General features: G+C 41.3%; 1 protein-coding gene across 1 annotated transcript; it reads left to right on the top strand.

The window, feature by feature from the left end:
* Positions 1-39,492: 39,492 nt before the first annotated feature.
* On the top strand, positions 39,493-122,323 carry LOC124616285 (cytochrome P450 6k1-like). Its single transcript, XM_047144588.1, has 8 exons — positions 39,493-39,712; positions 41,201-41,439; positions 65,815-66,077; positions 87,046-87,224; positions 88,278-88,294; positions 98,831-99,050; positions 103,490-103,741; positions 122,157-122,323. The coding sequence occupies exons 1-8, from the start codon at positions 39,493-39,495 to the stop codon at positions 122,321-122,323; spliced, it is 1,557 nt and encodes a 518-aa protein (XP_047000544.1).
* The last annotated feature ends 21,856 nt before the right edge of the window (positions 122,324-144,179 follow it).

Raw genomic sequence — 144,179 nt, 5'->3', positions numbered from 1 at the left:
CATGCTTGCTTGTAATTCACTTCAGCAGGCGACACTGGAAGAAGTAAATAATTCTTTCATTCAACGAGTGCACTAGTGTATCGGTGTCCTGGGTCACCACTTTGAGCACCTTTGAATGTTCTACTCCTGGACGATGGTACAGGTAAGTCAAAGTCAATTTTGTGTTAGGTTTTTACTTGGTTTTCAATTGTTTTCTGACAACTCCAGCAAGTGGATGAGTTTGTGATCCCGGACTCAAAGTCAATGTTGTGTTATGTAATTAATAAGGTTGTGTTTCAGTGAATGGTACACCGTGATGCATCTTTAATAGGTCTTTAGGAGAGGAAATGAATTACCGAATAAAAAATACAGGGTGCCTTTTTAAAAAGTCATACTGCTGTTCATATCTTTGTAAAAAACAAAGCCTCAACGAAGGCAATCATGCTGATTGATGTCCCCCTGACCGCTAAAGAACATTTTCCTGAAACATTTTGTTATCTGCATCTGGACAAATTGTTATTTAGGGTGGTCAAGATAAATGGGACACCCTGTATACACCGAGGCGACCAATGAGACAGATTCTTTTGAAATTTCAGCCAATGAGAAGCTTTTTTGGAACGTGACTATTTCTGGAAGGGCTTGATGCGACCATCGTCTCTCTCTCCATGTAAGAAGAATGCTTTTATGATTAACGGTGTTTTCGCAAGCGTGCGCATACATGATGAAGGCTTTTAGCGGTGAGAAGTTTACCTTTTCTGAGACGTATGTTGAATGCAGGATATAACGATTTACAATCGGTGTCATTCTGGGCTATTTTCGGTAACAGGTCCTGTTAGGACCACAAGTATCCTGTATCAGATTGTTCGTCTCGTCTTCCCCTATACCACTGTGGTACTTTTTAAACAAATTATGTTTATACCCTGCGTACAAAACTCTCAACTTCCACTCGCTACACGAAGGAACCAAGACAATATCCTACATTTTATAGATTACGTGTGATGTATACCGGATGTTTCCTAGTCTTTGCGTTAAACTTTTTGGGGTGACAGATCAAGCAATGAAGAACAGCTTTCCTAAACCACAAAACTTCGCTGACACTTACCTATGGCGCCAGGTTTCTTATACCAATATCGCTGGTTACACCCATGCGAGGCAGCTGCCCGTAGGCACTCTGCGACGTGTCTATGCAGTGTCTATTGCCTATGAGCCAGACGTCTACTCCGCCTGAAAAGGCGTTCGCCGAAGAATCACTCTATCAGTTCACTGGGGTAAGTACTTTGCAGATGCAGTACACCTGGTTAGTAGACCCCGCTATTTCAGTAACGTCTCGTCGTCACAAGGCAGACGAATTCAATAAGAATATGTATAGTGACTCCAGGAAGCGTCGGCAAGCGTTTTGTTATCCCCATGACGTGATCTATCAGGCCTAGACGTATGACACAAGGACTTTGAAATAATCTGCATATTTACATCTGCGCTTATAAAATTCTGCCGTAGCATTGTAAATGTTCGCCTAAGACAACCGTTAGTACGTTAATTTTTCTCTACTCATAAATAATAACTGTAGGAGACTGTAAGAAAAACACTGGTGAGCAACTGGAGAAAGTGACAAGTAGAGGATTTGTCTTGTGATGATCTGTTTCGAAAATGCTTTAGAAATCCACACTAAACTACGTCAAAGGGATCTAATAAACAAGGATTCGCAAATACTTTCTGCTTTTTTTTAAAAAAATTATTTATTTTCTGAATAAAATTAATTCCTTCTGTTAGTGGACTACAATATTAATTGCATTTGTGAAAACACCTTAAATTCAATATGAATTGAAATCCGGCTACAGAAGGAAATAATTTTCTGTTAAAAACACAAAGTATGCGAAATTCCTTGTTCCAACATATCACTTCCACGTGGTGTAGTTTAACTCTGTGAAATGATCTGGAATTGTTTTGAGCACATTGCACGCTCATGATCCGAAATAGATGAATGGTAGGACATTCACTGACTTTAATAAGATACTGCAGTTATTATAATAGACGAAAGAGACATAATTCCCTCATTTTAAAGTTCTTAGTTGTGGAAGTGCGACGCTGAGCTGCTGCAGTTATTACATAACAGTCAGTTTGGTTTTTTCTTTCTTTTATATAACAAAATTGATTCTTTTCTGTTGTTCAACAAACACACGTATATTATCCCACATTTACTAAAATTCAAGATCGGTGGGTTGGCGAGAAAACTCCGATAAATGTGACTTATTCTTATAGTAGTATCAGTTATAGACTCCACTACATAGCAGAGAATTTCAGTACACAAATATTTGAAAAATATAAAGGAACTTTCTGCTGCAGATTGTTGAGACAATATGTAATAACAAGGATGCACACTTAATTTGCTATGTAAGGTTCTTACATGGTAATTGTACCGTGGACAATCGTTTGCAAGTGCGGAAGCTGAAGACTTATTCGAGATACTGAACACGTTAATGAGTGAAAATAAATGGAGGGGGAAAAGTGAGTTGGCGATAGTAGCTGGATGCGTGGCTACTTTTGTAGGCTCCCATTTCACACGATGTTCTATATTCAGTGCTGTCGCATTGTATCATTTACAGAGAAGCACTCACAGCAAAGTATTTCAGCCCTCCGCTGATTCTAGTCTTGTGGTCGAATATTGTGAGCTACATGAAAGGGAAATCAGACAGCGAAGAGCGGGATTTATCAAACGTTGTGCGAGGGTGTGAGAACCGAACACAAATGTGTATTTTATCGTACTACTGCTAATCGAAAAACCCACAACAACGGACACTATAATAAATCATAGCTCGAACCCACCAACCCAGAGAATCACAAACAAGCTGCAATCAGATACACGCTAAACAGAAGCAATAAAATTCACCTACACACTTCTAATTATCTCTATAAAAATATAAAGTTAAGACAAAAATAAAGATACAAGTGATAAAACAAATAAACCAATCACACCCACACGTACAAACAGCACAGTCACAAGAAAGTCGCTTACAGTGACCTACCACAGTAAATTCACATAAATAACAAATAACTCAATACAGGAACACATCCCTGAACTAAAGACAAAACCAGACAGGTACCAACCATCTTATCTACCAGCTCAATTTCAGGTTCAGTGAAAGAATCTACATTGTGATGGCCGGCAGACATGTAGCACGAGGTATAAAGAACACATCATGTCATGGAAATACAAGACAAACCGCTCAACATTTACAGACTCCAATGAGCAGGAATATCATAGTCCAAGCATAATAATGAACGGTACGAAAACCACAAAAATCAGTAAAGATAGACACCTCTTCCCTTTTCAAGATAATTTGCTTATACAAAGAACATAACACAAATGAAAAAGTTACTCAATGATTTGATGAATGTTGGAAACAAACCACTGTTTCAAATAACTGGAAAATCGTGTAATGAAAGAAAAAACACTTTTTGTTTCCCATCCATCACCCTCTCTCTCCCTACCCTTCACCACCACTTCATTTGAACTCTTGCTCCTCACCCATTTTCCTGCAACTCATTCACTGTTCACTCATCTTGTTGAAACCCCCCCCCCCCCTCCTCCTGCCCCTTTCCATCCTTCTCACCATTTATAACTCCAACTCCATCACCACTCCTTCATTTCTCTTACACTTCAGTTACATGCGCAGTAACATAATTAAACGACCTAACTTAAATACGACGAATCGCAGATGATGATGATGAGAGCATTATTAGATCACAGAAAAAACTACCCGAAGTATCAATAGTGTTTGGTTTAGAGATGAATGAAAACAACTTGAAGGTCAAAAATCGACTTATGAAATAGGTAGTGCACTGACAAAGCAAGTTTAACATTTAATGATTCCTGGGTCCGCGTACGTGACAGCGAGTGCTGTGATTGGTCGACAAAGCTCGCTCCGCGCCTGCGTAAAAGGTTTCAGCGCATCTACCGCCGTGAGCCGGCGCACAAACGACCCCCATATTGTTGCGAAACAGTCGATCAGAGAAGCCGCATTCTCCGGCACTAAACTGTGTATGCGTTCTCACTTAGGAACCGCAAAGGCTGCTTGGGAATACGACCTAAAGCAAAAGTACACATTTTTTTCACACGAAACAAAATAGTGATTTTCACATTTTTATTCAATAATTTTATTCATTATTTTACACGATTTGGTGAAGGGTGGCCGCAGACCCCCTAGAAAGAGCCGGCGGACCCCTAAGGGGTCCGCGGACCTTACGTTGGGAAGCCCTGGTTTAAACTAAAGGTTTCGAATGCTAGGAGTATTTTTTGATTTAACTAAGGCGTTTGATTGTGTGGATCACAAAATATTTTTCCAGAAGTTGGACCATTACAGAACACGGGGAGCAGCTCGCAATTGGTTCCCCTCATACTTTAACAGCAGACAGCAAAATCCCATTATTCACAGTGGTAAAAATGGCTGCGATGTGGGGTCTGAGTGGTTTATGGTCAAGTGGGGGGTGTCCCAGGGATCAGTGTTGGGGTCACTCCTGTTCCTTATTTATATGAATCATATGCCCTCTAGTATTATGGGTAACTCTAAAATATTTCTGTTTGCTGATGACACTAACTTGGTAGTAAAGGTTGTTGTGTGCGACATTGGCTCGATTTCAAACAGTGCTGTTAATGACATAGGATCACGGCTTGTAGAAAATAAACTAACGCTAAATCAGAGTAAGACTCAGTTTTTACAGTTTATAACACTTAATTCAATAAAATCCGACGTTTTAATTTCACGGAATGGGCATATGATTAATGAAACTGAACAGTTCAGATTTCTAGGTGTTCAGGAAGATAGTAAACTGTCTTGGAAAGCCCACGTTCAGGGTCTTGTTCAAAGACTTGATGCTGCCATTTTTACTATTCGAACGGTGTCTGATGTGAGTGATCATTCGACACGAAAATTAGTCTACTTTGCTTATTTTCATTCGCTTATGTCGTATGGTATTATATCTTGGGGTAACTCTTCCTATTCTAAGAGGATATTTTTGGCTGTTTCAGGCAATAGGTGGTTTAAGTTCACGAACCTCTTGTCGACCCCTGTTCACGAGTCTGGGTATTTTGAAATTGGCCACTCAATACATATATCTCATTTCTTGTTAACAATATTAGCTTATTCCCTAGAATAAGCAGCTTTCACTCATTTAATACTCTGCAGAAATCAAAACTGCATCTAGATCGGACTTTCTTAACTCTTGTGCAGAAAGGTGTGCGGTATACTGCTGCATCCATTTTCAATAACCTACCACTAGCATTCAAAAATCTTAGCAGTAATCCGCGCACTTTCAAATCGGAACTTAAAAGTTTCCTCATGGGTCACTCCTTCTATTCTGTCGAGGAGTTTATTGAAAAATTAAGCTGATTCTTGATGTATTGTTGGTTGTGTGTACTTAAACTTATGGCTTGACTTTTTTCGCGTTCATAAACATTTTATTTTTATATGTTATTACTTTTAGTTGTAATTTCATGTATTGACACGTTCCGTGATCTTGAAGTTTTCCTCCTCAATTTGGTTCTACGGAACTTGACGTGTAACTAAATAAAATAAACATGGGAAACCAGCACTATACATAGCAGGAAAAGCTGAAAGGTGGAGAGCATACGGAGGAACTATACAAGGGAAATGAGGTTGAAGGCATTATTACGAAAGGGAAGAGGAAGTAGATGAAGATGAGACGGGAAATATATGACTCTACGACAAATAATTTGACAGCGTATAAAGGCACATTTGCATGCCGTGCGTGAGTTTCCTCGGAAACGCGAAATCTTAATTAAATAATTAATCTCTGACAAATAAATAAAGCCAATGGCAAAGAACTGCAGCGCTATGTCGCTGATAAAACGAAAAACACAATTACGATACTCTTATGTTTCATTAAGAAGGAGAGGTCTTGGATAAGTGGTGCGGGAAGCACGTATATTTCATTGACTGGCACACCGTCATATTTGATGTTATATAAGAACACTGCGAGTTGCAATCTTACTAGGCACTCGATTCTGTAAAGAATTTATATTTATGAAAGTAAGTAGAATTATTTAACTGTAGGCTTATTGGTTGAATATATCTGATTTAACTAACTGTGTAAACTTTTTATGTTTAGTAGACAGTCACCTCTGTACGACGTATTGACATGGCTGGCAAAATTACTCTAATATTGAGAATTTAGATTTGAGTACGCACCTACCGCAGCAGTCTTTGGAAACGATTTAAATACGTAGTCCGATTATTTGAGTCTTATTTCACGGTCAACTACGAATAACATTGCATTTACGAAAAAGCCATTGTCAAGCGTCTGATACCAAATAATTAAACGTCCACGTTCCAGATAAGCAAATATTAATTACAACCAATCACTATCATACAGATAAAATAATTAATATTTTATTTTATTTATTTTATATTGGCGACTGCGTGTCGGACTTGTTATTTTGTCATTTGTTACATTGTTCTCTTTGTTTCATGTGAAAAATCAACTTTCTGGACCTGGACTTGACTATATGAGAAATAACAAAAATCTGAAGATATTTGCCAATTATAAAATTTTGCGGGAAGACGCAATGAAAATTCCAGCAAAATAAGGTAAGACGCAGCATCTTTGCATTGGCAGGCTTGACCAGACGCATAATTCAGTGTATTAGCTCTTCAGTAGATTCTGTAGTATTTCTTTCGCGCGTAGCAGTTTTCAGTGATAAATTTCATTCTCAGTACTTTTCCTTAAGCAATAACTTCTGCAACAATACCAATACACGAGTGTACAATATGGCCGACTTCTGTACGATACGTTGTAACACGGACAGCAGCCATTAACAATAATCCCATATTCAGTTTACATTTCTAAATTAACAAACAGCCATTGTTGCTACGAGTGATTCATGCTCAACTGCATTTTATTTTAAAACCAGTGTCCATTACTTTCTTGAAACATATATCACATGTGGCATGGTCATAACTAGAAAACAATACGCAAAGATGGAACAGCAAAGACATACTATTCAGAAGCAATCCGACTCGGACGAGAGACAAGTGTTAGAAAATGACTTTACGACAGCAACCGGTAGTGACGATTCATCAAATATTGACGCAAGTGTTAAAGGAAATTTTGACAATAGGCCGTCCACCACAAAAATTTCAAAGTCTCAGTCAGAGCCCATGTTAATACATGACGTCACGTCTAATGGCGCGGCGGGGGCAGAGACCTTGCAAACAGTAAACATTGCCAACATGTTACAAATGCTAATGAAACAGAACGCGGAAAACATGGCAACCTTAAAGACACAGTTAAAGACACAAAATGACGAAATTAAATCTGATCTCATAGCAATCAAGACAGGTAATGACACTTTATGTAAACGTGTAGAACTTATAGACGCCACACTGACCAAACAGATGACTGAGCTCAGTACGAAATTTTCCAAGCTTAATACGATACAAGAAAAGACTACAAATGACGTAGCACTTTTACAGACACAATTAAAAACCCTTAATGTCACGTGTGAAGCTCTTACTGAACAAATTCAAACATATCCTTCAGTACACGACAATCTTGAAAAACGAATTACTGACGTGCAGAATAAATTTGGCGATGTTGAACAACACCTGACTGACATCTTACAATCTGATGCCACAGCTCATTTTCAAAATATTAATAAAGAATTTCATGATTGGGTAGAGAACAAAGACAAACATTTTGATAGATGCATACGTGAAAATTTACCAACAATTGTGGACGACTCCGTAGCGGAATACATCACTAATAACAAACAGCTGATTAGTGACGCAGTACAATCCGTCACTGCACCCATGAGACAATTCACCGATCAACCACAGTCTGAATGTAACGAAGATATCAGTCAAAATGTACAGTTCAGAAACCAATATACATTCGAGTATGACGCACACATACCGCACACGACAAATACACAAGAACAAAACACACCACGACTACAACACATACCACGACGTGCAACCACAAACACAAGCTATTATCATGGTAAACCACAGCAACATTATCGTAATTACTCGCCAGCTGAACATTGCAGTAATTACAGTGGAAGAAATCCATATCATAATGCAAAGGAAGAAGAAAGCTTAATAAAACACAGGCAATTTCAGGCTTTTATCCCAGAAAAACGAACCATTCATCCAGTGATTTTTCTTAAATCTTTTAATAACGCATTTCCACGCACTTGGAGTGACCGGAAAAAGATTTCATATATTATCGGTTACATCCAAGGCGATGCAGCTGTCTGGGCATACAGTCAAGCTGACGTATGTACCACGTACAGTGAGTTTGAGCGTGCCTTTCTGAACAAATTCTGGTCGCAATCCGTCCAGGAGCGACTCAGGAGACAAATTTTAGAACCTGAAACTTTTAACAGTAAAAGTGGTAACTTACGCAGATATTTTGAAAAATACTTGAACATGGGACATTTTTTAGACGAACCAGTCGCAACACGTGATATACTCCGTGCGTTGAAGGCCAAATTGCCTTTCAACATTAAAGAAAAACTCTTACATATTCCGGATGACGATCCAGATTATTTTTTAACAGCTTTAGATTCGGTCGACGTGTTACTAGAAGATCAGCGCTTCGCGCGGCAAAACAGCAGCCACAATGTTTATACTAGTGGTATGCAAAACATGCAGGCTTGCCAACTCAATTCTGGAGCGCCCACAGTTGGATACGCGGTACAGCAAAAACAGCAAACTCACATGCCGTCTCAATACGGAAATCAAAATCAACACGCGTATTCCAATACGAACAACAGTTACAACAGTAATAACACTCCATGCGGCAATCCATACAAAAGGCACCGCGGTAATAACAACAACGGTAACAACGGATACAAATGTAACAACAAAAACACAAACAGAAATAGAAATAATAATAACTACGAGCCAAGACAGCATCAAGGCTGGACTCGTAGCGATCAATACTTTCATTCAAACACTGCTTTACCACAGCAGCCACCAGGACAAAATTGGAGCATACCTTACGACCGACAGGTAAGTTATAATGCGCAACAGCAAGAACAACCGCAAAAGTTTGGAGATCACAACAGGCAATATCCGAATGTGAATATAATAGAAATGACACCTGATACACAATCTCAATCTGTGTCAGTACCTAATACAAATGCTAATCCAACAAACTAGAAACAGTCACTTCTATGCCCCGGATCGTGGCTGAAGAATTCTTGGGGGGCGACTTCAATGTTAATCAGTTATTTGACACCACAATTGAACAACAAAATATTGATATGCCTAATAATTCTAAACAAAAACTACCTGTTTTATTTATAAGATACAACCACAATGACAATATGTCAGATGAACTTTTGCAAGACAGTACACATTGTCGTTCAAACACAAATGAAATTGTTTCAGCATCTACTACTGGTGTAGTAGGTGGGATTCCAACTACTATTATCTTAGATACAGGTGCAGCTGTGAGCGTTTTGTCTTTTAATTTCTATAAAAAGATGTGTGAATTGGAGCCTGTGCCTGAGTTTCCTGCCCAAAACTGTAAAATAACTACTGCTCTAGGTAATAAGTCATGTAGGGTTACGAAGCAAGTTTTTGTAAACATTAAAATAGGGAATGGAACCGTACAATGGCCATTCCTGGTTGTACAAAACCTTGTGACAAATTGCATATTAGGAATAGATATTATGAGCGAGAAGGACTGCATTATAGACTTCTCCAAAGGTAAATGCATTTTAAATGATAAAGGCAGTGTAATTATTGTTGATTTGGACAGGAGAACTCTAAAGCATGACAAACACTGTACAGGGTACAAGGTTCAGTTAGTACTTGACAATGACATTCAAGACACGCATACACACTCATCTGACACAGAGCTAATGGACTTGAAAACATTGCTTGATCATAAGATAAATGAAGCTACAGCTCTCAGTGTACATGAACGTATAAAACTACAGGAAATGTTATCCAAATATTTACAAGTTTTTACCAAACGATTAGGTGTTATCAACACGTATGTGTACAAGATTGAAGTTAAGCCTCACAAGATCTTCTACCACAAGACATATAACGTACCGTTAGCTCAACGACCTGTTGTGTGGCAAGAATTAAAACAAATGTTAGACTGGAAGGTCATTGAACCATCCACCTCACCTTACTGTAGTCCTCTACTTGTTGTCAAAAAATCAAATGGTAGCATTAGGCTAGTGTTAGACGCACGAGAAATTAATGAAATAATTTTACCGGTTCACACAAAACCCGAAAATTTAGAAGAGCAATTACAGATATTTCTAGATGCAAAATATTTTTCCACAATAGATCTCGCTAATTCATTTTGGCAAGTAGGTATCACTCCTGATTCTCGGAAATATACTGCATTTATGTTCGGGGGGCGAACCTATCAGTTTTGTGTTCTACCCTTCGGATTGAATGTAAGTTCTGGGGTATTCATTACAGCCCTGGATACCGTGCTTGGCGATGATTTAGTTGAGACAGTCACACACTATGTAGATGATATACTGATAGCTACACAGTCTTGGAATGAACACGTTGACACACTTCAAAAAATTTTAGAAAAATTTGCACAAGCTGGAGTCACAGCCAATCTTAGAAAATCAAAATTTGGTTGCAGTGAGATAAAATATTTAGGACATATCATTAATTCACAGGGCATACGTCCTGATCCCAGTAAATTAGATGCTATCAGAAACTTTCCTAGCCCTCGAACTAAAAAGCAGTTAAAATCATTCCTTGGGCTATGTTCATTTTTCAGACGTTTTTTACCACAACCACTTTTGAACAGTAAACATCTGCTAAATCTACTCAGAAAGAATCAAGTTTGGATCTGGTCGGAACAGTGCCAGAATGACTTTAATACAATTAAACATGCTTTAGTGAATGCAAACATATTGAGCCATCCAGATTTCAATTTAGATTTTTGTATGACTTGTGACGCTTCACGTACTGGCTTGGGCTGTTGCTTATTTCAAGTTGTAAAGAATAAAGAAAAGGAACAGATAAGAATTATTGGGTTTGCAAGTCATACTCTAACTGAATGTGAGCGTACATACTCCACTACTGAGTTAGAAACACTTTCCATAGTCTGGGCATTCAAGAAATTCAATTATTATCTATTTGGAAAACATACAGTAATTTATACCGATCACCAGGCCCTGACATTTTTGTTAACTTGTAAACTTGTACATCCTAGACTATCACGATGGGCAGTTACATTTCAGAACTACTCTTTTGAAATTAAATACATAAAGGGTAAGGACAACACCATTGCCGACGCTTTGTCTAGACTTCCACAAGGTATGAATGAAACCAACAGTGATTTAGAAAATATAAATGACTACAGGATTCTCTTAATGCAAGACAAGCAGTATCACCAATATTATATTGATATGTGCAGAAAAATGGCTAAATTACAAAAATCTGATCCTCACTGGTATAAGATAATAACATTACTGGTAGAAAAACACAATCATCCTTTGACTAGGTATTACAAGTTACACAATGATGTGTTATATTATCGCCGACATCCAAATGCTACTAACTGGTGTGTATGCATTCCCAAAGAGTCTGAACGAAATCTGATTTGGCACACACACTTAGTTTGGGGTCATTATGGGACGAAAAAGTGTTTGGCAAAGCTCAGCACATACTGTTATTTTAGCAATATGAGAAGAAAAATTTACAGGGAACTGAAAACATGTGTCATATGTCAAAAATCAAAACCTCAGAATTTATCCACAAAAACAGATTTACATTCTATTTTACCGAGTAAACCCCTGGAAATTCTATGTACTGACATCAGTGGACCGCATGCAGCAAGCTCTGGAGGTGTCAAATATATCTTAGCTTTTTACGATATATTTTCTAAACATGTAAAACTTTATGCTTTAAAATCCGCCACTGCAAATGCTATAATACGAAGATTCTCAAGTGATTACCTGACGCACGTGGGAAAACCTAAAGCAATTCTGTCAGATAATGCAGCATACTACTCTGGGTACAAATGGAGAAATTTCTTGAAGGACAATAACATTAAAAGTATATTTATTTCAAAGTTTAGTCCACAATGTAACGCGACTGAAAGACTTTTCCGAGAACTAAACCGATTCATGAGGACCTATATTTCATCAAAACATACTAATTGGGTGTCCTACCTAAGTCTTTTCGAAGACGTACACAATAACTTAAATATTTACAATACAAATTACACACCTAACGAGATCATGTTCAGTTGCAAACAGAACGATCAATGGATAGAACCATTACCTAAGTTGTCAGACAAGGAAATCACACCTGAACAGAAAATAAAAGAAGTATTGACTACACTGGCACATCACGCACAGATACGAAACAAACATCACACAAACATAATAAAAAGAAAACAAAAATTCAAGGTAGGAATGCTTGTACTACTTCGTATCATCATAAATCTGTAGCACTCAAACGACGCAATGCTAAGTGGCGTCTGCTATATGAAGGACCTTATATCATTGTTAACATACCGCATCCTGGTGCGTATCTGTTACAACATCCTAGAACTAACAAAATTATTGGGCTATACGCACACCGAGATCTTAGAGCATTTCATGCAAAATAATGTCAAAGTCATACCCATGAAAACATTGCTAAGCAACTCGCAAAACTCTGTTTGCTACAACACAGATAATAAGTAGTATAGAAATTTTCATTTCAGCGGTTCCAGTGACGCAGTTGAAGACAGAAGAACTTTTCTTTCAACGCCGCGGCACCACCGAGAAGACTGAATATTAAAGTAAAATTTATGATTACGTAGCAGTGAAGGATATATTAATTTTTCACGGAACATTTGTGACTGTAGGTACCACTGACTTGGTATGACTCCTGACGAACCGACAGACGTCATCTGTGAAGCGATATTTTACTTCGAGAAATAGATTAGACGCACAACTCTCAGCAAGAAAAGCATCTACCAGTAGCCAAGGCCACACAGACACTATACACACACGCACAAAACGCGAGGAATCTAACAGCTTTCCGTCTCTTATTATTTTGAATATTTATTGAGTAGTGAAAACGCCTGGTCTTGCCTACTGATGTAATGAATGTTGTGTCTAACCTATCTTAATTTCAGATGAAATCACAAAAAACATCGATAAAATCCCAGCAAAACCGTTAAAGAGTACGTAAATATCTGCAATTCATGTAATCAAATGTGACACAATGTAATAATTTATATTTATGTAATGATGATGTAAACATGTTTATGTGTAACTGTATTATGTTTATGCTAAGAAAATATGTGACGTGTATATGTATGATTACTTATGTTTTTTTTTTAACTGATGTATAATGTAACTGTTACTATGTGAAAATTTGAACAATAACGAGTGCCAAAATGTAAAAAAAAAAAAAAAACTTAAAAAAAATGCGTAGTGAACCACTGTTCACGGACATTAACGTACATTACTAAGTCTGCAACTACGCAGAAACCTATGTGAAAGAAACTGTTAATGACATTCATGATGCATCGTACCTTTGTAAACGCGATGAACGATTTCTTCGATAAGTAACTACGAACATTTAGGTGAGCTATATTTATTAAAAAAAAACTGAAAATGTGAAGTGCGTAATTGGTGCATCGTCTAGTGACATTACTACAGTATCTAACTTCAAGATGTTAACTGGATTAAATGGTCACAACGTGCCTGTCCAGAAAACAACACGACGAGTGGAAGAATTTTGGTTGGAACTTCAGGGAATGGAATGTTCTCGAAATGTGACGGACACACTTACCTGGACTATCCAAGGATCGACGCCAGCTATGTGCCGTCCGAGGTTCTGCAACCAAGCTTCCACGGAATATCGAAAACGAACTGCATATGGACCAATTACTCGACGGGTCACGTCTGACCTGTAATAAACAATGCCTTTTGTCACAACGAACTGCATCACAACGACTATAATGGAAATAGGAAATGGACATGCTTATGTATCAATCACGTTGTTATACAGCGATGTTACTGTGATCAAAAAACTTTACCACGACGACACTAACCTGTGAAAAATTATTGTGCAGCAGATGAATATAAACTGTAATAACGACACGATGTGTATAGGTCAACGCACCTAAAACATAAAGACATTTTTCTTTGAAGCATTTCAATGCAATACTATGTAACTAAGAACATTCAACAATCTAAAGTTGTACTGTATTATAACAAACATTGTAATTTTAAAACTAAGTTACCTGTCATAGAATGTAGTCTTCATATGTAATCTTGGTGGAATATTTTCTTTGTGCAACGACTAAGAAATACGCGCGCACACGAACAATATGAACTGCAATACTGTGCCGCATGATCTAAATTTACGATATAACGGCAGTGCCGGAGGCATACTGACGCTTCTGCGCATGCGCGCCCTCTATTTTGCCAACATAAGAACTTTTACGGCGCACGCGCGTCATTCAAAATTTGTATATAATATACTGTATAATGTATGTCATGTAAATAGTTGTAGATAACTTAGATTTTCTTGTGCCTTTAGGTGAATTGCTCTCCTGCAGGTGTGTCCTTTCGCCTCGCAATTCAGGGGGCAATATAAAGGCACATTTGCATGCCGTGCGTGAGTTTCCTCGGAAACGCGAAATCTTAATTAAATAATTAATCTCTGACAAATAAATAAAGCCTATGGCAAAGAACTGCAGCGCTATGTCGCTGATAAAACCAAAAACACAATTACGATACTCTTATGTTTCATTAAGAAGGAGAGGTCTTGGATAAGTGGTGCGGGAAGCACGTATATTTCATTGACTGGCACACCGCCATATTTGATGTTATATAAGAACACTGCGAGTTGCAATCTTACTAGGCACTCGATTCTGTAAAGAATTTATATTTATGAAAGTAAGTAGAATTATTTAACTGTAGGCTTATTGGTTGAATATATCTGATTTAACTAACTGTGTAAACTTTTTATGTTTAGTAGACAGTCACCTCTGTACGACGTATTGACATGGCTGGCAAAATTACTCTAATATTGAGAATTTAGATTTGAGTACGCACCTACCCCAGCAGTCTTTGGAAACGATTTAAATACGAAGTCCGATTATTTGAGTCTTATTTCACGGTCAACTACGAATAACATTTCATTTACGAAAAAGCCATTGTCAAGCGTCTGATACCAAATAATTAAACGTCCACGTTCCAGATAAGCAAATATTAATTACAACCAATCACTATCATACAGATAAAATAATTAATATTTTATTTTATTTTATTTATTTTATAAGAGCGCTGTCAAATTATTTGTCGCAGTGTCATATATTTCCCGTCTCATCTTCATCTACTTCCTCTTCCCTTTCGTAATAATGCCTTCAAGCTCATTTCCCTTGTATAGCTCCTCCGTATGCTCTCCACCTTTCAGCTTTTCCTGCTATGTATAGTGCTGGTTTCCCATGTTTATTTTATTTAGTTACACGTCAAGTTCCGTAGAACCAAATTGAGGAGGAAAACTTCAAGATCACGGAACGTGTCAATACATGTGATGTATTGTTGGTTGTGTGTACTTAAACTTATGGCTTGACTTTTTTCGCGTTCATAAACATTTTATTTTTATATGTTATTACTTTTAGTTGTAATTTCATGTATTGACACGTTCCGTGATCTTGAAGTTTTCCTCCTCAATTTGGTTCTACGGAACTTGACGTGTAACTAAATAAAATAAACATGGGAAACCAGCACTATACATAGCAGGAAAAGCTGAAAGGTGGAGAGCATACGGAGGAGCTATACAAGGGAAATGAGCTTGAAGGCATTATTACGAAAGGGAAGAGGAAGTAGATGAAGATGAGACGGGAAATGTATGACACTGCGACAAATAATTTGACAGCGCTCTGGAAAACCTAAACCGAAACAAGGTCGCTGGAGTGGACGTCATTTCCTCAGCAAGAAGAACCTAAAAATTCCAAAGACAGCAGGTGCTGACAGGTGTGAATTTTACCGAACTATCTGTTTAATGTGTCGTGGTTACAATGTACTGTCAATAACTATTTACAGAAGAATGGATAAACTGGTAGAAGCCGAGTTCGGAGAAGCTCAGTTTGGGTTCTGGAGAAATATGTGAACACGCGAGGCAGTATTGATCTATGACTTCTCTTAGAAGATAGGTTAGGGAAAGGTAAACTTACGGTTACAGCATTTATGAACTTAGAGAAAGGTTTTGACAATGCTGACTGGAATTCATTCTTTGAAATTCTGGAGACAGCAGCGGTAAAATACATATAGGGAAACGTTCCAATTTGTACAGAAACCACATGGCAGTTACAACTGTCGAAGGGCAGGAAAGGGAGCAGACCGGGTCGTAGCTTATATCCAGTGTCATTCAATGTATACACTGAGCACTGAGGACAAAAAAATGGAGAACTAAATAAAGCTCAGTGAGAAGAAATAAAAACTTTGAGGTTTGCCGATGACATTGCAATTCTATCAGAGACGGCAAAGGACTTGGAAGAGCAGCTGAACGTTATGGTCAATGTTGAAAGAAAGCGAGGCCATGGTAGTGGAATGTAACGAAATTACAAGGGGCGTTCAAAAAGAAACAAGCCGGAGGCATAATTTCAGAGACCTGTACCTGGATGTTAAAAGTATTGACCCTGGCTGTTGAGGTACTTGTCCCACAGTGACACAAGGTGGTGAATGGCTGTCTCATAAAATTCCCGGGGCTGCGATGTTAACCAGTTTCCGCTCGTACTGCTGGACGTCGCCGTACGAGGTGAATCGTTTTCCCCTCAGAGCCTTTCCAAGGGGACCAAAAATGGCGTAGTCACAGGGAAAGAGGTCCGGACTGTGTGGAGGGTGGCCGAGAGCCTCCCATTTGAATTTCTGATGGAGTGACGCAGCTATGTTGGCCGTATAAGGCTTTACATTGTCTTGGGGCAGAATGAACCCACGGGTGAGATTGCCTGGTCGTTTTGATGTGATAGCTTTGCGAAGGGTGGTCGAGGCTTGCAAGTAACGCTGGGCATTCGCTGTTGTCCCGTGCTACGGGAAGTGAATCAGATGGGGGGCATCTTGGTCAAAGAAGAACGGCAGTATAACCTTTCCTGGCAGCGTTGGACGATTGATGCATACTGCTGCTAGCTCTGTATAGTCACGTGACGTGCACGCGTGCCTTCTAGCGATGAGCTGTGAACTTCCATGCTCTGTTCAGAGCCACACCTCGCTACACACGCCACGATATTACCCTCCTGTCACCGGTTTGCACATTCCAGACCCCAGCTCGCTTTTTTTTGAACGGCCCTTACAAATCAGGCGATGCCGAGGGTTTTATATTAAGAAATGAGACACTAAAAGTGATAAATGTATTTTGCTGCTTGGGCAGTAAAATAGCTGATGATGTTCGAAGTAAAGAGGATATAAATTATAGACTGACAGTAAAAGTGTTTCCGAAGAAGAGAAATTTGTGAACATCAGATGTAAATGTATGAGTCAGGAGGCAGTGAGACGTGGACGATAAGCCATCCAGGCAAGAGGAAAATACAAGCTTTTGAAACGTGGTGCTGTAGAAGTATGCTGAAGATTCGGTTGGCAAATCTTGTGACGAATGAGATAAGCGCTACGGAATAGAAGTGAGGAGGAAAGAAATTTGGGACGAAACTTGACTAGAAAAATAGATAGTTTGATAGGACACATTCTAAGACATCAAGCAATCGTTAATTTATTATTATACGGAAGAGTGGGTGCAAAAATTGTAGAGACAAAGGGATGAATTCAGCATTCAGGTTCGAATGGATGTACCTTGCAGTAATCGTTCGTAGATGAAAGGGCTTGCACAGTACCATAGGAGCTGCGTCAAACCAGTCTTCGGAGTGAAGACCACAACAACAACATGGAAGGAAATCCGCTGTGCCCTTTCTGAGGAACCAACGCGGCATTCGCCGAAAGCAATTTATAGGAATTACAGAAAAACTATCGACATTTGAACCATCGTTGTCCTCAATAGAAGCACAGTGTTTCAGCAATACGTGTTTTTTCAACAAATAATAAATTATTCCAACAAAAAGTAAAAACTATTTGGAACATAGTAACTATTGCATGAAATCTGCCTAATATGGCCAGGAAATTCTTCTAAAAATATCGTGCTTTTGCGACATGTGCATATAACGAGTGTTTAAAGACTTCAGGGTGATAGACACAAAAAGTCGAACGTTTTCTATACATGCGAATACAGAAAGCACTTCGCATGGCTACTTTGTACGAGCATGTATAATTTGCCGTATTCCTATTTTCTTGCAATTATAAAATTTATAAAATTCTTGTTCCTTTATCACAAACCGCTTCAGGCGAAAAGCGAGAAACGGTGACTGGTCTACGAAATAAAATTACCCCAAATATAACTTCTGAGTAGAAGTTCTCTTTGTCCATTAAACTTGCATGCTTGTGAGAATTTATGTCATGCGTCCGCAGAAAGACGTACTCGAAATGGCGCCAGTGTTTTGGGCGCCAATGATTAGCAGATGTTCGTTGAAGGGATAGCTCGCGCCCTGTTTTCGTTGCTCCGTGCTCTTGCTGCATTTCACGGTCTTCTTAAGATTTTGCTGAACAAGGCAGAAACATTCGTGTTACTAACCGTTCGACTTTTCTCACACTGATGCAGAACAATGACATGGGCCGCTGAGAAGGCTCCTGCACTGTTGAAAACTGCTTCATGTCGCAGAGGATATGAGGAAGATAAACATTCTACAATCAAAGAAAAAATCCAGTGGTGACACCAAGGGCGTAGCTGGGCTGTGGCGTCCAGGCTAATGATTCAGAGGATGAGGTGTCTCTGCTGACCGAAAGATATAAATAAGAAAAATTTAAATGGGAAGGAAATATGAAAAAATTTATAAAATTGTTCAGTAAAGAAAAGCCGTTTGCTGTGTTAAAATAATGAAACACTGTTTAGGAAATCATTCTGAGGTTAGGGTATGAACATTAGTTATCTCCTTCACCCTGTTGAAAGATGATATTTTACAATTAATTAATTGAATGTATAGGACTAAAAGGAGAAGAAGTCAGCAAGTAGTTTTGGGCAAGGACATGACACAGCATTCGTGATTTGTGGCATCTACAACTGTGCCCAAGAAAGGATAGAGTCACAATTTCAACGTGGTCCTTAAAGGCACAGTACAGGCTACGAGGATGACCAAAAAGCAATCAGGAAGTCGGTCTCGGTATGCTACATGAAGAGGCGTTTTGTTGAGCTGAGAATACGGTGAGCATGCTCGAGCGGTGAAAGAAAAAGGGGGGGGGGGAGAGAGGGAGGGAACTCACTTTAGGAACTTGGCTCGCGGCTCCCAAGACTATAGTTACGCTCCAGTTGTCAACTTAATATTATCGATGAATTCACATGAATTCACGCCCCACTCAGAGCCTAAGCTACATCTGAATTTAATTATTTAGAGAACGAAAGCCTGGTTGAGTAATCTTGCGACAGAAATTTGAAGTTTGGGATATCCGCTCGAAAATAGTAAACTTCAATGAATATTAATTGCCAGAATGAGATTTTTCACTCTGCAGCGGAGTGTGCGCTGATATGAAACTACCTGTCAGATTAAAACTGTGTGCCGGACCGAGACTCGAACTCAGGACCTTTGCCTTTCGCGGGCAAGTGCTCTACCAACTGAGCTACCCAAGCACGACTCACACCCCGTCCTTACAGCTTTACTTCCGCCGGTACCACGTCTCCTACCTTCTAAACTTTACAGAAGCTCTCGTGCGAACCATGCAGTTCTAGCACTCCTGAAAGAAAGGATATTGCGGAGACATGGCTTAGCCACAGCCTAGGGGATGTTTCCAGAATGAGATTTTCACTCTGCAGCGGAGTGTGAAAGCCGGCCGCTGTGGTCTCGCGGTTCTAGGCGCGCAGTCCGGAACCGTGCGACCGCTACGGTCGCAGGTTCGAATCCAGCCTCGGGCATGGATGTGTGTGATGTCCTTAGGTTAGTTAGGTTTAAGTAGTTCTAAGTTCTAGGGGACTTCTGACCACAGCACTTGAGTCCCATAGTGCTCAGAGCCATTTGAACCATTTGGAGTGTGGAAGTTTGGAAGGTAGGAGACGAGGTACTGGCGGAAGTAAAGCTGTGAGGACGCGGCATGAGTCGTGCTTGGGTAGCTCAGTTGGTAGAGCACTTGCCCGCGAAAGGCAAAGGTCCTGAGTTCGAGTCTCGGTCCGGCACACAGTTTTAATCTGCCAGGAAGTTTCATGATTAATTGCATTCGTAACATCCTAACTGTGTAAAGCTAGGTTTAGGGCGGTCAATGAAATACACTATTTGATCAGAAGCATCCGGCAATATACTAGTAGCCATTATATGTGGTTGTCCACCAGTCGTCTTTACGACGAGTTGGACTCTGCTGGGGCACCTTCAGTAAGGTGTCTGAATGTCTCTGGAAAAATGGCAGCTCTTTCTTCCTTAAGAGCTGGAAGTAAGTGATACTGGACGCTGGTATATGGAGCGAAATCGACGTTCCAGCTCATCGCAAAAGGGTTCCATTGAGTTGAGGTCTGGATTCTGGGCAGGACAGTTCATTTCAAGTATGTTACTGTCCACTAAACAATGCTGCATAGATGCTGATTTGTGACAGGTTTCCATTGTCATGCTAATATAAGGATGGTCTCTCGCTATTCTACTTCGTACAGAATGCAGTAAAGTGTGTTCATATTCTTCCATATTCAGCGTTTCCTTGATCGCAATAACGGGACTACACCCTAAAGATGAAAAACAACCCCTTACTGTAGTACCACCTGCTCCATACTTTATTTTTTTGGCGTTACACATGATAGGAAGCAACGTTACCCAGGCATTAGACAAACCCAAATGATTTGATCAGATTTTTTTTGGCGTTACACATGATAGGAAGCAACGTTACCCAGGCATTAGACAAACCCAAATGATTTGATCAGATTGCCGTAGGGTACAGCGCGATTTATCAATCCAAATCACTGTTTTCCAGTCATCCACTGTCCAGTGACGTCACTCTCACACCACCTCAAACGTCGCTTAGCTTTCACTACTGAAATGTGTATCTAATGAAGAGTTGCTCTACCGTCGTACCCCACTCTATTTAACTCCCTATGCACAGTCACTGTTCTAGCTAGTGGTAGCCCTTAGGAACTCACAAGCGGATCTTTGCACCGATTTTACGCGATTTTTTACCAGCACGCTCCGCAATGCTCGACGGTTCCTCGACCAATAATATTATTTTGGAACTCTTCCATTTCATCCGTGCTTGCATAGAAAAACAGTATTACCACAAACTGAGTCCGCCTTGGTGCAAAACACCTTGCTATTCGTTTCTTGCTTTATTATCCCAAACTAATTTCGGCGACAAATATCACCATCATCAGAGTTGTGTTTTTTTTTTTTTTTTTTTTTTTTTTTTTTTTTTTTTTTTTTTTTTGTAACCTAAAACATGCAGAAAATGGTATGGTTGTACAAACACAGTAAAACATTATTGCATTTTTACAAATCGTCTTTTGAAATATAGTTTTATATTGAACACTTTCATACTACCTTATTTATTGTATGCTACAGCATGTTTTCAGCTATTATTGGCGCTGTTTGCGACATATTTTCTGTGCTCTTTTTTCTGTTGCCGTCTTTTTACTAAGCAAACATCATGTCATCTGCAACCATGTGAGCGGCTTGTTTACTAACAGCCGCTCACATGGTTCCTTGACCGTCAATATATGAGGTCTGCTCGTCGCGGTTCAGCTCTGGTTATTTCTCTGCGTTTCGACTTCACAGTCACAGCACCAACAGTCGACCAGGGCAGCTGTGAAGGTTATGAAATGTTTCTGATGGATTTGTTATCAGCTGATATCGAATGACTGGTCCACTTTCGAAGTCACCGAGCTCTCCCGTTCCACCAGTTCTGCTGACTGCTTCTGTAGTAACACAACCATATTCTCCGTCTCTCTCTATACTGGCAGGTCCGTCTCTTGTGACATCTAGTGATCAGTTCTGTATTTCATATGGCCGTCCATATGCTTTTTACCAGATGGTGTGTAGAGTAAAGGTTGAGTCCAGCAGTGTATGATTTGAGAAGCTCAATGGTTAGCATCTAGCACATTTTTCCCCATGTTATGTTAATCATACATCTGTGACATCACTTGCTTCTGAATGTAAAATACATGTTTCATTTACCATTACATTTTAAACAAACCCAGTCGCATCAACTGCACAATTCGATTGCTTTGGACAGATATATTTTGGTTTAGGGCATCATGGTAAACTTCTGATATATCAAGGGCGTCGGGACAAAAAAAATTTGTGATACACAGCTTCACAATATTCACCTGTACTTACTCGTAAGCGTACAATAAAGATTTACAGATGTTTTAAAGTCATAGGTATCAGCCAGTTATACATAATGAAAAAACGTTTAAAATACGAGTATAAATCGCTTCCTGAAACCGTAGCATTCATAGCACTCAGTGTTCTGTTATTAGTGACTCTTTAATAAATACTTCAACAGTCGTATGGTAGAGTAACGAAAAGGAAATTTACAAACATGATATTTCCTTCAGACTAATTTTGAGACTCTGAGTAACCGCTCGATAACGGCTGCAAAGTCGCAGTATACCAATAAGATACTCATTCTTCTTCTACCTATACATTAATAAGACCCACAGTTACACGCCACAGCAAAATTATTTAAACGTCTATGTAGACTTTCCCGGCGTATTAGTACATCAAATTCATGTCGGGTTTCCAGCCGAATCAAACTGTCATCTGAGGACAATATTTCAGCGGTCCACCTGGCCGCCATAATGAGGTGAGAAAAGCTACGCTGCTCTCGCCGATAACTGATTCCACTCACAAAGCAGACATCGGCGAGAGCAGCGTAGCTTTTCTCACCTCATTATGGCGGCCAGGTGGACCGCTGAAATATTGTCCTCAGATGATAGTTTGATCCGGCTGGAAACCCGACATGAATTTGATATTGAAACGCCGTCTCAAAGAGAATTATTATTAATACTGCCACTTCCAGTGCGTGTATTTGACACAATTTCTCCGTTATAGATTAATTAAAGATGCCTTATGGGTTGTGGATGCAGGAGTATATTTTCGTGAATAATAAGAGCGCTCTTCGAATCAGTGGAAGAACTTTACGTATTCCACTGTGTCTTGAAAACTGTTCTGCATGTCGCTAGATCCTTTTACATGTTTGATAGATATGCAGTTGTTTATCGTCATTCCAAGCAAAGAGACAGCTCATCTCTATGATATTTTTTTCTAAGTGGAAAGAAAGACACTGGTTGTCTACGTATAACGGAATTCAGTTGATAAGGAACGGCTTCAGACCGAAGTTCAGTATCACAAAAATTCCCAAGAAAATTGCTGAGTCGGCATGAAACGACTCTCCACCAGGATATTCCGGCACCACATCCGGGTAGAGAGATTACCCGATAGACAGATATCGGAGACAAGATGATCCTACGTGTACAACGGCTATTTTATGTCACCCCCCTCAAAGACCACGTGGTAAAACCCGGTATCACAGCCTCCAGAAATCCGAGTCATATAAATTGCAGCGCCATTCACAGCCTCGTTAATAGCTTAGTTTGTCGCCGAAGCAGCAGAAGACGTCGTCCAGTACACTGGTGGTACCCGTCTACTAGTAAGTAAGTGGCTTAAAGTATTTCACTTTCTGTCTCCTGCGACTCATCGAACGCTTTCAAGCGTCACACTTGCATTGCACTGATGGAATGATTCTGGTTTATCCCCGATGCGATACCTAACTACGAACTAAACTTAACTAGTGTACAAAATACACCCCTGGAAATTGAAATAAGAACACCGTGAATTCATTGTCCCAGGAAGGGGGAACTTTATTGACACATTCCTGGGGTCAGATACATCACATGATCACACTGACAGAACCACAGGCACATAGACACAGGCAACAGAGCATGCACAATGTCGGCACTAGTACAGTGTATATCCACCTTTCGCAGCAATGCAGGCTGCTATTCTCCCATGGAGACGATCGTAGAGATGCTGGATGTAGTCCTGTGGAACGGCTTGCCATGCCATTTCCACCTGGCGCCTCAGTTGGACCAGCGTTCGTGCTGGACGTGCAGACCGCGTGAGACGACGCTTCATCCAGTCCCAAACATGCTCAATGGGGGACAGATCCGGAGATCTTGCTGGCCAGGGTAGTTGACTTACACCTTCTAGAGCACGATGAGTGGCACGGGATACATGCGGACGTGCATTGTCCTGTTGGAACAGCAAGTTCCCTTGCCGGTTTAGGAATGGTAGAACGATGGGTTCGATGACGGTTTGGATGTACCGTGCACTATTCAGTGTCCTCTCGACGATCACCAGTGGTGTACGGCCAGTGTAGGAGATCGCTCCCCACACCATGATGTTGGGTGTTGGCCCTGTGTGCCTCGGTCGTATGCAGTCCTGATTGTGGCGCTCACCTGCACGGCGCCAAACACGCGTACGACCATCATTGGCACCAAGGCAGAAGCGACTCTCATCGCTGAAGACGACACGTCTCCATTCGTCCCTCCATTCACGCCTGTCGCGACACCACTGGAGGCGGGCTGCACGATGTTGGGGCGTGAGCGGAAGACGGCCTAACGGTGTGCGGGACCGTAGCCCAGCTTCATGGAGACGGTTGCGAATGGTCCTCGCCGATATCCCAGGAGCAACAGTGTCCCTAATTTGCTGGGAAGTGGCGGTGCGGTCCCCTACGGCACTGCGTAGGATCCTACGGTCTTGGCGTGCATCCGTGCGTCGCTGCGGTCCGGTCCCAGGTCGACGGGCACGTGCACCTTCCGCCGACCACTGGCGACAACATCGATGTACTGTGGAGATCTCACGCCCCACGTGTTGAGCAATTCGGCGGTACGTCCACCCGGCCTCCCGCATGCCCACTATACGCCCTCGCTCAAAGTCCGTCAACTGCACATACGGTTCACGTCCACGCTGTCGCGGCATGCTACCAGTGTTAAAGACTGCGATGGAGCTCCGTATGCCACGGCAAACTGGCCGACACTGACGGCGGCGGTGCACAAATGCTGCGCAGCTAGCGCCATTCGACGGCCAACACCGCGGTTCCTGGTGTGTCCGCTGTGCCGTGCGTGTGATCATTGCTTGTACAGCCCTCTCGCAGTGTCCGGAGCAAGTATGGTGGGTCTGACACACCGGTGTCAATGTGTTCTTTTTTCCAATTCCAGGAGTGTATTTCATCCGGTGAACATCTGCAATTGGAGAACATATTTATAGAAAAGAAATCCGCTTCCACTGCTAGTAATTTTCTTAATTTATTTCTCGACCGGTTTCGAAGCTTAAAGCTTCATCTTCAGGTGCCAACAATGTAATTATGAGGAGATGAACGTGTGTAGGAGGGTGGGAGCGTAGGACCAGCAACGTCAGCGCCGCCTGACTGCACGACACGGAACAGAACAGCAATCGGCCGCTGTGAATAATTCTACTTATTTACAAAAATAGTTCCCGTTAATGGATTCGAACCAACATCTTCAGATGGCTGTCCACGTTTATATAACACCTGCTCCGGCTTACATTATTTGTTGGGAAAAACGACCAATAAATAATGTAAACCACAACGAATGTAATACACACGAGAACAGTTATCTGAAAATAAGCCTGTCGGTTAGGAACTGGTAATGGCGCTATTTATGTCAATAAATAGCATTATTCATTGTGGATGGTTACTGTTTGCTTCTTTGCAAGACACAACATGTAAAAAAAATTCTTATTGGCATTTAGAACCAGCCAGTTTCCTTGTATGACACTGAGAAAGTTCTTAATAAATTATTTTTCCTAATTTGTATCATTATTTTTATGTACTGATGGGACAAAAAAAGGCTCTGAGCACTATGGGATTTAACATCTGAGGTCATCAGTCCCCTAGAACCTAGAACTACTTAAACCTAACTAACCTAAGAACATCACACACATCCATGCCCGAGGCAGGATTGGAACCTGCGACCGTAGCGGTCGCGCGTTTCTACACTGAAGCGCCTAGAACCGCTCGGCCACACTGGCCGGCTACTGATGGGACAGGCAGTATGATTCTGTAGGATCAGAATACCTTCTCAATATTTTTGACACAAATAGAGCTACCCTGTTTTTTCATTGTTCCGGCTAATGTTAGACTTCGCACTTAGAGCGGCTTCAATTTCTACCCTTCATTTAATTTCAAGTGTACATAAACCTTTATCCAGTTGTGAATGTTAGATGGCTGTTGACTATGGGGTGAAGACTAGCCTCCAAGGATCATCAAATAAAGACCAGTCTTCCCAAATTTATTAATCACTGAGATACAGACATAAGCACTTGTTAATGGAACTGTGTTTTCTTCTGTTTCTGTGGCAGAATACATCATCTACAGGAGAAAAATTCAGCGATAAAGCTGCTTTGTAGATCTGGCAATAAAGTACCATACGCAGTAAAACCGCGCTTGAATTGGGGATTGTTGTATTACTGTTGGCGGCCACAGCTGTCAGGCATACGGCAAAACAAAATTTGAATACAAACTGAAAAAGTTTCTTTATGACTACTCTTTATATTCTGTAGAAGGATTTAAACGGTTAAAATGACTCTGAGCACTATGGGACTTAACTTCTAAAGTCATCAGTCCCCTAGATTAGTTCCAGGCTACAGCGCCTAGAACCGCTCGGCCACCGCCAGCCGGGCTATAGAAGGATTTCTATTATCGTAATGTGTAAAAGGTGGCGGTAGGAATTATTAACGCACATCTGTATATGTCGTTTTTTAAAAAAGAAAAAGAACCTTAGGAATATTCAATATGTAACCGTAGGCGTAAATTAATTTGCGATGAATGTAAAATGACAAGTTCCACATCATTACGATTTATCATGCAAAATAATCCACGTGACATGAAACTAACTAACCGACTGATTAGTACACCGTCCGGAAGTTTATTCCTCACGTTTACGCCTCTGTAGAAGTAAAGGATAGTAAACTTCCATCTCAGTATGTGGTTTGGACTTCCATATGGGGATACATTAGTATGACCGCAACAGCAGCACAAAAGTACCCTTACTCAGTCTCTTAATTTTGTGCAAATACGAAAGTGCTTTTCTGTCTTGCTGTCATTCTTGAAATTCTAACAAAGTAATTGCTTCTGTTCATAGCAAATATAGCTAGAGTATTTAATGTATTCCACTTTCTTGGTGTTGGGTCTTATCTCATTCCACGAGGGAGAGATTCGCTTCTGTTCAGTACTTCCCCTGTACTCCGTGCCTTCAGTCAGCCCGTACGTCTAGTCAGTGCTTACGTTTTCTCAGACTTTTATAAGCTGTCTAAAGTGTTTTGCTGAGATTGGAACCTCCCGCTTACAGTTTTTCCCTTGTTTGTGAATTAACTGTGGCTTTTTTAAACTCCATCTTCTGCAAAATACGATTTGTTTCGATTTTCTATTCTTCACCTTGCAAGGCACCCCTCGGTTAAAATTCTAGTCAATCTTTTTTTGCCACTGGCATGTTCTGAGCATCCGCAATCGAGATGCAGGTCCCCAACAACGGTCCAGGTGCATCTAAAGAAACTGTGCACAAGGAAACTAAAGGAAAGGGCTGGCTCTAACACATAGACTGTAGCTGTGTGGCCTGATGAAACATTTAAAAAAATTAGTAAGTAGTGATGCGGACTATCAGCTACTCTAATGAAGCAACGGTTACAATTAAGTACATTTATTGGGTATCAAGTCAATGACTGTTCAGATCAAACAATTATCAGATATCGTCACGGAAGAATGAGTGCATATACACACATGAGCGTATGGTAACTGTGGATATTCAGAGAGAAAGGACTGGAAAAGGTATCATAAAACAGGCCTAACGAACAAGAAACGGTGTTAAGTAACTGCTAATCGCGAAATTGAAGTGTCGGTGACGACTTCATTGCAAGGTTAATGAGTAAAGAGAAATAGAACCCCAAAGGGTAAAATCAAGGCCGAAAGGACACCACGCAGTAACTGATTGATTAATCTGAACTAAAACGCCGATCATCCCGTACGAACTTCATACTCCATTACTGCGACACTTGCATAATTTATGGGAGACGAGACGCGGTGAGGTCGCAGGCGGCGACGGATAATGGCATTATACAGCCCGTCTGCTCGCGAATAAACTGCCCCTCTCACGATGAAGAACTATGTTCTGTATTCCTATCATTGACGAAGTGTATTTACTATGGCTCCAGGCAGAGAAGTGCGTTTACTATGGCTCCCGGTTCTTTCATGGTGCGAGCCCGCCAAAGGTGCTATTTTGGCCAATCTGAAACCGCGTATTCTATTCCACCAATCAGAAACGTCTTTACAGTTTTGTTCTGGAAGATTTGGCGTCGCTTTTTGGAAGATTCAGAGTGCCAAACTATCCTACTCCTCCTTTCATAAATTTGCGAGTGCCATCCTACGACGCATGACTATTCCCAAAGGTTCCAAACTGCAACCTATCAGAGGGTGTCCCACGAAAATCTTCATGTAACCTTGTCTTGTCAATTTTACGCTCAAGGAGTCAGCGGCCGTTGGTTCTAGACAAAAGACTCACCTGTGGAGGCGCCCCGTGATTACTGCACAATACTGCGATGTTAAAGCACGGGACACGCCATTTGCGTGGGTACTCTGTCCTTTGGAGAAACCGTTGTATTTATATTTGCCAACTCGAGCACAGGGAGAGTTCACTGAACTCAGCACGCAAGTGCATTCTTTCCCGAGTGTTGTTAATTCTGGCAAAGACGCACGCCGCCATCTGCCGCCGTGAATGCGATAGGGGGCGGTCGCTCACAAGAGTCGGGTAGCCGCCGCTGCTACCCCGCACGCATCGTATCAGCTGCCTCGTCCACTGAAGGCTGGCCAAGGCGAGCAGAAACTGTAAGGGCCGTATTTTTACTCCTCACTAATTACCAGAATGAATTCAGAGTGCAACTTTACAATTAAGACAAAGAATTTCTCGTCAATCGTCACCCCCTCTTACGGACGATACCACTCTTCCGCGCATACAGTAAAATTTATTGATTAATTAGACCTATCGTACGGATGGATGAAGTGTGCTGAGAAAAAAAGAAATGCAACACGAGGCTCGCTACAGCCAACATATTTCGGCATCTCTGTGTCACCTTCAATGTGTCGTGTTTTATTTTTGTGAAAATATTAGACAATGTTTGTGGGTGGTTTCACATTTTAGGCTTGATAAGTATATTTTGTTTTTATTGCTCTCCTAAAACTGTATATATGTGGTTTATCTGGTGGGGAAAACATTTAGGGCTGCACCGGCAGCTCTGTACGCCGCTATCTGTGTGGGCAATGCAACACCAAATTTAACTATCTATTGCCTTGACTCGATGTGCTGTCGGAAGAGTCGGTAGTGCACCACCGCTTTAAATCTCAAATATTAGAAACAGGAATATTTCTAAAACTTATATTTAGCAGAGAGTAGTTTCAGTGATAGTTATAGATATCTTTAGGCTTTATTAGTGTGTCTGTCTAGAAAGGGTTAATAAAACAGACTGTAGAACATGTTAATTAACTGGATAAAATCATTTAAGATGATTTTGTGGGCTAAACCAGGTAACTACAGTTTAAACCAAAGAGTGAGCACATTGAGAATGTTGGCCTCACATGGATTTGCGGACACAAATAAAATCAGTTAAATAATGATTAATTTGTGCAGTGCGAAGTATGTTGTCTTGTAGTGCGCGCAGAACATTGAACACAGCAAGACCTGCGAGTAAAGTTCATGGAATTGCACGTTAAGTCATGAAAACACATTAAGTCATGAAAGCAGCAACAAATGTCCAAAATTCGAAAGTATAGTTTCCCACTGCCAATCGCTATGTAAATTGAAGTTCGATACTCTCAAGAATCACTGCGCAAAAAAACATCCATCAACTTCATCAGATAGGATAGAAATGACAAATGCAGGGAATATTCCCAATTCACAGCTTTCTCTAATCCCGTACACCAAATTACAGCTCGCAAAATCAATTACAAAAAATAACTCGCAGTCAAATATTATAAGACGCGTGGAAAGCTAGAGTCTGTAACTTGCGGTCATGGCATTACTTTTGAGTCCAAACAAATTCTCAAGTATTTCCACTGAGCACGGCTCCTCGGTCGCACAGCCTCTCGACAATATCACACACAGCACCAGCTACAAAAGTTTGCTGACAGAGCTCTGGCGCGCCTATCCACCAGCGCTTGAAGGCTCTGCGACATCAACACTGCTGAATGCCAGTTAATTACTTAAACACTGACCACTATTCCGTTTTGAAGGTAACTACACATGTAACAAGCTGAAACACAGAGAAATTTATTACGGTCACTTTGCGACCTCTCACTGAAATATCGACACACCATTAAACAAATTATTTATAAGGTTCACGAATGCATGACTGAATCTGGCATTGCAATGTGTTAACCCTTACGAAACATTACTAATACGTACCAAATAAACTATGGTCGCTCATCCACTAGGAATGTCGTAAGAATCTGAGGAGACCATGCGCCATTCATACTATGTGTAACTGTGGAGAATTTGCATATTGACATTTAATAAATCGTCTATAGTTGTTGATACACACATTTGATTTTAAATGCAGCTATTTTGGTGGGCACAGACGTCGTCAACTCTAATGTATGAACGTTTTGCTTCAGTGGTTCATTCGTTATTAATTTTGTAAACTATTGTAGTGAAAAGCATGTAATAATATTTAAAATATTGGGTCTAGAACTATGCTTGAAACTTCAATGAGCTCGAGTCATGGACGCGAAATTTCTGGTGTATTTGGTTTTTCAGAAAAGTGTTTGTGGGGGGGTGTTACGCATTTTCGTATAAATATGTTGTTTCGTGTTCCATTTCAACCAAGTTATCCGCCCATAATACCGTGGCCAGCCACATACTGCATTACTTACACACCTCGCTCTAGTCGGTCATTTCTCCTTACCCACTAAACCTCAGCAACCAGAACCACTCACCAACTCTTTCCACCCCCCGTTCCAGAGTCTCGTAATCCCATAATCTGATATTCGTGTGTGTGTGTGTGTGTGTGTGTGTGTGTGTGTGTGTGTGTGTGTGTGCATGTGTGTGAGAGCGTGTGTGTGCGTGTGTAGCTGGGGGGCCAGGGGCTGGATCACCGTAAAAACTCCCACTAACCAGCAAAAATTAGCGATATACTTGACAAAAAACAAAACGATGAACAAGTGAATGGCGTCAATGATATAGCATCTCTCAATACGTGTGGCAACATAAATTATTAATAAATCGCGTTTTTATGCATGAATACATATGATGGCAGGTGAGAGAGACGCAAGAAATGTCTAAAAATAACAATCCTCACGCAAACGTTTCCCACTACATTTTATATGACTTGCTGTAGTCCACAAAAACCAGTAAAAGCAAGCGAGCCTGTGCAATTCCACATTCACAGTTATTGTAGTTTCATGTGAGCAATCAAAACGAACAAATAAAAAAACATTTTGTAGTTTTTAGGCGTAAGACCCAACCACGTGCCGGCCGTGGTGGCCGAGCGGTTCTAGGCGCTTCAGTCTGGAACCGCGCGACCGCTACGGTCGCAGGTTCGAATCCTGCCTCGGGCGTGGATGTGTGTGATGTCCTTAGGTTAGTTAGATTTAAGCAGTTCTAAGTCTAGGGGACTGATGACCTCAGATGTTAAGTCGAATACTGCTCGGAGCCATTGGAGCCAATTCGAACCAAACGACGTACTTCTTGTGATATTTTAAGATATGTAAAGCTAGACGCATTGAAGATGACACGTGGATGTCGATTCACGTTTGGAAAAAGGATTTAAAAAAGGAATAAACAATGTTTTGCAGAATCCAGAGTATTAAATAATTTGAATTTGAGTAAGATGTAGTTGTTCAATCAAAAATGTCTCTTAGTTTCATAGGCTTTCAATATTTACGATGATTACTCTCCTCTGGACTTGCATTACTACGATTCTAAACATGACATAAAACACAAAAACTGTTGACATTTCCCAACCAGACCTTTCGACTAAACTAAATAACAGATTGAGTTACAACACTGAAATGAGATTCATTTTCTATTATTTTCATCATTATGTGTATCGCCCCCCACTGTAATCACACAAACGCCGCTAATCGGCTGTGTTGTGAGCCTTAGATCGCAACAATGATCATCGTATAAGTACAAGGCTTCCAGTACCTTTACGGTCAAAATATTACGAATAGTATCATATTACGAATAGTATCCTAACCTGAATACCTGTAAATTACGAACTACTGGTCGAAACGAATATTTTACCGACGTAAATACACTACACTGTATGGTAACAATGTAAACTCACAGCAACTACACTGTCTGAGAAAAAAGGTAAGCAACCAGAAGCGGACTGGACGACGAAATGAAACTTCACACGTTGAGAGGGTATGTGATGTAATTTCAATGATTAGAGCACCGAATCAAATTTATGGAGAAAATGGCAATATGCACCCATTTATTAGCATGACGTGGCTGCCCATCTGGCTTGGATGCATGCACTGACTCAATTTCGAAGAATATCATAAACCTCTCGTATCCACTCCTGAACCACGCTCGCTGACAACCGTGTGTACGGTACTTTAGACAGGGTGTTTGCATAAGAGCGCGCAAAAATTTAACCGGATGTAGAGGGTGCTCCATTGAACCATTTGAGGTAAGGAAGCTGGGTCCGAAGAAGTCAGCTGATGGAGATAACAGGAATAAAATCACATTACTGGGTCCTTTTTTATTTACATTAGTTACAGCTAACTGCAAATACCATCACTGACACAATGAACGTAACATTTGTACCTTATCTTACAAAATGTGCTGAAATTGAAGGCCATAAGTGCAAGAATGACATCTGCGAACATGATTCTGACGCACCCTGACAAAATATCCCTGGTGTGTTTTGATTCACATTACAGGCAGCGACGATTCTGGCAACTAATTCCATCTCCGTATCCACTGGGGTCTCATACACAAGAGACATTAAGTACGCCCATAGGAAATAATAAGGGGCTCTAGGTCAGGTGACCTCGCCGACCATGGAATAGGACTTGTCCCTTCCAATCCAGCGACCAAGAAATACAGCACTGAGGTGGTTGCGAACATCCATACTGAAGTGAGGCGGTGCGCCGTCATGTTTCATCCACATCCTCTCATGAACAGCCAAGGGTACGTTCTCCAAACACTCGAGCACGAACCTCAAGCACAGGTAGCCATTCAGATGGCCACGTAGACTCCCTAGTAACAAGGTTCGCCCTCCTTGTTTCCTTGCAGGAAATAAAGGAAGTACATGTAAATAAACAGCACAGTATGTGTAAACTTGTACGCATGTTAGTTGTAAATAAACTGGAAAACAGTAATGCTAGACAAAGCGGTGGACAAGTTTACTTCCAAATCACCTTAAGATGGCTTCTACGACACCAGGTTCCCTGCCTCGAATTTTTTACTACAGCATTCTCTATGTCCTGTTCCATTTTTGTACACTCTTACGGAAACACCCTGTATACTCGGTAATGTACTGGTATGGTGTTCGTTTATCAAATGGTGCCACATATGTTCTATTGGGGGGACATATCTGGAGATCTTTCTGCCAATGGGGTACCTCAGAATATGCTGGCTATTTATAGTGACACATGTCATGTATGGACGAGCAATGTCCTGTAGAAAAATGGCACAACGATACTGTTGCGTGAGAGATAAGACCAAAGGGCACAGGATGTCCAAGACGTACTGTTATGCGATAGGGAAATACAACGTCCGCCAATGCATATCCGCCGATGGTGAGCACGTGTAGGAAGTTACACTGGAATCTGGCGATATCTTATGGGTGTCTCCCTTTTCTTGTCAGGCAGTGTATTCAAACTGAACTCTTGAATCAAATTACTTGGAGCCATTATTTGCCCGCTTTGTTGATGACAGGGGTACAATTGCTGCTCCAGTAGCGCCTTTCGCGCCTCGTTCTACGACAAATGCATTTCATGGACAAGCTGATGGGTGTTTTTTCGTGAAGCTTCTCCCACACGATATAACGTGTTCTAAAATTTTACTGTATGTGCAACTCTTTCTCAAGAATTCCCCCAGTGACTTGAAGCACTCATTTTCTCATCAGCGTCTCTACACAATGACAATTTTATTCCAGTGAGAGTACATTCGTCTTTCTGGGCGCTGCTTTCGGCTGCACCATAAATTAAATGCGTTTGCGCAAGTTCTTAAATTTAATAACCTTCCATCGTGTACAGCCATTTATGTACATTAAAAAGTATTAAACTTATCCATGGTCACACCACACAAAAATGTGGAGCCTTTGTAACACAATGCCACCAGCGTCGCTACTGTATGCAGTTATTTGTTATGAAACATGAGCATTTTACATGCAGGCATTGCTCAATCAAGGAAACGTACTACCTAAGGTAAACACAGTCCGAACAGTCCGTGATGGCCCAACATACCTGTGACAAAATCTTCTCGGACTAACAGCCGAGTCAATGTGTTGTTCTCCAGCAAATTTTGAGCAAGTTTTTTGCTTCACAGCTTCAGGTTGAAGTGTCGGGTTCATGTCTCGTCCGCATCTTTGCTGGAGAACAACGCGTTGACTCGGCTGTCAACCCCAGAAGATTTTGTCATCGAGATTTGCCAAGAAAGTCTGCATGCCCACCGACCGCCGTGTCATCCTCTGCCCACAATCGTCACTGGATGCAGATGTGGAGTGGCATGTGGTCAGCACACCGCTCTCCCGACTGTATGTCAGTTTACGAGATCCGAGCGGCTACTTATCAATCAAGTAACTCCTCAGTTTGCCTCACAAAGGTTTAGTGCAACCCGTTTGCCAACTCCACTCGGCAGACTGGATGGTCAGCCATCCAAGTCCTAGCCCAGCCCGACAGCGCTTAACTTAGGTGATCTCACGGGAACCGGAGTTACCACTGCGGCAAGGCAGCTGGCAAAGTATTTACTCACCAAAGAAAAATCATGGAACAGTTGTACGTTTTTAGAAGCCGTTATTTTATTTACACAGCCAGTTTCGGCATTTCATAATACCTCCTTCAGTCCCTATGCACACCGTGTAGAGTGAATCCGACAACGACTGCGTGCATGTATGCATCTGATTCTCTGAACATAGAGTGCATAGGAGATGCAGAAACTGGCCGTGTAAATGAAGTAACAACATCAGAAAACAAACGGTTGTTTGGTGATTTTTCTTCCGACTAGCCACGGCGGATCAACAGAGACTGAACTGTTTATTTCCGACCATTGGTTCATTACACAGAACGCTAAGGCTATAATCCTGTACTGGCTGTTCAAATTTGACCTGAAAAGTATGAGACGACCGGCATATTAAGACATAAGCTGCACCGATGAGGCAAAGTATTGTGACCACCTGCTTAACAGTATTGGTCCACTCTTGGAACGCAATGCAGCAACGATTCTGCGTGCCAGATATTGAACGAATCCTTGGTACGTATTCGGAGGTTCGAGGCGAGAGATGTCTACGCACGGGTTACTCAATTCCCGTAAATTTTGGGCTGGTTGTGTGTGAGCGCGTGGCTGGCGTCCTTTGTTTGTTCCACCACGATCAGATCATGCGAATTTTGTGGAAAAGACACGAAAGTGAGCTCACTATCAAGTTGATCAACTACTGTAACTCGATTTTGGCCGTGTAGCACGAATAGTTGTTATGCTAGACGATACCATCGCCTTCGAAGAAGGCATCAGATTACACTGGTGCTATAGATCCATACTTACCAATCATGTACAACCGCTCGCTCGACGAAACATCCCTACCTAAAGACTAGAAAACTGCACAGGTCACAACAATATTCAAGAAAGGCCACAGAAGTAATCCACTAGATTATAAGCCCATATCATATACAGCAGGATTTTGGAACATATATTACTTTCGAAAGAAATGAATTGTCTCGAAGAGAACGGTCTATTCAGACACAGTCATGACGGATTTAGAAAATATCGTTCTTACGAAACACAAGTAGCTCTTTATTGACATGAAGTGTTGACTGCCATCGACAAGGGATTCCGAAATGGTTCCGTATTTCTAGATTTTCAGAAGGCTTTTGACACCGTAACTCACAAGCGGCTTGTAACCAAATTGCGTGCTTATGGAATATCGTCTCAGTTATGGGCCTGGATTTGTGATTTTCTGTCACCGAGGTCACAGTTTGTGGTAACTTACGGAAAGTCATCGAGTAAGAAAGAAGTGATTTATTGTGTTCCCCAAGAAAGTGTTATAGGCACTTTGTAATTCTTTATGTATATAAACGATTTAGGAGATAATCTCAGCAGCCCTGTAAGGTTGTTTATACATGATACTGTCGTTTATCGTCTAGTAAAGTCATCAGAAGATGAAACCAAATTGCAGAGAGATTTAGAAAAAATATCTGTATGGTGCGAAAATTGGCAATTGATCCTAACAACGAAAAGTGCGAGGTCAACCACATAGTTCTAAATGGAATTCGTTAAACGTCGGTCACACTATAAATCAATCAAATCTAAAAACCTTAAGTTCATCTGCGTATCTAGGAATTACAATGACGAGGTACTTAAATTGGAAAGAATACGTAGAAAATGTTGTGAGGAAGGCCGAAAAATTACGTTTTATTCACAGAACACTTACAATATGCAACAGAGCTCTTAAAGAGACTGCCACGGACATGATACAGGAACTGGGGTGGACATCACTAAGACAAAGGCGTTTCTCGTTGCGGCGGAATCTTATCACGATATTTGAATCTCCAACTTTCTCCTCCGAGTGTGAAAATTTTTTGTTGACGCCGTGCTACATAGAGAGAAACATCATCATAATAAAAAAAAAGTGAAATCAGAGCTAGCACGGAAAGATATAGGTTTTCGTTTTTTCCTCCCACTGTTCGAGAGTGGAATAATAGAGAATTAGTGTGAAGGTGGTTCAGTGAACCCTCTGTCAGGATGTGAAGTGTTCAAATGGTTCAAATGGCTCTGAGCACTATGGGACTAAACATCTGAGGTCATCAGTCCCCTAGACTTAGAACTACTCAAACCTAACTAACCTAAGGACATCACACGCATCCATGCCGGAGGCGGGATTCGAACCTGCGACGTAGCGATCGCGCTATTCCAGACTGAAGCGCCTAGAACCGCTCGGCCACACCGGCCGGCCTGTTAAGTGTGATCTGCAGAGTATCCATGTAGATATAGGTGTATATGAAGGGATACAGGTGGCCACAATAATGTTGACGTAGTGCACAGCTGTCATAGTGTGTTCAGATACTACCGCCAGTCCTATAGACTCACAGCTAACTGTCCGACGTGCGTATGCGGACACGACCAACGATCTGTTGTAACAAGAAACGTGATTCGTCAGAGCAGGTAGCACTTTTTCACTGAGTCACTGTCAAGTCTCGGTGATACCGTACCCATTGCAATCGTGACGACGTCCTGGAGCCAACATGGCCTCTACTGTGGAGAGCCATTTTCAGCAGTCAGCGCTGAATGGTGTGCTACGAAGGAATTATGCCTGCATCAGCATTGCACTCGCATACCTGCCACAGATCGCTGTCTATTCTGTTCTAGACAGCGCGCAAGCCTTTGATCTCCACGTTGTGTGAGGAGGCGTAGAGTAAAACAGTCAGACACCGGGCCAGAACAGTCTGCCCTCTGTCAAAGTCGTTTATGACAGTGGGTTTCCCCACCTGTGCCCCGTATCGCTAGAATGATTTCACGATTTGTCACTCTTCTGCTTACATACATTCCTTAATTCGTCACGCGCCCAAAACACCACCTGAAGGTATGCATTTAGTGGCCACAGTGTTTTGGGCTCATTAGTGCATCTAGCTCTGGGCTAGGAATAATGGGTCGTATGAATAAAAAAGGGAACATTCTCCGGAGAAGACTGTCAATTTCGCGTGAATAAAAAATTCGAAGCATGTTCTCTGACGAGGTTCTTTCTTCGCACCCGCTTCCTTCCTTCTTAAGAAGGATCCCGATGTGTGTCGTCTGCTGTGTCCGGCACGGAACACACATGTAATTCTAAATTTCATTCAGCTCTCTCAGGCAGGCAAACTATTCAATGCACAATTATGTAACTGCCTTCACTGTGTTATGGAAAAGTTGCACTACGCCTCGATATTAGCTTTACGTACACGGGCAGTTTATGAAAATATATTTTCTGCCGATCTTACCTGATTTTCTGATATGCAGACAATGTTGTTGTTGTCGAATTAAGTGAATACATTACGTGAATAAAGCCTTAAGAATACATCACCCTTTCACCTGCTCCAAACAGCAACTTTCCCAGAGTTTTCTAATACGAGATTATTTTATTTAAATATGACGAATAGTGGTTCGTTCGCGCGTCGAGTACTTAAACGTTCGGCCGTGACGTTTCCTTGCGAGAAACGGAACGCTAATTTTGTGATAAACCTGTGAGCAATTTTACTGGCCCGCTTACTTAGTTTTAACATTTGTGATTTGAGGAAACATGAAGATGAACATCTGGCAATGTCTAAAAAGCGATCGTGTCACATTGATGGCTGGGAGGACCATTCCGGGTGAGTTCGGCAGCCGGGTGCGAGTCTTATTTCAGGTGACGCCACACTAGGTGACGTGCTCGTCGGTGATAATGACATGATGATATGAACAGCGCAACACCCAGTCCACGAGCGGAGGAAGATCTCCAAACGCACAGGAATCGAACCCTCGCTCCCTGCATGGTAGGCAAACACGTCACTGCTCAGCTAAGTAGGCGGACTGAGAATGTCAAGAATGTCAGTGACACACTGGTGTACACCTAAGTCTTCTCGTACACCAGTCTGAAAACTTGTCTTTGCTAAATAGTAAAACAATGTTCTCATTTTCGGGAAGAAAGTTCACCAATCAAATAATGCTTTTATTGTTAAAACCATATAAATTTCTACAGTTTTTCTTTTCTTTATTCCTTCGGGCAACATATATCTTTTCTCCGCTTCCGAGAAGCATAAATTCAGCCATTTTTACTTTAAAAAACTCGGTAAGAATTACCAAAAGTTATCCTCAATAGAACTTACTTAGCATGAACCATGCTACAAAGCTTAATTAAAAAACCGAGAATTTTCTCCAGTTCTGAGAAACTTCCCTAGTTTTATTCATATGAAATCGGAGAACATTTTCCGTTTTTAGAAACTTCCACCAGCCTTTTACCCAATCCGAGAACATTTTCAGATGATGTATTTTGTCCTAATCGTTTTATTCATGAGAAACTGAGAATGTTCTCCGAGATCCCAAGAATAAAGTACGCTCTCCGTTTTATTCATACGACCCAATAACTCAAATAAAACAGTCTTCATGAATCTGACGTTTCAAGTCTAATAGTAACACTCCCAGCATCACGTATCTCCTAGTTAGCTACTTAGTTTAATTGGAAGATATGGATCACACGTGTACATTTAAGATATTAACTCAGTATCTTTATTCCAGGACAACGATGGCGCTTCTCTTGGACTCGTGGATTAGTGAATTCATACTTGTCGTTTCTGTAGTGACTCTCGTTATCTACCTGTGGTTCGACCATGGCTTCAAATACTGGAAGAAGAAGGGCGTACCTTTCGTGGAGCCAAGCATTCCGTTCGGAAACTTCAGGAAAAACATTTTGGGTCAGGAGCCCCTTGGTGTAACGACGCAACGCTTATACAAACAGCTATCAGGTACGTTTCAAGACTTGCGGGCAAGACTTAGTTAGACACAAGCTTTTCTTATACTGTAAATTCCTCTGGTACAGCGTACACTGCCGTGAAGGTTTCTAGCACAAATAAAATCTTTAGTAAAGATTTTGTAACCTGTCAGGACAACTCCATTGTGTGAAACTTATGAGATGTGATAGAAGGACTGCTTTCAAAACGGTGGGCGAAAAATGTGTGTACCTGCCTCATACGTAGAGATGCTTTTATATCTGGTAGTGTGACGTAACATTGGAAACTAAAAGATGAACCAGGTTTTCGTGTTCCGGTACGGTGGCATTTGGTGTCACAGTGCAAAGAACAATACGTGAATAACTGTTTGTACAGGGTGCATCAAAAAGAATCATCCGATTTCAAAAAATTAGACTGATAACTAATGTCAAATACCTCTAATGAATAGCAATTTTGACCAGCATTAAATACAATTATAATTCAACAGTAGCAAAGTATATGTATTAAGTAGTAGATTGGAATTTAGACGACATTTCAATAGAGCAGACCAAGATCATTTATTTCACAGATTCTACATATTTCATCATCATTATTTGTCACTAGCGAGAATGCCTTAGTTACTTGATATACTGTTTATGTATAAACGTTGTAAATACTCGTAGTATACAGTACTTAGTATCAGTAGAATCGTAAGATGGTGAGTTGCCACTTAAATCATTTGTGTAATTTGTACATTTGTTAATAATCAATACATTTATCAGATTTTAAATAAAACTGTGCTGTCATAGTGGGGGAATGCAAGTCTCGATTGGCGCTCAAGCGTTCTAATTGTTTCTGGAGAGCTGGAAGGATTCATGAGGCAGTTTGAAAGACACTCTGTTAGAAGACTCTGTGACGATAGGGCGGAGTAGCCAGATGTAGGTAAAGTGAAGTTCTGGACGGCGAGTGACGACGAATACTTTAACTGTTGCTCAAACTTACAAAATTTCTGATTATATTGGACGAAGTCTCACAGATTCTATTTAATGGAGCAGCACTCCTAAAAGTTAAAGTGTTTTGTCTGATTTCAAAAATCGTTTCCTTCAGTTTAAATCATTTGTTGTGGCATTCATCAGTCATCACTGGAATTCAACCGTTTTTCATTTATTATTATTGTTTTTAATATGTTTCAAATTGTGTTACTTGACAATTCGTATTACACGCCAGTGATCAGGTAACTCGACTGCAGGATCAAGGGTGAAAGGGAATAGTGCAGTGCAATCTGTTGCTGAGCATAAAATAAATGACCTGGTTTTGTTAATAGAGCCGTACATCGCGCAAGTGCCATACAAGAGGTACGTCGCAAGGTGGGAAGCATATAGCTCTCTCATTCCATTGCTCACTGAAATATAGCGCATGTCTACTATATGATATGGAAGAAAAGACCCAATTCCGTTATTTGGATATTGTAATAATTCTGCTTCTGTTATTATCTTGCAATTTAAGATTAATTTCTCTTTGCAGGAGAGCGTTATGTTGGACATTTCGGATTCAGTCGACCGATTCTTCTAATTCGTGATCCAGAGATCATACGCCACATCCTTGTGAAGGATTTCTCGACGTTCCATGATCGAGGAATCGTACTTGACGATAAAGAGCCACTGAATCATCATTTGTTTGCCCTCACTGGACAAAAGTGGCGGCAACTTAGGGTCAAATTGAGTCCTACTTTCACGTCTGGCAAACTGAAGGGCATGTTTACGGTTAGTAAATACATGTTTTACATTTATTTGAATTCGAAATGCTTTAATCTAAAACTCCTCATGAAGATGTGTCAAATCTCTTCCTCCAGCTACATTGTAAAATTGCATTTCTTTAAGCCTGATATTCTGTAAGTACCTTTTGTCAATCGAAATACATATCTGTTGGAAGGCTAATATCACTTAAGAACATGTTGTTTAAGATTATTTAGACCCTGTATGAGGAATTTAACATTTGAAAGAGCGGCTGTAGCATAGTGGATATTTTCTGCATATCGCCATTTAAAACGCTGTAGTTTCTTAAGCGGATGGTTGATATATTTCAGTTGGGAACATATTAAACGCATTACAACAAAACCATAAACATCGCTTTAACGCTATGATTTTAGTGTTTTCTTCAAATAAAATTATTCCATGGTTTTCTTATAATAAGGCTAACAAACGTTAAAAAAATTACAAAATGTAGACCGTTTTTGTTGAAATGAAAACACCAGTTGCCAGTTATGTTGTAGTTTGGTTACACAGCTGGTTCGAACGCAGTTACGTACCATAATCAAGTGTATTAAATGGTTATGCCTAGAACACGATGATCACATTTTAAAATGTATGTGTTTGGTAGGCATGCGTTGCTGTCACCTGAAGCGAAGTTTTCGTAACTAGTAATGTTCGGAGTTTACTATTGCAAAATACTTTTGACAGCTCTGTTTATTTAAATACTTCTACAGATCGACAGTCACTGTCAAGCTCTTTGTGTGCCTCCTTAATGACGGAAAAGTAACGAAATTTGGAATAATATTCTTCGTGTTTGTTGTTGTGATCTTCCGTTTGTAGACTGGTTTAAGGTTGTTGTCAAAGTTAGTCTACCCAATGCAAGCCTCTTCATCTCTGCATAACCACTGCAGCCTCATCTATTTGAACCTGCTTACTGTACTTAAGCCATCGTCTCCCTCTACTATGTTTGCCCCCTATACATGCTTTCATTACCCAATCAACAGTTCCTTGTTCTAGCAACCCATCCCTTCTTTTAGTTCATTTGTGCCATAAATTTCATTTTGCCACACTTCAGTTCAGCACCTTCTCGTTTGTTATTCGGTCTTCACGTCTAATCTTCACCAACCTTGTATTGAACTACATCACCTATAAGCATCTTTATTAAGTCAGCGTAATTCCCAATAGGGACACTGTCTGTATTTTGATTCACTATCTGCCTTACTGGCGGAGTGCGGTTTCTATATGGAAGATAAATTTATAAACTTAACTATCATTTTCCTAGTCACTATGTTAAAATTCATCAGCATCTTATCGCGACTGTGGAACGACACTCAGCAAACATTATCACACGGTATCGGTTCCACCACAACATTGTTGGTAGCTGCATGACAGTGCCCCAAACTCAGAAAGTCACTCGCACCGTAACAAACTGGACACGTTTTTATTTCACATAAGGGTATGCACGCTTCTATATGCCTGGCAGGAACGATGTCGTTATCCTCCAGAATGCTACCTTTTAGCCTTACCTTAAATTGTAATTTCTTTTGATATAAAAGAAGATTTAAAGTACTGCATTTGGTGCAATATATCCGAAAAACTCACTGTGAAAGATTTTGGTGTATATATCTCCAAAAATACCCCAAAAAACACTGCTTTTGGAATTTTCAATACAGTTGCAAAATACTGTACTCAATATCAGGTTTAAGAAAACCTATCTGAGTAATCAGATAATTCTTGGTTTTGTAAAAGTCAATGTGAACTGCAAGTAACCTGCAGAACAAATAGCAAAAAGAAAAGCACATATTATTTAGTTACATGAAGAAACTCATTTTCAATATGGTAAAAAACAGAAGCTCACTGTTAAGTTATATAAAACACACACTGAACTAGACAATACCAAAACATCAGACAAATTCGTCGATATCCACATGGAACCAGATCACACACAGAAACACCAATAAACAGGAAGAAAAAAAAAACAAAAAAAAAATCTGTATGACCTCATGAAATCCAGCACACCAATTGAATGATAGACTTGTGAAATTAACTGAAATTTCATTAACAAAGCAAGGAAGGAAATTACTAGTAAAAGGAGTCCAAACACAACATAAACACAAAACATTCACACTAAATAATAGGAAATATGATCACAGAAACAGAATAGAAAATAAAACAAGGAGAAATGTTTGAAAACACCAATTTCAATGCCACCTTGACAAAAGAAAAGGTAGCAGAACAGATGAAACGCATAATAAAGGAGAAAAAGATTCACATCGACTGAAAAACAACAGACCACAACATATCCAGAAAACAAATCAAAAACTACAAGAACACAGTCCAGTCATAACGAAGACGGAAAAAATAATACGCTGGACCTTATGAGTGAAACAGAATTCATCAATAAAAACAGAAAAGTTCACAGAAAACAATAACATTCTTAAATTAGTCAGTGATCCCACAATGAGGTACCAAAGAAACGTACATAAATGTCTAAAAACAGCAGATAAATGTTCAGTTATATAAAACAAACCTTAAACAAACTAATCTAGTAAAACCATGAGCCAATTTGTTGACATCACACACAGAATCAGATCATAGAAACAACAATGAAAATGAAGAAAGAAACATAAAACAAACAACTAAATGACCTCATGAAATCCACCACATTAGTGAATAAAGAAGACAGAATTGATGCCCATCACAAAATCTTGAGCAAAATACATGACACATAACAATCCCAAAACACTCAATCTAAATAGTTTACCAAATACACAAACATTTTTGTCCAATTCAACCACTAATTAACTTCACTATGCACCATCTCACCTCCTAGCTAGACAAACACATATAGTAATACAGAAATTGTACACTTTCGCAACCAACAGCAACCTACTACACACCAATGCACTGACAGAAAAAATAAAAGATGTAATTTTGCCATCAACAGCGAACCTGATATCGTTTGACATCATATCCCAACATACAATGACGGCAGTAGAATAAACAATCAGCATTATTAAAGAACAACAGCAGGAACAAGGGAAGATAATAAATTCACACATAGGTGAAGCTGAGCCCATCCTAAAGATTATAACAGAACAGAATTACTTCACATTCAACAAGGAGTTCTGTCTACAAAAATATGATCTACCAATGGGCTGACTTAACAGTGTCCTACTTCCAGACATATTACTGAACCACGTTTAAAAGAAGATATTCAAAGAAATAATACATTCAGAACAATACATGATTATGTAGTGGTACCATTATGTGGATAACACTATTTGCATGATAGACAAAACAGACACCTAGATAAAAAAGTACACAGTAGCATAAACAGAGTTCACTCAAAAACTAAATTCATCATTGAGAGAGAAGCAGACACTAAATTTAATTCCTTACATATCACTGTACACAGAGTCAACAACAAACATAGTTTTGGAATATTTAGAAAACTTACAGCCACATGAACTGCCATTTGTAAGTATTCGAATCATTCCCACACACACGAACTCTTGAGCTGCAAATACATGCCATAAAGGCTCAACCTAACTTCACAGGACAAACTGAACCACACACAGAAATTAAACACAATACATTAGTTATCTAGGAAGAATGGGTGCAACATATCAATAATAGACAAACTGAACAACAAAATGAAAAAGGAAACTGAAAAAGACCACACCACGAACACTGCACAAGCCACAACTGAAAACCAGGAACACAAACACTGGACAAATAAAAAGTACCAGGAAAATCTTATAAAGAGCACAATATGGTGTATACTAACACAGAGTAATAAAAAGGTCCACAGTGTAGGAAACATCCTGAGGAATAAAGTACTACAAACATCACTCCACACAAACAGCATACTATAGAAAAATCTAAACAATAAAAATCCTTCCACAAACAAATCTGCAAAGTTACAATATATCAGTTAATTACCTACATAGGTCAAACATGCAGAAATTTTAAAACAAAATATGAATACACTCCACTTTGGCAGATCATCTTATACAAGAAAACCACCGCCCTAACAACATTGTGTCTGATCTTAAGATTGTCACAGAAAGCAATAAACCCAACTCACCATAGAGAAGAACTACCATGCACTAAGAACAGTGATACAAGGAAAGAAAGAGTTGAATAAAATACAACACTGCACAAAAAAACATAGTTTGGAACACAATGAACTGTACAAATACACTTCCCCACTACAAACATAATAATGAAACACCCTCTATATACTTAAAATCATCTGTTTTATCAATCCCATTGCCCCCCCCCCCTCAACCATCTTTTCAGTTCTCTGTTCTCTCGCTTTTAAACATTCACACACTCACACTCACACACACACACATCACATCATATCTCTTAAGTTCTCAACCAACAGAGACACACAAAACATTCCAAATTAGAGCTATACTAAACATAAGGAAAACGATGAACAAGTGAGGAGCGACAATAACATACCACTTCCCAATCAGTATGGAGACATTAACGCCTCCTCAGATCACATTTTGTGGAAAATACGTGTGAAGTAAAAATGAGAGTGAAATCATATAAAAACGGCGTGAAAACAATATACACATTATTAGAAGAGAGAGATTTCTGCAAGAGGACAGAAAATATAAGTACAGGCACATACATAACCACTAGCCAGGAATCAAAAATGCACAAATTTTCTTCATTGCTACTTTGCATATGATCTGCTGTCAAAACAGCAAAAAACGGCACACAAAGAAACTGATCTCTAAAAATGTATTTCCTCTAGCAACGTAATTTTTAGGTCAGCCATTGAAACAAACCAGACAACATGTTCTAAGTTTTAGACATACAATGGACAAATGATCATAAACTTTGCATTGTACTTTAGAGAATTAAATCCAAGCCACAGAAGATGACACATACACTGAGGTGACAAAGTCTTGGGATGAGTTCTAACATCGTGTCAGCCTCCTTTTGCCCAGCATAGTGCAGCAGCTTCATGTGGTATGGACTCATAAGTCGTTGGAAGCCCCATGCAGAAATATTGAGCCATTCTGCCCCTATAGCTGTCCACAACTGAGAAAGTGTTGCATGTGCAGGATCTTGTAAACGAACTGGCCTCTCGATTATGTCCCTTCAATGGTCGATGGGGCTCATGTCGGGCGATCTGGATGACCAAATAGTTCGTTTGAATGGCTGAGAATGTTCTTCAAACAAACCACGAACAATTGTGGCCCGGTAACATGGAGCACTGCCATTCACAAAATTCCCATCACTGATCGGGAACATAGAGTCCCTCAATGGCTACAAACGGTCTCCAAGTACGCAAATACAATCAATGATCGGTTCAGGTGGATCAGAGGACCCAGTCTATTCCATGTAAACATAGCCGAAATCATTATGGAACCACCACCAACTAGCACAGTGCCCAGTTGATAACTCGTGTACATGACTTCGTGGAGTCTGCGTCACACTGGAGCCCTACCATCGGCTCTTACCAACTGAAATCGGGACTCATCTGCCTAGACCCCAGTTTCCCAATTGTCTAATGTCCAACCGATATCGTCACGAGCTTAGGAGAGGCGCTGTAGGCGATGTCGTGCTGTTAGTAAAGGCACTCACATCAGTCTTCTGCTGCCACAGCCCTGTAACTCCAAAACTACTCGTCTGTCAGCAATGAAAACTACCTCAATCAGACGTCGTAGACATTCTCCAAATCGAAAAACACGGCCACAGCCTGGTATTTATGCAAAAAAAACCGTTCATGACATGGGTTGACAAAGAGACACAGATCAACTGCAGAAATGTGCGCTCGAAATACACATTGTGCAGTAGTTAGTAAATTGCGAGACTCGAGCCACCATTCCAGCTGGGCATGAATCATATGTCCAATCACCTCGCATACACAGCTGTTGAGGTAAATGGGGCAGTAGCTACGAGGAACATAATTGTCCGTACTGGGGTTACATCTGAGGTGGGGATGACAGTAATTTCTTACCAGTGCTTAGGAAACGTGCCCTCACCCAGATGCGACTATATGTATGAATGAGAAAGTGCTTGCCCACAAAAAGGTTCTGCAACATCTGAATGTGAGCATCGTCTGGCCCTGGTGCAGAGGATCAAGATGAAGTGAGAGCATTATCTAGCTCCTTCACTGTAGAACTCACAACTCTGAGAAGAGAAGGCTAATACCTGAGCCTCCTCCACTCGTATAATATGGAGGAAGGGAGGGTGATAGTCGGTGGAGCTCGACATCTCCACAGACGGCGGCCCAAGGTGTTGGAGACAGCACCACTGTGACATCATCAGCTATGATCAGTCTGGAAATTTTGTAATGGACCTTGGGCCCAGAGAGCCTTCGGATGTTGGCCCACGCATTGGAAGAGGGAGTGGAAATGTTAAAAGAACCAGTGAATGAAATCCAGCTAGCTTTTTCGCTATCCCGAAGAACGTGACTACACTGTGCTCGCAACTGTTTTTAACGAATACACTTTGCCCTCATAGGATGACTTCTGGAAATGCGGAGAGCACGTCTCTGCGCGCGAAATGCATTGCGGCACTCCTCAGTCAACCAAGGGACTGGGACACAGTGAGGTTAAGATGAAGTAGAAGAAGTGGAACGTTACGCGGCGGTAAGGATAATGTTGGCAATGTGGTATACCTGGTCATCACAACTGGGGAAACGTTCGTTGAAAGTCGCCAGGGAGAAGTAAAGAACCCAGTCGGCCTTAGAAAGCTGCAATTTAGGTGTGCAGATGAGTGGGGCAGGATAGCACACAGGAAATGGTCGTTCGAGTAAGTGTCAGAGAGAATGGACCACTCGAGACGATGAGCAGGAAGAACAGTGCAGAAGGAGAGACCCAAATGGGAACAGGGGTGCGTGGAGTCTGAAAGGAACGGGGTGGGAGGGATTTCCGTGTTGAGGGAGATAAAGTTAGCTGACTGAGAAAAACAGCCAAGAGGGCTCCTCTCAGACAGGTTCTGGGAGAACCCTAAACGGGATGGTATTAAAGTCACCAAGCAGCAAAAAGGGGTAAGGGAGTTGCCCAAACGAGCTGGAGGAAGTCTGTCCTAGTGACACCGAATGATGGAGGGATGTAAACAAAGCGAAAAAGCGAAGTGAGGAAGGAAAATGCAGACTGCAGCAGCTTGAACCTGAGTAGTCAGTGAGATTGTTTGACTATGAACTTCATCCTGGATGAGCAGCATAACTCCCCCATGAGATAGAATGCCATCCTCAAGGGGAAGGTCAAATCGGACTGGAAAGAAATGCGAGAGGTCAAATGGGACAGGAGGACGCAATTTTGTTTCCTGGAGGCAGAGACAAATGGATGCTGTGATTCCAAGAGCAGCGGGAATTCCTCTCTTTTGGATCTAAAGAACCAAACATCCCATTGAAGGAGAATCATGTCAAGGGTTCCGGACTGAAGCGCCCAGAACCACTCGGCCACCGCGGCCAGCCCTCCAGCTGTGAAACAAGTCACCAAACGTCCGTCTCGCGGGGCGAAGTCACCTGCTACACCACCGATTGGCCGGAAAGGACAGAAGGGATACACGCACGACGACTTCTTACTTCTCTACAGCTGCTGACAGAAGGAAAGGAACATCCATTTTTTGCAATTCATCCAACGGATGAGTTATTTCCACCACGTTAGGGAGAAATATAGAATAACTGATTTTTCAAAAAACGACGACTGGTGTTCCTTCAGGTTCTGTGTTTTAGGGAGGTTATCAATCACTGCTAAGAGGCTCTTCGTAGGTCTGAAACCGATCTTCGTACGAAGGTAGCTCGAAGATCCAAATTTGGCCCAAAAATCTTTGATTTTTGCAGATTGAACTTAAGGCCCACCTCTTGTAATTAGGTGAACAGAATCTGAAGATTAGTAATATGTTACTGCTGTGAGAAACACGTGAAGATGATGTCAGCAAGATAGATTGCATAGCACAGGACACCTTACGTGTTCTAAAAATCTCTGGAAAACAGCGAATGCACTCACGATGCAAAACAGCAGCCGTGTATAGCGGTAGAACCAGAAGGGTGTGTAATGACCATTATCTGCTGACTGGCGAAATCTAGCTAAATCTGTAGGTACGCCATTACCAACGAAAATTTTAGAAAAAGACTTACTGCCCAACAACTGCACTACTATTTCTTCTGAGCAGGGAATGGGGTACCTATCAAATACAGACTGGGCGTTAATGGTGAACTTAAAATTCCTGAACAAATGAAGCGGACACCAGAGGTGTAGCCCATTGGCTGGAAGGTATGGGGTCAGTGGTACCTATGGCTATGCACTCAGTCCAATACTTCCTTAATCATTGGCCACTGAGCAAACGGAATTGGCCGAGCACAATTAAATTTGGCAATGGCCGTCAGTTTCAGGGTGAGGTGGTCCTCAGAGTTTTGCAGCAACGAATTCCGGCCAAAACAGCGATCCAGACCCGCGGCAGAGGTCGTCTAACGCCTAAATCAGAGTAGAGTCGTAAATAAGATACACAGCATCCTGAGTTTGAAAACCAACAAATGTGAGCACATCAACACCAAAAATGTTTTCGGATGTCACAGTTTCAACTGCCAAAAAGGAGACCACCCACGTGACTTGCTGATACTCAACTTCTATCGTGAACTGGCCTTGAACACAACTCGGCAGACCGAAATAGCAGAGCAAACGTTTAATGGAGGTAAAAGAAGGGCAACCCAAACAATGATACGGTTCAAGATTCACGAGAGACATAGAGGCTCTGGTATCGATCTGGAAATGCAATGGCCGTTTCTGAATTTGCAGCATTATATAAATCTTGCTGGGAACACTGAGCTCCTGGCTGCAGCCCAGCGTGACACCATGAACCTCACACAACTGAATCCAATTCCGAAAACTGGCTGTTCGGTCACCCACGAGAACAAGCAACGACACGGTCTTGTTTACAGCAAGCCACGCACCCTGCACACCGATGCGGCAGAGTGTGGACGTGTGCTCGGAAAAATTCAGGACATGAGAGAAAACGACGCACGGAAGATCCACGGTCCGATGGCGAACAGTGCGAACAACAAGATCATAACGAGGGCGTTGGTGAACGACGCCTTTGCTGTGATGCCGAACACACCACCACTACATCCTCAAACTGTTCAGTTCGAACATCTGAGCAATAGACAGGACCTCCTTGACAGTGGGATCTTCCAAATGCACTGCTTCTAGATGCAACACTCTGCCCTGAGCAGAATGGAGAACGGCGTTGCTTATCAGATAGTCGACACAGGGCTGTTGACAACGACCACATGCAAATCTGCACTTCTGAGTTAGCCTCAGGAGGTCAGCAACTCACGCCTTATAGGACTAGCTCCGTTTCTGTTCTCGATGGTGAAAGTATATAGGAGAAGCCACAACGCAAGTTTTCTTATGATAATAACACTAATCAACAAATTGAAACTTTTTCCTTTATCTGGTTTGTAAATGGTTCTACTTTTCTAAATTTTGGTGTGCTGACTTTACTGGTAAAATCAGTATTTCTCAATCACTTCAAATTTGCTACATACACAGCAGAATCAAAACAGCACTGATGAACATTGACAGAATTACAATAAACAAGAAATACGTATTCAGAACTTTAGAAATGTGTATATACGAAAAGAAGGCCAATAAAAGGTCTAAATTATTTCCCAACATGGTTTTTTCAACTATAATGTTATTCGGCTTTCGAAAATGTCCAAAGATGCCCTTATTTTGTTTGCCATATCATCCCTCTTCCTAACAAGATTCCAGCAGTAGTCATCCATCATCGAAGAGTTCGAGTAAACTTCATAGTCGTGTTCTATAGTATGGATGTCTTCGTCAAAGCGTGCAACCTACTCATTGCTTACGGTGGCCAAATTTCCTGGAAAGAATTCAGGATGGCGATGTTAAAGGGGAATTTAAAGTGACGCTCTATACCCCGTATTCTTGTAGCAGTGTAACAGATCATTCACAATGGAAACGTAGTTATTATGATTTGTGTTGCTAACAAAGCCCTTCACAATTGCGTTGAAAGAGGACCAAGCAGCTAATTCGATGTCTGGCGTCAAAGGGTGCAAATGCAGTGAATACACATTTGAAAACTTTATATAGTTTTTTTCGAATACCCTGCAGCATTCGAGAGGAGCAACCTGAAGATGCTCTTTAGGTTGCGGCCATTCCATTGTAATAGTGAATGGCATGGCTACGCTTTTTGCTTTCGACCATTCGATTAAAGTGGTTGGTTGGTTTGGGGAAGGAGACCAGACAGCGTGGTCATCGGCCTCATCGGATTAGGGAAGGATGGGGAAGGAAGTCGGCCGTGCCCTTTCAGAGGAACCATCCCGGCATTTGCCTGGAGTGATTTAGGGAAATCACGGAAAACCTAAATCAGGATGGCCGGACGCGGGATTGAACCGTCATCCTTCCGAATGCGAGTCCAGTGTGTAACCACTGCGCCACCTCGCTCCGTGATTAAATTGGTATTACAGGTTATACAGGCAATATGAAGTGCAAAATTTTTATCTTGATCACCAACAAGACGATCAAAATACTGTCAATGATTGGTTTTCTTTGAGATATTGGGTGAATTTCCCACATAAATAGTAAGTTATCGTGATGGTTTACATAGCAATGGCGTTTGAAAGTTGCCATTATTGTTAAGTGTTAGCTTAACAAACATATGACAATGTTCCACGTCTCTCACAACGAGCACTCAGCGGGACAACGAAAACTCGCAAAACACTGCTGGGCCAATGTAAGTATCATGATGAAACTTCCCCTTAGAAAAATTATACATGACTGTGCTTAAACTGATACACAATATTTTTTTTTTTTTTTTTTAGCGCAACGCAATCTGACTTTCAAAAATCCTACAAAAGAATGGCCCTGACTAACATTAAACTATACCTTTCACAAATCACTTACCTCACAAAAATCTTCGCTACTCAAGCTACTGCAATACAGCGAGCGCCACTACTGCCAGCTAAATAAAAGATTCAAACTACTGAAGGCAGTAACTACTGATAGGGATAGTTAGCAAATGAAAGATATTATTAGAGAACAAACAATGTATTTACCTTGATATCATCATATATAAATATAGCAGTTCATGACAAATTACAAATCTCCGCCATCTCTCTCCCCACATCCACCACTGCTGGCGACTCACCTCCAACTGCGCAACGCTACGCGTTGTTCACAGCCAGCTGCTTAACACTACAATGGCGAGTATTACAACAATGCAAAGCAGCCACAGACTGCACACAGCACAGCCAGTGATTTTCATAGAGAGGTGGCGTTACCAATAAAAAAACCTAAACAGCCTACTTACAATGATAATAGCATCATGTGTGTTTCAGCATGGATTAAATCGTAAAAACTCTTTTGCACTGTGGATTATCTCGCCATCAGAATCTTTATAACATCTGCCTTCTAGTGATGAACTGGAGATCTTCCTATACCAAAACAACAAAAAAGCTTAGAACATTAGACATCCAAACAAAAGCGTAGGAAATAGCCTTAAAAATTAAAAAATCTCACGAATCAGAACTTTCTCAAAGGTACATTCGAATTCTATGCGCCAAAGTACATATTAATTGACATGTCAAATCCACGATGCAAATGAGTGTTGAGTAGTGTAATCATAGAGAAACTCCAGATTCCATTAATGGAGTGAGTTTTAAAAATAGGCGGAACGCATTTGACTCGATCCAAGGTAAAGAAATGGATTTTTGGCAAGTCCGGTCAAGTGCCTGAAACGCTGCGAAGTGCTGCTGCAAATGCCAGATGTGTTGGGTCCCACTCTTCCATCAACTCTTGGAATGGTGGAAAAATTGGAGGCATGGATGAGTGTGCTGCATGCTGAAAGGGGGGGGGGGGGGGCAGGTTGCGGGAGGACTGCAGTATCCTGCGAAGTAATAACCAAATGATGGAGCAAGTCTAACTACTGTTGTTGCTGCTGCTGCTGTTGTTCTAGCAACCTGCGCAAACACTGGATTCACTGTGCTCGTGGAACCCACGCAGAAACTAAATGACCTCATCGCCAAAGAGTGTAGTATCTACAGATTTATTGAAAATAACGAAGTGCGTAATAAATATCGCGTGATGCAGCTACCCCTGCCAATGGGCTTTATGTAATCCACAATGCCTACAAAAATTACGTGCAATATTTTCACATTATCTTACTCATTACGTGCAAACTAATAGTCCTATAAAAATTAACAGGACTGTATGTAGGAAATTTAGTGTAGTTAAACTTTCTACTGGGATACGTCTCCTCTGGAGGCAACAGTGGTCGTGTTATTCAGTAAAAATGTATCTGAAGATCACTTTTGTTCATTTTTCGGGAACAATTGCAAATAACACCTCTAGCGATAACATGCCTCAGTACAAAATTTAAACTAGTAAAATTTACTAAAAATTGGTCGTGTTCTGTTTTTTCTATTTTTTTTTGTGGAGGGTGGGGGGGGGGGCGGGAATCTAATGATGTTGTGGGTTGCATAAACTCATCTATAGGGGCTGCTGATCACCCTGTATAACTGCAGTAACTGAGCACCAAAAACTGTGCACACACACACGGACAGAAACAGTTGGGAAAAAAGAACCAGGTCCAAGTCTGATACCTACCAAGCTCGTCATAACAAACAGTCGTAATTTTAAGTAGAGCCTTCACGGAGCATGAATGATGCAAGAGAGTGGCCTGCGCTGCTGGTGTGTAGCTAGCCCCAATCAGTCGGCGGTGACGCTGTCAGCAAGCGAAGGAGGCGCTTTGGTTTCATTCTCTCGCTAGCGCTTCAATTGTGAACACTCCGGCAGTGATGGTGGCGGCATACGTAGGCGTGCCACCACGCTATGCGTCTTTTTATTGAGTTTGCCTGTCCTGGGACGGTGATATTTCACCGAACCTACAGGGTCTAGCGTTGCGATTTCGTTAAAAAATTGACTGTGTCATTTTCACAGGAGATGCAGTTGCCAAACCCCATGCCTTCGTAAATAAAAACACTTAATTGTCCCTCATGTATAAACCAGAGTAAACGAACGTTAAGTGGTAGACAGGAGCAACATGCTGTATAACGTTGGACTACTACAATTTTTAAGGCTCAAAATTATCTTTTTCACAAACTGCATAGCAGACTGCAGACTGAGTAACGAATTTGCACAGTTGTTAAACGGATTTAAAATAGCTCGAGCCCCCCCCCCCCCCCCCGCATTGTGATTTGTAAACTCTCTATTTAATGCTAAAATACAGTCACCACTACACAGACTCAACTAAAGTTCAACTCGCAACAGAGTTGTTTAAGTCCAGATCAGCTCAGCACATGAAAATATTTGAAGAAGTTGATGACTGCAAAGATTATTGCAGTCCCCACTAAACCACTGCGTAAAATTTCTGTCATGACCACAGCGTCGAAAAACTACTAAGTTCTTAACACGTTTGGCTAGAACTTCGCGCACAGCAACTGTGCTAACCAACTGCGAAAGACGTCATATGGCTATCGTCTTCTGTAAGTTCGGTCCTAATACTTCCACAAATTCCAAGACCATACGTCACTTCGCATGTTAGAGAAATCAACATTCACACTTACTTAGATGTAGATGTCACGTCGATTAAATATTTGGGCGTAACATTGCAGAGCGATATGAAGTGGGACAAGCATGTAATGGCAGTTGTGGGGAAGGCGGATAGTCGTCTTCGGTTCATTGGTAAAATTTTTGGACGATGTGGTTCATCTGTAAAGGAGACCACTTATAAAGCACTAATACGACTTATTCTTGAATACTGGTCGAGCGTTTGGGATCCCTATCATGTCGGATTGAAGGAGGACATAGTTGCAATTCAGAGGCGAGCTGCTAGATTTGTTACTGGTAGGTTTGATCATCACGCGAGTGTTACAGAAATGCTTCAGCAACTCGGGTGGGAGTCTCTGGAGGAAAGGAGGCGTTCTTTTCGTGAATCGCTACTGAGGAAATTTAGAGAACCAGCATTTGAGGCTGACTGCAGAACAATTTTACTTATATTTCGCGGAAAGACCACAACGATAAGATAAGAGAGATTAGGGCTCGTACAGTGGCATATAGGCAGTCATTTTTCCCTCATTCTGTTTGGGAGTGGAACGGGGAGAGAAGCTGCTAGTTGTGGTACGAGGTACCCTCCGCCACGCACCGTATGGTGGATTGCGGAGTATGTATGTAGATGTAGATGTAGATACATGTTTTTTCTACAAAAAACTTATCTTGAAACTAAATGTGTAATTAGAAGCATCCTAAAAATATGTAAGATGATATCAAACAACGCAATATCCAGGATATAACGAAACAATATTATGAAATTTGCTATTCACCAAGTAGCAGAGATGCTGAGTCGCAGACTGGCACAACAAAAAGACTGTCACAAAACAAGTTTCCGCCCAACAAGGCTTTTGTCAACAACAGACGACAGACAAACACACACACACAGACACTCACACAAACGCAACTCACACACACATCACCGCAACCACTGGCAGCTGAAGGCAGACTGCGAGCAGCAGCGGTGCATGATGGGACAGGCAACTGTGTGGGGGTGAGCAGGAGGCTGGCACAGGGAGGGGGAGGGATAGCAGGGTAGTGGTGGGGGACAGTTAAGTGCTGCTGGGGGTCATACGGGGAAGAGATGGAGACAGTCTATGGAAGCTAGGTGCAGCCTGTAGACTAAACGGAGGGTGGGGGAGAGAAGAGGGGTAGTGGAAAAGGAGAGAAATAAAATGACTGGGTGTGTTGATGGACTAGACTGCTCTGTATTGCTGGATTGGGAATGGAGAAGGTGCTAGATGGGTGAGGACGATGACTAACGAAGGTTGAGGCCAGGAGGATTACGAGAACATAATATATACTGCAGGGAGAGTTTCCAGTTGCACAATTCAGGAAAGCTGGTGTTGGTGGGAAGAAAAGTCTAGGAAGCAGTCACTGAAATGACGAATGTTGTGTTGGGCGACATGCTCAGTAACAGGGTGGTCCAGTTATTTCTTGGCCACAGTTTGTCAGTGGCCATTCATGCAGACAACTAGCTTGTTGGTTGTCATGCCCACAAAGAATGCAGCACTGTGGTTGAAGCTTAGCTTGTAGTTCACATGACTGGTTTCACAGGTAGCCCTGCCTGTGATGGTACTGGTGATGTTTGTGACCGGACCAGAGTAGGTAGCCTTTGGAGGATGTATGGGACAGGTCTTGCTTCTAGAAAAATTACAGGGATATGAGCCATGAGGTAAGGGGTAGGGAGCAGTTGTTGTGTATGGGTGGACGAGTGTATTATGTAGGTTTGGCATCCAGCGGAATACCACTGTGTGAGAGGTGGGAAGTATAGTGGGCAGCAACTAGTGGCTGCTGTCAGAATGGAGGTATTCCTGGTGCTTAGTAGGTCTGATATGGACAGAGACACTGATGTAGCCATCTCTCAGGTGAAGGTCAACATCTAGGAAGGTGACTTGTCGAATTGAGGAGAACCAGGTGAAGCGAATGGTGAAGAAGCTACTGAGGTTCTGGAGGAATGTGGATAGGGTGTCCTCACCCGATCCAGGCGAGGGGTTTAGGATTTGGGGTGTTTAGGAATGACTACTCTAGATGGCCTATGGATGGGATAGCATAGGTTGGTGTCATGTGGGTGTTCGTAGCCATACCACAGATTTGTTTGCAGGTAATGTCTTCAAAGGAGAAGTGTAGGTAACGATAGAGTTGGTCATGGTGACGAGGGAAGAGGCTGTTGGTCTGGAATCTATCGAGTATTGGGAAAGATAATGTTCAGCAGCAGTAAGGCTGTGGGCTTAGGGATGTTAGTGTAAAGGAAGGTGGCATCAATAGTGGTGAACAGGGCACCATGTGGTAAAGGAACAGAAACTGTGGAGAGTCAAATGAGTAATTGTTGGCATCTTTTATATAGGAGAGTGGGTTACAGGTAGTACGCTGAACGTGTTGTTCTACAAGAGCAGAGATTCTCTCAGTGGGGCCACAGTAACCAGCCACAATGGTGCATCCTAGGTGGTTGGGTTTATTGACTTTAGGAACCGTGAGTGGGATGTGGTAGGGATGAGGAGAGAGATTGACTCCAGAGAGAGGTTCTGGGATGGGCCTAAGGATTTGAAGAGAGCCTGGAGATCCTGCTGGATTTCAGGAATGATGTCACTGTGGCAATGTTTGTTGGTGGATGAGTCTGACATTTTGCACGATCCTTCTGCCAGGTAATCCCTGCAGTTCAAAATAACAGTGGTGTATCCTTTGCCTGCAGGAAGGATTATAAGGTCGGAATCAGTTTTTAGGTGGTGAACTGCAGTTCTTTCTGCAGATGTAAGGTTAGTTTGCATGTTGAGGGATTTGGGGAACGATGGTGAGGCAAGGTTTGAGGTTAAGAAATTCTGGAAAGTTATCAGGGGGTGATATGGGGGCACTGGCGGTGGATCACTGTTGGATGGAGGAGTGAACTGAGTCTGGCAGGATTCAACTTTGGTCTTTGGTTGACTCTAGGGTTGGTGGCGAAAAAAAGTTTCCACTGTAGGGACCAGGAGAAGTTCTTTAACACATCCTTCATGATTGAATTTGGGAATGGAGCAAAATGTGAGGCCTTTGCAAAGGACTAATATTTCTGCAAGGCTAAAGCTTCTGGAGAAAAGCGTCATGACTATGTTTCAGGTCTTTTCAGTTTCTTGATTGTGTTGTTATTGAGGTTTGAAGGGTGGGGTACATGTAGTACGTCTGTGAGACAGGATTTCTCAGCTATGAGGGGAGGTTTGGAGGTTGTTGTGGTGGACAGTGGTACTCCAAGGCGGGAGTACGAAGAGAGCAGGGTGGAGAGCTTTTTGAGGTGGCGTTGTGATTGTTGCTCTAGTTCCTGGAGGGCAAGAGTTTCAATATGTGCTATGGGTTCCAGGTATTTGGGATTGCATAGCAGGAGAGTTTTACATATGAAGAGAAGGTATTGCAAGGAGATTTCAGTTGACTGATATGGTTTTGCAGGACTATGTTGGTAAGGACTAAGGATTGGTGGAATCTGAACAGAAATGATTGGCAGTGTCTGAGCTGATAGAGATCATTGTGGAAGGAAGAGTGGTAGCTTCAGATGAGTATTTTGACGGTAAGTCCATTTGGGGGGATTCCATGAGCCAAGAAACAACACAGTAACATGTGTGGGACTGGGTTCTGGCTATGGATAAGGAAACTTTTCTGTATTGATGCAGATGGAAGGAGGAAGGACTCATGGTGATGGAAGAAACAGGAAAAAACGTAAATAACGTAGGATTGTGTACAAAAAAATTCGCAAAAGTAATCCCAAACACATGGGAAAAATCACGAAACGGATGAAACTGATGAAGTAGGGGGAAACAAGATGAAACTGAGGGCGTACGACGACAGTGACAGGAGAAAACACTCTAAATTGGCGCCAAGTCATAAGGTCAAAGAAAAGACATAAATAAAAAAATATTTTACTCTGGGCTGGAGGTATGAGGGTGAATAAGCATGAAGAAGGGCCACAGCGGATGTGACTGGATGAGGTGAAATTAGCAGGTGCGAACTGGGATGGAACAGAGAAGGAGTGGGGGTGGGGATGGGTTGGTAGGATGAGAGACAAGAAACGTATGGGAAATAACACGCGAAAATACGGGCGAATGACACAGGGTGATTGATTAAGTTGAAGGTACAGGATTAATGATATCGGCGGCAGTAATATGGGACATAAGATGCTGCGCCATCAATCAGTTTGGTCTTGTAGCCATTTGTTGTGCGTGGCCGAGACTGTTGATACAGTTTGGATCGTAAGTAAAACGTGTGGTGCGGTTTGTAAGGCGACAAGAGAAACACAGGAAAGAAGAGAAGGAAGGACGGATATTGTGTATAGTAATGCAATAGAAGATAGTAACAAAGAAAAAGAGCACTGCGTTTAGGATGGAAGAAAAGTTGTCACGCCAAAAACAAACAATGGGAAACTCAGCATGGAGTTGAAAAATATTACGAAAAGGATATCTGCTACTCATCATATAGAGGAGATACTGAGTCACAGATAGGTGGAACAAAAGACTGACACAAAATAAGCTTTCGGCCAACAAGACCTTTGTCAAAAATAGATGACAGACATAGACACATACACAAATGCTACTCACACACACATGGTCGCAGTCTTTGGCAGCTGAAGCCAGACTATCAGCAGCAGCATCAGTGCATCATGGGAGAGGTATCTGAGTGGGGATGGGAAGAAGAGTGGGGTAGGGGGGGGAGAGGTAGCAGAGTGGGGGTGATGGACCGTGAAGTGCTGCTGGGGTGTGCAGGGACAAGGTGGAAAGAGGATAGGGCAGCTAGGTGCAATCAGGAAGTTAGACGGAGGGCAGGGGCGAGATGGGGGGTAGGTGTAAAAGCAGAGAAGTAAAATGCCTGGTTGCGTTGATGGAATCAAGTGTTGCATAGTGCTGGAATGGCGACAAGGAAATGGCTACGTGGGTGAGGAGAATGACTAGTACATGATGAGACCAGGAGAGCTACGGGAATGAAGAATATATTGCAGGGAAAATGCCCACCTGCAAAACTCAGAAATGCTGGTGTTGGTAGGAAGGATCCATATGGTACAAGTTGCGAAGCAGTCACTGAAATGAAGACTGTCATGCTGGACAGCCTGGTCAGAAACAGGGTGGTCCAGTTGTTCCTTGGCCACAGTTTGTCGGTGGCTATTCATGCAGACAAATAGCTTGTTGGTTGTCATCCTCACATAGAATGCAGCACACTGGTTTGAGCTTAGCTTGTTGAGCACATGTCTGGTTTCAAAGGTAGCACTGCCTTTAATTGTATAGACGATGTTTGTGACCAGACTGGAGAGGGTGGTGGTGAGAGGTTGTATGAGACAGATATTGCAACTAAGTTAACTATCTATCATCATACTAACTGTATTTCGTCAGTTTCATCCTTTTCGTGATTTTTCTCATGTATTTGGGAGTACTTTTGCGAATTTTTTCCGTATATAATTCTATGTTATTTATGTTTTTTTTTCCTGTCTCTTCCATCACCATGGATCCTTGTAACTCAGTACCACCCAGGACTGGACCAACTGAATTTGATTCTCCACCAGGATTTCGACTACCTCTCATTGTACCTTGAAATGAGAAATAACCTGCCCAGTACACTTCCCACCAGTCATGCAGTGGTCTTCGACTGGTTGCCAAACCTACACAATATACTCATCCATTCCTACACAGTCCTTGCTCCCTACCCCATACCTCATGGGTGACATCCCTATAATAGACCTAGAAGCAAGACGTGTCACATACATCTTCCAAACGCCACTTACTCTAGTCCTGTCACGAACATTACCAATACCATCATACACAGGGCTACTTGTGAAACCAGTCATGTGAACTACAAGCCAAGCTTCAACCACTGTGCTCCATTCTTTGTGGGCATGGCCACTGACAAACTGTGGCTAAGAAATAACAAGACCACCCTGTTGCTCAGCACATCTCCCAACACGACATTTTTCATTTGAGTAACTGCTTTCCAGACTTTTCATCCCACCAACACCAGCTTTCCTGAATTGCGCAAGTGGGCACTCTTCCTGCAATATATCCTACGTTTCCATAGTCTTCCTGGCCTCTACCTTCGTTAGTCATCATCCTCAACGACCTAGCACCTTCTCCATTCCCATTCCATCACTGCAGAGTGGTGTAGTCCACCAATGCACCCAGTCATTTTACTTCTCTCCTTTTCCACTACCCCTTTTCTCTCCCCCTCCCTCCGTCTGATCTTCAGACTGCACTTAGTCGCCCTACCATCTCTCCATCTCGTCCCTGAATGCTCCCAAGTAGTGCTTAACTGCCCCCCACCCCTATCCTGCTGTCCCTCCCCCTCCCTGTGCCAGCCTCCTCCTTAACCCCACCCAGTTGTCTGTCCCATCATGCACTCATGTTGCTGCTCGTAGTATGGCTTACCTGCCAGACATTGTGCGTTTGCATGAGTGTGTGTGTGTGTCTTTCGTGTATTTCTGACAAAGCCCTTGTTGGCTTGTTTTGTAACAGTCTTTTTGTTGTGCCTATCTGCGACTCAAAGGCTCCACTATATGGTGAGTAGCAACTATCCTTCTCATAACTTAAATGATGTATTACACTTATCAGTATCTGAATTAGTGTATCTGTTTTGCTTTATTAATTAAATCGACTTCAAATAAGTGTCTTAGTAAATTGCCTATCACTGGTCAACTACATAGATAATCAAATATATATATTGCTCATTCGAAGTGTATCAATGAGCATTTTAATCTAAAGAGTCAATTTAATTTGTGGATACATAATTACAATTTTTAATATATGTTTAGTGAAACTCTGTATACAAACCTTCTCAGCTCTATAACTAATTACACTTATCACTTTCATAGCGTATTTGTATATAAGCTGAATCATCTCTCATTCTTCCTGAAGACGATTCATCGTCCTCCACCCTAAATATTATGGTATCTGCGGCACGTGCACAAGAGTAGATAAAGCCAAGGTGTGGATATAATTAAAGTGTAGTTACTCATAATGGTCCATTGTGGGGTGTAATTGTTGTATGGCAGAGAAACTTGATAGATGTGGAAAACAGATTTACGCTGGAAAATATTTATTTCCAATTTTGACCACCAGGTGCAAATCTAGCGTTGTGCAGCACATCGCCAATGCCTCCAGTGCTCATATTACAAACACTGTGTAAGCCGCAGTAATAATAAATTCAGCATTATGCCTTTCTCATTTGTTTGGCCTTTTCTACCCACATCTCGTCCCTTATCCATTACATATAGAATCATTTCTCTACAACTTTCTTGCACTCACTGCGCTAGATTTTCTCTGGTGGTCAAAACTTGGAACTTTTTATTTTCCTGCATTAATCGGTTCCGCATTAATGTATATATCTACCAAGGTTCTCTGCCATACGATAACTGCAGCCCACACTCGACGTCTGTGGGTAGCTACACTTTAATTACAAGCACCCGATGTGTAGTCCTTTGTGTATGCTGGCGGGCGGACATAATGTCACGTATGGGTCCGAGTTAAGTTTAACAGATTCTCATGCTCTCGGTGTCCCATCTAGCAGGGGCTACCGCGTCTCCCTGGAAGCTGTCAGTGGCGCGCTATCCAGCCCCTGCACTATTGCACACTTGAACGAAGTACAACACACAATCAGAACCAGTCACCTCTATTCTCTTTACAATATGTCGTGCCACAGTCTACAAACCAGTTGCGGTGCTACTGCTGACGTCCTACCCCAGTAAACCGATAGATTAATAGACTGATTTTCAGCGTGATACCCTTATGAATGAGTGCCACTAAGAGGAGAAAGATATTTCAGTAGCTAGACATATCCCCTTTCACACGGAGCTGATTTCAGGATTGTAGGCTACACAGGTAGAATACTCAAGCTGCAAAGCGCCTACACCTGCTGTCTCTCAGGACTAATAATAAAAGATGGCTAGCATCACGGGGAAGCGTCAGCGAGCATTTTGTCTCTAACAAAAGTAGTTCCACATGACGTCAACTATCACTCCTAGATATTTGATTCAAAGACGTTGAAACGCCCTGTATAAACTTTCTTATTCTTGTGCTAAGTATATTAATAATTGGCAATCACTTTTCACTGGAGTAAGTTTTACAGAATTTATCACTGGAAGTAATTAACTACTTGGGCGATAGATTAACATTATTCACAAATTACCAGTTTTTAAGTTATTATATCACTGCATACGGTTTCTTTTTCTGTTATTAGTTCCTGGTGTAGCGTGCACCAGTGGAATTAATCAAGTACTGCAGTTGCTATGGCTCAGTATCTTCGCAACTTAGTATTTAGGTATGCATGTCCATCTCTTGATAGTATCTTGCGATGTAAGTCTAAAGGTTTGGCTATTAGGCAAGCTTTGTGACACTTGTCGGTAGAAGAATTCTCAGTTTGTCGACAGTTGTTACAAATTTTGACCTGATGACCAGCTGAGAAGACGATATTTAAGATGTGCTACTTCTGAGAGCTGGCCGCCGTGGCCGAACTGTTCTAGGCGCTTCAGCCCAGAACCGCGCTGCTGCTACGGTTGCCGGTTCGAATCCTGCCCCGGGAATGAATGTGTGTGATGTCCTTAGGTTAGTTAGGTTTAAGTAGTTCTAAGTCCAGGAGCGTGATGACCTCAGATGTTAAGTCCCATAGTGCTTAGAGCCATTAGAACCATTTTTTTACTTCTGAGAGGTGATTTTCCCAATAGGGAGAGGGGGTCCTGCAGAGATGTGCAGCATAACAGCACTGTCCATTATGGATTCTTATGACTGACGTTGTATATAGTTTGTTAAAGTTTTAACTTTGAATGCCGTTTTCTTTTGGGATTGTATTGTTGAATACGTGAAACTTATGTCGTTTCATCAACTGAGAGGTTTCCCAGAATCTGTACCAATCATTAAATGCCCCTATAGTTACAGTGGTGTATAAAGTAAACGTATAAAGAAAGGTATTCCTTCCGTGATGCTACCTTTTGTTAACTGTTCGACAGTTCCATTGTCTCTGGTTGGGGAATACCCTGAGACCCAGACAAGTTGAGCTCTTTTGTATTCTTGAAGATGTGATTCGTCTACTGAAACTAAATTAAAGTCTCTAGAATGAGATTTTTACTCTGCAGCGGAGAGTGCTCTAATATGAAACTTCCTGACAGATTAAAACTGTGTGCCGGACCGATACTCGAACTCGGTAACTTTGCTTTTCGCGGGCAAGTGCTCTAACATCTGAGCTACCCAAGCACGACTCACGACCCGTCCTCACAGCTTCAATTCTGCCAGTACCTCGTCTCCTACCTTCCAAACTTCACAGAAGCTCTTCTGCAAACCTTGCAGAACTAGCACTTCTGAAATAATGAAAGGCTGTTTGTATTGTACCATATACGTTTCATCTTCTTTTATTTGTGGAGCATCTTCAGTGGTGACTTGTTAAGGTAAGGGGAGGGGGGTCTTAAGTAAGTAATACAACACATTGTGGTATGCATTTGTTCAGATTCCAATACACCATATTATTCCCCACTCTTCTGGAGAGAAACAACTATTTTTGAACATAATCTGCGTTCATTGCTACTGCCTTACGCCACATTACTGTGAGGGCCCGTATGCTGCTTGGGACCACTCTGCTGGTTGACATGAGCCAAAGTGTTGCTGCATCAATGAGCTCCCCATCATTCACGAAGTGCTTCTCACGAAATGCTACCTTCATTGGGCCAAACAGATGGAATTGGAAAGGTGTTAGATCCGATCGGTAGGATGGCGGAGTGAAAACAGTCCAGTAAGATTTTTTGTGGTGGCGAACACGCTGAAGTCGTCCCTTCAGTTTCCTGAGAGTAGCACAATACACTTCCGAGGTGATCGTTGCGCCACGCCTTTCTAGCCTCAGAAGACTGTGTCCATGACTTTACCAGGTGAGGATGCGGCTTTGAACCTTTTCCTCGGAGAGGTGGTGTGGCGCCACTACATGGATTGCCGTTCTGTTTCCGGTGGGAAGTGATGAACCCATGTTTTATCGCCTGTGGTGATGCTGGGCAAAAAGTTTTCAGTCACCAGGTGACTTGCAAGCTCTTCCACACTGATGGTCCATCGTTGTTCTTTATGGTCTTAGGAACCCAGAGGGCACACGCTTTTGAATACCTCAGCAGGTGGAGGAGTGTGTCAGCGCTGCCAACACAGATGCCGAGCAGAGTAGCGATTTGTTTGATAGTAATCCGTCGATCACCTCAAATGAGAGTGTCCGCACGTTCCAACATTGGAAGTGTCACAGATGCGTGCAGCCAGCCAACTCGTGGGAGACTGGACAGGTTTCCTTGGCTTTGTTGCGATGATGACGGACGCTTCACCCAACGAGTCACCGTGTTTTTCTTCAATGAAAGGCCTCTATAGTCATTCTGCAAGCGCCTACGAATATTTGAGATGCTCTGGTTTCTCTTCAAAAGGAACTCGATGACCGCTCTCTGCTAGGAACGCACCTTCGTTAGAGACACCATTTTGAAGGCTACCTATCGGAACGTCATGAAACTGCAGGGACTGAAGCGCTAATATTCCACGCTGCCACTCAATAAATGCTGCATTTTTTCAACCGAAACTGGCCGTGAAAGAAATGCGTAGCATTACTTCTTGAATGCCCCTCGTATTCCAGTATATGTGCCGTCGTGAAGTTGTGTTTGGTGTGCTTACCCAGGACGTCCGATAATGGCGTTTAGAATTATACCTTGCCTCCATTGTTCTCTGTGTTTTCAAACTGTATTGTTTGATACTTTATACTGATATATTAGTTCTGTACATCGAAAAGGAAATAGTTGTTTTCAAGTTCCAGGACTCCCGTTCTGGTTTGTCGAGGGCTCCCCGCGAAACTCTAAGCAGTGGTGTTAACAGCAATCCACGGTTGTCGGCAGACGCTGTCAGAGTGCGGCCGCGAGATGGCAGACGTGCTGGAGGCGGTGGCCGAGCGCGGCGACACTGTGGAAGTGCGGGAACTGGCAGCCAGGTACTCCACTGACATCATCGCGTCCGTCGCCTTCGGCATCGAGTGCAACTGCCAGCGGAACCCAGACAGCGAGTTCCGCCAGTGGGGCCGCAGGATCTTCAAGCCCACCATACAGTCGGGCATCAGCAGCATCCTCGCTTTCATCAGTCCCACACTCACCAGACTTTTAAGGTAATTGCGGGTACTTTAGGAGCCTGCGACTGTAAGTTATCAAATGAACTCTAAGACGAAACAGAAAAACGGCACACCACGAAGGAATCATCCAAATGGGACGGATAGATTTGATGTACACGTACAGAGAAACAAATAATTACAGCTTCAGAAAAATTGGGTGGTTTACTCAAGAAAAAGAGTTTCACAAAATGAACAAGTCAGTAACGCGCTGGTCCCCCTCTCGGCCTTATGCAGGCAGTTATTCTGTCTTGGCAATTGATTGACAGCAAAGCTGGATGTCCTGAGGGACATCGTGCCAAATTATGTCCAACTGATGACTTAGATCGTCAAAATCCCGAGTTGGTTGAAGGACCCTGCCCATAAAGCTCCAAACATTTCCAACTGGGGAGAGATCCGACTACCTTGCTGGCCAAGGTATGGTTTGGCAAGCACGTAGACAAGAATTAGAAACTCTTGCCATGTGCAGGCAGACGTTATCTTGCCTAAATATATGCTCTGGATCGCTTCCCAACAAAACGAGGCATAGAACATCGTCGACCTAACGCTGTACTTTAAGGGTCCAGATGATGACAACAAATGGAGACATTCTATGAAATAAAATATCAGCCCCGCCATATAGTGGGCAACTGATAGGTTGGTATCCCACTGTTGTCTGGGGCGTCTATACTGGACGTCGTACCTCAATTCGAAGCAAGAATCTTCACTGAGCATATTTCTACTCAAATCAGTAAGATTCCAGACCGAATGTGACCGACAACACTCCAAACTGGATCCTTGTGGTCGATGAAGCACCAGTTGCACCTCAGATCGATGATAATGATGAATCCGGGGTTCTGGATACGGCTCTCACGATTTCTCGGTCCTTTCTTTCTGTCGTCCCTCTAGATCGACCACTTCCTTCTCGACACTGTGTCCGGCCATGGTTCACCCATACCTGCGAACATCGTCGAATAGTGGCATCACTCCGTTCAGAAGTCGAGTGTTTCGTAAGTTCCTCCAACTGGCTTCTTTGAGCCCAGCTTTCTCAAATACTGTCATATGTATATATTGTTCACGCGCCTGTCTGTAGGCCATAGTTAAGGTCCAACTTAGTACGTAGAATGAAATTTGCAAAGATTTTATGCCAGGGTATCTACAAGTCCCCTCTTTTCCATTCTTGGGAGTTCCACAGTAAACCTACGTTGCAGCGTCACACATTCATCCATCGGCCGCCAAAGTTCATCCTTTTCCATTTACCTTAGAAATCTGTATGAACATCAATTTGTAACCTATTTGCATCACTCCTTCGTGGTGCGTATTCTTCTTCTTCCTTTTCTTAAAAAAAAAGTTCAGAAATAAACTTAGCAGCGACCAGCCGCTCATTAAATACATATTTATTTCCATGAACTATTTGTCATTGCTTTTCCGACTCGTCTCCAGATCAAGCACCCAGAAGTATACATATTCTTGCTAGTATACTGATAATGGAAGAATTAAGAAGAATGATTTGTTGAATTATAAAAAAGTTACGACGCTGTAAAATGGTGCAATGTATTCGAAAATATCATGAAAATGGGTATAAATTATAGGGAAAGTCGAGTAATACACAATGTATACAAGAACCATGAGGGGAAGTGAATATGGATGACCACGAAGAGAGTTCTCGGATTAGAAAGGGTATAAGATAGGCATTTAGTCTCACTCCTTCTATTAAACCTATATACTGAGGAAGCAGTAAAGGAAACAGGAGATACGAATGAAAGGATGTCAACGATGAATCGCCGAGGACACTTACCCTCAGTCAAATACGGACAATTACGGGAACATTGTGTGGAACGTAAAAGAAGATAAACCAAAGTAGTGAGTAACAGTAGAAATAAAATTAACAATATCCTGAAGTCACAACTGGGAACCACAAAGTAGACAAAGTAAAGGAATTGCTTGGAAGCAAATTAATACACGACGGTCGAAGGAAGGAGGACACAGAAAGGAGAGTAGCACAGGAAAGGAGGGAATTACAGGCAGAAAGAAGTCCACTGGTAGTTAACATAGAACTTATATTGAGGATGACATTTCTGTACGTTTGGATCTCATGATAGTATGGAACTGAATGAAGGACTGTGGGAAATGCTTAAGAGAAGAGAATGGAAGAGTTTGAAATGTGGTGCTGCAAAATAATGTCGCTGATTAGATAGGCTGATGAAAAGTGAGGAGGTTGTCTGCCGATTCGGCGAAAAAAGAAATATGAGAGAAACACTGACAAGAACAAGGGACAGGACGATAGAGCATTTCTTAAGACATCAAGAAATAACTTCCATCGTACTTGAGGGAGTTCTAGAATGTTAGAATATTGTAACACATCCAAAAATAATTGAATAGTTGGGTGTAAATGCTAATCTGACATGAGGCGGTTGGCAAATGGGAGGAATTTACAGCGAACCGTACCAAACCAGTCAAAAGACTGACCCCTACCCAAAAAAAGCATTGTGCCGCGTACTAGGTGTTACTTCACTGTGACAAGAAGGTAGTAAGCATGCAATGTATCGCCTTGTGTGTTAATTACACGGCAAGTTGTTTCCAAAAATGAATTCGTTTACGTACTGCTGTAGTATGGGCGGTTTGCCAGATTCCAGTAATACAGTCAAAAGGAAACCTTCAGTGTCTGTACAGCTACTATTATCTAGATTCAGTAATCAGCTTTCGATCATCTTTGCCCTTCTGCTAGACTATGATGCAATTTATTTACTAATTTATTATTATTATTATCAATGTCGAAATTTTAAATTGAATCCAACCTCTACTACCGTTTCCTAAAAAGCCTAGCTAGCAGTTCATTGAACTATAGTGACGTTCAGCATGCTGTAAAGGGTTTTGTCTCCTATATCTATAGCTAATAACATCGTATTTTATTTGCAGAAAAGCTTTTGTGTCTTATTGGAATGAATGCAAAAACAAAAAACATACAATTCTTGTGCATGTTTTCATGGCGCAGCGAGTGCCAAATTAAACTTCGGGCGTGCACCCACATAAATCCCACTTCTTCTTATAATATTTGGGGCATGTACCGTTCGGCCGGAAGACTCACTCTGAAGATGACCGAACGGCACACGATCGAAATGCTAGGAGAAGTGGAATTTATGCGGCTGCACGCCAGAAGCTTAATCGATCAGTACCATTTTTGCGTAATGTTTCAAGTATAATTCTCATCCCGGGTCTTGAAAGTATTTGGAAAAATTACGTGTTGTATTTCACTCGCATCAATGCTGTACCGAACTTTGATTACATCTGTGATTTTCCGCCGCCACGTTTTGTGCTTTCAGTCGTACAAACCGTTATTCGAATTTTGGAGAGAGCGCCTGAGGATAGGCAAGGCAGTCGTTATTGAGATGTGATCTTGTCAGTATATCTATGTCGGGTCAAATTTAGTCGAACTGAATATGTAAAACAATGAGCAAAACGAAGTAGGTAAGTGTCAGGTTTTGCTATAATTTGTAATTTATTTTGATTAAAATAGTTATATTTTATGCAGGGTACGTTGATGCTAGGGTCTGAACTTTTCATGGCATGCATAGGATGGGGTGCTAAATTAATCTAATATTGTGAAACCAATGCGCACATTGATGTGCCCACATTCCTCGTAAAAGCAATGAATCTGTTTGTTTGTTGCTGACAGCTAAGTAGCGAGAGACTGTTTGTGGTAGGGACAAACTAAGAACACACAACAGAGTTGATTCACTACTACAATTTCTCCATGTGCCACTAGTTTATTTGAACTGGTTATTGTTGTGTACTGCGGGCAGTAAAGTTAATATTTTTGTAGCATGTTTTATAGAGGAGGAAGACAGAGAGTTATACAATTATGCTTGTCTCCTGTTATACACTACGGAAATGGAATCTGTTACACCATGAAGCACCTCCCGATATTTGTCAAATTTTGTGAAGTTCATCACGTAGAACGTATTAAACGATTCCACTTTCATTTCATTCGGAACTGATGATCCACGTCAGTTGGTTGGTTCATTTTGGGGAGGGGTCATCGGTACCATAGGATTAGGGAAGGAAATCGGCCATGCCCTTTCGAAGGAACCATCTCGTCATTTGCCACACGCGATTTAGGGAAATCAAGATGGTCGGACGCGGATCTGAACCGCCATCCTCCCGTGTGCTAGCCACTGCGCCACCTTGCTCGATATCAACATCAGTATGAAGTGTGTTACACAGCAGCAAGAATATACAGTTCTATTCGATGAGCAAGGAAAGCAAACACCCTCCTACTCTGACGAATTTTTTACAACGCCTGAAACACATACTGACTGAGTTCTTGAAGATGCCAGGCTGCATGTTGGTACGAAAGTATACGTCTTCCCATCACATACCACACCTTCTGTATGTATGGGTGATAGATCAGGTTATAGAGCAAGCTGGTCCAGAATCTATGCATTCCTCAAGATATGTGTGGTTACTCACTTACATGACCAGGTACTTAGCCATTTATTGTTACAGATACTAAGTCGTCTACAATATACAGGTGGTGATACATTTTTGCTACAACTGGTTAGCCATACGTAAGTATGTGGGCTACAGACAGTTTACACTGCTCGCCACCCAAAATCCAAAATCGTGAAGGAAGTGTGCAAATCAGATGAAATTTTCAGTAGTCGTTTGTGGCGACGAGATGTGCACATAACAGTACTTCAGTGCAAGCTCACATCTCACATCAGGGGCGCCAGTAGCGTCTCATGCAAGCGCTGTATAAAGGGGGAACAGACTGGCGTGTGGACGCACTTGAATTGTTCTTTCGAACTACTGTTTTGCATAAGCACCGTCAGTATGCCTCGCAACGAGCGTCTTTCGAGCACGTTTACGAGTTCGACAGAGGAAGAATAGTTACCTTTATGGATTGTAGATTATCCTTCAGCGAAATCGCCGATCTTATAGGACGGAACCAAGCAACTGATATACGGATATATCATCGCTGAATGCAGGAGGAAACGACGGACCGACGGTACCGATTGCACCCATGTCGGTGCACCACTTCATTTGATAACAGGAATATTGTGTGCGTGGCAGCGATGGATCGCTCTGCCACATTACGAACCATATCACAGCAAACTGATCTCTTGCGCAACAAGCCGTGTCCGCGCACACCATTCGACATCGTTTGCAGCAGAGTGGACTGTCCGCAAGTCCGTTTGCGGCAGCAGTGGTGCGATGAACCATATACAAGGACAACCAGTTGAAACGACGTTGTCTTTACCGGCGAATCCCGATTCTGCCCGATATCTAGATTATTGTCTGGAGACACCGTGGTGAGAGACTGTTGAAATGTTGCCTTATGCATCGTCATACTGGTCCTACACCCGGTATTATGGTTTGGGATGGTACTGGATTCCACTCCCTCACCCCCTTCCACGCTTTGCTGGTACACTAACCAGATCGCGTTACATCTCTGAAGTGTGGGAACCTGTTCTCCTCCTACAGCTTCGGGGCTTGTTGACGGCTACATCGCAGCAGGAAAATGCGCTATCACACGTAACACGCAATATTCAAGACTTCCTCGTCGCCCATCATGTTCATTTGCTGCCTTAGCCTCCCTTTTCTCCTGATCTCTCGCCCACCAGGAACATCCCGGGATACACCGTCGTTGCTACACCAGATCAACTTTGGCAGTATGTGGAAGCAGCATGAACTGCAATACCCCAGCAACATAGCCACAGACTTTGATTCACTCGCGAGGCGTGTGGCAACGGGTGCAGCGAAATAATGGAGGCAACACTCAATATTAATTTCATTATCTTCCTCGCTTCACTTTATTTCAGAGATGTGATCTTTGTGCATCTTGTTATCCCCCAATCAGTTTCACTGTGGTGTGCATTTTGGATGGCCAGCAGTGTGTTTTTATAGTTACAGGTGTTTTGAATCATAGTTACAAGTAGTGTTTTCGGCTAACAAATACACTCCTGGAAATTGAAATAAGAACACCGTGAATTCATTGTCCCAGGAAGGGGAAACTTTATTGACACATTCCTGGGGTCAGATACATCACATGATCACACTGACAGAACCACAGGCACATAGACACAGGCAACAGAGCATGCACAATGTCGGCACTAGTACAGTGTATATCCACCTTTCGCAGCAATGCAGGCTGCTATTCTCCCATGGAGACGATCGTAGAGATGCTGGATGTAGTCCTGTGGAACGGCTTGCCATGCCATTTCCACCTGGCGCCTCAGTTGGACCAGCGTTCGTGCTGGACGTGCAGACCGCGTGAGACGACGCTTCATCCAGTCCCAAACATGCTCAATGGGGGACAGATCCGGAGATCTTGCTGGCCAGGGTAGTTGACTTACACCTTCTAGAGCACGTTGGGTGGCACGGGATACATGCGGACGTGCATTGTCCTGTTGGAACAGCAAGTTCCCTTGCCGGTCTAGGAATGGTAGAACGATGGGTTCGATGACGGTTTGGATGTACCGTGCACTATTCAGTGTCCCCTCGACGATCACCAGTGGTGTACGGCCAGTGTAGGAGATCGCTCCCCACACCATGATGCCGGCTGTTGGCCCTGTGTGCCTCGGTCGTATGCAGTCCTGATCGTGGCGCTCACCTGCACGGCGCCAAACACGCATACGACCATCATTGGCACCAAGGCAGAAGCGACTCTCATCGCTGAAGACGACACGTCTCCATTCGTCCCTCCATTCACACCTGTCGCGACACCACTGGAGGCGGGCTGCACGATGTTGGGGCGTGAGCGGAAGACGGCCTAACGGTGTGTGGGACCGTAGCCCAGCTTCATGGAGACGGTTGCCAATGGTCCTCGCCGATACCCCAGGAGCAACAGTGTCCCTAATTTGCTGGGAAGTGGCGGTGCGGTCCCCTACGGCACTGCGTAGGATCCTACGGTCTTGGCGTGCATTTGTGCGTCGCTGCGGTCCGGTCCCAGGTCGACGGGCACGTGCACCTTCCGCCGACCACTGGCGACAACATCGATGTACTGTGGAGACCTCACTCCCCACGTGTTGAGCAATTCGGCGGTACATCCACCCGGCCTCCCGCATGCCCACTATACGCCCTCGCTCAAAGTCCGTCAACTGCACATACGGTTCACGTCCACACTGTCGCGGCATGCTACCAGTGTTAAAGACTGCGATGGAGCTCCGTATGCCACGGCAAACTGGCTAACACTGACGGCGGCGGTGCACAAATGCTGCGCAGCTAGCGCCATTCGACGGCCAACACCGTGGTTCCTGGTGTGTCCGCTGTGCCGTGCGTGTGATCATTGCTTGTACAGCCCTCTCGCAGTGTCTGGAGCAAGTATGGTGGGTCTGACACACCGGTGTCAATGTGTTCTTTTTTCCATTTCCAGGAGTGTACTTTTAGTTATTTCATATCAGTCAGTCAAACCAATCATATTTATTTTATAAAACTGGTATGAATGTTCCTCGTGATAGTTGCTTCATGAAGAGTAATTTTGATTTTGCTTGCATTCCTGAACTAGTTATTTCACTATAACAGAAGTATACAACTAAGCACCCGTTTCTTTATCCCACAGTTATTATGACCCTTCATTTTCGCTAGTGATTAGGAACTCTTTCTTTACTTACTTTAGTTATTGCCTCTGGCCCCGTGGTGCGTTTCTCGCGATCTTTGCGAGGGCGTATTTCCTGCAAGCACGCTTATGACCTCTCTACACCAGTTCGGCGATGTGTACGGAAAATTTCTATACAAGTGGTACGAATATCGCTGGTCAAAATTGTTTCACGAATCGTATTCGCAACCTTGCAGATGTTCCGGTCCTAGTCGTTTCATTACAACAGAAGTATAAAACTGTTCCATCGCTTCTTATCCTATATAGTCATCTTCTGATCCCTTCTATTAGGTATTAATGGAAAATTGTTTCTCCGCTTAATAACATTAACAGCTTCAGGCCCGATGATAGCTTCGCACATTGTTTTCGCCAACAGATTACCTGCTAGCCTGTTTCAGCGATTAGGACCTAAACTTCCTATCCCATCCAACTTGTTTTATCATAATTTATAGTGCTTTGTGTGTTAGTACATAAGCTGGATTTGCGTACAGGGTATTTGGAAAATCCCATTACAAACATCTAAGACATGCAGAGGAGAATAAGTGCATAATACGAGGGTCACTCCAAAAGAAATGCACACCATTTTTAAAAAAATCCATCTTTTATTCTACATGTTTGAAAGTTTTGCAGTGTGTAGATACATCCTTTAGGAAATTTCTCGACCAACCTGTTGGAGCCACTGTTTGGCAGCGTGCACAAGCGAGTCATCATCTTCAAACCTTGTTCCAAGAAGAGAGTCTTTCAGTTTCCCAAAGACATGATAGTCTAATGGAGCCAAGTGAGGACTGTAAGGCGGGTGTTTCAGTGTTGTTTATCCGAGTTTTGTGATCGCTGCCATGGTTTTTTGACTGACATGTGGCCGTGCATTATCGTGCAACAGCAAAACATCCTGCTTTTGCCGATGTGGTCGAACACGACTCAGTCGAGCTTGAAGTTTCTTCAGTGTCGTCGCATATGCATCAGAATTTATAGTGGTTCTGCTTGGCATGATGTCCACAAGCAAGAGTCCTTCGCAATCGAAAAACACCGTAGCCATAACTCTTCCAGCAGAAGGTGTGGTTTTGAATTTTTTTTCTTTGGTGAGTTTGCATGATGCCACTCCACTGATTGCCTCTTCGTCTCTGGTGAAAAATGATGGAGCCATGTTTCATCACCTGTCACAAGTCTTCCAAGGAATTCATATCCACCATTCTCGTTCTGTTCCAAAAGTTCGCTGCATACGGTTTTTCTTGTTTCTTTATGAGCCACTGTCAACATTCTGGAAACCAACCTGGCACAAACCTTTTTTAACGCCAACACTTTCAGTATTCTGCAAACACTTCCTTCCCCTATCCCAACGTAGCGTGACAATTCGTTCACTGTGATGCGTGTGTCAGCAGTCACCAATTCGTTAAGTCTCTGCACATTGTCTGGAGTCTGTGTAGTACGAGGCCTGCCGCTGCGAGGACAATCCTCAATATTGCCGTGCCCACTTTCATCACGTAACGTGCTTGGCCACCGACTAACTGTACTGCGATCGACAGCAGCATCTCCATACACCTTTTTCAACCTCTTGTGGATGTTTCCCACTGTCTCGTTTTCACAGCACAGGAATTCTATGACAGCACCTTGCTTCTTACGAACGTTAACTGTAGCAGCCATTTTGAAGACATGCTGTGACGGCATCACTCACGGGAACAAGTTGAACTAACTTTGAAAACAAGCGGGAAGGATGTATCTACACATTGCAAAACTTTCACACATGCAGAATGAAAACTGTATTTTTTAAAAAATAGAGTACATTTCTTTTGGAGTGACCCTCGTATATTCAATAGGTACCCATTTCCGGAAACGTATCCGTTCTACGACGTTCAGTTCAGATGTGAAACGCGTCTGCTTAGCGAAAGAGAAAAGTCTCAGAGTTGCTAGTCAAATGTTCAAATGTGTGTATTCTTAAAGGACCAAACTGCCGAGTTCATCGGACCCTAGACTTACACACTAATTAAAGTAACTTAAACTAACTTATGCTAAGAGCAACACACATACCCATGCCCAGGGAGGACTCGAACCTCCAGCGGGAGGGGCCGCGCAATCCGTGACTTGGCGCCTCAAACCGCGTGGCTGCAATGTTGGAACGTGCGGACATTCTCATTCGAGATAATCAACGGATCGCTGTCAGATACCTTGCTGCACAGTTGAATGCCTCTGTTGGCACTGCTGCAACACTCATACACAAGTTGGGGTACTCAAAGCTGTAAGCCCACTGGGTTCCTTCCCGCCTAATAGAAGACCATAAAGCGCAACTAAGGACCATCTGGACGGAATTGCTTCCGTGTTACGAAGCTGATCGTGACAATATTTTGTGGAACATCATCACACGCAATGAATCATAGGTTAATCACTTCGAACGGAAAACAGAACAGCAATCTACGGAATGGCGCCGCACCACTTCTCCAAAGAAGAAGCGCAACGCTGCACTTTAAGTTGGTAAAGTTTTCTGGGACTCTGAAGAGGTTACTTTGTTTGAGCTCCTCCTTCATGGTTCGCCAATCGACTCACTAGTGTATTGTGCTACCCTCAGGAAATTGAAGAAACGACTTCACCGCTTTCGCCACCACAAAAATTCAAACGAACTTCTCCATCTTCATGACCACTTAAGGCCTCACACAAGTCTACGCACCCGAGAGGAGCTCACAAAACTTCGTTTGACTGTTCTTCCCTATTCACCATTCCGCCTGGCTCTCGTACGTTTCGACTCCCGTCCTTTTGGCCCAATGAGGGCAGAAGGCAGTGAAACGTCCCCTTTCAACAATTCTTACACGAGACTGTGCTTAACCTGACACTCAATATTTTTAGCGCAACGCAATCTGACTTTCAAGATTCCCTACAAAAGAATGGCCCTGACTAACATTAAACTATACCTTTCACAAATCACTTACCTCACAAAAATCTTCGCTGCTCAAGCTACTGCAATACAGCGAGCGCCACTACTGCCAGCTAAATAAAAGATTCAAACTATGGAAGGCACTAACTACTGATAGGGATAGTTAGCAAATGAAAGATATTAATAGAGAACAAACAACGTATTTACCTTAATATCATCACAAGTCATAATATATATATCAGTTCATGACAAATTGCAAACCTCCGCCATCTCTCTCCCCACATCCACCACTGCTGGCAGCTCACCACCAACTGCGCAACGCTACGCGCTGTTCACAGCCAGCTGCCTAACACTACAATGGCGAGTATTACAACAATGCAAAGCAGACACAGACTGCCCACAGCACAGCCAGTGATTGTCATACAGAGGTGGCGTTACCAATAAAAAACCTAAACAGCCTACTTACATAGAGAAAACATAAACAGCCTACTTACATAGCCCCCATGCTCCCCACAAAAATTTTTAGAAATGGTGTTGGGCACTGGCCAATACAGATTTGACAAAAATTTTTCACAATTACAGTAACAAAGATTAAAAATGCACACACTTATTAATATTATGTTGGTCAAAAGATCAAAATTTCTCACAGTCCATAAAGACAGTCCACATTGTTCATCACAGTAAAAATGCAGAGTTTTTCTCAAAGTCCAAGCAGTAAAAGAAAATGCACATAGAAGTAGTGGATTTCCATGCAGTCTTGAAGAAGTAGTGTTGACCTTCCAACAGAAAGACAGTGCTGACTCTCGACATGCAGACAGGTAATGGGCCACAACAGAGCAAACCCACAGCAGAGTCATTCGAAGTTTGGAAGAATATTGGTAGGTAGGTCATCACAGAGCAGACCCACTGGAGTCCTGGTAGAGATTGTGGTATTGGTGGGCCACCAGAGGTGCAGACCCACTGCAGTCCTTGTAGAAATAATGGCGTTGGTAGGTCACCATAGATGTAGACCCACTGTAGTCCTTGTAGAGATAATGGTATTGGTGGGCCACCAGAGGTGCAGACCCACTGGAGTCCTTGTAGAGACGGCCAGCAGCCATCTGTTGCGACTGTGCAGGTGCACAATCACCCTCGAAGAGTCTTGCGGAGAATATAGCAAGTCCATAAACCACCACTTGTGCACTCACAAAGTTTTTGAAATTGTCCTTAGAACCAGCAATGCTGTTATCCAGTCCCTTGCTGAATCATTAACACACGTGCAAACACTAACAGTCCCTACTTCTCACATATTGTCCATATACTATGACCAACAGAAACGTGTGCAGTGAAATGTAACTAACATGTTAATAATATCATGAACTGGTGACAATTACAATTTTATAACATAAGAATACAATAACAAAGGTACAAAACACATCATTAAAAACATAATAATACAGATAACGTTTGTAGTGATAGGGGCTTTACAAAAGAATAGAAATAAACTTATACATCAGTGTTACAGGAATTATGACATGAGTACATACATAAAAGATCAGAATAACTTTCGAAACATCAACTTCACACATGAGCATTAAACAGAATAAATATTGTGTAAGCATATTTATAAGGTAAATAACATATTATTAATGCCAATTATATTTGAGGATAACAGTATTCCTCATCATAGTGAATGTAGCTTAATATTAAAAGAAGAAAAAATTCTATGAAACTACACAGAGACAGGAAGAAAACAAATACTCAAGGGTACACAAACACATAGTGGGATAACACCAATAGGAAAGGACAGGGTTCGTTTTCAGTGTAACATTTGGTACTGCAGTCCAACCCAAAACTTCATATATCTTTCCTCTTATTTCATCCTTTGTTTCCACCCAAAAAATTCTATCTAAGCATGCTTTCTGTATTTATATGTTCACACATTTCGTACCTCAACATTTATTTCCAAGAAAATCCTACCTAAACCTGTTTTCTCAATGCATTTGTTCCAATTCATCGCAACTCATTCTCTTAGAGGCTACCCCCTCTTAAGCTAACTTAAATCTACTGAGCTCAGATGCTAAACTAAGGGACGAGGCAATGCAGCAGCACGTAAAACAATTATTATAAATAGCAATGAAAAAAATGGAAAATTGCAAAGCAAGCTACAGTATAAATTAGCAAAAGTCAAATTCAATAACACTATGCCTGGCAAACAGCAGCAACTTATACCTAAACATGACATAGCGCAAGCAGAAAAAATATTACACTAAAATGGCCATGTCTAATACCTATGTCACATCTTAACATTAGAGTGATGCATCACAAAAACTTACGCTAGTAGATAAGTTACCAAATCGTAAAAAAATAATTTATGCAATTCCTGTGAAGGGAAATGTTTTTTTTTTTTTGTGCTCCCTCATTTGTTTTGGATAGATCATAAAATTATTTACTGGATCTGTAGGCATAAAATATTTATATTAGTACATATATTAAATTTTATTTTAACCAATGCTGCAGTGCAGCTAGAAACTTGATATTAAACAAAATGTGTAAATAAATACATAAAGCAAGCCATATGGCATTTTTCTTAACTAGCAAGGCAATAGCTGTGAAATGTTTCTCATCGTTTCATTAGGCATTTCAGTAAATATCATAAATTACGAGCTCCACAGTATGCTTTCAACAAGGAGATGTCAGTAGCGCGGACAATGGCCTTCCCTTTCTTTTTTTTTTCTACCTGTGCCGCTGAAAAGGGCTCGCAATAATGGCTTTTTCTCCAGGCGTCTGACACAGCTGGGTGCCCGCGACGCATTACGTGCAGGTGGTCACTTTGGTTTCCAACATCCTGTTTCACAAGTCAAGAGTCCCTACCCACTATTCATTACTCCTACCTTATTACACATATACGTATCCATCGACACTCATCAATATTTCGTCATTATAAATATGAAGCATATTCAAATAACTCGTATAGCCTCAGCCTATTAATCATAAACATACCTCAGCAGCATAATACACATCGTCGGCGTAAAAATAACCTCATAACACCTCAGTCAAATCTCAAAATCGTCGTAGCTTCCTCCAATAATTAAAAAAATTCTCTGCTCATGTCAAAAGTGTCATCTGCCTCAAACGTACTTTAAAAATCATGATCTCATACCAAATACATCATTCAAAGCTCTCATAGTATCACAATGATTCCGAAAAAATATGAACAGTTTACAAAGTACAGACAAAATACAGTTTCATAAGTGTGAAGTTATCCAACTGTGTAATTGCGTAAACATCTGTCACTGATGTAGTAAAAAGAATGTTTGTTTCTCTGTCAAATAATCAGATAGCTGTGTAATTCTGTGTTAGAGAAATATGGTACCGATGTGTAAAGTTGTATAAGCAAATACCATATCAGCTAGGGTTCCTTGTGGTTGCCACACACATGGTACACAAAGTAAGCGTGTACCCCCCTGAGGATTAATGTAATTATACCCTCAGGTGTTACAGATTACAGCAATGAAATGAAATGTATCACGGAAAACTTTCTTTGTAATTCAAAAATCTTTAAAAATAAATGTTTTAAGTATAAAATTGATCACTCAAATACGTGTACTGTAGCGCTAAACTGTGCGTCTTGCTGTAAGATAATTCTGTGGAACTGTCGTAGTTATCGTCCTCTGTAAGCAAAGTTCTGCTAAAGTCAATGTACTTACCTCATGATACACAAAAGTGAAATGCTTTGCGTATAGATATCTTAGTTATTACGCTTATTGCCGTGATGAGGAAAGTACTGTACTGTAACGTATTGTTGTGCTACGAAAAAGGCTGTCTCATTGTTGCTATACCACAAAAGTTACTACTAAAACATGTTTTTCTTTCCAGAAGAATTCAGAAAACTGTGCAGATATAAAACAGATACACCGCAAAAGCAACATTGTAAATTGTCACTCATTAGTAGCGTCGTGATAAAAATCGTGTAGCTGTCACATAAACTAACCTCTGTGTCATCTGGTATCTCTCAGAAAGCACTTTAAATTCAGAATGTATTTTCAAATAAACCAAAATGTTGCATTAAAATCTCATTAGCAGTACTGGTAAATGTTCTAAGTATGTGAGCCTTATAGACGTTACGTAATCGTGCAACAAACAAGCAAGAATGTACACACAATAACACTGTGACGTCTGTTCACTATAACAATGCAATCGTAATTTCTGTTTAAAAATGTTCCCTAGGTTCTAGACCGGATATTTAACTTCAAACATTGTTGTATGTTAACAGATTCTAAGTCTGACAAAGCATACTAGCAACGTAAAGTGAAAAGTTATATGGCAAAGACAAAGGTAAAAAGCAGATTATCTCTCAATAAACGGTTTTACATGTGAAACGTGGTGTAAACCTTTACTCTTCATAGTACTCAGAGTTTGAACTTGAATGCAATTGTCAGGCGGTATACGTCGGTAAAGAATACTGGAGTTTTTCTCAAGGTTAGCGTCTATGTTATTTTTCTCTGAGCCAGCCGGCGCAGGTGGCTGCCTGCGGTGCGAGTCATTGTCTGTTTCTTTGTTGGCGCGCGTCGTTATTGGGATTTGGAGACCTAACTTCTACAAATTCACCGTGACGAGAGGGCCCTGCTCTGTTTGAATCCCGCCAGTTCTGATGCAATTCAGGTCTGTCGTTACGATCATATCGTCTGTCGTCATGTCGGTAGATTCCATAGTTTCTTTCTTGTCGGTCACATGGTGGAGAATTTCTCCCTGAATCGTAACTGCGCGCTGGTCCGTTGCGTCTAAAGTTATTCTGTCTCCCTTGATAGTATTTATTTTCGTTCCCATATTGTCTGTTTCTCTTATTGTCTCTGTGATAGTCATTACCACGGAGAGTTGATCTTTCCCTGTAGTTATTACTACTCTGCCAACGGTTGTCATACGGGTGGTGGCTGTTTTGGTCACGATATGTGTTGTGAGAATAGCCTTGTCGTGTCCAGTTATTATTTCTTTCATCGTGGAATTGTGACAGATGTGACCTGTAATTGTTGTGCTCCTGTTTCCGCGTTCCCCGATTGTCAGTGTCAATTTCCAATTCTTGTAACAGACCCTGAAAAGCCTCAATGTCTTCTTTGCAACGTCCTGCTAAAATAATATGTCGTAAATGTTCAGGCAATTTGAGTAAGCAAATGCGGATGAGTTCTGAGGGGCTGTATGGGTTTGAAAGATACTGATTCTTATGCAACATGTCTTCAAAATATTTCACAAGACTGGAAAATTCAGACTGTTCAAAGTGTTTCATCATCATGATGCTATGTTTTACGCGGTCTTGTGTGGCTTGAGACCAATATGCTGAGAGGAAGGCATGGTAAAACTCTCCTTCACTGTGGCAATCGTGAATTACCGATCGCATTCTTACAGGTGGTTCATTCTCTAAGTAGCCACACATAAATTCTAATCTGTGTTCCAACGACCAGTTGGGAGGAAAACAATGAGAGAATTGATGGAGCCATGCTTGTGGATGAATGTCGTTGCCAGAATTCTTAAATGTTTTGAATTTACGTGTAGTAATGAACAGCTTATAGTCAAAATCATCATGTCGGCGAGTCGCATATCGGTCATTGTTAGGTCGTGTCGGCCGTTCCCTCTCAAAATTCGGTGCACATTCCCAATTTCTTTCATTACTTCCGAAATGCCCTGTGTTATTTTGTGTCTGTTCCGTATTTGTATGTCCCTCTTCCCGTATTGGGGCGCGAGTGTCCTCTGAAATACGTAATTCTTGTACTACTTGTGCCAACTGATCTTGCACTTCCCGGATTTCTCTTTTGTACTGTGTATTGATTTGATTTTGATTTTGTTTGAATTTTCTAATTTGTTCATACTCTTCTGTGTCAGTGAAGGCTACAGGTGTTGTGTCATTCAGATCATCATCTACCTTTATAGATAAGTTAGTGAACTGATCTGAAAGTTCGGCTACTTTATCCGATAGTGAAACCATTTCCTCTGTATGTTTTTCTGAACCAAGTTTCAGAGTGTCCATTTGTGTTGCAATCGTGTCTACTGTGTCTTTTAAGTTTTCTTGACTTTTTGCAAGTTGCGTAACCGAATCGGTAGATGCAACTGCGTCAATTTTAGCTTGCAAGGTGTTGTGATTTTCATGAACAATAGTTTGCAGTTCTTTTATGGCTGCTTCGTGATTCTGTAATGCATTTTCATGACGCGAAAAACTAGGTTGGAAATGCTCACAAATTTGTGTTTTTACGTCGTTACAGACTTTTTGACATTTCGATTCAATGTGATGTAACTCAGCAGTTAAATCCTCACGTGTTCGTTCAAGAGTTTGCTCCAATGAGTCTAACTTTTTAAGATTTTGTTCCATTGTGTCTAACTTTTGAAGCTTTTGCTGTGTTTGTCTCTGATTTTGTTCCATTGTGTCTAACTTTTCAAGCTTTTGCTGTGTTTGTCTCTGATTTTGTTCCATTTGTTGCATTAATTGCAATAATAATGTATTAGTGTCTGGAATCTGTTTCTCTACGCTTTTCGGCAGTGCATTTGCACCGACAACATTCACATTTTGACAAGCAGAAAATGTGTCTTGACTTATTTGAGAAAACGGTGATGACCCAAAACCTGAATCTACAGTATTTGCGAAATTGTGTCCTGTTATTTCTGATTCCTGAGGCGAGCTGTTGCCGACCGATCGATCGATAATTCTTCCCTCTTCACTAATTGTTTCACTGTCCACGCCATTGTTTGCCGCCCGCTCCATTTCCCTATGCACAATTACCAAATTACTACTTTGAACATCAGTTAATTCATTACTCGGTGGCGCTAACATACTGCTTTCATTTTCACTGTCATTTCTCAGTTTACTTTGGAGCCTAGTATTACGTTTTTCACACGCCATTATTGTCACAGTATTTCACACGACAACACAGAAAAACACAATTTGAAGAGCAAAAATAAGAGAACACATTAACATAACACTGATAATAATATCTAGTTAATTACAGCTGCGAAATACTTGGTGCAAATCTATATGCATGCCACAACTGTTTTACTGTACAACAATGAAAGGCTACAACTACAAAGGAGATTCTCTCTACAATTACGCGCTAGCAATAAACAAAAGCTACACTAAATACACAAACTACAAGAAAAATCAGAAGATTCCAGTGAGGTATCCTAGGCTAAGGGTCGACATATGAAACGTCCCCTTTCAACAATTCTTACACGAGACTGTGCTTAACCTGACACTCAATATTTTTAGCGCAACGCAATCTGACTTTCAAGATTCCCTACAAAAGAATGGCCCTGACTAACATTAAACTATACCTTTCACAAATCACTTACCTCACAAAAATCTTCGCTGCTCAAGCTACTGCAATACAGCGAGCGCCACTACTGCCAGCTAAATAAAAGATTCAAACTATGGAAGGCACTAACTACTGATAGGGATAGTTAGCAAATGAAAGATATTAATAGAGAACAAACAATGTATTTACCTTAATATCATCACAAGTCATAATATATATATCAGTTCATGACAAATTGCAAACCTCCGCCATCTCTCTCCCCACATCCACCACTGCTGGCGGCTCACCTCCAACTGCGCAACGCTACGCGCTGTTCACAGCCAGCTGCCTAACACTACAATGGCGAGTATTACAACAATGCAAAGCAGACACAGACTGCCCACAGCACAGCCAGTGATTGTCATACAGAGGTGGCGTTACCAATAAAAAACCTAAACAGCCTACTTACATAGAGAAAACATAAACAGCCTACTTACAGCAGTACGTGAATGATGGAGAGGTCTCTGATGCAGTAAGACGTTGGATTGTACGTCAACCAGAAAAGTGGTACCATACAGATATACAAGTCCTCCCAGTAAGATGGCGTAAGACCGTCGTACTGAACGGAGATTATGCTAAAAAATAGGTTTTTGTAACCAAAAGAGTGGGGAATAATAGTGTGTATTCGAATTCTGAATATAACCAAACTTCTTTCAGAAAAAAATGTGTTCCATTACTTATCGAACGCTCCTCGTATGAATGCATCACCACAAATATCAGCGTGACTCGTCGGTGAACGCCACAGAATACCACAAAATGTCCCATCTGATTCAGGCTGTTGCCTTTGTTATTGTGTCAGCGGTAAAGGAGGCTTCCCAACTCGAGATGTGACGGTCCTTAGTGGCACTCCGCCTGTAACCAATGCCTGGGTTTTAGTTAACGGCATCCGTCTGTTCTCACAGCCAGTCCAACAATCCTACAACCTCCTCGCTTTGTAGCTCTTCTGGAAGTACCTGTACCTGTCCGTGCAATCTGTCGTTCTGATGTTCTCACGTCCCTCGTCCTGTTGATTCTACCTTTCTGCAAGTCCGTAAGATGACGATACGCTCCACTTGCACGACCCCTGGGCACGCTGCGTTGCGATCTCCACCTGAAAAGTTCGACTCTCGTTAGACACATCAAATAGGCATCATGTCCTCACACCTTTCTTCATCTATAATAATGACCTTACATTGTACTTAAAATACTGAAAGTAAGTCCGCATAACGATGAAATATTAATCAACGTATGGAAATACTTTGGATTCCGTAGAAATGTTGGAACACGTGAGGTATACTGACCCTACGACTTGTCTTAGAAGAAAGATTAAGGAAAGGCAAACCCACGTTTCTAGCATTTGTAGAGTTAGAGAAAGCTTTTGACAATGTTGACTGGAATACTCTCTTTCAAATTCTAAAAGTGGCAGGGGTAAAATACAGAGAGCGAAAGACTATTTACAATTTGTACAGAAACCAGATGGCAGTTATAAGAGTCGAGAGGCACGAAAGGGAAGCAGTGGTTGGGAATGGAAGGAGACAGGGAGATAAGGAAAGGAGATATGGAAAGGACAAAACACACTTTATTGTCTGTAATATATCATACAGTCACCGTTGATCTTTATTTTACAGTTGCCATTACCGACTTTGGCCCATATAAACAAGTACTCATCAGCATTTAATTTCTTCTTCCTTCTCGTAGTCGAAACAAATGGCATGCTTGGAACAAGTGTACCATAAGGCTGTTTAGCCAACATTCCTGTGGTCTCTGCTATACTCCATGTTCTCCAATCCAATATGTTAGCATCTGGAAAAGCTTGAAGGCCACCATAATCTGCTCGGTTGCCCCATACAACAGCCAGTGTGAGCCGTGTACTACCTCCAAACACAGCCTGAACATCACAAGTGAAGTTCAGATGCAGTCCACGAAAAACATTTGGACCTCCAATCAATTGCTGTTTATTAAACTGCCCAGCCAAGTCAATATCAATCGCCTTCAAACTGCGATACACAGGCACGCTGTGCCGCCAGCGACGACGCCATGCACGTCGCAGAGGCATTGCTGTGGCACGTTAACACAAGTCTTTCCCCGATTTTATTCAATCTGTATACTGAGCAAGCAGTAAAGGAAACAAAACAAAAATTCGGAATAGGTATTAAAATCCATGGAGAAGAAATAAAAACTTTGAGGTTCGCCGATGACATTGTAATTCTGTCAGAGACAGCAGAGGACCTGGAAGAGCAGCTTAACGGGATGGACAGTGTCTTGAAAGAAGGATATAAGATGAACATCAACAAAAGCAAAACGAGGATAATGGAATGTGGTCGAATTAAGTCGGGTGATGCTGAGGGAATTAGATTAGGAAATGAGACAAAGTAGTAAAGGAGTTTTGCTATTTGGGGAGCAAAATAACTGATGATGGTCGAAGTAGAGAGGATACAAAATGTAGACTGGCAATGGCAAGGAAAGCGTTTCTGAAGAAGAGAAATTTGTTAACATCGAGTATAGATTTAAGTGTCAGGAAGTCGTTTCTGAAAGTATTTGTATGGAGTGTAGCCATGTATGGAAGTGAAACATGGACGATAAATAGTTTTGACAAGAAGAGAATAGAAGCTTTCGAAATGTGGTGCTACAGAAGAATGCTGAAGATTAGATGGGTAGATCACATAACTAATGAGGAGGTATTGAATAGAATTGAGGAGAAATGGAACTTGTGGCACAACTTGACTAGAAGAAGGGACCTGTTGGTAGGACATGTTCTGAGGCAACAGGGGATCACAAATTTAGCATTGGAGGGCAGCATGGAGGGTAAAAATCGTAGAGGGAGGCTAAGAGATGAATACACTAAGTATATTCAGAAGGATGTAGGTTGCAGTAAATACTGGGAGATGAAGAAGCTTGCACAGGATAGAGTAGCTTGGAGAGCTGCATCAAACCAGTCTCAGGACTAAAGACCACCACAACAACATCGAAATACTGCAGTAGCAGTTTGGAGGCGTTGCGTCAAAGTGTTTCTTTTGTAATACTTTCCATTTTCGTCAGAATACTTCTATTTCTATATTTTAGTTTTGTTACCAAATAGTTTTTATTCCTTACCTCTCTCCTTATTTTTGTGGCTGCAGCAAGCGTTCAGAACTTCAGGCGAGGTCTCTGAGGACCCCTCTTTGTGAAGCAGCTTGATGAGAACTTTGATCATGTCGTGCTTATGAATTCAGAAGTGGAACATCTCCCTTACAGGATCAAGAGTGGAACTGCAGCGGTCAGCGAATACTTTCGTCGCATGGTTGCAGACACCGTAGCCTACAGGGAGAAGAACAATATCACGAGGAAAGATTTCATGGATTTGCTTATTCAGCTCAAAAACAAGGGGGTTGTTGATCCTGACAACAGCGAGGCTCAGGAGAACACGTCCATGAGTGAAGCCATCGATACCAAAAGTAAGTACGTTTTCAGAAAATACTTTCGGTAAAAATTATTCTCAGCTGTTTTCACCAATAAATGTGCATTAATTTACTATGATTTTGCTATAACTAAACGTGCTGCCCTCTGAATTGTGTATAATCTTCAGCCTATGAACTGATACAGTTGGTGTGGTAACAACATGAAGGCTATAATTTCCGGTCAAAGACATAAGTAAAACCGTATTCCGACTGCCGCGGGGAAGTCGTTGCTGGAAGGAGCTGTGCAGACTAACTTGGCTACAGCCGAGCTGTTGCCGAAGGGAAATGAAGTAATTTGTCTTGTGCGATACATCTGCATATCGTATGAATTCTTTTGTGACGAACGAGTATTTCATGAGACGTGACGTACCGTATCGTCACTGCCTGAAGCTGTCAGGTTCGTTAGATGCTGTCATGGAACACCTCATACCAGTCGTTGCAAATAATCCAGTAATATGATTGTGACCCTTATTGAAATGAAATGATCGTATGGCATTGTTGGCCGGGAGGCCCCATTCGGGGGATTTCGGCCATCGTATTGTAAGTCCTTTTTAGGTGACTCCACATCGGCGACTTGCGAGTCAATGATGATGAAGGACACAATACCTAGTCCTCTGCCGGGAATCGAACCTCCTGCGTGGTAGGTGGTAACGCTAGCGCTACGCTACGGAGGGTATGACCCTTACTACACCAGTAGAAGTAACGTCCAACGTAAGGTCTTTACAATTAAAAATTGTAGCTGTTCTGATAAAATACCAACAAAGTTAATTAAAGAGTGTGCAACTAAGTCTAGTAACAAAAAGTTGTTAGTGTGGCTAGTCACTCGTCAGAGAAGCATTTCCTGATTGGTTTAAATATGCTAAGGTTAAGCCTTTCTTTAAGAAATGAGTTAAAGAAATTCTATCAAATTTCCGTCTAGTTTCACTTTCCTAGAAATTTACCACCAGAGGCGTCCAGATGTGCAGAACATTGAAATGTAGTCAGTACAATGGAAGAGCGGCTAGGAAGAAGCGGTATGCGAATGAACAGAATCGAAAGAAGAGACCGTACTTCGCTAAAGAGTTTATTACGAAAGAAGAAACATGGAGGAATGATGTCACTTTTACCGACGACAGTAAATTTCCGAAGGATGGTGGAGTGAAAGGAGAACAACTGCTACCCCGACTGTAAGGCATGGAGTGGTAGTGTTCTTGAATGGGGCTGTATATTGAAACATTTGGACCTGGCTAATTAGTGTTCACCGGCAGTATAATGGGCAAATATGTCTATCGGAAAATATTAGAGAATAATACACGCGAAAGTGTTAAAAAAGTGTGAATATCAGATCAGTCCTAGCTCTATCAGGAAAATGACCCGAAGCACAAGCCTCGCGCTGTGCTGGAATATTTGTTGCACAGTTGCCCGATAATCTTGCATCCATCACCTCTACCACTGGACCTCAATGCTGTAGAGGATGCGTGAGGAGAAGTAGAACAACTTGTTCGAAAACACTAATATCTTCCAAAAAAACTTTGAAGTGTCGATTAAAAGAAGAATGGGATGGTTTATGAACTGACTATTTAAAAAGGATCATTATCTGCGTGTCACTGATTTTGAAAGAAGTGATACAACAGTGTCGTTACCCGACAAGGTATTGAAACATATATTTTGAGAACAATTGTCGTGATATAATTAGTTCTGAACAGTGCCCGAATATTAAAGTGACTTGAAAACAGGACCTAGCTTTATTTAATTTGTATTATTAAACAACTTTTGTAAGTTATGTTACTAAACGTTGTGCTATTATTTACGAGACATGTAACTTAATATAATACTTGGTTATGTCGTTAGTTTGTTTTGCTAAGAATAAAGTTGTGATGCTACAGAGTAAAAATCTGATAGTGCCCGAATATTAACGTTACTGTTCCTGCGTCGTCTCGTTTGACTGAAAGTGCAGCCTGCTGTTAGATGCAGCAGACTCTAAGGGTCCCGTGAAGAACTGCTTCTGTATACTACAGAACCTAGCTGAAGGTCATGCGTAATGAGACGAACAACAGAAATGGCACTATGGTTCACAGGTAATTATCACGTGAATGTCACCACGATTTCTAGGAAAGATAATATACACTCGGCTTCTTAACCATCTGACAATAAATAATATAAGCGGTGACAACTGCAGCGTGTATGCAACGTGGCGCGACTCCGATGCGGGTATATAAGCACCGACATGTAGGGAAGACATTAATGTGACATTTTCGTCTTTCCGATATGTGTGGGGTGACTGCGAAAACGTGAGTTATGGCGACGTTATTATCAAATGCGTCCTAACAGGACCAACTTGCTGCCATTCCTTTCGTGGCTGCCGAAGGACAAACACCGATAGACATCCAGCGGAGAACGGATAATGTATATGGGCAGCAAGTCTGTCGAAAAGCACGGTAGTGGACTGGTGCCACAATTTCATGATATCTCACGTCACCATTTAGCAAATGTCGTATTGCAGAATTACGCCACCTGAAGTGGGAGGTACTCTAGCACCCGCCCTATAGTCCGACCTCTCCACACGCAATTATTATGCCTTTACTGCATTACAAAAGACCGTGAAGGATCGACGATTCGTGTAGGACGAGAATTTGCAGTAGACATTTAGGGACTTCTTAACGCAGCAGGACACAGTGTTCCATGTAACAGGTGCCCGTCCCGATAGCTGAGTGGTCAGCGAGAAGGATTGCCGTCCTACGGGCCCGGGTTCGATTACCGGCTGGGTCGGGGATTTTCTCCGCTCAGGGACTGGATGTTGTGCTGTCTTCATCATCATTTCAACCCTACCCAGCGCGCAGGTCGCCCAATGTGGCGTCGAACGTAATAAGACCTGCACAAAGGTGGCCCGACCTGCCCCGCAAGGGGCCTCCCGGCCAATGACGCCAAACACTCATTTCCATTACCAAACGGATATCTTCAGCCTGGTGCGATGGGATGATTTCCTCAACGCTCATGGTGATTTTGCCTGACTGGCATACCGATTCTGGACTGTTCAACCTTAGAACGGCAATTTGTTGATCGCCCCTTGTATGTCGTCGACGTTACTGTTCGGATTTCTAAAGGATTCCGGTACTGAGAGGACTATTTAGTCATAGTAAGAATGAACTTAATTAGTTAGACATGATATTACAGGCTACTCGCGTATTTTGTGATGTGTCAGAGCTCTCTTAAGCAAATTAGAATATTACGTTGTGCAGGAATTGCAGCAAAAGGGATCAAACCGTATATCTCCGATACTAAACTAGTTTTATGCAGGCACTGTGAACTACACGACTATTGAATTTTGCTGTATCCACTTCATTAATGATACTCACAAATAATGCGATAGGCATAACCTTCTGAAAAAGGGCACTAAGTGCCCGAAACCGCTAAGGAAATTAAATTTCATTTATGCAACTCGTTGCTTATTATTTCATTATATACGACTACAGTTGCTGAAGAGGATAAAATACTAAAAAAAGATTACTTCCATTCCATAACATCAAGGAGGATCATCTTTTTGGGGTAACTCATTAAGCCAAGCTAAAGTTTTCCGTCTGTAGAAACGTGTAATACGAATTATCTGTGGTGATGACTCAAGAGCGTCCTGCAAAGGCCTGTTTAAGGAACTGATGATACTAACCAGTGCTTCCCAAAATATTTATTTCTTAATAAAATTTGTCGTTAAATACACATGCTGTTTGCTGTTACTTGATGCAACTAAATATCTAGTACACGACGCGTCGTACGAAGAAAATGTTCTAGGTCAAAAGTCATTATTAATAAGGGATACATCTGTCTCTGCAACAACTGGCCACCTCATAAAAGTCCCTCCTGTGTGAGCGGAGACAGCTTCGTGTTTCCAAATGGGACTCTCCCGTTTTTACTCCACATTCAGGTTCTATGCCAAAAAATACGTACAGTTTCATAAAACCACTGATTTCTGTTCGTGGTAGATTACGCTACAATCGACAAATATCAAGTGCGCCAGTTTTTGCAATCAAGGATTTGATTCCACATTTTATTTTCGATGTGAATGTAAACCTTTCTGTTCTAACGGTTAATATTCACGATCCACATTTACCTTAGCGTTGCAAATTTGATTGTACAATGCACTACGTTTAACGTGATCCAGGAACAGAGACGTGGATGTAATAGTTTTCCGCTACTATCGGGATGCTTGATATTGGTGAGTCACCCTGCCCTGACCGTTGGGGAACCTGATTTGGGTTAGTCCTCTTGGCTCTCGCCACTGCGGTGCTCTCGAATTCGGTGAGTATCCGTGGCAGGTGCACCCGTCACAGTCACTTCGTTAACATTTTATCTTACTGCAACGGTTGTCGTTTGTATTTCGCTGGTAATAGCGTAGTAGCCAGCGCGACAGTTGCAGCGGCAAACCGAAATCAGTCACGCTGATAGCGGGGTTCGAGAGCGGGCACCGAAAACAAGCATTCCAACGGTCTGGGGATTCATCACATTCAGCTCCTTGGGGAACAGAAAACGACGTTACCATACAAGTAGCTTGTCTACCACAAACGTGAACGTCTACTCACATTACTGTACTGTACTCTTACATTTGCAACACTCAGGTAACGTTTGAACATCAATGTCAACCGCTAGAACACAAAGGTTTATATTTTCATCGTAAATAAATGTAGAATCAAATGAGTTGGTTCTTAATTGCAAAAACAGACATACTTGATATCTCTCGATTACAGCGCCATCTATCACGAATGGGAAACAATGGTTTGAGTAAACAGTACGTATTTTTTTGGTGTAGAATCCGATTATCCAATCAAAATGGGAGGTTCCCACTTGAAAACACAAAGTTGACCCCAGTGGTTAGGAGGTGGCCAGTGTGGCATAGGCAGATGTCCCTTTTACTAATATTAACTTTTCACCTACATCACTGTTTTCGTACGATGCGTCGTTTTCCATATATTTAGTTCGAAAATGGTTCAAATGGCTCTAAGCACTATGGGACTTAACATCTGAGGTCATCAGTCCCCTAAACGTAGAACTACTTAAGCCTAACTAACCTATGGAGATCACACACATCCATGCCCGAGGCATGATTCGAACCTGCGACCGTAGTATCAGCGCGGTTCCGGACTGAAGAGCCTAGAACCGCTCGGCCACAGCGGCCGGCATATATTTAAATCAAGTTAAAACAGACACCTTGTATATCTGTTTCCCTAATCAACTGCTCAGTTCATGGCATCAGTACTAAAAACAAAAATAGCTTTTCTGGAGATTTATTTCTTAGTGTGAGTTAGGTGTATCTTGGCGTTTAAGATTTTGGGGTCGCATACGCTTAACGAAAAGGAAGAGGAGGCTACTGGGCTTTGGGGTTCGGGGGGTCATTTCGACCCGCATGTCCTCAGTGCCTGATACAGTTACCTGAGTCCTGTTGCGTTCGGGTTGCAGAGAATGCTTTGCTGTCCGTGGTGATCATACACGACATTAAGGACCATGTCCTGCTTTTTGTAATATCCAGGGGGCCATCTAAAATGGCGGTGACATACGCGTGATAATTGTCTGTGAACCAAAGTGTCATTTCTGTTGTTCGTCTCATTGCGCATGTCCTTCTGTAGAATACAGAAGCAGTTCTTCAAGGGACCCTTACAGTCTGCAGCATCTGACAGCAGCTTGCACTTTCAGACCAACGTGGCTAGGCAGGAACAGTAACGTTAATATTCGGGCACTATCAGATTTTTACTCTGTAGCATCACAACTTTATTCTTAGCAAAACAAACTAACGACATAACCAAGTATTATATCAAGTTACATGTCTCGTAAATAATAGCACAACGTTTAGTAACATAACTTACAAAAGTTGTTTAATAATACAAATTAAATAAAGCTAGGTCCTATTTTCAAGTCACTTTAATATTCGGGCACTGTTCGGAACTAATTATTTCACGACAATTGTTCTCAAAATATATGTTTCAATACCTTGTCGGGTAACACACTATTGTATCACTCCTTTCAAAATCAGTGACACGCAGATAATGGTCCTTTTTAAATAGTCAGTTCATAAACCATCCCATTCTTCTTTTAATCGACACTTCAAAGTTTTTTGGGAAGATATTAGTGTTTTCAAACAAGTTGTTCTACTTCTCCTCACGCATCCTCTACAGCGTTGAGGTCCAGTGGTAGAGGTGATGGATGCAAGATTATCGGGCAACTGTGCAACAAATATTCCAGCACAGCGCGAGGCTTGTGCTTCGGGTCATTTTCCTGATAGAGCTAGGACTGATCTGATATTCACACTTTTTTAACACTTTCGCGTGTATTATTCTCTAATATTTTCCGATAGACATATTTGTCCATTATACTGTCGATGAACAGTAATTAGCCAGGTCCAAATGTTGATATACAGCCCCATTCAAGAACACTACCAGCTCCATGCCTTAGGGTAGCATTTGTTCTTCTTTCGCCCCACCATTCTTCGTCCTTTCAACCTAAAAATCCTAAATTTACTTTCGTCGGTAATTGTGACGTCGTTCCGCCATGTTTCTTCATTCGTAATAAACTCTTTAGCAAAGTACAATCTCTTCTTTCGATTCTGTTCATTCACATACTGCTTCTTCCTAGCCGCTCTTCCATTGTAACCACTACATTTCAATGCTCTGCGAATGGCTTGTGGATATACGTTCTTTCCAGTCTCGTTTTGAAGCTGACATGCTAATTTGTGTCCACCGGGTGTAGAATCCTTTATTTTGCGTATTAGTTCCTCTTGTCACGTGACTCCAACATCATTGGTTGGCCCTTCTGAGTTGTAGAGATTATACAGTCCTCGTTTTTTAATCGTTTGACGGTATCTGCGACAGTGTTCTTATGCCTTTGGCGTTATGAAAAATCACAGCTTGTATTCCAAAACTGGTTATCAGTTTTGCGTGCCATTGTACCGTCTGGGCAGTTGACCGTGCTTATAGACAAACACTGTTTCTAACCCAGAGTGTGTAACTTGGCGTGAACGATCAGAACAAGTGCTATGCTGCCAACTATCCGAACATTAAAGTAACGTGAAAATCCATAGTGTCCTTATTTAAATCGTATTATTTAACAGCTGTTAAAAGTTGTTTACAAATTTCGTACTATTATGTACTGGACATCGATCTTAATACAACACTTGATTATTTTTTATTTTTGTTTTGTTGAGTATAATGTTATGATGTTATAAAGGAAAAATGTCAGTCTCCGAATACTAACGTTACTGTATATGTTTCCGTAGGCAGTTTCACTGCAGCTTATTTATCATGACAGTGGGAGCAGCAAAATGCACAATCCTAACTTAAAGAAGACTGATGAGAAATAAAGGATCAGGGAATATATACCAGTCTCGAAACAGATCCCAAGTCCAGCAGCGGAAAAGTTTATGTCGCATCTTCAAATAAATCGATAGGAATGTCGAAAAGCAAATTGTGAAAAAAGTTACTGAACACTCATTCGAGAACCTTGAGTATATCAAGACATATTTGTAAATTTGACGAGCAGTTTTCTCACTCCATAAATATTTTGAAAGACGACAAAGAGATAATGGCTGACAAGTTTGTGGAAATGAATCCTAAGGACTTTAGGTCATTTAGCAGTATATAGGCTTTATAAATTTAGGGTCAACATTGACTGAAATAGGAAAAAAATGGCTCAGTGGATACTAAAAACAATATCCTGGTGGTATGCATCGTAGTGCAAAGAAATCTTAGTATGAAAGAGACATTTCTTCTTCCAGATATTCAGTATTTAGAGTAACGTAACATGAAAAACGAACTTCACGTTTGCTAAAATGCATTTGGAGGATTTAGAATGAAGTGTTCTTCAGTGAACCCGCAATAGACATCCTGGATAAATCAATTGCAATTGGTATAACTGATCTCATGTTTTGGCTGAAACACACTAAGATTACAGGAACTAGACTTGCAGTGTAACAGAGATCTTCAGGTTCTTAGGTGCAAAAGAATGTCGGCTCTCAGAGACGGTTCTGCTTGCTACAGATAACATGCATTAGAGGTGACCTGATGACGGCTCCAATTGAGAATAGCGAGTACGGGCAGAAAGAGGCTGAAGTTGCAGAGAAAACCTTTCACATCAAAATAAATAAATAAGCCCGAAATACGCTGAAAACTAAAAAAAGGACAAATAAAATTCATTTCATGGCCGATAATGACCCAAAATGAATATATGTTTCATTGGGCCCCATCTTATCATACTCGGGTAAAAAAAGACTTTCCATCAAGTTCGAAACCCCACTCATAGCATTATACTGACAGCGTAGAGAATAAACTGCTGCACAGCGGGAAGATGGATAGGCATGTTTCCTTTAGCCTGTATGTGTTGGATATAGCTTGGCTTAGGTGTGAGTAAAGCAGACTGCCCGTTCTTTGTGATAATGTGTGGCAGCTTGCCTGCTTGACTAACCGGCAAGCATTGGTAGGTTAAAAGCGGAATTTGTACGCCTCTGCAATACTGGCAGCGGCCGGACACAAAACTTTCGTGGCTCGAAGTCGACTAAGTTCCCTCGGGTTCAGCCGATCGAGTACTAGGGAGTCCTCGTTTAGTCGATTAGGACGTAATGAACAAACTAGAAATGAAATTCTTTCTGAATGACGGCATTTCAGAGACTGAGGAAAGCAACTGCATACCATCACCAGTAGTGCCGCACCCAGAAAACTACTGCGGCGTAAAACCAGTCTTTTGATCGAATGCTTTGCTCTGTTTGCTCCGAGTACCCAAATAACCACATCTCTCTCACACCGAAATAAATTATTGTTCCTATTTTGGCCACACACGAGGATTCACTTGGCTGTGCTGTATGTAAATATTATTTGTTGTTTTCTAGACGATGTCATCCATTACTGCTCGAGTACACTGTCTGTGAAGACTCACTAAAAATAGTAACAACCGTAAAATACCTAGGAACAACCGTCAAGGACGACCTACAGTCGAATGACCAAATAAAACTAACTACAGGAGAAGCAGATTCCAGGCTGAGATTTATGAGGTGGATCATAAGCAAATTTGGCTCATCCGCCAAACAAGTGGATTACAAAACGTTTATTCAACAGGTTACTGTGTTTTGTTTATCAGTCTGGGACACTCACTAACAAGGGAACGTTTCCAAGGGTCAAAAAACACTCTTGATGAAACTTGGCAGGTGTGAGGAAGGGGCAAAATAATCCAATACGTATTTTTTTTTTTTTAGACCAGTTTCACTTTTAAGGGGTAAACGCCCCCCGAAAGGTAATTTGACATATCAGGTTTGGAGAGAATATCTTCGAAACGATGATATATAAAAATGTTTCTTATGTAGAAGTTTATATGTAAATAACGTTCTTGAAGAATTTGTAATCCAATTTTGTAATAATTTGGAATTTTGCAAAATACATCACCACCATTAATTAATTTTGAAAAATGAAAATTTTTGTTACAATACAAATTAAAGAAGGTTTCAATCTACAGACATTCGTGTGTAATAAAGCTGGTTCCTGAATCACCATTTACGGAAAATACGCTGTACACGGTGTGCTGTCAGAGTATTTTCAACAAACCACATTAAAATTCCTAAACATTCATCATTAGTCTATCAGTTTATTAACAAAATTTCTTCACATTATATACACGACAGAGAACACAATATAAAACAAAATTCAGCAGGATTTCAAGTTGTCGCAGGTGATCCGCAAAATATCCTGATTCGTATCAGACATACTTCTGTACATTGCTAAGCCGTTGCGAAAAGAACTGATTATGTGCTAGTGACTGCAGCTAGACCTGAAAATATTCTCAGAAGGTTTTCCCAACGTCGAAAGCCGTATATGTACAAGGTCTGCACCTGTGCCGTCCTGTCCTTTGGGACCACCAGAGGAACAAGTTCCTTGTCCTCAGGTACGATTCTCTGTACGGTTCTTTCAGACTGACAGCCCTAAAAATCTAACAATAATACAGATTCTTCTCCCTCGCTGGGAAAGAAAAGCTGTTTTAAATATCTTTTGACCTGGTCAGAGGATTGCTTGCCATATTTCCATGCTGTCACAAGGACATCTGGGACAAAAAGAAAAGAGATTCTCGAACTCTCGGTTAAAACTGACCATTACTTTCTTTTAAAACTATCAAAAGGTATACTAAGAAACCATTTTGACTATTATACCAGAGGAGAAGAAACTTATTCACCTTGTGATCCCAAAGGACACGGCGGCTCAGGTGCAGACGCGGTAAGTATACGGATTTCGATGTTGCGAGAACCTTCTGAAAAGATTTTCAGATCTAGTTCTGTTGAATGATTTTGATGTGAATCGCCACTTGAGAAACAATATAATTAACCTGTAGTCACTAGCACATAATCAGTTCTTTCCGCCACGGCTTACCAATTTAATGAAATATGCCTGATACAAATCAGAATACTTAAAGGATCACCTACGACAGTTTGAAATCCTTCTGAATTCCGTTTTATATTGTGTTCTCTTTCGTGTATATTATATGAAGAAATTTTGTTAATTTTATGTGCATGGCGTAAGAAAACGTTACGTTTTAAGCGTTTATTTACAGATATCGCTACTGAAATGATTTTGTGTCATAATATTGAGTTACTTATTATTTTCACTTAACAAAATACACTAAAGAGCAACGGTAACTTAAAAAAACAAATACAAGAAAAAGAATGTAAAATGTAAAATAACAACACGAAACATAAAACAAATATAAGTAAAATAAATAACTGGACTAATAATGAATACTTTGATATTTCAATGAAGTATGTTGAATATACCTTGACACAACATTGTGTACAGCGTATTTACAAAAGTCAGAAGCAGCTTGGTTACACATCGATGTATCAAGCTTGAAATTTTCTTCAATTTGTGTTGGTACAGAAGTTTTAATGTTTCAAAAATAATTAATGGTGGAGGGAGAGTACTTTGCAAAAAAATTCTAATTAGTATAAAATTCGATTACACAGTTTTCAAGAACGTTAATTACATATTAAATTTCATATGGGAAACATTTTTTATTTATCATAGTTTCGAAAATATCTCTTCCAAACCTAATATGTTAAACTGTGCTAAAAGTGAATTTGGGCACGAACAAAAAAAAATACGTTTTGGGTTATTTTCCACCTCCTGCACACCCGACATGTTTCATCAGGATCATTTCTTGACACTTGGGAATGTTCCCTTGTAAGAAGGATTAACAGAAGAGACAGAGAAGATCCAAAGAAGAGCGGCGCATTTCGTCACGGAGCTGTTTAATGTTACGGAGGTGCGCAGCAAACTCCATTGGCAGCGGCCACTAGAGAGGCGTTTTGTATCACAGAGAGAAGACTTCCAGAGCGTATTTCGAAAAACTGGCAGGCAATATGTTACTTCCACTCATGTATGTCCCTCTAAATATCAGGAAAAAAGATCAGAGAAAATAGTTTTTACACACTCGTTATTCTCACGGGTCGTTCACAAGTGGATCAGAGAAGGGAACATGATAGTGGTAAGACAGGCATCCGCCGCCACAAACCGTAAGATGGAGTATTAAGTATAGATACAGACGTAGCTTTACGTTGTTTTCTTAACCGTATTTACTTTTTCGCAGAGCTGACACTCAACGAGCTGGCTGCCCAGGCATTCGTTTTCTTCGTAGGCGGCTTTGAAACCTCTTCGACGACAATGAGCTTCGCCTTGCACGAACTGGCTCTCAATCCTTCGTTGCAGACCAAGCTGCAGGAGGAGATAGACTCGGTGTTCAAAGAATATGGAACGGACATCACCTACGACTCCATTTCAAAAATGTCCTACCTTGATAAAGTGGTGTGCGGTAAGTCAGTTTAACATTCACTACGAATCCAGACCTGTACATCATTTGTTTCTGCCCCTAGCCAAGACACTCACTAAATGCTTTAGTTAGTATGACAAGACAGTTATAAAAGAACGATTACGAAGCGAACGTCGTTGACAGCAGCGATTTGTTGTTGACGTCGTGGAGATGATTCGTGTGTTGGTCATGGTAGCTGGCGTTCGCTGGTTATTGGCCTTATTAGGTATTTCCTTTGAAAAATAAGAAATAAGATTGGATATAGCGTCAGTTTGACGAAGAGATCATTAGAGACGATATGCAAGATCGGGATGGAAAATTATGAGTGCGATATCGACTGCCTTCTTCTAAAACGAGACATTCCGTCCTTTGCCTTAAGCGATTCTGGGTAGCCACAAAAAATATGAATCTGAATGTCCGGACAGGAATTTGAACAGTCGTCCTCTCGAATTCGAATCCACTACTGAACGGAATGGACAGTGTCTTGAAAGGAGAATAGAAGACGAAAATCAACAAAAGCAAAACGAGGATAATGGAATGTAGTCGAATTAAATCGTGTAATGCAGAGGGAATTAGATTAGGAAATGAGACACTTAAAGTAGTAAATGAGTTTTGCTATTTGGCGAGCAAAATAACTGATGATGGTCGAAGTAGAGAGGATATAAAATGTAGACTGGCAACGGCAGGGAAAGCGTTTCTGAAGAAGAGAAATTTGTTAACATCGAGTATAGATTTAAGTGTCAGGAAGTCGTTTCTGAAAATATTTGTATGGAGTGTAGCCATGTATCGAAGTGAAACATAGAACGATAAATAGTTTAGACAAGAAGAGAATAGAAGCTTTCGAAATGTGGTGCTACAGAAGAATGCTGAAGATTAGATGGGTAGATCACATAACTAATGAGGAGGTACTGAATGGGATTGGGGAGAAGAGGAGTTTGTGGCACAACTTGACTAGAAGAAGGGGTTGGTTGGTAGGACATGTTCTGAGGCATCAAGGGATCACCAATTTAGTATTGGAGGGCAGCGTGGAGGGTAAAAATCGTAGAGGGAGACCGAGAGATGAATACACTAAACATATTCAGAAGGATGTAGGCTGCAGTACGTACTGGGAGATGAAGAAGCTTGCACAGGATAGAGTAACATGGAGAGCTGCATCAAACCAGTCTCTGGATTGAAGAGCACAACAACAACAACGTTAACTTATCGTAATACATTATATCACACTCCAAATTAACTAAATTTGCTACACTTTCGTCCAAATAAATTATTTTGGGTGTCATTCTGCCATGGCCGACATTTTTCCCTCACCTTCATTGTTTACGAAATCGTGTTCCGTTTCTAATGATCTGTTGTTTAAACAGTTTCTTTCCTTTTCTTTATTTTGCAGTTGTAACGCAATCATCCGATAATTCCGAGTAATCCTAATCAGTTACATAAATTGGGTTTAAAAACCTAAGTGATTCAATTGGAACAAAATACCAATGAACAATGCTGAGGGACAATAACAGCGAATTGTAACGTACAATGAAATAAATTTTGAAAATATTCTTATCTGTGGGGTAGTAACGTAAATATTTCCTGGGTTTTTATGTATAAAATAATAATCAGACAACTTTCTGCGCCATGTTTTCCGTTTATTACTTCGAAGAGCACGAGATTATAACAACACTTCACATTTACTAGGATCAAAAGGGATTTTGAAATGAGATGAGTGCATAAACAGTCTATAACTTTCCAGAACTCTCAAACAACTCACTTGGCAGGCTCCGCCGCTGGCCTATGAATGAGTTAAAACAATTACAATATTTCAAAGTATTATTGGAATGTGTTCATAATTAAAACAATAATTTACACGTCTACAAAAATCCAAGTGCAAAGATAAGTTTTACGAAACGTAGTAATATGTTTAACATAGTTTAACAGCATTTTGGAACAAATACGAGGGGCATTCATTCAATCAGTAATATGCAACACACAGTTTTATTTTATTTTATTTTTTTAAGGCGGTTTGGTTTTATTCAGGATTCCAATACACTATATTATTTCCCACTCTTTTGACTACAAAAACCTATTTTTCCATCTCCCTTCAATGGGACGGCCTTACGCCACCTTACGTGTATGCCCGCATGGTATCACTCTGCTGCTCAACGTCGGAGCCAACGTCTGGCTGTATCAATAACCGCCCCATCATCCACCAACTGCTTCCCGTGGAGTGCGTCCTTCTTCGGGCCACCGGATGGAAGTCAGAAGGTGCGAGATCAGGGCTGAAGGGTGGATGAGGAAAAACAACCCAATGAAGTTTTGTGAGCTCCTCTCGGGTGCGCTGACTTCTGAGAGTCCTTTCGTTGTCATGGAGGAGAACAAGTCCGTTTGCATTTTCTTGGCGGCGAACAAGCTAATGTCGTTTCTTCGATTTTTGAGGTAATGCAACACACGTCCAGGATGATCGTTGCACCAAGACGAAGGACATCAAATGGAATAACCCTTTCAGAGCCACAGAAAACCGTCGCCATGACTTTATAGGATAAGGGTGTGGCTTTGAACGTTTTCCTCGGAGGAGAGGTGGATTGGCGCCATTCCATGGATTTCCGTTTTACTTCCAGTTCGAAGTGATGAACTCATATTTCATCGCCTGTGATAATGTTCGACAAAAAACTGTCATGATCAGCCTCGAAACGCGCAAGCAGTTCCGCACAGATGGACTTTCGTTGCTCTTTTGGTCCTCCGTTAGACGGCAAGGAACCCAGGGCGCACACACCTTTGAGTTCCCCAACTGGCGGACGTATAGCGCCACCACTGACCATAACTTCATGAAACTGTAAAGACTGAAGGGAGAATACAACACGATGACCCACAGCAAATTCCGCCTTCTTTCAACCGAAATTGACCAACAAAAAAATGTGTTGCACTACTTATTGAAGACAATTCATACATTCTCAATACGAACACTACTAAGATTTGTTTTTGCACTTAATTAGTCTGTAAAGACAATTACAAAATTATTTTTTGTGCTGTAGTTAAAACACGTTTTCGTACAAATGCTGAAAAATTTTATTTAGTTACATATTGGTAAATATTTCGTATATACTTTTTCAGTTGATTTCAAGTTATCATGTCTTCAGGATTATTGTTCAAAGGAGTTATACACAAAAATAATGAAATTACATCCAACAGTAAGTGAATTAGGTATAATAACAATTGCACACCGTCGTTATATTAAAATTAATAATGTCAAACTTATTAAAAGCAGTTACAAACATTATCACCTTGCAACTGTACTCGGCCTACTTTTCACGTGGCTCATCTGCAAAGGGGGTTGGTAGTGAACGGTTGCATTTGCACCCCTACTATTGAGTCATATATTCGCTAGCTCTTGAACGGCAGTGGACTGAATACACAATTGTCTACACCACGACCTTGCGAAAATGAGGTACACTATACACGTTCAGATTGAAACTTATTTATTCAAAAAGAAACACCTTAACTTTGTTGCCATGCATTGTTTAAGTTCACAAATTAATCGATCTGTAAGAATAACAATCGCTGCAATTCTTACACATGGTTTATTGTCGCGTACCTACACACTTTCATATTGTTCCTTCACATACACTGGCGTCCAAGCTTACACTCGCGGCACCTTGCCGCTCCGAACTTACCACCAACACGGACAACAACCAAAGATCTCCTTTTCACGCTCATATCCCCAGTTCGGGTCACGTGACACTACATTAATCAAAATAATCCATAAACAGAGCCACAATTCGTTTATAATTTTTATAAGGTTTAAATACTTAAACCTAAACACATTAGATAATTTTACACAGCTTTATCACCACAATTTTATAATTTGTAGCAATTAAAAACAAAACAAAACACTATACAACAGAACTACAACGCTCATCAAAACACAAAACAAGTATTTTCCTGTCTATTTTGCATTATACTATTTTCACTCTGCATTTAATACATAGTTTTATTCTTAAGCGTGGAAAATTAAAATCAGTACTAATTTATGACATGCTACCAGATTACATAATTAGGAATAACTCCATATTTTGGCACAGCTTCACCCCTCTTCCATCATTTAATGACATCTCTGCACGAAATATGAAACATACAAATAATTGTCTGGCACTACAAAGATCGAAACTGAATAGTGTCTTCATAATAAAATAACGACTTACTTTGCAGTTGTTCTAAACATCTTTATAATTTAATTCTACTATGAAACGTTTTGATTGGAGTACACCAGCCTGACATATTTCTGCTGCTGTGCTTTAAATTTAAATTACAAACTACTTGAAAGAGCTCCATATTATCCCCTGTTACGTTACAACCTCTGCGAACTATGGATTGGTTTCTTCACTATTCTAAAGGATCGTGTTTTAAGCTAGTCTGATAGATTAATGTATACATAAACCAGCGTTTGTGTGATTTTTTAGAGACACTGCGGAAGTACCCGCCCCTGCCCATCCTGAACAGGGAGTGTAACAAAGAGTACAGGATTCCTGGCAGCGATCTAGTCCTGGAAAAAGGAACGGCGGTCGCCATTTCCGTGCTGGGCCTCCAGCACGACCCCAAGTACTTCCCGGATCCCGAGCGCTTCGACCCTGAGAGGTTCTCGGAGGAAGAGAAAGCCAAGAGGCACCCCTATGTTTACCTGCCGTTCGGGGAGGGCCCCCGCATCTGTATAGGTGAGTAGTCTCGCCCCACGCCTTTTTAGTTCCAATTTGTGTCTCGATGTGAAGAAGAGTAAAAATCTTCAAATTGTGAGTTCTAAAATGTAGTTGCATTTTTCGGTAAAAGTAGCTCATACAATAATTCCTGAGCTTTTATCTCGTACGCACAGAGAGCTTTCGGAATAATTCTTGGCGTCAAGCTGAAGTACAACTCTATTACCAGCAGTCGGTTTACATATCCTTTATAGTAAACCAACATTAAACAAAGTGGGACTATTGTCTCAATGAGCGAGAAATGCAGAATGATTTGGATGAAATTTCAGTTTGCTGTAGTGAATGCCAGCACTCTTTAAATGTGGATAGGTGTAAGATAACGCATGTAATGTAGAGAAATGGCCCTATCGTAACCCACCACACGAGCAATGGTGAACGTCTTGAACACCTCAAATGCCATGAGTACTCATGGGTCATTCTAAGACTCTCTCTCTTACGCCAGTGACTCCACAAAGAGTAGTCGATGTTTGGCCTCTTCAGGTACGCTCTTCCTATTATTGGCATATTTTTCCTTGCTGCAAATATCTGTCAATCCTTGGCCACCAGGTCTCTCCATTTTATATTCGATCTGCCTGAATATCTTCGTCCTTTGGGTTTCTTCTCTGACATTCCCCTCAATCTTGACTATTCGTCTCCTCTATAAATATGGCTGGCCATTCTCAGTCTCCTTGTCTTGCCCTCTGCAACAACACCTGGTTCATTATATATCCCCCTGTTCTTTTTCCTTCAGCATCCTCCTCCCTCACATATTGGTTCAAATATTTTCCTCAGAATTTCATTTTCAAAAACCTCTATCTTTCTCTCTTTATGCTTATCCATCCTCCAATTTTGTGCCCAATGTACAGATCTGATTTTAGTTTCATATTTTCTTGTAGTAGTAACTCTAGAAAATGCTGGGATTACAGAAATGGTTATTGCGGAACACTAAGGAGCAACATGAAATGGTTCGATCACGTAAAACCGGTGTTACGGAAGGTGAATGGAAGATTTAGGGATCTCAAATTGAATCCATATTTCTAAATTCCCAGAAGACTTTTGACGCCGTTCCTTAAAAGACAATTCTAATCAAATTGCGTGCATGTGGACTATCGTTTCATCTGTGGATTTGTGGTTTCCTGTTAGAAAGTTCGTAGTACATAGCATTACACAGAAAGTCATCGAGTAAAATAGAAGTGTTATTTGGCGTTCGCCAAGAAAGCGTCATAAGCCCTCTGCAGTTTCTAATCTACGTAAACAATTTAGAAGACAACCTGAGTTTGTCTCGTATATTGTCTTCTGCAGTTGATGCTGTGATTTACCGCCTAGTAATTTCATCGTAAGATCAAAACCAGTTGCTAAATCACTCGGACACGATGTTTGTATAATTCAAAAAGTACCAATTGTCTCTGGATAACGAAAAATGTGAGGGCATCCGCATGAGTACTAAATGAAATGCGTTAAATTACATTTGCTTGATAAATCATATAAATCTAAAGGCTGCCAATTCATTTAAATACCTAGGAATCACAATTACGAACAACTTAAATCAGAACTATCATATAGATAACTTTGTGAGAAAGGCAAACGGAAGACTGTTTTATTGGCAGGACACTTAAACATAAAAGATCTGATAAAGTGTCTCCCTAAACTATGCTTTTCCGTCCTCTGCTAGAGCACTACTATGCGTTATGGGGTCCTTACCAAACAGGATTGACACTATGTAACATTCCCTAGGCCGATGTACTTCTATGTAACATGCCCTCTGCGGAATGACAAACCCTAACTTATATAACGTACTGGTCTGCTTGGACTGTCTGATACGGTAAGCGATAGATTGTCGTCAGGGGTGCATGGCAGGTCCTCTTTGTGACTTACCAGGACAGGGGCAGCGTAGTCAGCCTCCGCACTTTCTCGACCTGTAATCTTACCTGCCATTGCCTGCAGTTCAGCCGCTCGTACGTTACTCGGCCCCCTGTGGATTCTGGACTTCGTAAATACGTAGAACTAAGGTTTTGGAGAGGAGTTCCAGTGCTACTAAATAATGCAACGCACCTCTGATAAAAGCAATTATATTGGCCTCAAAATGCTCTGATACACTTTATTACAAACGAGTTGCAAAATCATAGTTTTCACACCAGAATCCAGCCAGATAGCTGTCAGGCGGATATGCCTCTCTAAGTGGGTTTTACACCACTGTCAGATATCGATTGCATTTTGTTGTCATCTCAATCAGGCTAATCCCAATTGTGATCGCATCAATATAAATCACTCAGCTGCCACGTGGGTCTTTTACTGCACAACGCCAGGATCTTGTATTACTGGATGCCACGGAACTCAGTCTTTAACACTTGATACCCCTCATAAAAATAAGCATCATCATAACCAATTGGACATAATGATCATTATCAGAAAACAAAACCAGAATCTGCTACAGCAGGAGAGAGCACAGCAGTTAACTTACCGTGTTCAATGACTGTCGTGTTGTTGCATGCACTAAGCTTTGCTCAGTTAACTATTGGCGTATATGCCTCAGTAATTGTAACATATTAAGATAAACGTTCCTTCACAGTCAACATAACTTCACCACTACGCGAACATTACTTTGTCACGGTCTTAAGCAGATTAAGCCACAGAGCAAAGCTTAGTTGGTAAACCTGCGGGAGCGCAACCGCCGGCCATCCGTTCTGCTCCCCCGTCTAACCGCTAGTCCTCATCAATGGCGAGCTATGCGCTCCTTCTCCCCCACTAAACCGCTTGTGACGTCCGCCACCATCTCTGCTCTTAAAACAGACACATTTTACTTCGGTAGCGTGTAGTCAGACCCGTCCACCTTCTCCATCCCCATGGGTAGCCCGCCTGTGGATGCTGCGTCGTATCTCTAACCTAGGCCTACCCCTGGCTTTTCTGTGTCCTTCTGCCTTCACGTTCTCGCAACTCACCGTGCTGGCCTACCGCGCCCCACTCGGCTCTTTTCGTAACCCTTCGACACGCTATCTCCGCTCACTCCGTCCGTCCGTCTGCCATCCTGCTGCATTCTAATCAAAGCTCGGTTAATTAAAAAGGCTTAAGACTATTGCTCATCTGAAGCGTGTTCATTGGTGCATACCACATTACCACGTTTCAAGACGACATTGAAAAAGTCCCAAAAAAGGACAGTTCGTTTCCTATTATAGCGAAATGGGGGAATTCTCTACTCTAAATGCAAAAATCTTTTATTCTCGCCAATTGACATAGAGAGAAATGGTTCAAAATGGTTGAAATGGCTCTGAGCACTATGGGACTTAACATCTGACGCCATCAGTCCCCTATAACTTGGAACTACTTAAACCTAACATCACACACTCCATTCCCGAGGCAGGATTAGAACCTGCGATCGTAGACTGAAGCGCCGAGAACCGCTCGGCCACAGCGGCCGGCAGAGATAAATGATCATCGTAATAAAATAAGAGAAGTCAGAGCTCGTATGGAAAGATTTAAGTGTTCATTTTTACAGCTGCGCTGTTAGAGTGTGGAACAAAGGAGAAATAGTCTGAAGGCCGTTGGAAGAACCCTCTGCCAGGCGCTTAAGTGTGGTCTGCAGAGTAGTCATGTAGCTGTACATGTAGAATTGTCGGAAGGTTTATGGGGAAATGTAGCACATCTCTAAAGGAAATCACACACAACGTGCTACCGCGACCAGTTGTAGAGTATTTTTTAGTGTTTGGAGGCCTTATCAAGTAACTAGAAATGTACGGGCGACTGAAATTAGAATCTCTGGAAGGAAGATGACTCGGAAGCCTATTAGACAAATTTAAGGAAGCTGTATTCAAAGAAACTTATTTGAGCATTATGTGACCCGTCAGTTAGGGCGATTCACAACAACAACTTATGTACACATGTTATTCCAAAAACGTTATCGTGGAAGTAGGGGTCAGGAGGTGCTGGTGAAAAAATACACATTGATAAGGTTATCTTTTATTTTAAAATGCTTTCTCAGTAATAAATTTTTAAGTGTGGCACTTCCTTAAAAAATATTTTCAAAACAATTTCAAATAGCTTGACAATTTTCATTATGAAAAGGAGATTACCAGGTATGACATTAACAACTTGCCAATAATGAGATTTTAACTTGACACAACACTATATATATATATATATATATATATATATATATATATATATATATATATATATATATATATATATAAGACAACAGTTTAAAAAATCTTTTAAAAATAGCTCTGTGTAAAGGATATTGCAAGGTTTGACGTTAACAATAAGAGGATTTTAAACTTGTCATATCAATAAGGGAACAATTCCAAAAAAAGAACTTTAAGTAGCTAGCTTGTACTAAGCAAAAATAGTTGTCTCTCGCAAGTTACATAACTTACATTTGTTACAAGATAAATGTGAATAATCCGGCACACAAGTCTTCACATTAAAGGCAGTTCCCAAAAAAAAAAAAAAAAAAAAAAAAAAAAAAAAAAAAAAAAAAAAAAAAAAATCCTTAGCTCGGTGAGGGAGTGACACGCGTAAAGGGGACCAAGTCACAATAGGCGTAATAGTTACTGGTGGTCTACAGGGCCACAGTAGATCAGCCCCAAAACTTCCATTACAAGCTGCCACCTCCCCGAGTTACTCAAAACCAGAAGATGTAGCAAGGGCGGTGCCTGCACAGACTCTGGACCATAGAAACCCGCGGCACTGACCCTAAATCACCCAATCGAGGTGTGAATGAAAGCGGCCCGACGAAGAAGCAGTTACCACATTCCCGCGGATGGGATGACCCCAACAAAACCACTGATGAAGAAACTCATGCCCTTCACTGGACCCTTGAAAATATATATATATACACAACTAACTCTGTTACATAAAAACAGTACTCAACTTCTCACACTCCACCCCAGCGCCAGGAACACGTCGCACTTCCAAATGCTCGTCAGAGCTAACAGCTGCCAGTGGTTTCAACGGCCGATAAGAAGACATACGGTCCCATGCGCTGATCTCCTGCACCACGGCTTGTAAGCTTCATAAGCCACGTACATGCGGGTAAGGCAGGCTTCGCCCCTGACAGCAAGAGCTCGGCCAAAGCAGCTGACGACCCCCAACAGCAGGGCCCCGCTCGCGCCACCACCTCTCTCGGTCACCGCCCAGCACGTACTCCTCGATCGTTACGCGACCGTAAACTCGCTGCACCTCCCACCAGAGGGCGGTAGCGATCCAAACAGCGCGCCAAACCGAAAGCGCCACCGCAAACACCAGACGCGAAGCGAAAGCACTCCGCCTGGCGCGCTTTTCGAAGAGCCGGACACAACTACGGCTCATTATGCTGCTACCATCATACATATCGCGTATGGAAATGTGGAAATTTCTGGTAAGTTCGTATGGGACCAAACTGCTGAGGCCACCGGTCACTAGGCTTACACACTACTTAATGTAACTTACACTAACTTTCGCTAAGCACAAGCCACACACGCATTCCCCAGGGAGGACTCGAACCTCCGACGGAGGGAGCCGCACGAACCGTGGCAAGGCGCCTTGTATATGGATCTTCAGAATAGGATAACAGAGTTTGTGGTACGCACAGTAGTATATATGTAGTCAATATTCCCTCGCTGAATACATCAAAAGAATAGAAATAAAACCGATAATGTTGGCTCGAATTACTCTGTGCCAAGCACTGTTCGGTGACTTTCGGAGCATTTACTCCACCTGGTCAAAAATATCACGACACTTATTAGCGAGCATTAATACGGAGAGTACCTACCCTTCGGGTTGAGCCCTATTGGGTACACTGACAATAAGGCGTCTGAATGTCTGTAGAGGAATGGCAGCCTATTTTTCCTCAAGAGCTGAATCTAGTGATCTTGGACACTGGGCGCTAGAGGGAAGTCATCTTTCCATATCATCCCAAACGTGTTCCATTTGATCCATCTCGGGCCTCTAGGCAGGCCTGTCTGTGTCAGAATTGTTGCTTTCTGACAGCGTCATGTTCATACAGTCATCGACTCACTACTGTTCCTCTACTATACGTGGTACAAAATGCTGTATATTTGTTCATATCCATCTAGATTTAGCTTTTCCTGAAGCAAAATTAACGCAAGAGGCCTTGCCGCAGTGGTATCACCGGTTCCCGTAGGATCACCGATGTTAAGCACTGCCAGTCTTGGCTAGCCCTTGGATGGAGCACCCTCTGGGTCTGCCGAGTGCCGTTGGAACGCGGGGTGCAATCAGCCCGTGTGAGACCAGTTGAGGAACCGGTCAGGAAAACTGACAACGGCCGGGAGAGCAGTGTGCTGACCACATGCCCCTCCAGTGACGCATTACGGGTGAGGATGACACGGCGGCCGGTCGGTAGCCTTCCGCCTTCATGGTATCTTCGGACGGTGTTTTGTTTGTTCAAACACAATTAGGGGACTACACTCCTACCACGAAAAACACACTCACAGTGTAACACCAAGTCCTCCATACTTCACTGATGGAACTACACATAAGGACATGAAACCCTCTCCAGGCATTCGCCAGACCAAACCCTTCCATCGGATTGCCACAGAGAATAGCGTGATCCATCTCTCCAAATCACTCGTTTCCAGTTATTGACCACCTCAAGCACCAGTTATCACTTACTAACAGAAATGTGCCATGTATGAGGGGTTGCTTGAGCATTGTACACATTCATTGTAACTCCCTACTCATAGCCACTGTGCTAGCTGGACTGCTGGTAGCACTTCGGAACTTACAAGTGATTCCTTCCTCTGATTTCATGCGATTTTTTTACTACCAACCGCGGCAATGTTCGATGGTTCTTGTCCGTCAGTATATGAGGTCTGCTTGGTATTGGTTTAGCTGCGTTTATTCCTTCGCATTTTCACTTCACACTCATACCACCAATTGTGGTAGTATGAGCAGCTTTAGGCGGGCTGAAATATCCCAGATGGGTTTTTTACTCAGATGACATCCAATGATTAGTCCTCATTGGGAGTCACTGAACTCTCCTGACCGAACCATTCAACTTTTACTGCTTCTCTACTGACAACACAGCACTCCCCTCCTCCTTTTATACTTGTGGGTCCACCTCTCGTGACATCTTGTGGTCAGTTCGGCATTATATAGGAGTATCCGGATGCGTTTGATCAGACAGTGTAGAAAGATGTAGAACTGAATCAGAGACTGCGGCGTAGTCACGTGTACCAGACCTCTTTCGCCCTCATGACAGTGGCAACGTATCTCTGATATTTAGGGGAATCTCTTCTACGCTGAAAAACTTTTCAGACTTTAGCTTCTATGCCGCCATGTAATATAAATTTAATATATTTTTTTATTCAGTTTTGAAATGACAGCGTTCATTTTAATTGCGGTGCAGTCTCTTCCTGAAATCACAAAAATTACTCCAGGAAATAAAGGTTTAAACAGAAGTGAAAAAATGTTACAACGAACGCAAGAGTCATGTAATTATGAACAAATACTCCGGTCAAACTTAAAAACGTTGCGATCCAGAAAATCGTGGATACATCGTATTTGATAATCCATGTGCTAGACCTACATTATTATTCCACAGCACATCAGTAATCAGTAAGTGTAATCAAAGTAAGAAGAAGTATTGTCTTAAAACAGGCATACGTTGAAGTAGAAACTATCGCCAACTAACATAAATTTCCGTTTTCAAGACGGGGAAGACTGTTAACACATTAAAGAAACACACAAGGAAATATTCCAATCCGACATGTCGAAAACCACCATGGAATTTAGAATACAATGAACAAATTCCCTGTCAACATTTTTGCTGCTAAGACACACAGCAAGTATTTTTTCAGATTTGACGCTTTTCGTTTTTGACGCACGACGAATAGCTTAAGACAGCCGTTTGTACAGATGTAGAAGATGTAGATGCCTAGAGCGCAATCGGCTGTGACAAGACAGCATAGCGCTGCATAGTGCTGATATCCGGAGTGACACAAGCGAATTTGAAACATCTGAATCATTAAAAAATGTCACGCATCAGTAATGTTTTCACAAAGAGGCAGTTCGTACCGACGGCTAACCTGTTGCGTGAGTAATTCCTACTGAGGTGACTAGCAGAGGAAAATAAGTCAAGGCAGTATTTGCTATTACATTGTAGACAAAATCCATCAGTCGTGATTTCAATTTATTGAAATGAAATGTTTCTTAAACGTACATCATTTTGTAATAATTCCTGTATCAAAGTTCTTCTAATTTTTTAATAACGTATATTTTAGTAACAATGAAACAGTTCCTTGTTGATTCCACGTAGTCGTCACAAGATTTGACGAAAACTAACATTTTCCTTACATCAGGCACAACCAGCGAAACAATTATTAATGCTTTCAGAAACGTTTAATTTAGACAGAACTGCGACTGAGTAAGAAACAAAAATGGTCCCCACCGTTGCTCTGCTTATCGTGCTGCATACCGAGCATACTTCAAGCAGTTCGTAAAATGTGCTGATACAAACTGATAACGCACAAATGACTGAAATTTAAGAATACTGTTCTCCTGCTAATCCCCAAATGACACTAAGATATCGGAAATTATATAGTCCGACAATTTCCTTAAAAATATGTTCCACAGTTGAAAAAAAAAACTGTTTTCCAGCCACACACTTGTCGTTCCGGGTGGAATCTCAATTATATCAACAATCTTTTCTTCATCCTTCTGAAAGACAGAGTTGATATTTCCAGGGCAAGAGTGTAACAAAAGCACTGAATTAATTTCTGCAACTCATTAGAAACCATTTCGAATTAAATGTTAAAAATTATTCTTTTCTATTTTTCCAGGTTTTAATACGTCCGTTGCAAAATTTTTGCCACCAAAAAGTCCTTTCTTTATAGTTTTGGTCGTACTATGCGTTAACGTCCCTCAAGATGTAAAACTATGGAAACAGTAACCCACTCATACTTACGTCTGACAATGTTGCATATGAAAGAGTCAGAGCATTAGTCCACCACACAACAGACTGTCTGTTTTCGCCTCGAAATGATACAACGTGGTTTGCTCACAGTTCTTTCATGAAACCTGTCTGAATAGCTTTAGACACATCAGATGTGGAGATAACAGCAAGCTTTGTCTTCACAACAGCTACGAGTTGACTGCACTCCTCTACGCGTTTACTTGAAGTATACTTCGTTGTTGGCGACTTCCTATACTGTATGATTTCTTGAATCTGCTCAACCAGATCGAAGAAGATTTTTGCAGTGTTCATCTCAACTTCGATTCGAATACCCTGTCTCAAAGATCTCCATCGGTAATGGTCCATTGCCTCTCACGAGTAGGAGCAGCTCTACATAATTCATATCTCAAGAAAACTCCTCCTAAGAACTGTTGTTCACGTTACTTACTCAAGGTTAGGGGTTCAGTACGGTTATTAGTGAGGGTGTCGGGACTTCGTGTGACCACCCTATGCAATAAATTGTTTAGATAGTTTTGATTTCACAGTTTTGCGAGTTTCAATTTGACTCTTCTTTATTACATTGTGTAAGTCTTTCTTACATTTATACAGTTCACAGTTAGATTTCACGAAATAAAACCGGTTTCCAAGCTGCTTAACATTAAGTGTTAAATGCGATGAATATTAATTTAGTTTAACTCCATATTTAACACTTATGCTACCGCAAAAGCAGCTGCAGGTTTGTGTGAACAGTAACTACAGACAAATATTTCAGAGAAACAATCAACAACAACAATTCGCTTCACGAATTACGATCGTGGGAGACGTGTTACTAGTTTACCGGTGTGCTGTCAGCCAAGCACATGCCGCTGTCGTGTTGCGCATGTGCTGACTACTACAGCTCCGGTAGGGTTGTAAACTTCTCCAGCCACCTGCCGAGCTATGAATTTGAAAATTTTCAACGTTTTTTAAAAAAAACTTATAGTTCGTCATAGCAGCTAAAATTTTGAGAGGTTCTTCCTGCATAATACATTTCGAAAAGTCGGACTGGACCATTCCCTTATCAGTTTATTTGTAAATATTACGTGTTCCATGGTAGGAGGATTTCTGTTTCAACGTACAAGAGGGTGCATGATGGACGAAATTTGGTGTACCTGCCCACACCTTATGCAACGAATTTTAAAAACAAACAGCATTCTGCTCTCCCTAAGCTTCTGTAACTGAAGAATTAAGAACAGCTTAAAAATAGTTTTAGTACTATGGTGTGCGTACTGTAAGACCTTCAGTACACACACCATCAGATTATTTGACTGTCGCTCTGACGAAGTAGGCGAGTGTCAACAATATGTCTCGTGGTCTTATCGTGGGGTGTTTATCTTCCGCCGTTAGGTCAGACGATAGAAATGCCACTTGCACGCTTAGAGTAGCAGATTGACGGTGACCAACTTTAAACAGAACTTCATTAATTTTCACAAACATTTATTAAAATAATAACAAGCATAAAAATTATTTAACTTGGTTCTGGATGCTATCTACAATTGACAATCTGAAGTTCCTTTGGTATTGGTACGTTAATCTTATTCTCACATATATCTCTGATACTTGACAAAAGTATCTATACATTTATCTTCATGGCTATGTACAGGAATATGGTAGTCTTATTAAGCACAGACTGAAACTTGACTATAGACTGGTACAGACAAACGTAGAACTCTTACAGACTGGTACACAGTAATGCAGACTGGTACTGACTGGTGCAGACAAATGCAGACTGGTACAGACTAATGCAGACTGGCTAATCGGAGGTCTGTACACTCGTAATACCTCGCGCGTTCATGTATCACTGCGCGAGTGTGATCCGCGAGGAGCAAAGGTTCTGCGTTAGCAGCAATCTCATTGACTGCGTTACATACTAATACGTCGATTGGCGGAAGCAGAATTTGGTCCGTCTCTATGGCAGCGCCATCTCGTAGTGCGGAGACAGACAAGCGCTGCGCCTGCGCTGTTGTGCTTAGCGGGGCGCCCTCTAGTGGGAAAGTTGTGTACGCGCTGACTACGCGGAACTATGTACACAACAAGTACACTGACGGAAAAAAATCGCAACACCTAGAAGGCGTGGTGCGACATACGCGAAAGTTGGTAGGCATGTTTCTACACCTGAAAGATGTAGCACCACTATGAGAATGCGAATCAGTTTCGCCATAAATACGCGCATAACGGTCGTGAAAGTTACTTACCTTTGAGTTTGGATGTGACAGTTTATGTTCGTCAAGAATGCCATTAACGTGACAAAGAAGCCATTATCAACAAAATACTAAGTTTGAACAAGATCGTGTAATGGGGATACGAGAAGCTGGATGCCCTTTCTGTGATACTGCAGAAAGACTTGACAGGAATGTAGCCACAGTACATGATTGCTGGCAGCGGTGGTCACGGGAATGTTTAGTCGCAAGAAGATGGGGGTCCTGAAGACCATGTGGCACTATTGGGAGGGAAGATCATCGTGTTCGGTGTACGGCTCTGGCGCATCGTACTGCATCTGCAGCAGCAATTTGAGCACACAGTGACACAACGAACTATTACAAATATATTGTTTCAAGGACAGCTCCGCAACAAATGTCCTGTAGCGGGTTTCCCACTGATCCCAAACCACCTTCATTTGTGACTTCAGTGGTGTCAAGCGAGAGCTCAGCAGAGGGCAGAGTGGAAGTCTGTTGTGTTTTCTGATAAAATCCGGTTTTGTCTCGGTGCCAATGGGGGCCATGTGTTGTTTAGAAGGAGACCAACTGAGGAACTGCAACCAACCTGTCTGCGTGCTAGAGACTTTGGACCTACACCTGGAGTTATGGTCAGGGTGCGATTTTGTATGACAGCAGGAGCACCTTAACTTCAAATCTGTTCGTCAGTCGGATGATTCGACCTGTTGCCTTGCCATTCATGAACAGCATTCAAGATGGTGGTTCCCAGCAGAATAATGCTCGTCCACATACTGCTGTTGTAATCCTACAAGCTGTACAGCATGTCTACATGTTGTCTTGGCCTGCTCGATCACCAGATCTGTCTTCAGTGAAGTGCTTATGAGACATCGCCGAATGACAACTCCAGCGTCATCCACAATCAGCATTAACCATCCCTGCACTGACCGACCAAGTCCAACAAGCATGGAAATCCATATCACAAACTGATGTCCGGCACCTGTACAACACAACGCATGCAAGTTCGCATGCTTGCATTCAACATTCCGGCGGTTACACCGGTTATTAATGTACCAGCATTTCACATTTTCAATGGCTTATCTCGCGTTTGCATTAACATGTAATCTTCCGTGGTTAATCACTTAAATATGTTAATTTAGACAAACGTATTCCCGAAATTTCATAGCTTTTTTTCATCAATGTACGTTATACAGAACTTAAATATGTAGAACACATATTTACAAACGGGCACATAACGCTATCTCGTGTGTCTGAACAACAAATATAACAAAATGATCACATACCTCACGAGAGACTGTTGAAAGATTTTGGATTTAACTCAAAGCTCTGGTGCACCACCCGCTGCTCAAAAACTGTGCACCACCAAATTTCTTCCCTTTCTCGTCAAATACTGTCGTCGAAAATTCTTACACCACAAGGGTTCTGACTAGCTACAACCTTGGCGAGGTCCTTGACTTCTGGAAGCATGTGATGTCGGAGTACACTTGAGAAATCAAAGCCGCTATTTATCCTTCGATTATCTACCCACCAGAGCTCATGAAGCTGAATAAAATCCATTCCAGTCCCGGCATCAAAGAAACATTACTCTCAGCACCTGGGCGCTATGTCCATCGCTAAGATACATCACCCCGAGAGCCAGTGACAGAAACTTATTCGATGGGGCCTACCTGAATGCTGTTTACGGTCACTCAATTTTTCTAGGCAAGAGTTACTCTTCAAACCAAGATTTCTTCAGGTAATTCGCCTCAGATCAGCACCTAAATATAAACACTAATTGTGCAAACTCCAGCTTTCATTTTCGTTACTTTTACCACAGCATAGAATTCCCTCGTACACATTTTCTTTGCAGTTCTGCTCATTTTTACAACGCCTGTGATCATAATTTGCTCATTTCCTGAAAAAGAGATGGTGACAAATTTTCCGTCTGATGGCAATGCAGCAGCGCATATGCAACCCAGCCCGACTCCGATTCGGTATATAAGCGCAGACATGTAAGCAAGGGGCCTTCGAACGGAAACTTGGTGATAGTTCCTTATACAGTAATTTTCAACAAGCTCCCACAAGACATGAACGCTGTTACTGACAAAATGCAAGTTTCCAAACCACAGTTGAAGGCGTTTACTTTGACCAAGTCCTTCTTTTCAGTTTACGAATACTTTCGGTCTCCTTAATTGTGTTATAATAATAGTTATGTACCAAAAAGTGATCGTCTGAAATCCAGCTCGGTCTGGTCATCCACAAGACCCAGAACGCAGTACATATAGGAGCCCAGGTAGATGCCGTCTTCCTTGACTTCTGGAAGGCATTTGATACAGTTCTGCACTGCCGCCTAATGACCAAAACAGAGTATGGTATCACTCCAACTAGATGACTGGATATAAGAGTTTCCTACGAAGAGAACTCAGCATGTCATTTTCGATGGAGAGAAGTTTTCAGAGACAAAAGTAAATTTACATGTGCTCCAAGGAAGCGTTATAGCAGCATTATTTTTCACAGTATACAGGGTGGTCCATTGATTGATCGAAACGGCGATGTGACCATCGGCGGCCGGCCGGAGTGGCCGAGCGGTTCTAGGCGCTACAGTCTGGATCCGCCCTGCTGCTACGGTCGCAGGTTCGAATCCTGCCTCGGACATGGATGTGTGTAATGTCCTTAGGTTAGTTAGGTTTAAGTAGGTCTAAGTCTAGGGGACTGATGACCACAGATGTTAAGTCCCACGGTGCTTAGAGCCATTTGAACCATTTTTCGAAAAAGTATTTGACTCGCATTCAATAAAAACTCTACTAAGAGCCCTTGATAGACAAGACGTTGACTCAAACTACACTGGTGTCCAAAATTAAAACAACGCACTACTATTTCCTGTGTCTAATTCACAACATAACCATTAAAACTGTCAACATATGTCGTTACGATCGTGTTCTGGACGGAATATGGCACTCCGATCAACGGGCAACGATGCCACCAATGACGTCAGGACACCTACCAAAAGGGGTGGTGTAAGCAGGGTAGTGCCACATCCACAATTGCTGTGTACACAGTCACAGACGGTACAGTATGGCAGAGAGAAGACGCCTACTGACTCTCTGCTGAGGAGGGCAATAGGAAGAACGGAAGCAGGAGAGTGGCAAACTTATGTGGCCCAATTGTTTTTTGTGAATCGTTCTGTTGTTTCTCTGATGAGGCGACAGTTTATAGATACCGAAACTGTACCTCGGAGACCAGGACAGGGCCGACCACGTGTGACATCAGAAAGAGTGGAACGTAATTTGGCTGTAAGGGCACTACGGTACCCCCTTACTACTGCACTGCAACTTGCATCTGACCTCGCAGCGTCTCCTGGACATGTTGTATTGAGGTAAACACTGTACAGAAGGCTCCAACAGGGTGGCCTTTATTGTTGGAGACAGCTGTCTTACCTCTGCAGCGCCTGTCTAGAGTGGAGCCGTCAACATGCAACCTGGAAGGTCGGAAGGTGGGCCAATGTCCTTTTCACTGATGAGTCCCGATTTGGTCTGGAGAGTGATTCTAGAAGCATTCGCATCTCTAGGGCACATGGAACACGATATCGGGACCCAAACATTGTGGAAAGAGACCGATATCGAGGAGTATCCCTAATGGTGTGGGCAGAGATTTTGTTGACCACTCCAACACCTCTCCAAATTTTACGGGTGAATTGGCAAGGTTTAACTGATGCAGCTACCGTGAGGAGATCTTGGGATTTCATGACCAGGTGTTCCAAGATGCTGTGCGTTCAGACTTCGTACTGATGGAGGTAATGCTCGACCTCATAAAACGGAAGATATTGCAGGCATAGTGTGGCCTGCTCGCTCTCCCGATTTGAATCCCACAGGGCATGCCTGGGATGCACTAGGGATACGGTTTGCATCACATCAGCATCCACCAACCACTGTCCAACACTTGTGAGCAGCTATGCGGGAAGAATGGGCATTATTGCCTCAACATAGGATCGATGACATCATTCACAACATGTCCCGTCGTTGTCAAGCCTTTACTGGTGCCACAGGTGGTCACACGCCATACTGATCAAATTAACCAGTTGTCAGAATGTGTAAGTTGAAAAACAAAAAAGAAGAACATTTTTGTCTACAGTTACGTATGTTGCAGTTGATTACGTTCTGTATTCTTTACGTTGTTTTTATTTTACTATCACCTGTCTTGCGGAAAAAAAACGCAACCTTGCAAAATTTCCGTTTGTTGCTTTAATTTTGGACATTAGGTATGTCATCTTGTTGAAGGGTATATGCATTAAGGCAACAATTTCTATTAGACTTCAGTAGAATGATGGGAAGTTCAAAACTAAGGGAGTAGCTAACAGGGAGATGCAATATCACCAAAATTATCAGCAGCGCTAGAATAAATCTGCTCTTCTCGGTTTACAAGCCAGTCGTTTCGAAATGACGCCGCTTGTAAGCCGAGAAGGGTTTAGTCGGTCAAGTCGCCACGAAATATTCCTAGGATACAGCGCTAGAGTAAGTTTTCTTATCCTTAAACTGGAAAATAAGGTGTTTGGATAAATGGAACGTAACTGATCCACCGTAATTTTTCTAATGAAATTGCGATGTTTGTTTCTAGTGCATTAATTATTGAAAAACTCAATCAATTAAATTTAAAAGTGTTCGTAAAATCAGTTATAATAAAAGATAAATAACGCGTAGCCGGCATATCGGAAAGAAGATGGTGCAACTTAACAATGCAGCTTTTGTGTTAGTGTATCTATCGATGTTGAGGAAGATGGCTGGATGCACAGCCAAGAAAGAGCTGAAGTGTAAAAACTGATCCGAGGGAGGAGCTTCCTGTAAACTAAATAAAATTTTCAAAAATAATCTTCCAGTTTATCTTGGGAAACCATTAGAAAATCGAGTGATTCTCAGCTAGCAACGGAGCGATTCCTGTTTCAGATTACTTGGAGACAGTAAAATGAAGAAAACGGTCAGCGATAGGTAGTAACAGTGCTAGTAATACGGCTGCCGGCTGGCAGATGGGCCACGGACGCTTTAGATGGCTTCCAGGACATGTGAGAAGACAGGTATCGCGACCTGATGTAAGGTGGGCAGACTGCATTGATACAAATGTGTAGAGGCCTGTGTGTGAAGACTGTAAGGCTTGAAGTAGTCCAGGGCAAACCAGTATGCCACACTGTGTGTCAGTTTGATGCTGCTGCTAATTATGATGATGGTTAGTGAATTGTAAATTAGTAATATGAAAAGTAAGAATATAATGTTTATTACGTATGATAATTTGTACTTAAGGTACAGGTACCGATATTATGAGAATTATGGAACACTGAAATAAATCGAAAAGTCTGCTGTCAGTTTTATGTTAACTGTAACTTATAGAATATAAGGAAAACATGAATTTATATTGTTTACTTACTCTAGCCACCATGATCTGCTATACAGGGAGTTTCAGGAGGAACTCTAAACATTTTAGAAGCTGGTAGCCTAGACTAATTTGAATACAATATTCCATGTGACATGTGTCTAGCTGAATTGCTTACTGAGATACAACTGGCTACAGAGATAAGTTTTCATTTCGTGGGTCGGTATTCAAGTTGCAGCGGTTTTCTTTTAAGATTTTAATTTTAATTTTTAAGCTGAGGTGAAGTTGTGCTTGAGCTTACACAACTGAATTTTTGAATTGTTTTGTGAGTATGATTTGTTGTCCAATTAATGCTGCACGTATTTACAAATGTGATGTATGCTGATGTTGTATTTATGCATTGGGTCTGGCCGTGAGTCGTGATCGGACAGGCGACCGCTTGCGATGAGCGAGAAATCCGGGTTTGAGTGTCGATCTGATACAAATTTTCATTGTCTTCATTCTGTTATAAAGCTGATGGTTGTCCATATTCGCAACTGCCAATACATTTCATTAATTATTCAGCTGGTAGAACGCAATCCTTCAACAAGCCAACGCAGAATTTCTATACACAGCGGTGTTCCACATACAAACATATGGCGGACACTGCGTATGCACGGCCTCTGTCCTTATCATTTGTAGCAGATTCCACCTCTCGGTGAAAGAGATGAAGGTAGACGATTGGAATTTTGTTGTTGGCTAATTCAAGATCTCCGAGTACTGCCATTTATATTGTTTGCTGCTGAAGCCATTTTTACTCGTGATGCTATCAACATCGGTGATGCGACTAAAGCTCACATGCCGTGGCCCAGACATTTTGAACAACGCTTCTCGGTAAATGTTTGTTGTATCATGAGAGACAATCAGCTAACTGGGCCTCCTGCGTAACCGTAGATCGATAGAAATGATCAAGTTCCTTGACCAACAATATTCCAGCACTTTATGCCTATGAGAATAGTTGGAATGCTAAGTCTGAGGATACAAACACATTAGACGAACTAATTGTACGGATCATGAGTAGTGCTCCCTTTGTAAATAAACGCCAAGACGAACTCAGAAAAACAACACGTGGTGTTGTCGTGAGGATTAGAAACTGCACTGAAGTTGCAGATGGGTTAAAAATATCAGTTGTGAACTACATCACTTGCCTCTAATGACCTAGTGCCTTCTGTGCGTATTTGTGTGAGTTGTGTTCTAACAGTTGTATCTCTGCTACGAGTAAAAGCTGGACGCATGTTTCTTTCGACTTTGTCTGTAGAACCACTTTGTAATATATTTATTGTTCTCTGCAAAACATCCTGTATTCGTCAAACTTTTATTCCATAGGCTGCAGTTTCCGATGATGACCAAGGCCTACATTTTCTTCCTTATTAAGTTAACTTAGGTAACTGCAGTCATATAACGTCTTCGAGACTGCCAGTATTTCGGTAGCTGAACACTGCATCGTTTTCACAGCACATACGCATAAACAGCGATCTCTCGTTGGATTCTTACCTTGAAAACGACGAGGTGTTCACCCCTAGAAATACCACCTGTTTGTCGAGAACGTTAGACTGCTGCATTCCTATACGACAGATAGGAAAAGCACAAGCTTCGCCTTCCCCATTCTTTGAGAAATTACGAAGCCTTTTAAAATGAAGTAAATGTATACGTTGAATTTTTTTTATTATTATTGATGTCATTGACTTAGTTGTTTTCATTTCATCAGTTTTATTTTCAAATGTTTGATATATGTCCAATTGTCTTTCTAAACATTTGTAAATACCCAGTGACACGTATCATGAACACAGAGGTGCAACGGAACAAAAAACTCTCTCGTTATCTTTTTTTCAATTTTCAATAACATAGAGATTTATCAATCACTCTGTTGCCTTGCCTAATGCACAGGCTCCTTACGTTTCTTGTCTTTCTATTTCAGGTATGAGACTCGGTCTGTTGCAAGTCAAGGTGGGACTCGCTTACCTGTTGTCGAGGCACAATGTGCGGACCACGGACAAAACGGTGACGAACCTCGAGTACAACCCTAGGTCCATTATACTTATGCCTAAAGGTGGCATCCAACTACGGCTTGAAAAGAGATTCTAGAAGATGTTCGCATTGTATGGATCCAAGATATGATAGCAAACTAACGCTGCGGACTGTTTCAACGCTTATCAAGTTGCTCTTTTAGCTCTACATTGTTGTACCATGTTACGATTAAATTACATTGTCGCAAAATACACTATTTTACCATGAGACACTCTGAAATATAAGTCGGCTCTTTGTTTTCAAAATAATGCGCATCCATACAAAATCCTACCTTCGCACATGATGATAAAGTGTCTATCATACATACCTAGGTGCGACGCAGCCAACTGCTCTTAAGAGTATGTCTGTACTTCCATTAATCACTCTGCATGGAATACGTGATTGTAAATTAACCCTCCGTTACTCGCGCGAAAATTCGTGACATTGTCACTCGCGCGGATAACTGGTGTCATCCACAAAGCAAGCGGTCTATTTGTACACTTTGAACTGCCTTTATGACTGGTTTTATGACTTTTTATTAAATCTAAATACAATACATTTAATATTTGAACATAGTATAATATATTCTAACGTTTGAAAGAGTGACCATTCGAAGAACAATATCTTCAGCTGAATTACTGACATTACGTGGTCTCTCTTGTTGCTTACAGACGTACGGTTCTAAATTCAAAGTGTAACCTGTTTTTACATCAACCAGAGCAAACACTTTTAACCCATACTTTGCTAGTTTGCTAGGAATATATTGCCTGAACTGGAAGTTTCCTCTAAATGCCAAAGGCTATTTGTCAACAGCAAGATATTCATTAGGTGAAAAATATTTTTGGCAATTGTTCGTGAATAGTTCATGTACCTCTCTGATAGCTTTTACTGTTTTTAATTGCTTCGTTCATCCTTCAATTGACGAAAAAGTTAGGCGAACGTGGCTTGTGTATTCTCGAACAAAAAAAATGCTGTGTATTTTTTTTGTTGCAAGTTGTTCAATACGAGTGCTGGCTTTCTCATAAGAAGTGGTCTAAGAGACTGGCAAAGTTTATTAAAAATTCTATCTTGCCATGAAATGTTCCGCAACCGTATTACTGAAATGCGCTCGTGGAAAGAGTTTTTGCACAGAATTAAAAACTCAAAAACAATGGGTCAGGCAGCTCAAGATCAAATTAACTAGGAAGAAAAGAGGCAAAGATCTGTTTCGTTAAGGCTATTTTCCATAGAATGTTTTCCTGTCGAAAATAATATTTCATTAAGAGGCAACCAATAAATATTGGGAAATCCTGGTTCTGGAAACTTCTTACGGCTAGTAAAATTAAGGGCCTAGTTCGACCCCGTAATAAATGAACACATTAATCGTGCGGCTAAGCCTGGAAGATACGTAACTTACTTAAGTAAGAACATACAAAATGAATTCATTACAATAATTTCTGATGAGATTATATCTGTCACGTAAAAGGCCATACTAAGTAACAGATTAAATACTCATAGCACTGCAAAGATTATCTTGTTAGTGTCAGTAGTGTATAGAAACAGTTGAACTCGCTACCACAGTACGAAGTTCGCGAGCCGTGAGGATACCCAAGCATACTACCCCCAATTTGCGGCTACACCCTGTTTTAATTACAGTCCACCGTAGATCCCTCGAACAAACAGCCGTGCGCAGTACTTGAAGAATGCACAGGTCGCATTCGTCTACAGGAAGAGTAGCGTAAGTGATTCATGAAATTGTCGTCCAATATGCTTGACATCCATTTCTTGTAGAATCTCTTAACATACTCTGAGCTCACACGTAATACATCTGAAACAGAATGTCTACCATTCCAACCACCATGGATTCCGAAAACATCAATCAAGTGAAACTCAAACCGTACTTTTGTCACATGACATCCGAAAGCCATGGATGAAGGTAGTCAGGTAGATGCACTATTTCTCGATTTTCCGAGAGCTTTTGATTCAGTACTACATCTATCCTTACCATTAAAAGTAAGATTATATGGGATATCAAGCAAAATTTTAGTTTAGAGTGAGGATTTTTTCGTAGTGAGGATTCAGCATGTTATGTTGGATGGAAACATGCACCAACCAAAATACATGCTAAGACTTGTCATTTTGCAAAGACAAAATCATCGCCAGACATATGATGACAGTCTCGCCTATATGTCGTTAGTTCTTATCAACCTTTGATGGACTTTGACAACACTTATAATCATTCTAGACATAATTAAACTTCCGTTATCGTTGGAATGGTGCTATGTGGTCTTATTGTTCCTTTTTAAATGGCTTTAGTTTTATACGCCGTCATTGAAAATAGCCTCTATGCTTGTATTCATAAAGTGCTTGTATGCATAAAGTGGAGCATCATTATGTGACTTAATTAATAAGAGTGACTGATATTATTGCCATGAAATCTGGGTTGTGTCTTCAGAGCAGTGTCGTACCTCTGCAAAGAAGTGGATTTGTAATTTTACTAATGACGAAAATTATAAGTTTTAATAGATTATTATAAGAAAACAAACACGTGAGACCACTTCAGTGAAAATGATAGCCAGAAAAACGATTTTTTACACACAGCAACAAATGTACATCATTTTGTTATTTGACAGTACCGTTAACAACTTCAACAGTGTTGTGCATAATTATAAGCTCGCAGTCCGATTTGAAATGAGACATTGATCAAATGTAAGAACTGTTTTACTACAGTAATGAGGGAAAATAATATTGTGCCACTGCATGTTCCCTGTGATTTGTAACAGTTGTGTGTGCGTGCGGGAAAGTAAACGGTATTCTGCTAAACGAACGTGCAAGGGCTAGTAAGCTACCTGTCAATAAGGTTTTTTCCTACATGACCTGTTATGATAGCTGTTCCTGTAAGCTGACTGGTATGTGCAAGACCATATCACTAACATTCGACGCGTGTAGCTCCAGATAACACGATTTTTTAAAATGTGACACACATAACGTTAGTATCGTGTAAGTAATTTAAACAACAATCGTAATAAGCATTTGTAATGTGCTCCACTAATATTTCTTACCTCTTTACTGTAGTTTTGGCATTATATTGCAGACATCTGATAAAGGCCTAAGGCTTAAACTGGCCAGTAATGTGATGCATATGCATGGTACATTAAAAGGATGAAACTGACGACCTACAGTGGTTAAAATGGTTCCATCAGATGATACATTGAGTGTGTGGTCTTGTCGTATATGAGAAATTATTTTGGGCATCTGTTGAATGTCTGTGCCGGAATCATCTATTAGTAGCAGGGTGTCATCTACATAACAAGAAAAATATTCAACTTTCTCTGCAAGTGTGTCTGTGTTTCTAAAAATTTTTGTTCCACTCTATTTCGAAATATGATATCTATGGTGCCAGCTGTGATACATCGATGGCTACTCTATCCTTTTGTGTGTATTGTGCATTACAGATTTCAAAGCAATTCTGGTTTAATACTGGTTTGAGTACTACTTTATTTATACAGTCATTGCGATTTATTATCAGTAAACTTGTTTCTTTTCTGCTTTAATTCCGATGCATGGTTTGTGATGAGCTTTGGTTTTTGCTCTAGTGTGTAGAGTGATCTAATTTTTCACCTTTTTTTGTATCGACGGTTGTGTGTTAATTTTTTTTCTATACTGTGTGATGCTCGTACTGTTTTTCATTTTTTGTCTGGGTCTTAATTTTGCTGCGTCAGTTGCGACCTTGGTTGCAGTAAGACGAATGGTCAATCATTTCATGTTTGGTTTAGGTTTTCAATTATATTTTAAGCCCTTATCAAGTAAGCTTTCTCGTCAATCGTGAGGTTGATATATGTTAGATTTGATGTTCTTGCATGGAATTGGAAAGGTTATGCACACGCCTGTTCCGATTTAGTTATAGGGTACTGTATGAGCAGTACATGTTGCATTTTATTTTTATGTGTTAGATGTGCATGTTCATTGGTATAACACACATATCTATTTATAAATCTGGACAACTGGTGAAAAATCTGTTGACTGGTGCTGTCCTGAGACACAAGTAAGCCGCATACGTATTTTCATTCAAAAGATTTTCCTGTGCCAATTTATCCTTGATTTCCTGACCCACTCGTTATTTAGTGCCAAATATTTGACTGTTACCACACAGAATTCCATAGATGAATAAGCCACCTACTGAAACACACAACATCGTTGACTTACGCATCAATTGAAGCTATCAAAAAAGCAAATATTAAATAGGTGTTATCGAATATTGTTCAGCAATAAATTCCACTGCTTAAACATAGAATATTTAGCGAATAACAATATCGTCTGCGCTACACCTACGATACACAACAAGAGAAAGTATTATACAGCGACAACATTGACGATATGTTATGGAAATAGGTACTACGACAGATATATAAAAAACTGTTACCAGTCGCAAGTAAACATGCACTAGATACATGCGCTAACAACACTGTTTGCAGATAGACTGGTAATAGTCATGGACAAAAATAAGTTTATAGCACTAGAAAATAACATCTTAATGGAAAGTCTTTGAATGTAGCTGAGATTTTGGTTTACTATGCATGTAATATTAATTACGTTGTTCTGGGCGATATATCGGTACTTTTCTTTTACTAGATGTTTCACTGACTTCATAAGTACCCTGAATATGTGGAAACTCTTATGTGCAAGTTTTAGTTACCGTGTGCAGTGCAGAACTCAAATCCCTGACAGGTACTGGCTGCCTTACGAAGATGAAGGTGTCATTGTGCATGAACTTTAAAAGCAAGGGATAACGCTGTCAGCCGTACACACATGAGAGGTGACATTGTCAGAGGCAGTTGTGGGAACACGTGTAATATACAACGTGCATAAGCTGCACGTTTTCTTATACTACGATAAAAGCTCAAGTTGGTTAATGCTTATGACTGCACGAAGATAAACAAGACACGGCCCCTACTTCAACTGTAGAACTTCGTTCCAGCAATTTAAGATTACAGATTAGTCAGCAATCTCTTCATCCTGCGCTTCTGTTAAGTCTATTTGTGCTCTCTGATCTCGTTGTAGCTTCGTAACACTTGAATGGCTAAATCCGGATTCCGAAGTAACGACGGAACACAGCATTAAGTTCTTCTTCTTAGGTTGGCGACAGTCGAGCTAGAACACCGACCGAGCCTCTCATTACATAAGAGGCATTTAAATGACAGTGGGGGGAAAAATGAGTAAAGTGTTTGTTATTTCAAATGTAATCGCCATTATTACTAATACAGGTTGACAATTACAGAACTATATGAAATAAAAATCGTCATAACCTCTGAACGGTTTGCGTTAGAACATTCAAACTGCATGGTTGGCCGCGGCGCATGATGGGAATTAGTATGCGCTGTGTAGTTTGGCTCAGAGACAAAGCAAACTTTCATTTGCATTGGTACGTCAAAAAGCAAAATTGGTGCATTTGGGGGACTGAGAGTCCGCTTTTCGCGACCGAGAAGTTTCTTCTCCCTCAACGGGTGACTGTGTGGTGTGCAATGTCCAGTGACGGGATAATCGGTGCGATATTCCTTGATGGCACGGTGACTACCGAAAGCAACTTGAATGTTTTGGAAGATGATTGTCGAAAGTGACCCTGATTTCGACAGGATGTGTTTCATGCAAGACAGAGCTCGACCCCATCGAAGCAGGAGAGTTTTTGATGTCCTGGAGGAGCACTTTGGGGACCGCATTCTGGCTCTAGGGTACCCAGGGGCCACTGGCAAGAGCCTCGACTGGCCGCCATATTCTCCGTATCTGAACACATGCGACTCCTTTTTGCATGGATAAATTAAAGGCAAGGCTACAGCAATGAACCCAATACAATTGATGAGCTAAAAACAGCCATTCAGGAGGTCATTGACAGCATCGATGTTCCGACACTTCGGCGGGGCATGCTGAATTACGCTATTCGTCTGCGCCACATCATCGTCAATGACGGCAGGTATATCGAACATGTCGTGACCTAAATCCAAATATCTGTAGTGACGTTTACGTGTTGAATAAAGTATGTACACGTGGTAGTTTGTAACTAATATACGTTTCTTTTTCATGTAGTTCAGTAATTGTCACCCTGTACGTTTACCCCGTTGTGAGACATGCCAGTTAATGCCTTCAAGAAGAATGTTTGCAGCTGCCTACGGAAACGTGATCGTACGCAGTCATGCACCTCTTCGCCCGAAGCACATCGGCGGCCATGAATGTCTTTCTTCAGGGCTCTAAAAATACGAAAATCGCATGGATACAGGCTGTAGGGAGGATGTGTAATGACTTCCCATAGAAACTTTGACGCTTACTCGAAACGATCATGGCAACATGTGGGCCTGCCCACATCCTCCATACAGTCCCGTTCTCTCCTTATGCGATTACCATATTTCTGGAGCCCTGAAGAAAGACATTCGCGATCGTCGATTTGCTTCGGACGAAGACGTGCACGCCTGGGCACATTAATGGTTTCGTAGGCAACTGCAAACATTTTTCCACTAATTTACTGACTGGCTTGTTTCACAGTGGGATAAGTATATTAATAGATAAGGCCAATACTTTTCAAATAATAAACATTTTACTTACTATTTTCCAAGTGTCTCGTTTTCATTTGACTGCCCCTTCTATAATCAAAAATTTCTTTACAACGTGGATAGTATCTTCGGAATCATCTCACACTTTCACACCCCTCAAAGTGATCTCAAAGAAGTAAATCTTGAGTTACAGATTTCAAATTAATTTGTGACGTTTCCAGAGCTACCACATCTCGAAGTCAGTTAATCGAGCACACTTTTGAATAGCTTACACCTTCATTTAAATGTACCGGTTAACAATAACACCGACACACGTTCGTAGTTCGCATTGTCAGTGGTAGTTGAGTCGTGTGCCGGGAGCGCTGTGCTATCGTTGGGAGCATAGCGCAGCACGTATGTGTGCGTATTTCAAATGGTTCAGATGACTCTAAGCACTATGGGACTTAACATCTGAGGTCATCAGGCCCGTAGACTTGAACCTAACTAACCTAAGGACATCACACACATCCATGCTCGAGGCAGGATTCGAATCAGCAGCAGCGCGGTTCCAGACTGAAGCGCCTAGAACCGCTAGGCCACAGAGTTTGGCTGTGCGTGTTTAATCGCACCATTATTTCAGTTAATAAACGTGGATTGTTACCGTACATCTGGCTGTTATGATTAACTTATTAGTAAAATATTGCCCCAGTAACATTAATCAATCGCTTTTGCGTAACGTGGTACGTGGAATAACACCTCACACTACTCGTTCCTTCCAGTGGACACAGGGTCAGTGGATTTCGTTATAAAAACTGCGGACGTTTTGGTTTATCGAAATTTTAGTAACACAGAAATTCTCCACGGGGCCAAACCCGAGTCAGTTCGGACAGAGATCGAGAACTTCAGTTACGTTCTTCATTTTCGTCTCTATTTTTACTGTACCGGCTATCAGACCTTTTTCATTCTTTCAGTTTCTTAATTCTAAAAGCATACCGGGCATAAAACAGTTACACCGTCACTATAGTCGATAATGGCCTCAGTTCACAGAGGAAGAGACTTCATAAGCTTCTCCGTAAGTGCCATACCAACCTGAAGTTACTCATTGTTCATTAGACGCAAGAGATTACCGAACTGCAGGACGGTGATTGATACTTTCCGCAACATTCCAAACAATCTACGACATTTTATATGGACTTATGACTTCTTGATTTATGGAAACAGTCGAAGATCGATAGGGTGCCAGTGCGTTCGTCAAACTCTGGAACGTAAATGTGATGCACTGTGAATCGCCTGTTATCATCTCGAAGACACGCGTATAGATGGCTTGTTAATCAACAATAAAGGGCAACAATTGGCAACCGAGGATGGTGAAACATATTGGTTTGTGTTCGCGGTAACCTGAATGATGGGGCATCTACATAATCTACATCAATATTCCGCAAGACACCTGACGGTGTGGGGCGGAGGGTACTTATGGTACCTTCAACTGTAAACCCACCACCTCCTTCGTTCCACTCGTGAATGCCGCGTGGGAAGAATGATTTTCCGTGAGCCTCTGTACTAACTGTGATTTCCCGAATATTCTCCTAGTGGTCATTTCGCGAGATGTACGTGGCAGGCAGCAATATGTTACCCCACTCTTCCCGGAAAGTACTCTCTCGAAACTCCAATAGTAAACTTGTCCGTGATGCACAATGCCTCTCTTATACCGTTTGCCATCGCAGTTTGATCACCGTTACTATAACGATCACGCGTCGACTAAACGATCCCGTGACGAAACGCGCCGCTCTTCATTGGATCTGCTCTGTCTCTTCTAACAGTCCCACCTGGTAAGTGTCCCAAACTGATAAAAAATCCTCACAAATCGGTTGAACAAATGGCTAATAAGCCTCTTCCTTCGTCGATGGTTTACATTCCCTTAAGATTCTTCCGGTGTCTGCTTGTCCTACTATTAATTTTATATGGTTATTCCACTTAAGGTCGTTCTGGATACTTACTCCTGGATATTTTACTGTAGATACTGTTTCCAGGAATGTGTTGTCACAATATTGTAGTTGTACAATAGTGGATTTCTTTCCCTATGAAAGCTGAATTTGTTACATTTATTTACATTCGGGATCAGCTGCCAGAGGCTTCACCACTCATCAATCTTCTGTGCATTATTCTGAAAGTCGATACTGTCTTATGGTGTTGCTATCTGCTTACAGATAATAGATCCTACTATCATCTGCGAACGTTCTTAAAGAGCTTCCGACACTTTCTACTGGATAATCGATAAACGTTGTAAACAGCGGCTGTCCTACCACACTTACTTGAGATACTTTGCAAATTGCGCTTACAAGTATCGATTACGTTTCATTAAGAGCGACGTGGTATGTTCTGTCTGCAAGGAGATCTTGAATCCAGTCTCAAATCTTGTCCGATACGCGATAACCTTTTATTTTTTCTCTTAATTGCAGTGTTAGTCTGTCCGATGCCTCCCCGAAGTCAAGGTACACGGCATCCTGACGTCAGTGACCCAAGTCATCGTACGAAAGACACTCCCCACATGTCACCGAATTCCCTCCAGCCTCAACCACACACTGCGGATTAAATGGCTCAATTGAGGGACGGTGCCCTCGACGACCTGCATCATTTAAAAAGAGGATAAATCACTACTGGTCGAACCACATCATGCGTCTCCAGTCAGCAACTATCCAGTTTCTGTCCTGTTTGGCCGACTGAAGACTTGCAGTTCTACGTGCCCATGTGAGGTATGACCTCACGCGAGGTGCTGGACTCCAAACGTCCATTGCATGCAGATCCCTTCGCAGTTTTCCCTTGAAAACTGGTTGGGATAGACCTACATTCCCTGACAGCAGCTATTCCTGTTGCATTAGAAATCGATTGGCGTTGATAAGATCCAGTCCCTGTTAGTTAGGATATTGGCATCACTACTGATCGTATGCGGTGCTACATAGCTGCGAATGGTACACCATTCCTTGAAGACATGCTAGACAGACCTCGCCGATATTAGGTAACTTCGTTCACGGTTTGGTCACGGGTACGACAATTTCTTGTCTGCCATTATATCACGTCTCTGCTTGGAGTAGGGCGGGGTGAAGGGGTTTGAGGGTTGGAGGAAGTGGGAGGGAGCGATCACATGACCTTCTGCTCTCAGTTCTATACCACCCACACCTCTCCAAAGAAACCTTCATGCTCTCTGAAGTGTATGAAGAAACTGGTAGAGGCACGTGTGTTCAAATGCAGAGATATGTAAACACGCAGAATACGGCGCTGCGGTCAGCAACGCCTATATAAGAAAACAAGTGTCTGATGCAGTTGTTAGATCGGTTACTGCTGCTACAATGGGAGCTTATCTAGATTTAGGTGAGAGTGAACGTAGTGTTATAGTCAATGCATGAGCGATGGGACACAGCATCTCCGAGATAGCAATGAAGTGGTCCTTTTCCGTACGATCATTTCACGAGTGTATCGTGAATATCAAGAATAGAATAAAATTTCAAATTTCCGACATCGCTGAGCCGGAAAAAAATCCTACAAGAACGGGACCAATGGCAACTGAAGATAATCATTCAACGTGACGGAAGTGCAAGTATTCGGCAAATTGCTGCACATTTCAATGCTGGGCATTCAATAAGTGTCAGCGTGCAAACCACTCAACGAAACATCATCGATATGGGCATTCAGAGACGAAGTCCCACTTGTGTTCCTTTGATGACTGCACTACACAAAGCTTCCTTCTCACCTGGGCCCATCAGTACCGACATTGGACTGTTAATGACTCGAAACACGTTTCCTGGTCAGACGAGTCTGTTTCCAAATTGTATCGAGCGCTTGGACGTGTACGGGTATGGAGACAACCTCATGCAGCCATGGACCCTGCACGCCAGCAGGGGACTGTTCAGGCTCGTGCAGGATCTGTAATAGTGTGAGACGTGTGTAGTTGGAGTGATATGGGACCCCTGATACGTGTAGATACGACTCTGATAGGTGACGCGTACGTAAGCACCCTGCCTGATCACCTTCATCTATTCACATCCATTGCGCATTGCGACGGAATTGGGCAATTCCAGCAGAACAATGCGACACCCCACACGTCCAGAATTGCTGTAGATTGGCTCCAGGCACACTCTTCTGAGTTGAAACACTTCCGCTGGACACCAAACTCCACAGGCATGAACATTATTGAGCATATCTGGGATGCCTTGAATCGTGCTGTTCAGAAGAGATCTCCACCCCCTCGTGCTCTTACGTATTTATAGACAGCCCTGCAGGATTCATAGTGTCAGTTTCCGACAGCACTGCTTCAGTTGCGACACTTCTGCGTGCTGACAGGGCGCTAGACGATATAGCCAGGTGTACCAATTTCTTTGGCTCTTCAGCGTGTTCTCCCAACTAAGCTTCTTTCTACGTCTTTTGCATTATATTAAAAGTAAAACCTCACGTATGAAAAGTTATTTTTATTTAAAGATAATGCGTTTCGCCGTGGTCAGGCATCGTCAGATTATCTAAAATGAAAACGGAGACTAATTAAACAATTATCTTATAAACATTATGAAGCACGGTGCTAAGCTGCGCTAAACATTTAATGCAAAACTGCGAACAACACTCGCGTAAAACTCTCAAGTGAAGTTCATTGCGACCTGCTACAACAACCACATACACACATAAAACCGTCTGGATGAAAATACGGTCGTCAAAACAACGAAAACGAACTGTGGGAACCTGCACAGAAAATTTCGGAATTCAACCCACAGGCCACAGCGGGAAAGTGGTCTGACCATCTAATACAGAAAATCAACAAAGGACTACAGATACCTTTGAACTGCTACAGCATCAAGTAGAGCGCCCGAAGAGCCACGTGTACATGTAAGCTTGGTTGTCAAACAGCTGGACGGTCTAACCGGCAGCGGCAATAGAATTACTAAACAGCGCGTGGCCGCATATGGCCGCGCTAATACAGCAAAAGCACAATAGATGGCCCTAGGAACGTAAGCTACAGTAACGGCTTATATGAGACTGGTTAATCTATACTTAGTGAGAATGACTAAATTACATTAAAATTTAAGTTAAAATGTAATGAAGATTTAAGTTATTGAACAAGTAATATGGGCCATCAAAATCACGTGCAATACAGCGATGCTATTGTATATACTAGGTAAACATTACAATGGTAAACGATAGTAATATTAGAAGTTAACCAGCAGGTGAGACATGGATAAAGCGTTGAAAAGCAGCGTCCTTGAACATTCAAATACACCAACTACAAAACTCCAATAAAACTTTTACAAATCTTAAAAGCTTTAAAAAAATTAGGTGCCTGTATGAGGGGGCAGAATACTATAACATTGCATTACTAAATTCACGCTCGAATAACACGCAATAGTATTGTACGCTCACACAGAGCAATAAAAAATTTAACCTTTTAGTGCCTACTTGGATATCATGGGATTAAAACATTATGTGCAATACAAAAACACGAAAATGGAAGGTCCAGAATCAGTGGTACATACTGAATAGGTCTAGATAAGAAAAAAAAGAATACAACTGTGGGGCGGAGGATAAGTTTGTAAAAATAATTAAATTGCTGATTGCTGTACAAACACTCGCATGTTGAATCAGTTTCTGGCTTTTAGAATGTTGTTAATGCTGTCTTTCGCCGTTCTCAACACTGGCTCTCTATTTACTTTTTAGCACCCAGAAAGTGATTTAACAAAACGTGGAGCCAGTAATTAGAGATCCTAGTGCCCACTTCATTTGAGATACCATTATAGCTGCAGGTTATAGCTCTGAGGAATTAGGAGATTGTCCGGGATTTCTAATCAAAAACGGTTTTCCAAAATAGTTGAGTATATTCTGAAATTCACTGATAAAAAACACAAGTATCCCTACAACCTAACTAACAGAGCAGTTCAGAGTCTAATGCGCTGATGCAACTATAAATGTCCGAATTAAATGTTAAAAAGAATGCTCGCCATAATTTGATGAAAATATTTCATCAAACGCCACGCTAAATATTTGGTAGAATGTCTGTCCCGCGACGGCACGTGAAAATACGACAATACGCAAACTGAAGCTAGATAATGAAAATCATCCCAGAATTAACACTTCACTTGAAATGTTTTCATGGTTCCGCGTATCTCTAGTAACTTAATACGGCACCCGAGGCTGTTTGTAGCAGTGACACTGATGCGACGCGACTCCCGACGCAGATGGTGTGTCATTCAGCGTCTGGAGAGAACTGGGGCCTTCCTTCCTCACGCAGCATTCTTATATATAAAGCCGCGGTGCGGACGGCTAAGGGAACGCCTGATCAAATCGGCTCTTCCGACTAGCCGCTGGGCTAGTAACGCACCACTTCAAGTTACATAATAATTTATAGCTTCTTTTGCTGATGGCCGATGAAGCTCTTAATTTAAACATGCATTCAGCACGCAGGTAAGTATTGATAATAAAATTTTGACGTGGCTAAGTTAAATATTTTGGGCGAGAGAATTAATTAAATTACACTGCACGCAGTAGATGAGCTCTGAACTGGCCCTTTTGAGATCCGCTATCGCTATAATTTTATAGGTATTCAAAAGAAACTTTTCACATCTTCATAGTCATAGCGGACCTCCAACCTATTTAAATCTAAACATCCTAGCCTTATTTATTAGCCTACTTAATCTATCTTGCTTCCTTCAGTTTTGAGACGAAAACCACAAAATCATGAATTTCCACTAAAATCTTAATTTGTGAAATCCAAAGTACTGTTTTTATTAAATCATTCTGAAAGATGAATCTAAATATAAATTTTGAAGTCTCTAGCTCTTTTCTGTTGCGCCAATGATTATTTCAGAAAAACGTCCAAATTTCGAAAATGGCTGAAGTTATCGAACTGATATTTAACACACATTAATGTAGTATTATTCCTGACATGCTAGAAAAGTTTTAGGTCATTTGCTTGATTTTTAAGGTATTGCGCAACATTTATGACGTCAGAGCTAGTTACAGCAGACTGACTGGCACACAATGGAAACTGATGTGAATTTACTACAGCGTGAGTAGGCTGCTTCCCTACATCACCCTCTACTTAAATTCTTTTTTGTTTATGAATATTAATGAATGAAAAAAAAATTTAATTACAAAAAGGGAAGCAAGAGTACAGTTTAACTCCCTATGAAAAATCAAAATTGCAATATAAACCTGTAGAAACATTAAAGAAAACTGATTACCTACATTAATTATTTAAATTGTAGGCATGTTCACTGCCTTTTAAACAATGTCATTACTCAAATTTTTAAGCAGAGTCAATGAAATATGTTGGCATACATATTGCCTTAGACAAACAAACACATACAAATTGAAAAATTATTTTAGATCCATGAAATTCATTAAATACATTTTTACATACACATATTCAACGAAAATAACATGATACATAAACAAATGATTATCTCTTAGCAGTCTTTTCTAAACCTGAAAGAAAAGTTCACAAATAATTTTTACACACGTGGTTGTAGCTGCTTTGGCTGGCGTCCTACACTTCCATTCACAAGGGTAGAGGAGGGGAAGTTGCTATGGTGTGCGTCCTTCACGTTCTCTCTAAATTACATGGGGGAAAGGGGAGGGTCACTGTGAGTTGTGTCCAAGTCACTCCACGCTTTCACGCAGCTACCAGGTTGCCAATATCTGGTTTGTCCTGTAGAACAAACAAAAAGGGTGCCTCAGACTCTGTTCACTTAATATCTATGGGTGGGTCACAATGAAATGGGGACATATACATTTTATCCTTTGATATTTTGTTGGAACAAAGTTAACAGAATTTTTTCAATATCACTCTCGCGGTTATTTAATTGTCATAAAATCGGTAAACAAATGGCTCAAAACGCCGTTAGTCACGTACTAGAGAAAATTTTTGCTCCTAAGGCATACAATCATAAATCATATTTAATCTGAATTTATTATTTCTGGGCCGGAACACTGAACCAATGCTCGGTACATTCCTAATACATTTGCATTTTAAGCACTTAACTGACTCATCTTTGATTACCTTATTCTTAGAGATAGTATGAGTATGATTAGTGGTTGTTTTCTCAGCTTCTTTGTACATGTGAGTAACTTTTGGTAATAGTACAGTTGTGAGTGTTCAAAACACACTACGTTTAGTTGACTACAAAATCCACTTATTGGTCCTCTGCTGTTGTCAGTTCCACATCTGCAATTAGGTACTTACTTACTCTGAAGTGTATTTATGCTGAGCTAAAATAATGTTTCACGTCTGTCAGTATGTTATTTATTTATTTTGCTAGTGTATGTACTTATTAACACTCACTTTATTAATATTTAAAGCATAGGATAGCACATTTATTTCATATTCATAGTGTATTGCAGCTGATTAGTTTGCTCACGTGGCAATCCATTTCCACTCGATCGGACGCTGAAACCTCCAGTAGTCTCTCTCAGACCTACCACTAAAGTGCATCAAGTAATTATGGACGAGCGTAATGCTAAATTCCTTAAACCTATAGGACACCATGAGCTGCTCTGTCTCATCTAACATAAGGGTACCTATGGTCGCATTCACGCCTCCAACTCATAACCTCAATACGCGTAGGTGTATCCTGTCACACACTACACTAAAATAATGGCCAGCTCCAACCTTATAAATACTTCAGGGACGTGTCCTTCACGTCTCAACCGCAAACACTGCTCAATTCTATTACACTGCCTTTCCTCGCTACACAAGGTGAGTTCATCCTTACAACTTATCTGCATATTTTTCCTAACACTAAGCAATCTCTTTCTTACTATTTCTTAGTTAGCTCTAATGCATACACTAGGTTTCACTACCACTTCAGATCTTGCTTGTACATGAATTCATACATCTTTTTAAATTGCTGTTGGTGGACCATTTCCAATAAAACAACACTTTGTACTTATTATATTACCAGGATACTATACAGAATTGTTACTCAAATACATTTGTATCTTCATTACGTCATACTTCTCTATTGTTCGTCACTATTAGGTTTGTCACATTAGGTATTTTTCTTCACTAATCGGTGGATAGAATGGTTCCAGAACTCATGGCTTGATAGCCATGACAGAAAATTTTCATGTCTGGAAAGAAGAGGTCGAAATTTTTGTAGGTAGGAAAGATGAAGAGTGAGTGAGACCTGAAATGGAAAGAAGATCTCACACAGCTGGGACTGCACAGCTGCCACACTGTGTAGAGGTTACAGAACAACCTCCTCCCTACAGCATTCATTAGCTTAATGCTGTAAAGAAGAGTTAGAAATTTTTGAGGACAGGAAAGAGGAAGAATGAGTGAGACCTGAAATGGAAAAAAGATCTCACACAGCTGGGACTGCACAGCTGCCACACTGTGTAGAGGTTACAGAACAACCTCCTCCCTACAGCATTCATTGGTTTAATGCTGTAAAGAAGAGTTAAAAATTTTAGGTGGATAGAAAAGATGAAGAGTGAGTGAGACCTGAAAAGGAAAGAAGATCTCACACAGCTGGGACTGCACAGCTGCCACACTGTGTAGAGGTTACAGAACAACCTCCTCCCTACAGCATTCATTGGTTTAATGCTGTATTGATAGTCATAACGGAAAATTTTATATGTTGGAAGAAGATGTCGAAATTTTTGTAGATAGGAAAGATGAAGAGTGAGTGAGACCTGAAATGGAAAGAAGATCTCACACAGCTGGGACTGCACAGCTGCCACACTGTGTAGAGGTTACAGAACAACCTCCTCCCTACAGCATTCATTCACTACCTATGAATTTCTTTAGGTCGATCACGTTCCTGAGACCTAATAGCTTCTTACTTTTAGGGTACTCTAGCCTATATGCATTGGCATGTGGTTTTCCTATGATCCTTGTAAGTAGGCTGTTTATGTTTTCTCTATGTAAGTAGGTCGTTTAGGTCTTTTTATTGGTAACGCCACCTCTGTATAAAAGTCACTGGCTGTGCTGTGTGCAGTCTGTGGCTGCTTTGCATTGTTGTAATACTCGCCATTGTAGTGTTGGGCAGCGGCAGCTGGATGTTAACAGCGCGTAGCGTTGCGCAGTTGGAGGTGAGCCGCCAGCAGTGGTGGATGTGAGGAGAGAGATGGCGAAGTTTTGTAATTTGTCATGAACTGATATATATATTATGACTTGTGATGATATTAAGGTAAATGCATTGTTTGCTCTCTATTAATATCTTTCATTTGCTAACTATCCCTATCAGTAGTTAGTGCCTTCAGTAGTTTGAATCTTTTATTTAGCTGGCAGTAGTGGCGCTCGCTGTATTGCAGTAGCTTGAGCAGCGAAGATTTTTGTGAGGTAAGTGATTTGTGAAAGGTATAGTTTAATGTTAGTCAGGGCCATTCTTTAGTAGGGAATTTTGAAAGTCAGATTGCGTTGCGCTAAAAACAAAATATTGTGTGTCAGGTTAAGCACAGTCTCGTGTAGAATTGTTCAAAGGGGACGTTTCATATGGCGACCCTTGTCGTAAACATTTCCGTAAGAAAGTTAAGTGGCCACCTGCACGTAATGCGTCGCGGGCACCCACCTGGGCGACAGCCGCCCGACAAAAAAAGGCATTAGCCTTACAGCGGCACAGGTAAAAAAAAAAAAAAAAAAAAACAAAACAAAAGGGGGGCCATTATACTCGCTATTGACATTTCCTTGTCGAAAGCATACTGTGGAGCTCGTAATTTATGATATTTACTGAAATGCTTATAAACTGATGGGAAATATTCTTACATCTGCAAACCTGATTATGACAAGTGTCTTTCTACGAGAGTTGAGAGCTACTGACTTACGAAATGCCACATGACTATTGAATGATATTTTTATGCTTTGGTTTGCGTAATTGCTTATTTCATTTGATATCTGGTTTCAAGCTGTGTTGCAGCATTGCTTTTATAAAATAAAATGCATTTGCTAATGTGAACACTTTCTGTCAACAGATCTATTAAATAATTATTTTATGATCCACATTCTTTAAAAAAGGAGCACTTGGAAAGGAAAGAACAATAAGAAGGAACTAGTAACAGTAACACATAATTTTCTTTTCAAGTACATGGTAATATTTCTTTTTACAATCAGTTGTTGTGGTGCACCACTTTAATTACATAGATATTAAGATGTGAATATACATTTCCCTTATCTGCATTGTTGTTTTTACTGTAATATTTTTTCTGCTTGAGCTATGTCATGTTTAGATATAAGCTGCTGTTTGCCAGGCATAGTGCTACTGAACTTTAATTTGTGTTACTCTGCTAAGCCAATTTTACTACTCATTGATTTTTCATGTTGCTGCACATTGGCTCATATTAGTTGTAATTTTGCATTTTATCTGTTAATTTAGATTTGCTGCTGCTTGCTTTGCAAAAGGCATTTTTTTGTCATTGCTGTTTGTGATAATTTGTTATGTGATGCTGCATTGCCTCGTCCCTTAGTTTAGCATCTGAGCTCAGTAGATTTAAGTTAGCTTAAGAGGGGGTAGCCTCTAAGAGAATGAGTTGCGATGAATTGGAAGAAATGCATTGAGAAAACAGGCTTAGGTAGAATTGTCTTGGAAATAAATGTTGAGGTAAGAAATGTGTGAACATATAAATACAGAAAGCATGCTTAGATAGAATTTTTTTTGGTGGAAACAAAGGATGAAATAAGAGGAAAGATATATGAAGTTTTGGGTTGGACTGCAGTACCAAATGTTACACTGAAAACGAACCCTATCCTTTCCTATTGGTGTTATCCCACTATGTGTTTGTGTACCCTTGTGTAGTTGTTTTCTTCCTGTCTCTGTGTAGTTTCATAGAATTTTTTTCTCTTTTAATATTAAGCTACATTCACTATGATGAGGAATACTGTTATCCTCAAATATAATTGGCATTAATAATATGTTATTTACTTTGTAAAGATGTTAGACATTATTAATTCTGTTCTGTTCAATGCTCATGTGTGAAGTTGATGTTTCAAAAGTTATTGTGATCTTTTATGTATGTACTCATGTCATAATTCCACTGATGTATATGTTAGTTCGATTCTTTTGTAAAGCCTGTACTACAAATGTTATCTGTATTGTTATGTTCTTTAATGATGTATTTTGTACCTTTGTAATTGTATTTTCATGTTGTAAATTTATTGTTGTATAGACACCAGTTCATCAAATTAAGTAACTTGTAAGTTCCATTTCACTGCACACGTTTCTGTTGGTCATAGTATACGGACAATATGTGAGAAGTAGGGACTGTTAGTGTTTGCACGTGTGTTAATGATTCAGCAAGGGACTGGATAACAGCATTGCTGGTTCTAAGGACAATTTCAAAAACTTTGTGAGTGCACAAGTGGTGGTTTATGGACTTGCTATATTATCCGCAAGACTCTTCAATGGTGATTGTGCACCTGCACAGTCGCAACAGATGGCTGCTGGCCGTCTCTACAAGGACTACAGTGGGTCTGCACCTTCGATGGCCCACCAATACCGTAATCTCTACAAGGACTACAGTGGGTCTGCACCTCTGGTGGCCCACCAATACCACAATCTCTACCAGGACTCCAGTGGGTCTGCTCTGTGATGACCTACCTACCAATATTCTTCAAAACTTCGAATGACTCTGCTGTGGGTTTGCTCCATTGTGGCCCATTACCTGTCAGCATGTCAAGAGTCAGCACCGTCTTTCCATTGGAAGGACAACACTACTTCTTCAAGACTGCATGGAAATCCACTACTTCTGTGTGCATTGTCTTTTACTGCTCAGACTTTGAGAAAAGAAACGGCAGTTTCACTGTGATGAACAATGTGGACTGTCTTTATGGACTGTGAGAAATTTTTAGCTTTTGACCAACAATGTATCAATAAGTGTGTGCATTTTATATCTTTGTTACTGTAATTGTGAAAAATTTTTGTCAAATCTGTATTGGCCAGTGCCCAACACCATTTGTAAAAATTTTTTGTGGGGAGCATGGGGGCTATGTAAGTAGGCTGTTTATGTTTTCTCTATGTAAGTAGGCCGTTTAGGTCTTTTTATTGGTAACGCCACCTCTGTATAAAAGTCACTGGCTGTGCTGTGGGCAGTCTGTGGCTGCTTTGCATTGTTGTAATACTCGCCATTGTAGTGTTGGGCAGCGGCAGCTGGATGTTAACAGCGCGTAGCGTTGCGCAGTTGGAGGTGAGCCGCCAGCAGTGGTGGATGTGAGGAGAGAGATGGCGAAGTTTTGTAATTTGTCATGAACTGATATATATATTATGACTTGTGATGATATTAAGGTAAATACATTGTTTGCTCTCTATTAATATCTTTCATTTGCTAACTATCCCTATCAGTAGTTAGTGCCTTCAGTAGTTTGAATCTTTTATTTAGCTGGCAGTAGTGGCGCTCGCTGTATTGCAGTAGCTTGAGCAGCGAAGATTTTTGTGAGGTAAGTGATTTGTGAAAGGTATAGTTTAATGTTAGTCAGGGCCATTCTTTAGTAGGGAATTTTGAAAGTCAGATTGCGTTGCGCTAAAAACAAAATATTGTGTGTCAGGTTAAGCACAGTCTCGTGTAGAATTGTTCAAAGGGGACGTTTCATCCTGAAAGGCCCTTGGTATACGAACATGAATTTCTTTGTTTCTGCATTTACTTTCTTTGATTTTTCTTTGGTTTTGACAAGGAGTAATTGACCTATTTCAAAGCTAGTAGGTACAGCTTTTGCGTCATGACGCTTCTTCCTTTCCAACGCTCTTTTTCTCATATTAGCCCTAGCTTTTAGTTTCTTCTCGTCTGTGGATATTTGCGTTAGAATAGGGAATTCTACCATATCTGCAATCACATTGTGCAGTTCTTGGCCAAACATCAATTCGCAAGGTGCAAAACCAGTTGCATCATGTCTTAAGTTGTTAATTACATTCTCAATATACTTAATGTGCTCTGCCCAACGTGAGTGTTTCCGAGCACAATAAGTTCTGCAAAGCCTATTCAATTCCCTCATAATACGTTCACTCATATTTCCTTGGGGGAAATACGCAGATATTTTCAGATGTTTCACGCCGGCCTTATCTAGACATTCCTTAAATCTATCAGAAGTAAATTGAGGCCCATTGTCTGACAGCAAATTCTTCGGAACGCCAACGTTCACGAAGAAATCTTTTTTCAACTTTTCAACCAATGTTTTTGCATTTGCTCTTTTAAGTGGGTATAGCTTAACATATTTACTGAATCCATCCACAATAACAAAAACATGGGTGCAACCACCTCTCGAAACAGGAAGAGGGCCAAACAAATCACAAGCCAGTAATTCTAGGGTTTCAGTTGGCTCTACTGAATGCATATCTCCTTGTATTTTGGTGTTAGCAGCACGGACTCTCTGGCACACTACACAAGATGCTAGACGCTTGGCCACACGGCGGTACATGTTGTCAAACACAACCTTCTCTTTTAATTTAGCAATGCACTTCTTTGCACCGTAGTGCCCATACCTCAGGTGTACATAGTCGATTAGTAAGTCTACATGTTGTGAGGGAAAGCACAAATTCCACTCAGAAACACCTACCTTTTTCCTTCTAAACAGAATACCTTTATACAAACAATAGTATTGCGAAACCTTAGGATAGTTCGCATTTCCTAAATAGCTCTTCACTAATTTCAGTTGGTCATCTGCATTCTGCTCACGTCTCAAGTTCTTAATCTCTCTCTTTAATGCACTTTCTTCCTTTACTTCGTGCAATGCAAACATTCGAACTTCATTTAGGTCGGTTGCTGTAATTCCCGCGTCATCACAGAGCTCTGCACTTCTAGATAACCCATCAGCTACCAGATTGTTTTTCCCTTGAATATATTTAACCTCAAGGTCAAACTGCTGGAGATACAATGACCATCTTACCAAACGAGCATTCCTCAATTTACAGGTCTTTAAGAAGGTCAATGCCTTATGGTCACTGTACACTATTATCTTGTGACCTAATAGATACTGCTCAAACTTCTGTACCCCAAATACAATTGCCAACGCTTCTAGTTCTGAGATGCCATAATTTTTCTCTGCTGCCTGTAAAGATCGACTTGCGAAAGCTATAGTCTTGTGCACTTCTTGTTCGTTCTCTATTTCTTTTTGGAATATCTCCACAGCTATACCATAGCCACTAGCATCAACAGACATACAGAATGGTTTCTCAAAGTCAGGATGATGCAAAATTGGACTATTAATTAAAGACTGTTTAAGCACCTCAAACGCCTGTTGACATTCTGCTGTCCAAACCCAAGGGGTATTCTTTTTCAGCAGGAGGTGAAGACAGGGAGCATTAAAAGCCTGATCACTAACAAAACGCCTATAGAAGCCGAAAAGACCGAACATTGATCTCAACTGCTTCTTGTTTCTGGGAGCCTCTAATTTTTCAATGACTGCTAGCTTGCCTTTTCCACTTATCCTATATCCCAAGAAACCTATTTCCTCTTTAACGCACTCTGTC

The sequence above is a fragment of the Schistocerca americana genome, chromosome 5, assembly GCF_021461395.2.
Source record: "Schistocerca americana isolate TAMUIC-IGC-003095 chromosome 5, iqSchAmer2.1, whole genome shotgun sequence".
Classification (NCBI taxonomy): domain Eukaryota; kingdom Metazoa; phylum Arthropoda; class Insecta; order Orthoptera; family Acrididae; genus Schistocerca; species Schistocerca americana.
Note: the sequence above shows the minus strand (reverse complement) of the source record. Positions and strands in the feature narration are given on the sequence as shown.

Excerpts from the sequence above, each read along its gene's own strand:
- LOC124616285 (XM_047144588.1), top strand. The coding sequence starts at position 39,493 with ATGGCGCTTCTCTTGGACTCGTGGATTAGTGAATTCATACTTGTCGTT. Across the intron at positions 66,078-87,045 it reads ACACTCACCAGACTTTTAAG|GATCAAGAGTGGAACTGCAG; the intron begins GTAATTGCGGGT and ends TCTCCCTTACAG. Across the intron at positions 99,051-103,489 it reads CCTTGATAAAGTGGTGTGCG|AGACACTGCGGAAGTACCCG; the intron begins GTAAGTCAGTTT and ends GTGATTTTTTAG.